Source organism: Camelus bactrianus, chromosome 9 (assembly GCF_048773025.1).
Source record: "Camelus bactrianus isolate YW-2024 breed Bactrian camel chromosome 9, ASM4877302v1, whole genome shotgun sequence".
Lineage (NCBI taxonomy): Eukaryota > Metazoa > Chordata > Mammalia > Artiodactyla > Camelidae > Camelus > Camelus bactrianus.
The window spans coordinates 56057673-56179568 of record NC_133547.1 but is presented as its reverse complement, the minus strand read 5'-3'; the positions used below and the strand labels follow the sequence as shown (position 1 = coordinate 56179568).

At 42.4% G+C, this 121896-nt stretch overlaps 7 protein-coding genes across 19 annotated transcripts in view; 2 read left to right on the top strand and 5 right to left on the bottom strand.

Moving 5' to 3' along the window:
• Positions 1 to 309: 309 nt before the first annotated feature.
• On the bottom strand, positions 310 to 12903 carry LOC105078680 (carbohydrate sulfotransferase 6). 3 transcript variants are annotated; one of them, XM_010967292.3, is made up of 4 exons: positions 12105 to 12903; positions 11676 to 11973; positions 3199 to 3274; positions 310 to 2216 (listed from the first exon to the last, which is right to left on the bottom strand). In XM_010967292.3, exon 4 carries the CDS (start codon positions 2198 to 2200, stop codon positions 1016 to 1018), a length of 1185 nt encoding a protein of 394 aa, XP_010965594.2. In that variant the 5' UTR covers positions 2201 to 2216; positions 3199 to 3274; positions 11676 to 11973; positions 12105 to 12903; the 3' UTR covers positions 310 to 1015. The 3 variants fall into 3 exon arrangements, with proteins under 3 accessions (XP_010965594.2, XP_045361041.2, XP_074226526.1); XM_045505085.2 differs by having other exon boundaries at positions 3231 to 3274; XM_074370425.1 differs by lacking the exon at positions 11676 to 11973.
• An 877-nt stretch (positions 12904 to 13780) lies between these two features.
• TMEM231 (transmembrane protein 231) lies at positions 13781 to 30891 on the bottom strand. Its single transcript, XM_010967321.3, has 7 exons — positions 30593 to 30891; positions 30331 to 30500; positions 20055 to 20183; positions 19559 to 19702; positions 17802 to 17883; positions 16006 to 16111; positions 13781 to 15625 (listed from the first exon to the last, which is right to left on the bottom strand). The coding sequence occupies exons 1-7, from the start codon at positions 30735 to 30737 to the stop codon at positions 15445 to 15447; spliced, it is 957 nt and encodes a 318-aa protein (XP_010965623.1). The 5' UTR covers positions 30738 to 30891; the 3' UTR covers positions 13781 to 15444.
• Positions 30892 to 35812: 4921 nt separating this feature from the next.
• On the top strand, positions 35813 to 45640 carry GABARAPL2 (GABA type A receptor associated protein like 2). 2 transcript variants are annotated; one of them, XM_074370412.1, is made up of 5 exons: positions 35813 to 35977; positions 36308 to 36363; positions 37502 to 37674; positions 41385 to 41471; positions 45030 to 45640. In XM_074370412.1, the coding sequence occupies exons 1-4, from the start codon at positions 35944 to 35946 to the stop codon at positions 41446 to 41448; spliced, it is 327 nt and encodes a 108-aa protein (XP_074226513.1). In that variant the 5' UTR covers positions 35813 to 35943; the 3' UTR covers positions 41449 to 41471; positions 45030 to 45640. The 2 variants fall into 2 exon arrangements, with proteins under 2 accessions (XP_074226513.1, XP_074226512.1); XM_074370411.1 differs by lacking the exon at positions 41385 to 41471 and having other exon boundaries at positions 35820 to 35977.
• Positions 45641 to 45838: 198 nt separating this feature from the next.
• ADAT1 (adenosine deaminase tRNA specific 1) lies at positions 45839 to 80618 on the bottom strand. Of its 9 annotated transcripts, XM_074370406.1 has the most exons (14): positions 80546 to 80618; positions 77782 to 77972; positions 77405 to 77473; positions 76382 to 76436; positions 75791 to 75921; positions 72479 to 73082; positions 70547 to 70692; positions 69940 to 70039; positions 63135 to 63221; positions 60143 to 60311; positions 59382 to 59579; positions 53772 to 53954; positions 47545 to 47780; positions 45839 to 47029 (listed from the first exon to the last, which is right to left on the bottom strand). In XM_074370406.1, exons 2-10 carry the CDS (start codon positions 77948 to 77950, stop codon positions 60179 to 60181), a joined length of 1494 nt encoding a protein of 497 aa, XP_074226507.1. In that variant the 5' UTR covers positions 77951 to 77972; positions 80546 to 80618; the 3' UTR covers positions 45839 to 47029; positions 47545 to 47780; positions 53772 to 53954; positions 59382 to 59579; positions 60143 to 60178. The 9 variants fall into 9 exon arrangements, with proteins under 9 accessions (XP_074226507.1, XP_074226505.1, XP_074226503.1 ...); XM_074370404.1 differs by having other exon boundaries at positions 53772 to 59579; positions 77782 to 78147; XM_074370402.1 differs by having other exon boundaries at positions 53772 to 59579.
• A 1888-nt stretch (positions 80619 to 82506) lies between these two features.
• Positions 82507 to 96182, bottom strand: KARS1 (lysyl-tRNA synthetase 1). 2 transcript variants are annotated; one of them, XM_010967364.3, is made up of 15 exons: positions 96027 to 96166; positions 93569 to 93748; positions 91558 to 91717; positions 90441 to 90606; positions 89076 to 89169; positions 88529 to 88715; positions 88318 to 88443; positions 87041 to 87160; positions 85834 to 85996; positions 85553 to 85726; positions 85312 to 85397; positions 84908 to 84993; positions 84114 to 84240; positions 83331 to 83474; positions 82507 to 82787 (listed from the first exon to the last, which is right to left on the bottom strand). In XM_010967364.3, the coding sequence occupies exons 2-15, from the start codon at positions 93712 to 93714 to the stop codon at positions 82689 to 82691; spliced, it is 1878 nt and encodes a 625-aa protein (XP_010965666.1). In that variant the 5' UTR covers positions 93715 to 93748; positions 96027 to 96166; the 3' UTR covers positions 82507 to 82688. The 2 variants fall into 2 exon arrangements, with proteins under 2 accessions (XP_010965666.1, XP_010965674.1); XM_010967372.3 differs by lacking the exon at positions 93569 to 93748 and having other exon boundaries at positions 96027 to 96182.
• An 18-nt stretch (positions 96183 to 96200) lies between these two features.
• On the top strand, positions 96201 to 103598 carry TERF2IP (TERF2 interacting protein). Its single transcript, XM_010967385.3, has 3 exons — positions 96201 to 96991; positions 100957 to 101081; positions 102369 to 103598. Exons 1-3 carry the CDS (start codon positions 96316 to 96318, stop codon positions 102762 to 102764), a joined length of 1197 nt encoding a protein of 398 aa, XP_010965687.2. The 5' UTR covers positions 96201 to 96315; the 3' UTR covers positions 102765 to 103598.
• A 10640-nt stretch (positions 103599 to 114238) lies between these two features.
• DUXB (double homeobox B) overlaps positions 114239 to 121896 on the bottom strand; it is a 13267-nt gene continuing 5609 nt past the window's right edge. Inside the window, 8 exon segments of the mRNA XM_074371197.1 lie at positions 114239 to 114970; positions 114972 to 115272; positions 115423 to 115513; positions 116441 to 116472; positions 116475 to 116591; positions 116950 to 117052; positions 120129 to 120247; positions 120250 to 120282. Of these exon segments, the coding sequence (XP_074227298.1) occupies positions 114931 to 114970; positions 114972 to 115272; positions 115423 to 115513; positions 116441 to 116472; positions 116475 to 116591; positions 116950 to 117052; positions 120129 to 120247; positions 120250 to 120282 (836 nt within the window). The 3' untranslated portion in view covers positions 114239 to 114930.

Sequence of the window (121896 nt, the reverse complement as noted above, 5' to 3'; positions counted from 1 at the left end):
CCTCCAGGCTTATCCAGGAGGCTCCCTAGATTCTGCACTCTGGACACAGAGCTCATCACTTCTCATATCTCACCCCACAGCTGTGGCCCCAGCCAGGGCTGCTTGCTCATCCCTTAGGGAAATAGGATGGGAAAATCTGACCCTTCTTTGCCCCGGAAACAGGTCTCTGCAAGCCTGATTCACTCTCTCCTCCCTGCTGTAGCCCCAGAGCAAACCTCCCTTCTCCCTTTATCCTTCTTATCGTGTGGCATTGGACAAGTCCCTTCACTTTTGAGTTTTGTCAAATTTTACAGGCTGTAAACGCTAATCTCTATCATACAGGTTAATTATGTTTATTTCTGTAGGTAGGAACTTTCCCGTCAGGACAAATCAAAGATTCACCTTATCTAGGCAGGTGATAGGGGCGTTTGGGCTCCTGGGAGATTGGGGCAGAGAGAGTAAGAGGAAACCACAACACACCTTGTCTGATTTCTTGCTAAAGATACAGGAAAATATAAACGCATTGGCTTTAGCGGCTTGTGGTGCCAGGGGCCTGGGGTTGGGGAGGGGGTAGGCGCGCAGGGAGGCATCCGGGGTGTGTGTGGGCGGAGATGTACTAACTTCGGGTCCAGCTCACCACAGTGCCCCTTCACTCCAGGCAAGGCTGGCACACCCTTCTCAGCTGCAGAATGAGGCATCCAGAGGAAGAAGAGACTCAAGGGGAAAGAAAGTGCTGGTGTAGGAGCCAAGTCGGCTGAACTTATTCCCTGTGCCCAGGGGAAGTGGGGGCACGAGATCGCTTTACATGTAGAGTGTGCCAGATGGGAACCCAGCTCCTAAAGAGTACTCAAAGGAAAACCAAGAAGTGGGGAGCAAGAAACATAGTTTGGGGACTCGGTCCTCCTACTCCGGAATGGTGGGGGGCTCCCAACTCACGGCCCCTCCTGTAGAAGCCAGCGCCCCGTGTGCCCCAGCTCCCTCCCCACACCACGCAAGTCTCCTGGAAGCGCCAGCCACAGCTGGGGGCTTCCTTCCGCTACGGGTGCTCAGCGGTAGTGGATGATGCCCAGCTGAAGCTGCTCGGGCCGCGGGGCAGCACCAGGTCCAGGGTGAGGTCTCGTTGCTCGTTCTCGGAGAATACCGGCCGGTAGCCCAGCAGCTGCAGCGCGCCCGCACACAGCTCCTGTACGCGGCGGATCTTGGTAAAGGGCAGCGCGTGGCGCCAAGCCTGCGAGACGTTGAGCGCGTCCCTAGACGTGGTTTTGAAGGCCTCGCGGCGCGCGCCGGGCCCGACCCCGTGCGTGATGTTGTGGATCCAGGCTTCGAGCTGCGGCGTGAGGCTCAGGCCGGCAAAAGCATAGAGCGCTCGGATCTCCGGCAGCGGCGCCCGCGCCAGGTCCTCGAAGCGCACCAGGCGGTAGCGGCCGCGCAGGGAGGGAGGGGGCTTGCGCGTGGCAGCCTCGGCGATGCGCACATGGCTGCGGCACACCTCGCGCACCACGCGCAGGTCCGGGTCGGCCTCCACCCACTTGCCGTTGGTGCCCAGCACGATGCCGTTGTCGCGCGCCAGCGCCTTGGCGGTCTGCTCGCGGGAGCGCAGCACCGCCCGCGGATCGCGCACCAGGTGCACAATGCGCAGGTTGAGCGCCGGGTCGCTGAGCAGCGGGTAGAGCACCTGCAGGTTGAAGAAGCGCACCTCCTTGAGCACCACGTGGCTGTAGGAGTGGCAGGCCTCCTGGGCCAGGCCAAAGGGCCGCCGCGCGCACAGTGGCTTACACACCGCCTCGCTGCTGATGGCGCCGCGCGGGAAGGCGCTGCAGGCAGGCGGCGAGCACAGCGCGCGGCTCTCCGCCCACTGAAAGAGGTCCGACAGGTTGCGTCGCCACGGTAGGTAGGCATCGAAAACGTCCATGTCGCACAGGAAGACGGAGCGCACCAGGTCGCGTACGGCCATGTGCAGCGCCACCGCGCTGCCCTGCGACAGGGCGGACCACACGTGCCACGCGGGCTCCATCAGATAGAAGACATCGGGGTGCTGGCTGAAGAGCTGGCCCACGAAGGACGAGCCTGAGCGCCATGAGGACAGCACCAGCACGTGAACCCGCTCCTCGCCTCCCGCCGGGGACGGTGACCTGGGCCGGGAGACCAGGAAGAGCAGGAGGCCAGTCTGCGCCAGCAGGAGCGCGGTCACCGCCGTGCCGGAGACGCGCCGCAGCCACATGCCGCCGGCCCGGGTCCTACAAGTGGGGGCGAGAACGCAGCGGTCAGGACCGCGATCCGCTCCCCAGTCCCACACCCCAATTCCTGCCCGGTCCTGACAGCGAGCAGCCCTGGGACTTGATCACCCAACCTGTCGTTGCTTCCTCAGGCCACAGCCACCTCAGTTGGGGGCTCACCCAGGAAAAGTGACGTTAAGCCATAAGCCATTATCTCTAGTTTTTGCAGAGCAAAAGGCCAGTTTCACAATACTTTAGGCAATGTTTCTTTTTCCTTTTCTTTCTCTTCTCACCCTGCTTTTTCTTTCTGTCGGGAGTGGGGCGAAATCTCTCTCTCCCTCTCTTCATCCATCCTCCCAACTCCATAACGGAGGCACTGGGGATTGGACCCAGTTCCTTGTGCACACCGAGCACGTGCTCTACCACAGAGCTATACCCTCTCATCCTCAGGGAAATATATTTAAAACAGAATTCCCACCTTTCACTTAAAAATTCCTTTTAGGGGAACAATTTTGTGTTGTTTTGCTAAACAGCCTGATGGGCGATTTGGCTCCCGCAGGGTCCTGGATCCGCCACTTATTAGCCTATGAACTTGGACCAAACGCTTTGCCTCTCTGTGACTCAGTGTGCCCATCTGTAAAAAGGTGGATTAATTCTGGTACTGGAGTATTGGGATGAACATGGGGGTGGGGGGACGTGGGACACTTGGTAGCTCTCATACCCAAAACCCTGCACTTTCTACATAGTGTGCTTCTGCATTGTTTGACTTAAAAAAAAAAACCAAGCAGATACAACATTAGTTATTAAAAGGAAACAATAGACAAAGAACAACTTGCTCTCACCCATGAAGAGTGAAGGGCTGCAGGATGCACAGATTCCAGAGGGAGGCTCTCCTGGATTCGTGTTAGTTTGCAGAAGAAATCAGTTAAAGGAAAGGTAGGATGGAGCGAGACAAGGAAGAGATGAGGGCAGCCAGGCCCCTTCCCATGCTGAGGTTACTCACTGCTGTCCAGGGCTGCTGGGAGAGCTGCCCACCTGGATCACAAATCCATGGGAGATGTCTGGAGGTTTTTCACCACCTGAGAAAGCAGGAGGGAGGCTGGGTCAAAGTCCTACAGGGGAAGAGCCCTACACACTTGGGAGCCAAGCTGCCCTGGCCCTGGCTGGAGCTGGGCCCAGGCCAGTGGCTCCATACATTTTACTAGATGGGAGTGAACTGACGGTATCTCCTGCTGGGTACAGAGAGAGGGCTGGCTTGGAGTCTCTCTGATGCCACTTAGGAGCTATGAGACCTTAGTCAAATGACTTCCCCAAGGCTCAATTTCCTTCTCTGTAAAATGGGAACTATAAAGTTTAACCTCATAGGGTTCTTGTGAGGACTACTGCTGCAAAGGGCTTGGTAAAGTTCCAAGGGGCCCCATGTTAGTTACTGTTACTGTTGTAGAATTCAGCTGTGTCTGAAGAGGAGGAACCATGGGAGGTCTCCATCTACATAAGATGCCTGAGGTCACCTATGATTGGAATCCCAGCATCTCCTATGCCCCCTGTAGCTTCCAATCACCCCTGGGTCCTTTAGTGGATCTTAAGAGTGTCCCATAGGGGACTGAAAGGAATACCGAGCCCAGTTCCCACATCCTGAGGTCCCAGAATTTTCTCCTCTTTGCACTGTTGGTCCTGCAATGATCTTAAGGATAAGCTGCTTTGGAAGGGAAGGGCCTGGAAGTTTCCTCTTTCCTTTCACAGCATTTGCTCCCCACCAACCCCCTTCCCTGTCCATGTCACCCCTGAGGGAAGTCAGTGGCATCTAAACTGTGAGCAGAGCCCATCTCTGCTCCCTCCTCTTAAGAGGAGGCTGCAGACAAGGGCAGATGAGGCCAACAGCTCTGCCACCTGCTGAGTCCAGAACTGCCTCCTGGGGTCCCACACCCACACCTGCATCCCCTGGGGGACAAAGACAGCAGCCCCCCATCTGCTGTGCACACGTTAACCTGCTCTCCTCAGGGATGTGCTTCCCCTGAGAACAGAGTGCAGGAAAATAAGGAAACTCTAACTCCTATTTGCTGACATAAATTACCTCAAGTGCTAGATGATTTAGCTCAACAGCCTTGGAGGTGGGTATTATGATCTCAATTTTTTAGACGAAGGACCCATAGCTTGGAGAGACAGCAGGGAAGCTGGGACTCCAATCCAGGACTTCTATTTCTAAGTTCCTGGCACTTTCTGATTGTAGGCTGCTGGCCTCTCCCACCCTGGAAGATCCCTGCAGAATACAGGACCCTGATGCTTGGGCCCAAACACAGCTGCCCTGGCCAGCCCTGCCCTCCCCTGGGTAAGGAGGATCTTGACATCCTGCACTCCAGGGAAGCCAGAGGTATTCTTAAGTGACACACAATACAGTATCTATTATCTGACCCCATGATTGGAACTCAAGACTTGGAAGGGGATCGAAACATCCTACCCACACCGGGTGTCCAGAGAAGTCCAGGTCCCAGCTGGGGGTTTTCTGATAAGGTGCCTTATGTTCAGCGCACCCACAAACCGTCCCAGGGTTCAAAGTCAGGAAGAACATGTCAGGGAGGCATCTTAATGTGTACTTTATCTTCATGATTGAATTATATTTTCCCTAAATCCTTAGGAGGTAGAAATTATCCTTGTCTTTTTAAAATGATGCATTGGGTGCAAAGACACAAATACACAGCTGGTAAGGGGAAGGGAAGGGATTGAAATCCAAGTCCCAGACTCCCAGTGTAGGGCTCTGCAGTGAGTCCCATTCCTAAGTCTTTGCCTAATGAAGGCCCCAATAGAAGGGCTGCCTTCCTCCCCTATGAATTGTTTCCTTTTTAATTTTTGGAAAAGGTGTTACATAGAGGTGGCACAAAATTCTAAAGGTACAGGTGAGGGCATCGTGGGCTCATGATTTGTGCAAATTGGAAAAGGGGCCCCATATTCCAGCAGACACAGCCCACACCAGCGTGCAAGGGCCACTCAGTCAAAAGGAAATGACATCCTCTGTTCCCTATGACTTCCCCAGGCCCACCTCGGAGGCAGCCCTGCTTCCAATTTCCACCAAGTCTTTGATGGTGATGTTGATGAGAATGGTGATGATTAAAATAATCATATATTTCAGGGGAGATGGGTGGGAGTAAAGTGCAAGAGGCCATAGAAGAAATAGAAAGTTCCTCCTTCTACCCTGATAACCGGAACAACCTTACAGAGTTGTCTTTCTCAAGTCACTGAAGATGTTTTTTCACAAAGTCTTTCTAAAATTTACTTTTATCAACATAATACACACAGCTTGAATAAGCATAAGGTATCCCCAGAAATTTATACAAGACAGTGACCATATTAGTTTCCCTTCGGATGGGAGTGAAATAGCTGGGAAAAGATATTTCATGTAAGTCCTTTTTTGTATTTTTTGAATTTTGGCCCATATGAACATATTACCTGTTTTAAAATAACTAAAGTAATTTAAAATGTACATCATTTAAAAAGTCAAATTGTTATCATGAGTCATTTTCTTGCTCCAGAATGCTACTTTACAAGAGGTAATTGCTTTCAAGTTTATTAGCTGTTACTTCTTTTTTTTTTTTTTTAAGGCGTAAATTGTGACTAGTATAATTTATGGCCTTTTCTAGTGACTGATTATAATGAAAGACAAAGATTTATTTTTTTTACACACCCTCATGCACACACACACAGAAAGAGAAATACATACACACTTTTAAAATAAGTTTTGGTTAAGTCAGTATTCAAAATGTACACTATATGATTTCATAAAACAGCTCACAGCTAAAGAACATAAAGCACTACAAGGGTACATTACTTTTTTTGTACACCCTTTATTTTCCTCAGAGTTAAACTGCCTTAGAGATTACACTTGTAATAGAAGGGCTGAAAGATAAAACTGAGGAAATGGAGAAAGTAGAACAACAACAACAAAAGGATAAGTGATGGATAAAATATAGAAAACAGAGAAAAGATGGGAAAGCAAAAGGACCAATTCAGGAGGGCCAATGTCCCCAGGGTCCCTAACATGGTAGAGCTGACAATCTAGTTGGGGATGTTAAAGATATACCCATGAGATGGTCAAGGGATCAGATGGTGGTCTAAGTGAGCGGCTCAGACATCAAGTAAGTACCACAAGTACTGCAGGAAGGCCATGCTAGTCCTAACATGCATACTTCCTTCCTGGATCCTGGCAAAATCCCCCACCAGGCCATCCTCCAATCCATATTGCACAGAGCCACCAGCACTGCCTATACCCCACATGGGATCCTGCCGTTCTCCTACTCAGCAACTTTCGGCTTTCCAACCTAACTTCCCATTTCCCAGGCAGCATAGGTATGCTTCAGATGACCTGGAGTCATGACTATTCCTTGAGCAAGCGCCATGCTCCCTGACCCCTCCACTGTGAGTACCCACCCCAGACTCCCACCAGGAGCCATCTCAGCATCTCTGAAGACACCTCTCTCATCTGTGCCTCTCTCCAGGCACACACTGCTCTGCCTTGCATGACACTTTGCCTCCCCTTCTTGCCTGTGAGCAACTTGAGGGTTGGGATGCTGGTTTTTCTGCAAGGGAGTGTCTGTTCTCTGGCATCTAGTTTGGGGCTCAGCTATTTGTGTTCACTCAGAACATGCTCCCCCTTCTTTTGATAATAGCCTCTAGATTTTTTTCTTTGAGGAACCACCCCTCACCCACATAAAGTGTGTGTGGTTTGGATAGGGCTGACCCACCACACCTGGGTTCATCTATGCAGTCCACATTGCTGTTCCCCTGCCACAGCGACCAGCTTGGGAGTGGACATCAGTCCCAAGTTCAATGCCAGGATTTTTGCAGTTTGAAGAGGAAAAACACCTGATATAAAGCCAACACAGGAGAGAAATGAACAGAGAAAGAAAGACTGGGAGTCTGTTAGCAACCTGCCAGCATCAGATCCAGCTGTGCAAATTTCACCCATGCACTTCTCAGTTGGGGAAAATACTCCATTTTCTCTGAAGCCAGCATGAGCTGAGTTTCTGTCTCTTGAATCTAAGAGCTCCGATTAGTGGGTGCCCTTGATGGGATAAGGTGAGGGCAGAACTGTAAGGGAGCAGGGGCAGAGCTTCTAGGGGCTGGTCACACTCTGTTTCTTGGTAGGGTTGCTGATTACAAGAGCATGTTCCTTGTGAAAAGTCATCAAGCTGTACTTTTATGTGATCTGTGCTCTTTTCTGTATGTATGTTTTATTTTAATAAACAGTTAAGAATTGTGACTGAAAAAGACAGTAAGTGTCATGTCAAGGATTGTCCCAAAGACTGAGTGAGTAGATGATATTAAAAAAATATTGGCTGAATTGATATCAGATACTCTGTGAATCAAATCCAAAGGGAGTGATTCCCCACTTGTCCCATATTTCTTTCTGCTGAGCACCTTAAAGTTACAATAGCTGCTAACCATCCCTATTTCTTGGCCTAAGAGACATAAGAAGGCGCTATAGTGCTACCTGATGCGCAGATGGGAAAACTGAGCTATGGGGCAGGGGATGGTCTGCCATGGGAGAGGGGGGCAGGGGGACCCCAGGGATCCAGCTCTCTGGGCAGCACTCCCTTGTGGCCCCACTCTGCCTGCCCTTCACTCAGCAGCTCCTCCTGTCACCAGCCTCTCCCAGCCCTGGCTTAGAATCTAAGGGAGTGAAAGGTAACACCTGGTACAAATCCCTGGCTAAGATTTCTCTCAGTTTGGCGTCAGCTGGAGGCTGTCCCTGTTCAGGAATCCCAAAGGCTAGAGACAACAGACTCTGGATGAGGGCTTGTGGACTCTAGGCATCAAAGGTCACCCCTGGAGGTAAACTAGCTCTAATGGAGCCCAGGGCATCAGCTATCGAGAAGGCTGACAAGAAGGGCAAGAAAGAGGAGGAGGGAAAGAGAAAAGGAAAAACAAGAGAAAGGGGGAAAGTAGCAAGGGAGTCAAGGGGAGAGAGAGGAGGAAGAGGACAAGTGTTCATGGTGGCGTGGGAAATGGGGAACACCAGTAAACACCGCCTGTTGAGAGCTTCCTATACGCCAAGCCTTCCCTCCCATCTTCTGATTAAATCAGGATGGCCTCACAACAACCCTATGAAGTGGACTTGATGCTCATCCCTATTTCACAGATGAGGAAACTAAGGCTTAGAAAGATTTAGGAATTTGCCTAAAGGACCCATACAGCTGAGTCAGAATTTGAACCCTAACTGTTGAACTTATAGTACTTAACTACATGATGTCAGCTGGACAAGACACAAGTAACAAAACATACAATTGTACTAAAAATACATGAGTAATAAAGGACACCATCAAGAAAGGGAAAGGACACCCACAGATGGGAGAAAATATTTGGAAATCATATATATAGCAAGAGACTTGTACCTAGAATATATAAAGAGCTCTTACAATTCAACAGTAAAAGATAAATAACGCTATCTAAAAATGAGCCAAAGATTTAAGTGGCTATTTCTCCAAACAAGACTTACATACGGTCTATAAGTGCATGAAAAGAGACGTGACACTTTTAGTCATTAGGGAAATGCAAATCAAAACTACAATAAGATACCACTTCCCATCCACTAGGATGGCTATACTAAAAAAGACAGGTAATAGCAAGTGTCAGTGAGAATGTGGTGAAATTGGAACCCTCAGGTGCTGCTGGCGGGAATGTAAAGTAGTGCAGTTGCTGTGGAAAACAGGTTGTCCCTCAAATAAACCTAGAGTTACTATGTGATCCAACAATTCCACTCTAAAATACCATAAATCCAAGAGAACTAAAAACATATGTCCACAAAAAAACTTGTTCGTGAACTTTCACAGCAGCATTATTCCTAATAGCACCAAAGTGGAAACATCCCTAATATCCATCAATTGATGAATGAATAAACAAAATGAGGTATATCCATAGAACTGAATATTATCTGGCAATAAAAAAAAATACTGACACGTGCTACAACATAGGTGAAACTCGAGGTGATTAACGCACAAGATTGAATCTACTGTAAGCCCAAGAATTGTACATTTTAAAAGGGTGAACTTTAAAATATATGAATTATATCTCAATAAATCTGTTATTTTAAAAAAACACACAAATATGTATAGAAAGAAATCCAGAAGGATGCGTGCTGAATATCCAGTGGTTATCTTTCTATGGCCAGATTACAGGTAATTTTTTTTTCTTGCTAGTGCTTTACTGCATTTTCTGGCTGGCCTACAATCGACTTTTATTACTTTGTCAGTCATAAATTATCAGTTCTATTTCAATGGTTAAAGAAGGTATGGGTGGAGTTTGCCTGCTTCAGCTTTCATTGCAGGGAGAGAGGTGCCTGCAAGCCATCTCCCAGATGGCCTGAGTATCCAAATGGTCAGAGGAGAGGGGCATGGGATGGAGAACTACCTGAGGGGTTTGTCAAGGACCCAAGCCCCTTGGGGCTTTGAACTGGGCCACGCTGTGGTAGGAGATATGTCTGGCCCTAAGCTCTCGACACATCTGCCGTCTCTCTGCTGGCCCAGATAGGCAGCTGCATGGCATCAGCCAGAGGCAGGGAAGCTAGAGTCGCCCAGCCCAGATACTGCTGGAGGAAACAGATCTGCCTGCAGGAATCTATTGGGAAATGAAATCAAATTAGTCTGGGAAAGGAGCCTCAAGTTTCCTTGGCTCAGAGCCACCCCGGGGGCATTTCAGAGCAGATGAGCAGATATCAACATATAAAACCTTTTCCCTGGCTCTGAGCTTTTGGGATCCTCGAAGTGCACTTTACACAACACCTAATGTCCGAGACTCCCACCTCTTTTCTGCAGTAGCACGTGCAGGGAATGGGGGTAAGGGATGCATGTTCTGCACATTCCTCTGAGTTCCCCCAGGTGTGGACTGAGCCCTCTTATACAGGGATAATCTGGAATGGTCTCTGGTTTATTTTTTCTAACCTCTTATTTTGATTAATTTATTTTAAAAGAAAATCATTCTTACAAGTCAATGACATAAAAAGCAAAGGGAAGGGACTGTTTTAGAAGAGTACAACTCAAAACATATAACAACTAAAGACAACATGTGGACCTTGTTTGGATTCTGATTCAAACAAACCAAGTGCAAGAAGATATCCTTGAGCCAATCAGAGAAATTTTTAATATGGACTGAGTACCAGTTGATATTAAGAAATCATTGTTAATGCTATTATCATCTTATTCATGCATTTCTGTACCTAATTCCCCTTACTAGACTAGAAGCAGGACATGCTTTTCTCTCTTATTAGAGGGAGCAGGAGTAGCACAGTCGCTCAGAGTATGAAATCCACTTGATCACTTACTGTGTGATCCTAGGCAAGTTAGTGAATCTCTCTGTGCCTGTTTTTTTTTTTAAATCTATAAATAGGGGAAATAATATAACCTAACTCATTGATTTGAAGATTAAATGAATTAATATTTATAAAGGACTCAGGACAATGTCTGGCACATAGTACACTTATAAGTATTTGTTCAGGAATCTTCCAAATCCTGGGTCACTACGATTCTATGTGAATTCTATGAATCCAAAGGAAACTATATTCTATGAATCCAAGGGAAAGCCTTTTCATAAGGAAAACTCAAGGATAATAGCCTAACCAGGTTCAAGGGACCCCAGCACCTTAGGAACAGAAAGTGGCAAAGCTAGGCAGGGACAACACTTACAAACAGAAGACAGTGAATAATGGCGAGAAGTATGGCTTCTAGAAGCTGGGTTGAAATCTTTCCTGTACAACCAGTGGGGTGTGCGACTTTGAGCAAGTCACTCCTAACCTCTCAGGTGCTTCAACAGACTCCTTTGTAAAGGGGGCTCTGACAGCGCCTACCGGGAATGGAAAGGAGTAACTAGAATAGCCTACCTAACCCTTAGATAGCCAAGGCTCACTGAGCAGCATGCTGTTCTTATTAGCTCTGGTACTTGGCTCACTCACTCACGGTTTAAAGTCAGCCAAGTCCTTTCTGCTCCCGAGGCCTCAGTTTTCCCACCCTCATGCCTCAAGAAGGAAGAGAAAAGAGAGTTAACATTTGCTGGGCACCTATGCTGAGGCGGAGAGAGGTCTCTATTGTTGCCAGAGATCCCGCAGCCAGGAACAGGGCCCTCCAGACTCAGATTCAGCTGGATCTGGTTCCAAATTCACTCACCGAGCTGCTTTTCTTCCAGAGTTCCATGGAAAAAGCCCTTGGAGAGCTTTGTGGATTAAAGCCATACTCTTTGAAACTCAAGTTTGAAGAGAGAAGGGATCCCTAGCAGTGATCTCGTGCGCAGCTAAAGCCCCACTTTGGAACAAGCACTTGGGGTGGCGCTGCCTTTTTCACGTTCCAATACCACCACCACCACCACCACCACCCTCCGCTCTTCCCCGCACACCCGACTAGGCTGCAAGACCAACGCCTCCCCAGCTGTGCCACTAGCCCAGGCCCAAGCCGCCTAGGGTGTGGGCATCCTGCGCGGAGAGAGGACGAACCAACGTACCCCAAGCGAGGCGTCCCTGCCCGACTGGCGCGGGGGGAGGCGGACGCCTCTGTCCCCGGTCTCAGCAAAGGCTTCTGAACGTCGTCTCTTCCAAGTTCCCCTCCACAGCCTCTCTGTCTCTTCGCCAGGAGAGTCCGCAGGGGCTGATTTGTTTCGAAGGGCCCCAAGGCTATTAAGGAACACCCAGTGACACCCGGAGAGAGCTCAAAGAGGCATGGACTTGGGAAGCGGATACCAAGATATTGGAGGCACCTGGAGACCCAAGGCGGCGAGAACCTGGAAACAGGGCAGGAGTGCCCTAAAAAAAGAGGTGTGGTAAAAATGGGATGTTATGGGAGCAGTCCTGGGGCAAGAATAAGAAGCAGACTGGAGCCCTCCTGACCCGGATCCTCCATGGTGCTCGGCCCCGCGCCCCGCGCCCCACGCTACCTGTGCGGCCGCCCGCGGCCCACGGCGCTGCTCGGCGTTGCCGGCAGGAGCGGAGCGCACACAATGAGGCGCTTTCAGACGTGGCTGTGGTCCCGGAGCCCGCGGGCGGGAGCCGGGGCGGGAGAGAAGGAAGGAAAAAGCCGGTTGGCCCCTGGCTCCCGTTACCCTGCCCACCCCCGGCCGAGGGGCCACGCCTCGGGGGAGGGGCGGCCGTCCAGGGGCGGGCCCGGGGAAGGAGGGCACAGGTGGGCCGGGGGCTGCCGCAGACGTACGGTTCGGCCAAGGATGTCAAAGGGCGCTCGCAGAATCACCTCTCATCCCACTAATTGACCAAAAAAGTGTCTCCCCTTCCAATCCCTAGAGAAAGGAGGCTACTGGGAACACAAAAGGCACTTGTGAAGGAAATAGAATTAATTTTGCCCCTCCGCGCTCTCGGTGGCATCCTCATAGCGAAATAACTTGGAATCCAAACCGCTCAAGCCCCCAGCCTCAGCCCTAAGCCAAGTGCCAGGCGAGCGCGAGGCCTCCTCTCTCAGTAGCTCAGCTGGGAGGGGCCGGGACACCAGGTGGCCCTCAGGCTCTAGGCCTGAAACTGGCTGTCCCCCTCCTCCTGTCTCCTCGCTGCTCTAGCCTCGACCCAGAGGCTCCAGCTTGATAGCAGATCTGGATAAATACAGGGTATTTTTCAATAAATAAAGATGTTATCTCCTCCTACGGGTAACAGAGTACAATCATCTGAAAAAGGTAGAAAATTCTGACCTCTTGTAATCCGTGTTGGGTTCTAAAAGAAATCTCTGCTGCTGGGAGTATAAATTAGTGCATTCCTTCCAGGATGCGGTTTGGCCAGATAAATTAAAATCCTTAAGAACGGTCATAAGCTTTCTGAATTGGTAATTTCTTTCTAGGATCTATCTTGAACAAAAAGGATTCTATGCAAGGTTAACATAAGTGTTGTTTATGATAGCAAAACAATTAGAAACGAAAGATTAAAAAGATAAGCATCAAGAACGCCAACAGTGATAACTTCTGGGGAGCGATTTACAGACAGCTTATTTTCTTTAGTTTTCTGTAATTACACGTTTTCCCCAACAGGCATTTAAAACTTATGTGGTCACAAAGAAACATTCCTTTTAAAAAGCGTGAACATGAAGAGAAGGAAAGGCGAAGACTTTATTAACCTTAGATGATAGGACCTAAATGGGGGTTTCTGGACCTCACCTGATTCAAACAGAAACTGGATAATCATTTGGCAAAATTAGTGATTTTCCTTGCCAAACATTAAATGTCTCAAACCCTGACTTAGCTATGGGTTACAGTTCAGTTAATAAAATCCTGTTTATTTCTCACCTTTTTCTCCTCTTGCAACTATACTGGTGTGATTCAGGTTCAGAAGCTACCAACATCTGATCCGTAAATAACTGGATCTTCATCAGACGCAGCTGTAAATTTCCAGCCTGTGGTTTTCACATGCCATGTTGATTCCACCAAAAACTCACATTTACTGGGGGCTGGGCCAGAAGACTTCTGCCAAGAAGTGAACAAAAGCTCCAAGGTCTTTTGGCAGAGCCCTGGCAAAGCAAGGCAGCTGGTGAGTAACGAAGAGAAGTGTGCACACCTCTGCCTTCCCCATCCTTCCCTTTTCCAAATACTCTCCTTCTAAACAGCCACATGCAACCTTCCAGTTTGAACATTTTAATTAGAAAGTTACATCATGGGCCTTTGTACACATTTTGCAGAAAAGTAATTTGATAAAATGCAAAGTCATGTTAGCTATGTTTCCATATCTCTCTACCTTTTGGTGATTCAAACCAGAAACAATTTTTCATTTAAATCTCAAGGAAAAAAACTTTAGGCATATAAACAGCACTAAATATTAAAATGAAAGGCAGAGGGGTCAGTGTTAGGATATTTCTGTGCTTGAATACTTCAAAATAGCTTTGTTTCCAAAACCCTATTTTGGTCAGCCTGAAAGAAAAGGTGCTGTGGAATTAAGAACTGAGTCTCCAGGGTACACTGAGGCATGCACTCAGGAGGGTGTCTTTGGGTGGGATTGCAGAGGGCACGTCCTTCCAGTGTCAATGACGTCTCAGGATCATAAAGCAGGCCCAACTGTCCTTAGGGCGAGAATGGAGAATCCATCCACATGAGACAGAAGAGGCCCATTCTGGTGGTCTCTTCCGCGGACACTCAGTTATGAGGGCAACCTGGCTGGACTGCGTGCCATTCTGCTAATGGCCCAGCCAGGACTGGCCTGCCCGGGCTAGCATCCTCTCTATCCCCTCCCTGCTCCTTGTGGATCCTCCCCAAAGCAGCCCACTCTGATGGGCACCCTGTTCCTTAGGCACAGGAAATACAAGTAACTGGGCTTCCCACTAGCCCTCCAAGTAAACTCTGTGGTTGTCAGGCAGTGGGAGCCAATACCAACAACAGCTCCTCTGTCACCCGTATCCTTTTCCAGAAGGGGGAGGGCTGTCAAGGAGAAGGAGTGGCAAGTGTCCAGGCTGTTGGGTGAGGGCCAGAGAGAAAGAACCTGTTGTTACGCTCCTTACTTCCCCCACTGTTGCTGAGGGGCTTGTGAATGAAACAGCACATCTGACTGCAGCCTGCTATTCCAGGGGCACAGACAGAGGGCAAAGAGCCAGCCCCAGCAGGGCAGGGATAAAGGGCTGTTCAGCTGAGCTGCTGACAGACGACTGTCTGTTAGGCTCAGGGCAGGTGGACGGATGGTCCTGGTGTCCTCAAGTCGCCCGCCCTCCCGCACGTGCACACATGTGCTCTCGAGCACTCCCCTTCTCTCTCCAGTTCCCCAGTAAAAGGCCTCTTAGTTGTGGAAATCAGTTCTGAATAGGAAACTTAGATGCCCAGGAGTGGAAAGTGCTGATGATTTGCATATCTATCACCAGAGAGCCCTGAAAAGAGTAAAGCATGGTTTACAATGGGGGAAGAAATGCATAGCATGTTTCTCAGTTCAAGAGAGGAAAAGTCTCTGCTTGACCAGAGATGGGACTCTTTCCAAGATGTCTGAACTGACTGTATGTAGTTTTTCTGAAATTCAAGTCTGAGGCAAAAAAAGCCAAAAACAAAAACAAAAGCAAATTATAGCCTTCGGGAACCCTCAGATGTTTCCTAAGACTAGTCCCTGATTATTTTTGCAGGAGCTTAGAAGATATGCAATTTGTGTAGAGGAAAATTAGAAAGGATTGTTCTTTGTCTCCCATAGGAAAAGCACACATGTGGGCAAGTGTCCATGAGCTTTTCGTAAGTTTCCTAACACGGCAGTTCTCAGAAGACAACAGTGAGGTAGCCAGGGTCCTGCTTAGAGTTTTCAGAAAGGGTCTTCTTATGATAAATGCTCCTTATACAGTTCTCCACAAGGCACTGCTGGTACGGAGACTGTGGTCACCACCTGATTTTGAAACACAAATCTTTTGATTCTTTCAAATACCCAGAGGAAGATAAGTAGGATACTGACATACTGGACCCAGGCAAACTTCATCATTTCCCAGAATCCTGGTAGATAAGTACAAACAGTTAAGGAATCACAGATGACATTTTCTAAGTAAATGTTAAACCAAAGGTTTAGTTTAGACAGAAAATGGCAAAAATGTTTCAAATACCCTTAAGATAAAAGAGGTAATAAAAGATTATTAAGATATAAATATGGATGATTCTGACCTAGAAGAATTGCTCAAAAAAAAAAAAAAACAACAAAAAAAATGAACAGGAAATGAATATTTTTTCCTGTATGAACTGCAGGGAGACATAGTCATTTGTGTGGGGCTACAAGAATATAGCAATTTCCAATCTGAGGCTTCCCACATCTGTTCTTCCTTGGGACAACTGAGGAATACTTTTCTTTTTTGAAACTGAGCTACTGTTGGCCCTTTAACAGAAAGGATATGAAATGACTTCCACTGGGTATCGGATGACAGCATTAATCACAAATGGAGCTTCTGCAGCTCTTCCCACCAGCCAGATGGGGTTGGTGTCAGTCAGGATGGTGGTTACTGCAATACAATCAGGAGTTAATCTGTGAATGCTCTCTTTGGCAATAAGATATGGGGGACTATAAAAATACTCTGACCTCACAGGCAAATTCTGCACTTCAGAACTCACCCCAAAGAAATAATTCAAAAGGAAAGGGAAATTGAATGAGCAAAGTTGCTCACATATTATTTGTTAAAATACTTGTCAAAATACTTGTGTTGAAAACTTAAAAACAGTTTGTGTTCTACAGCTATTGAATGGCTAAGCAAAGGAATACTATGCTACCACTAAAAAGGAAACCAACTAAACTAACACAACACTGTAAATCAACTATATTTCAATAAAAATAAATGGGGGGGAATATATAGCTCAGTGGTAGACTGCATGGTTAGCATGCATGAGGTCCTGGGTTCAATCCTTAGTACTCTTGTTAAAAAAAAAATCACTAAATAAATAAACCTAATTAACCCCCCCAAACCAACCATCAAACAAAATAAATAAAAATAATAAAAAAGAGTATAAATCAGAAAAAAAAACAATTAAAACTCTGTAGCAGCATGGGGAAATGTTTATATTACAAAGTACAAAAAGTAAGTTGGATCATAAAGTATCTTTAAACTATGATAGGAAAAGAAAAAAAAGACATTATGAACTCATCTATAAAACAGAAACAGACTCACAGACATAGTAAACAATCTCATGGTTCCTGGGGAAAGGGGGTGGGAAGGGATAAATTTGGGAGTTTGAGATTTGCAAATGTTAGCCACTATATATAAAAATAGATAAAATATAAGTTTCTTCTGTATAGCACAAGGAACTATATTTAATATCTTATAATAACCTTTAAGGAAAAAGAATATGAAAATGAATATATGTATATACATGACTGGGACATTGTACTGTACACCAGAAATTGACACATTGTAACTGACTGTACTTCAAAAAAAAAAAGGAGCTGTATAAAAAAAAAATCTGTGTACGGACAAAGACTGAAAGGAATAAAGAAAGACAAGCTGATTTATAGATAAATGCTTTTAAGTTGTATTCTAAAATTCCTTTATTTTTGGAACAATGCTCCTAGTGCATTACATAAAATTAGGAAGAAATACTGAAATTGTAGTCTCCTGACTTAAATGTCTGTGTATAGTATTATGATGTCTGGTTGCCAAGCAATACTTGGAGGCCTTTAGAGAAAAACCTCAGACGACCAACCAGCCAGACGTGCTGAGTCAAGCACACGAGACAACCCGAGAGCCTCGCCTCTGTAAGGGATGGACATTCTCTGTCTTCCACCCAGAACCTTGGATGCTCGCTCCTACTTCGGCCGCTGATACAGAGTGAGTCACTCACATTCCCTATATCCATCTGAAAACTATGGAAAGCACCCTGTCTTTGGCTTCTTTTACAGGTATGGTATGGGATGTAACTCAATTAGGGTTATATATAAAGAAAAAGAAACCCATTAAGCCAGTGGTGAGATAAATATGGCAGTGAATTAGCACTAACCTGCTGGACCACAGAAGTAATGGTGGGGAGGCCTTTAGGAGAAAAAGGCCAAAACTTGAGTAGCCTATTCACTTCCATTAACTGAGCATTTACTGGTTTTGACATTTGCATATGATAAGGGCCCCAATTCTGTTTCTCTCCAATTCCCCCATAAATCTGGAAAGTCCTTGAGAAGCAGTGGGATGAACTCTCCTCAAGACTCACCGTTCCTTTCCTGATAGGCAGCAACAATGTGGGTGAGGTCGTAGTCACGGGCAAAAGGGCTGGTCCCGTTGATTACAGATACCTGGGATGTGGCGGGAGGATGTGGGGTGAGCACCCAAGAGACTTCCCCTCATGTTTTTTCTATCCTCTTGCCCACACAGGCTGATCTCAGAGACCACCCTCTTATGCTTGGTGGCCTATTCCAGTATCGATAATCTTTTCTTCAGTGATGAATGAACTCTTGTGCAACAATTTAAGCCATTTATTCTCAGTCTTTTCTTTGGCAGAGATGGAAACAAGGGGTCAATATCCACCTTTTAGAGGTTTTAAAGCTATTTATAAAATACCCTTCTTTATTCCAATGAGAGAAGTAATTCCTTTAATTTTTTTAAGAGAACACATTTTCAACTCCTTTTTCTTTTTCTTGCTCTTGCCTGGATGCTGTCTAATTTATCTCTTAATTACCTTTTATCTTTTTCAATTATCTCTTAGTTATCTTTTAAACGTAGAGATGGAAATAGGATAAAGTACAAATAGTAAGCACATAATCCTTTGAAAAAGATCTGCCCACTAATATATTCCCCTAGACATAATCTAATATACAAACCTTCAAATAAAAAGGGCTATGTTAACTTTATGTCTTACAGTCCCTTCCTTTTTAAAAAACATATGTTGATTTACAGCTATGTGACCACAAATCCCAGTTTATACAGAACAGCGCCTATAGTAACTGGTAACATCTCACTTTCACTTTCAAAAGCAGCCCAGCCCAACTAATACGGGTCTCCTTGTGATAAAACAAAGGTTAGTGATGAATGATCAGATGCATGAGTGCTGGCCTCCGACAGTAACATGGTTCTGTTACTTTCAAGCTGTGGGACTTTGGGAAAATTAATTAATCCCTGTTAAGTCCCAGTTTTCCCATGTGTGAAATGAGAGAGTTCACTCTCTCAACAAATCTGTCTGCGTGCTTACAACATGGCAGGCATGGTTCGAAGCACTGAGGTGACAGGACAGATGTCAGTGCTTTTGCCGCTGAGAGAGATGGCAAGTGAACAAAATGAAACTTTTTTTTCAGATTTCAGGCGGAGGTAAGAGGGGTAAATCTGGGTGAGGGAAGATGGAGAGAGAGGGGAATGCTCTTTAGAAGGAGTGTCAGGGAAGGACCGTGCTCAGGGGCTTTGAACAGGAACCAGAATGGAGTGGTAGATTAAGTAGAGGGGATCCTTGGCAGAGGGAGAGTTAAGTGCAAAAACCCTGAGGCAGGAGCTGCTTGAAGACCTGCAAAGAGGCCCGTATGTCTGGAAAGGAGCAAAAGGAACAATGACAAGAGAGCTGGGAAACTGCAAAAGAAGGTACCTCATGAGGCTGCTGTGATGATTAAATGAGATGCTATATTTAAACCTCTTAACTCAGGGCTGGCATAATGCTTAACAACAGTGGTTAATATCCTTTTTCAAATGTTTTATGCGAACTGAAAAAGATCACTTGGAATATGCCGTGTGTGTGTGTGTGTGTGTGTGCTCGAAATCTACAAACAATTCAGTTCTTAGATAAACACAAATTTTTTTTTCTCTCTTTTTAGATGTAACTACAGGGTTGCCTGTCTCTGTACTTTGAAATAATTCCTCAGAAATACTTTTCTGTGCCACCCACAGAGAAATGCTATTTCCAACTTTCCTTTCTCCCTCTTCAAAGAACCTGATAAGCAGTAACTTATAGATACAGAAGAGATGGACAGTAAGAAGCATCCTTACGTTGTATCGAGTATCAAGGCCACCATAGCTCAGGGGCTGCTTCTGCTGCAGCCGCAGGTCTCCGTTCACATATAACTGGGACCCTGGAACAGCGAAGGAGGATTGGAGAAACGCCATGCTCTGCATCACAAATGTCGACATCCTCTGAAGTCATTAGAAGGAGAGACAATATCAATTTCAGTCAGATCAGAAGGGCTCTGAGTTGTAAGCGTCACCTGTCTGTGGTTGAAGCCTAGTGGTCCCTCCCGTACCTAGCTTAGCCCCGCAGGAAGCACTCTGCCCAGAACCCTCTGAGCTAGTAAGAGCTCATATAAATTAGTATGACTTCAATGAAAGATATTTGATTTTAGGCCAATTTAACTTAGGCAGTTAAGTCCCGAAATACACCTCTGAAGAGAGCCTTCTGCAGTGTGGGTTTTCCTAGAAATCAAAAAGGGGCTCTGTTCTACTGAAAGACAAAAGAGAGAGGACGAGCTTCCTTAGGGAACTAACTCACGTGCAATTGGTAGGAGAAAGTCAAAATGAGCTGCACACCAAGAACGTGCTCCATGGACTGCAGGGGAAGCTCCAGTTTAAAATGTAACATGTCCATTTTCCCATCCTGGTTCCTGTCTTCTTCTCTAGTCTAGGAAATCCAAAAAAGGCCAAGGATTCCTGGTCCTTAGTAAGTCTGGGAGAAATCCATACCACTGCTGTACATACACTGTGACTCATAGTTCTGCTGCACACAGGCATTATCTCCCTCACTGAGAGGAAAAAGAGAACAAATAGCTACAAGTGGATCACTACTGGGGAAAGAGACATGTGCACCGTCCCGGAACTGCACACTCCTGCTTCTCAAAATATTCTAGGGCCAAACTGAATGGGAACTTGAACTGGCAGTAACAACACTGTAAACATTTGGGTGCATTTTTTCTTTTTCAGTTGTCTCATTTGATCTTTTCTGTTTTGTTGCTGGTGTTTTCTTTCTTTTTAAGAAACATGCCTGAGTTTGTATGAACACTGATATAGCACATCAGAACTGACTTCTACTTCTCCAGAAGTCAACTTTTTAAAACAGGAAGGAAAGAATCCTAATCATTTGCATTCCCTGAACAGACTCAGCATAAAAACACCAAGCTCTACTTATATAATCTTTAACCACAGTGTCTTTGCTTCAGATTCTCAGTGTTGGACTGATGTCAGGGCTTTAAAGCCTAGTGCACCTTTTAGTACCAATCAATACAATGAAAAAGAAAGCTAAGGAAAATCAGTAAGCCATTAAAACTACACTGGTACTTTATAAATTATGTACATGAAAGTAGGGAAAACAGATCCAAAGAGGGAAAAAGACAAATTACAGCTCATTAAAAAAACACCAGAACCCACTCTTGCTTCCCAGTGACCCTCAAATGACTAGCAGGAAAGACAGTCCCTGAAATGCAATCACTGGTGACATGATTCCTTGGCACAACTCTGGATCTTGTTGCTACAACCGATCCTTTTCCACTGTAGGTTCCCAGAAGGATTCTGCTATGGTGTATCAACACTCCCATCTGAATTCCCCATCAACTGATTCATTTGGTTTTCCACCATTACCTTTATTCCGGGAAAGAGATTCTTTGTTCTTTTTCAGGCTAATAAGGTCGTTTGAGATGGAGATATCTCAGTTTTCAGAAACTTTCAATCATTTCTTTCCTTCTAGACAATAATGTCCTTATCCTGGGCCTTGTTATAGAGAAACCTACCCTCTCTCTTCTGTTGGATACGACTTTCTCTGTCCTGTTCCATCAGCTTTGCAGGTGTAGGGGAGGGATATCTGTTACCAGGGCTGACAATCAAATTACCGAGACAATTATGTATTAGCAATTATGAGTAGGAGGGAAAAGAGGCTGCCTTGTCTTCCTGTGAATTTTTTTCAGTTGGTACCTGGGAAGACTCAGAAGACAATGTCAGGTTAACTCTCTGTAGTGGATCCATGGCTCCTGGATCTTTAGGTTTGGATGGGAAGGCAAAGATCCACAACTTGCTAGAGAGAATAGTGGCCATGAGGGAACTGCCATAAGAATCCAGACTCTAACACAGACTGAGAGGGAGAGAAATCCATTTCATTTGACCTTTACAATAAGTCTAAGGTAAGCAGAGCAAGTACTATCCCCACTGTATAGATGTGAAAATCAAGGCTCAGGGAGACTAAGGGAATTACGGGGTATGGCTAGTAATGGTGAAGACGGAATACGGAGCCACATCTTCGACTTCAAATCTGGTTCTCTTTCCAGGACTAAAATGTCCAGATTTAAAATAAACTCAAGGAGCAGATGTTGGGTAGGGCAGCAGATCTTTCTGCAAAAAGCTAGCATCAAAAGCATGAGTGTAAGTTTGTATGCTTTTTTGTACACACACTTTTACTCCAGGTTCACAGAGGACAGAGATCTGGCACAGAACCATTATTAGTGTTTACTTGTTAAATCCACTCATTAACCTGTCAAGTATTTTCTGAGGGCCAACCATGTGCCAGGCATTGCTTCAGGTGCTGGAAATGTAATGGCAAACAAGTCCCCACTCTAATGAATCTTACATTCCCAGCCAGGGAGGCAGAAGGTAAATCATAAACACGTGCCAATATCAGGGAGTGATAAGTGCCACAAAGAAAAATGAAGCAGGCTCCCTTCTTGAGGGACCAAGGGTAGAATTTTTATAGTAAGTGTTCAGAGAAGTCAGGTGAAGTGAAGTGATAAGGGACAGAAACGTCTTGGGGAAGAGTGATCCAGGCTAACAAAGTGCATGAGCTCTGGGGAAATGTGGGTCAGGGTTTAAGAGTGTGAGATGAGGCCAGTGCAGCTGAGCACAGTGCATGAGACAGAGACGGTGGAAGATGAGGGCCAGGACAGGACCACTGAGATAAGTGATGGTGCAAACGCATCTCCCACAGAAGACCTGTCGCCATGTAAGACTCTCACTCCCTTGGGGCTGGCAAGGTGGGTGACATTGCTGTGCTATCACTTGGGACTTCTGATAAAATCAATGGTCTAATTCTATTTACTTCAAATCAAGCTTAACACAAAATGCAACAGCTACAAAGGCACGTGTTCAAAGAGCTAATACTTCTTTAACACAAGTTCAAGGTTAGTAACTAAAATCCAATTGGTGTGCCTGGCTAAGAGAATTCATAAGTCACTCCATCACCTTATTTTTATAAGCTATATGTACAACTTGGAGAGATTTTTTATATCCATGGACTCTCCTATCTCATCCCTCTGCATATCCCAGAAGTACTAATACTTGGAATGGTGACAATTAGCAATAATTAGAGAGGCAGGTACTGTCGTGCTCTTTATATAATTACATTGAGGGCAAGAGAGGATATGGAACCCAATGACAGAACTGGGGCTAGGACTTAAGTTTGCTGACTCCTGATTCAATGGTCCTCTGTAATAGCCCATATGAACCCTAATTTCAAAGATTTCTGGTGGTTATAACAAGTTAATGCTTTACAGATACATGTGAAATCAATACTAACATACTAGGTAAAGATAAATACAGGCATTGTTGGACTTAGTCAATGCCCATCAGTCCATCTGCATCAATCAGGGCCCAAACAGGAAGAAGGAAACTAAAATAAAGTTACTTTAACAGGGGAAATTTAGTATAGGGGATCATTAATAACATAGGTATTAGTGGACTAAAAAGGCAAAAAGGAAACACTGTTTACAGGGTAACTGCAGGAAGAGCTCCCATGCCTGGGGCTGGAGAAGAGGCTGGCATTACAAAGAGCTGGGATGTAGACTTCAAGAAGGGAGTGCTGTCCAGTTGGTGCTGGTACCTCTGGAGCTTGGAAGAAGAACCCAAAGGAGTGGATAAGGCTGGAGGAAGGATGGACTCCTTGTTTGCATCACACCAGCAATGGTTCTTCACCCTGGTTGCAATTTCTGGTTTTCTTCCACTCCCAGAACAAGGCTCACCATGCCTCCTACTGGCAGTACCTAGGAGGCAGTGGGCAGAGGAGAATGTGGTTTTCGGTACTTCAGCCTGAGCATCACAAAGCCGAATATAGGAGGGTAGGTTTGGAGCTGAGGCAAGACCTAAAAACCAGTATAGCATCTGCTGTAGCAGTAGCTATAAATTTAACTAGTGCTGTTGTTTCCAGAGTGCTCTGACTTGCACCATTTTCCCCATCAGGGATTCTACAGTATTTGATAGTTTGCTGGAATTTTATTTGGCTTCTATTTGTTTTCATACTTTTTACTCTTTAGAGTCATATTTTTTTAATTGAAGGTTAATCTCCTAGTTTATACCAGTGTCCATTTTACCATACACTTGTCCTCACTGAGTGTTCCATTTTTTCTTTTTATGCTGAAAACACTCTTTGGCACAAGTCTTTGGGTCTCCAGCAAAGTAGGGATTGCTACTTCATGGCTCCTAGGCTTGTAAAGTCCTTGCCACCTGTATTTCAGTGAATCTAAGATATCATCAATTATAAAATGTACCTATACCAGTAAAAACCAAAAATACTTCCAATTAAACTATGACACAATGCTTTCTAATCACTGAGTATTTATTTTATACTTATTGAAAGAGCTTTTAGACTTAGGCATATTTATATGAGAAACCATATTTATGCACATAGAAAAATATAAGCAAAATAAATTGATCCACAGATTCTTAAAACTTCTTTTGAATCACTTTTTGACTCAATATTATCCATACTTTCCTATACAGTTTTGTCCTTTGTGCCATGCAGCACACTGGTGACACAGCATGATTTAGAAAAACTTTCACAAAGGGAACTACAATCTATTGCTCTGGGCTCTTAAGCAGCCTTTAGAATAATGTGGAGCTATCCTACCTTTAAGTGCCTCTTGAACCTTCCCTTACCTGCTTATCATTTGGCTCTTAGAGTTAAAACAGTGTTTTAATTACTATCTCTGGATCTTCTTTCAAGCTGCTGATGTTCCTTCTGCAAGTTCTGATGCTGACACTTTTGATGTTTGCACATATGTAGGCAATGAGGACTAGCCAAGCCTGCCTTCTGGCCAACAGCTATTGTTAAGATACCACAGACAGGCAGACACTCTCTGATTTTGTAGATGTGATAAAACATGTCTCAGGCAGTACTCTCCACTCATCTTCCTGCACCCTCGTACAGCTTTCAGTCTCCATGCACTCCAGGTCACAGATGCTTAATGAGCCAAGTCAGGCTCATTGAGGGAAAAAGGTCACTCTTAGCTTTTTTTCTTCTCTCATTACAAACAAGAAACTGGACTTTTAAAGCAATCAAAAGCACAGGGATTTTAGAGATGCTATTCAAGGTGAGAGGACCAAATCAGCAGCAAGGCCATTTCTGACTTCTGGGGCATTTTCCCATATTAGCATCCACAAAGCCACCTCCAAGCATTCGGTCAAACTTTGACCTAAAACCACTGCTTCCTTTTCTTTCTGGGTAGGTGTGGTCAGTCAGCTTTATGTTCAGAGTTAGAGAAGGGTTTTTTTTAACACTAAGGGTTAAGGGTATAAGATATGGAGTAAGAAATCCTTGAGCTATAGTCTGACTATTCACTCGAGAGTTAGAAATCATGTTACTTCTGAGGCTTATTCTCTTCATCTTTAAAAATAGGGTTAGAAACTCTACCTCATAAGGTTACTGTGAGGCTTAAAGAGATAATATATATAAAAAAATAAATGGCTAACACTTCACTAAGTGATCGTTAAAGGTCAAGTACTATGTAGAGGACTTTAAGTGTATTACCATATACCAGAGGCACAGTAAGTTATTAAAATTTTTTTAACTATGGTTTGTAAGCATTTCACCAGGGTATCACCTCCTTGCTTTAAAAAAAAAAAAGACATAATGCACATACGATAAAATTCACCCTTTTAAAATCTATAATTCAATAGATTTTAGTATATCCACAAAATTGTGCAACTATCACCATTAATTCTAATTTCAAAACATTTTCATCATCCCAAAAACAAACCACATACTCATTAGCAATCATTACCCATCTCTCCCCTCCACCAATTAATTCCCCAGGCTTCTAGAATCCCTAATCTACTTTCTGTCTCTACAGATTTGTCTGTTCTGGACATTTCACCTAAATGGAATCATACAATATGTGCTGTTTTGTGGCTGGATGATTTCACTTAGTATGTTTTTCAAGTTTGTCTGTGTTGTAGCACATATCATGACTCCATTCCTTTTTGTGGTTGGGTAACATTCTATTGCAAGGATAGAACACATTTTGTTATCCATTCACTTGTTGATGGACATTTGGGTTGTTTCCACTTTTTTTGAATTGCTATTCCTATTATGAATAAGGCTGCTACGAACATTTGTGCGAAGTTTTTGTGTAGACATGTGTTCTCAATTCTCTGGGGTACACACATGCCTAGGAGTGGGAATGCTGGGACACATGGCAACTCTATGTTTATCTTTTTGAGGAACTTCAAACTATTGTCCAAAGTAGCTGTGCCATTTTATATACTTATCTGCTTTTAAATTTTTACGTTTTGGGGTTTGCTTTTGTTTTACAAGGCACTTTCTAAATTTTTCCTTTAAAAATTGTTGTCATTATAATTTAAAAACCTTGAATATGTATTACATTCCCATGGCACAAAATTTAAGTGGTACAAAAGTGTATGCAATGAAAAGGTTTCTCTTCCACCTTAACCTCAGCCAGCTAGTTCCTTCCCCAGAGCTAGCAATGTTGGTGGTTTCTTCTGAGTTCTTCCAGAGATAGCCAAAGCATAGATGTATGTACATGTACATACACACATTCATATATATATTTTTTGTTATTTTTCTATTATTTTTATACAAATAGAAGCATGTCATATACAATTTTTATTTTTTATACTTACCAATTTCTCTTACAAGTAATTCCACATCAATATATATAAATCCACTTTATTTTAAAAAAAAGCTATGTACCATTCCACTGGGTAGATGTACCACAGTTTCTTCACCAAGTTTTCAATTGTTAGATAGGTGGTTTACCATCTTTTGGTATTACAATGCTGCAATGAGCAACTCTTCTTTTTGTTTTTTTCTTTTGGAGGGAGAGGTAATTAGGTTTAGTAGAGGTACTGGGGATTGAATCCAAGACCTCGTGCATGCTAAGCATGCACTCTACCACTTAACTATACCTCCCCCCATCAATGAGCAACTTTTTACGTATGTCATTTAACATGTGTGCACAAGCCTTAAAGATACCTTACTAGAAGTAGAAGCAGGCACATGAATTGGTAATTCTGACGAATATGGACAAATAGTCCTTCAAAGAGGTTATATTAATCTACACTCCCACTAGTGCTACACTGGCGTGAATGTGTAACTCTGTACATCCTGCCCACTATGTTATCAGACTTCAATTCTTGCCTATTTGATAGATAAAAATAATATTTCAATGTATTCTTAATCTGCATTCATCTAATTATGACTGTGATTTCGTACCTTCAAGAGTTACATGTGGCCGCCTCTCTCTCACTCGCTCCTCTTTGGAGACTGCCTGCACTGTCTATGGAGTGTGTAGCTACTTTTACTTTAACCTGAGCACCCAACCCCCACACCTGTGGCCTTTTTCCTGCCTTTTGAAACAGCCTACACTCTATGCAGTATGTATCTCTCTAAATAAATCTACTTTTACTCAAAAAAAAAAAAAAAAAGAGTTACATGTGTTTAGTCTTCTATAAATTATTCATATTCTTTGCCCTTTTTAAACTAGGTAGTTGGTCTTTTAATTATGGATCTATAGGCACTTTATGTTAGGAAAATTAGCCCTTTACAAATGATACAAATAGTAAAACTTATTTCCTAGTGGTCATTTGTGTTTTGACTTTGCTTGTGGTTTTCACCAGGCCAGTAATTTTTAAAATTATTTTTATATACTTGCATTTATCAAAAAAGTTTCTTTCTCGGTTCATAGATTTTGTCATACTCAGAATAGCCTTTCCTACTCCAAGATATAAAAGCTTTCACTCATTTGTTTCAATATGTTTATGACTTCATATTTTAAATGATCTATTGGACTTTAATTCTGTTGTACAGTCCTGAGGACTGGCTCCATCTTTACTCACTGCCTTAAAATACCACCTTGTATTATCCTACTTTTTCTCCTAGAATTTTTGCTTTTTTTCCTGTACTTCCCCTTATATCTTCTAATTCATTTATTTGTATCTCATGATTTCAAACTATTCTCAAACCAAGAGCTCAGCCAGGAAGTAAGCAAATGATTTACTGAGAAAAACTGTAGATGACAAGGTCACAAATTACTTATAGACAAAGGCCTAGAATGGATAGGGAGAAAAAAGACTAAGAAAAAGGAGCTTTGTTTTATGCTTTGCAGTGTAAAATTACCCAGCATTAAAGAGGATTAATAGTTCTAGGCACATAAAAATAAGAGGTAGCCTTGGCTTCATAAAATCACACACACACAGGCAGGGGGTAGGTGGGCAGTGCTCTCAAGGGAGTGGTTTCTGGTTACAGAGATAAGATAAACAATCCAACTGGGAAGCCAACCAGTTGTGGTGGATGAACCAGTGAAATGAGCAAATGAATGAAACCTAATGCTGTATCCTTGTTTTCAGGATTATTTCTTTGAATCAAGTAACTAGAAGAGGAATACACAAATGCAAAGAAAAAAATTTCAACCAAAAATGTAAAAGACAGGGAGTGCTAACCTAAAGTAAAATTAGTTAATTTTGTGTGTGTTTGTAACTTTAAAAAGCCCTTTGTTTCCACTTTTGGAAAGGAAACACATGCATGTAGAATGGGAGACATGCAATGGTATACAGTGAAAAGTAAGGGTACCTCGATGACAGCCTCTCCTCTACAGCCACCCCTCCCCAGAGGCATTACAATCTCAAATAAGAATAAAAACGGGCCACATGTCACTACTGGGGAGGAGCTATTGAAAGAAATTTGTCTTCTACTCCAGTTCTATTTAAAAAATCAATTTACATGGGGAGGGTATAGCTCAGTGGTAGAGAGCATGCCTAGCATGCATGAGGTCCTGGGTTCAATCCCCAGTACCTCCATCAAAAAAAAAAAAAATCTATTTAAAAGACCTGATCATTTAAAGAATCAAAGTATTCAACAATGTTACAAAAACCAGCAGACTTTCACTCACAGGGCAAATATTTTCATTTATCTGATTATTTAGAAATGTATCTCCATGTCTTTAAATAACAATTGCATTGGCACTTCTCAATTTCTGTTTCAGGCATCCTCTATTGTCTTCCCACAAAGAGAGACACAGATTTAGTTTTCTCCCCAACTCCCCTCCTGCCAGCGCTGCCCCCTTTCTATCTCCCCAGTAGAATTAAACTCTTATTTTGGTTAGTCAACATTTATTGTTCACCTAATTATGATTATGTAAATCATATTCACAACTCTGCTTACTTTTCCTTTCCTTACTTTTTATTTTTCTGGAGTTAATAATTATTTGCTTGCTTAGTTTTCTGTGTACTTACACTATTTCAACAAACAGCTTCTACTCCAATTCCTCACACTGTGATGTTTAAAGGTATAATATTGAATCAAAATCTTGCTCACTGAAATATTCTAATAGTGAAAAAGTAAAAGAATCAAATATCCAACAGAAAACTAGTTAAATCCCTTACAGTTTTCCATATCATGAAATACTTTGCAGACCTTAAAAAAGAAGGGGGAAGGGTATAAGCTCAGTGGTAGAGTGTGTACTCAGTATGTACGAGGTTCTGGGTTCAATCCCCAGTACCTCCATTTAAAAAATAAATAAACTTAATTAACCCCCCAAATCAAACAAAAAGTAAAAAAATTAAATAAAAGAAATAAAGCTGATTAATCAGTATTGCTATATGTACCAAACTGAGCCTTTAATTTTGTCATTATATATACCTGTAACTTTAATATTTTACAATAAGCATGCACTTTATAATCAGAAAAAATTTTTAAAGTAGTTAGAAATGTTATCTGAATCATATTTTGTTATTTATATGACCAATCGGGTTTAAAATTTTTTTGCATTTTATTTAGTTGCTGGGAAAAATGTCTTGATTTTTTTCCCAGCTACACAAATCTGGCTGTACGACAATCATCTCAGAAATGTCTAAAGAGATGCAACTTTGGAAGAAGGAAAACCAAAATTTTCATACTTCTGAACGAAAATGTTTTCGGAAAATTAACGTAAAGGGCGACTGTAAGAAATGCACTTATTCTGAGCCAAATACTAGATCACAGACGTTTTCATCCCAGACAGCAGCAGGATGGAGCGGCACCAAAAGAGGCGAGTCCAGGGAAGCAGGACTGAGCCCGCAGCACTTTCTAGGGAGGTTGCTTAATCAACCAGCGCTTTAGCTTCCTGCCCTTTCCGTCCCTAGCGTGTGGTGATGCACAGCTGCAGCAGATAGAGTAATTAAGGAGAACCTGCTCGGCCTTCACGAGTCATAATGCAACTTTCGCAACCACCGCTTCCACCAAGCCAGGCCCACGGAAATGACGCGGGCCAGAGACAGGCTGTCCCCAGGCTTCCAGACTCTGTATAGGACACAGGCGCTCAAAGCAGTGGCTAACTTCCTTGGGGTGGTAGACGGCTCAAATAAAACAACCAATTTACTCTCTAGGAAATTAAACAAAAGCTCAGGCCAGTGAGCTTGCTCACACAACTTCCCTGGGTTCGTGACTCTTTCAGACCCAAGCGGGGCTCCCCCGATGCGGAACTTGGGGAGGGGGCCGCTCTCCCTCTTCCTCCCATCCGAACCATCCCCATCTCCGCCCAGTCCCGCCGCGCGGGTGGGCCAGGTTAGGAACCACGCACCGAAACGAGCGGGACGCGCAGGTGACTCCCCTGCAGCCGGTTGAAGGCGGGGAACGTGCTCCAGGCGAGGAAGCCGCCGTGCTCGGGTCCCAGCAAGGCCACGAGCAGCACCTGGTGCTGGAAGCGCACTGTCGGCTGCTCCGCGTAGCTGCTCCGCTTCAGCCAAAACCCTGAGGTAAAGAGGACGAGAGGCGGGGGGGGGAGGAGGTGAGGAGGCCGGCGCAGGGATCCGCGTCGCGCATCGGCCTGGGGACAGGCTCACCGTGGCTCCGAAAGGCCACCAGCAGCGGTGAGATGTACGTGAGCGCGGCGACCAACAGCAGGAAGAACGCGGCCTTGGAGCAGAGTCCCGCGCGGTAGCCGCGCTCCACCGGGTGGGAGAAGAGCTCGTAGAGCGCCATGAGCATGGTGCGTAGTCCCGCCGCAAGCTCGGGACCCCTGCGCGGTTCCAGAGGCTCTACCAACTTTGGCTTCTCCTGATTGCCATAGCCTTAGTCACCACGGCAACTGACGGCGCAAGAAAACGAACCAATAGCAAGGACGCGGGGCTTTGGTAGGGGTGGGGCTAAGGGGGGCGGTGCCGATTCGTGGACCTCAATCCTAGCTTTACGCGTTGGGTGCGCTTTTCCAAAGGCTGACCAGAAATATAGTGTTTCCGTGCATCAGTACCGTAGCCATCGCCCTTGTTAATATTTGTGTAAAATAAAATTTTCACAAATATTGATTTAAAATAAATAGCTGAACAACAACAACAAAAATACCTGCATATGTGTCATCTGTATTAACCAATGTGTTTCATTGTATACTTAAGTCCAACTCCTCACAGCACACCCTACATAGGCGAAAACACAGAGAACATAAATATATGTAGCCTTAGTCCTGAACCCGGTCCTGAGCTAAGACCAAACCCAGGTCCCTTCTCTCCAAATTTTCTATTGTTTTCACTATACTCTGTAGCAGGACAGTAGCGGAAACAGGACACCAAACTCCCTGCTCTTCGAGGGATAAGGATAATTACTCTAGCTTTCTCTGCTATACTTTTGTTATCTTATATGGTGCACAAGCTTGGCTACCTGTTTCAGGGGAAGTTACGGTACTCTCCAAAGATAACATTGATTATCTTAATTGAAGGCTCACCTTCCCCTGCCCTCTAGTATTTTGAACATGGCAGAAGGATTTTTTTTTTTAAACATGGTCAACAGCCAAGTTCTTCATCAAAAGGCCCTGAAAGATCACATTGCAGTGCCAAGATAGCGTGAGGTTTGTGCTCAGAATGGAGTTCAGTAGCAGATGCTCCTTTTATTGATACTATTTTGAAGGCAACATGAAAGTGGTTTTTTTTTCCTTTCTAGTTTTATTGTGCTATAACTGACATACAGCACTGTATAAGTTTAAGGTGTACAGCATAATCATTTGACTTACATACATCACGAAATGATTACTACAATAAGTTGAGTGAAAATCCATCATCTCATATAGAAATGAAATTAAAGAAATAGAAAAAAAATTTTTGTGATGAGAACTCTTAGGATTTACTCTTAACTTTCATATATAATGTAGAGCAGTGTTAATTATATTTACCATATTGTACATTACATCCCTAGTACTTACTTATCTTATAACTGGAAATTTGTACCTTTGACTGCCTTTATCCAATTCCCCTTCCCCTCCCCTACCTCTGGTACCACAAATCTGATCTCTTTTATGAGTCTGTTTGCTGTACAATTGACCTACAACACTATGTAAGTTCCTATTACACAACATAGTGATTAAATATTTCTATACATTTCAAAATGACCACCACGATAAATCTAGTTACCATAATCTAAAAGTGGGTTTTAAGTGAACAGCTGAGATTCTAACAACACAGGCAGAGAGATCAATAACTGCCCACTTGAAAAAACTATCCAGGGTCCTTACCACAGTCCAAGGTGACAATGTCATCAACCATAAGATGTTTTTGACATCTTCTGGTCTAATATTAATTCTTGCTTTAAAGCTTTTCTGGGATGGCAACATAGCTCTTAAGTACAGCAATTGTTAGGCTTAAATCTGTTATGATTCTGACATTATATTATATCTATGCTTTAAGTGAATGTCTTTCATTTATTTACATAACCATTAAAGTAATATTTAGAATAGATGGTTCTAATGTTACCTCCTGAGGGTGGCTCTTCTCTGAGGAAAAGGTGTTTGCCTCCAAACCATCTTCTTTCAGCAGAAGGAAACATACTGTTGCTAGTGTCAGTTTAGTCATTGCTGAAACAGAGGGAAGTGACCACTAAGAATTTAGGTGTATGCAGTGCTTCAGCCTCCCCTGAGATGCCATGAGCTTTGCAAAAGTATTTAATAATAATGGATACTAATATTTACTCTTTGTTTCCATGACTTGAGGAAGCTACTCTTTGTGGTTTTATTTCATTTTTTTTGAGAGACTAATAGGTTTTTTTAAATGTTAAAGATTCTGTATATTGTGTAATTTTCACACATTCAGTACTGAGAACTAACTTTTCAGTTTCCATTTCCATAATTTTCTCGGGTTTTATGCAGTTTACCTCCAAGGAGAAAGAAAGTCATTCTATTAAAACTATGCATTTAAATCACGTTCTACTCCTCTTTAGATGCTCCTTTCCAGGGTCTTTTGAATCAGTTTAGAACTCCTGAGTGTTTGCTTTAACACTTTGCAACATTTATTTCACCTTGGCATTTATATCACTACACCTTTGGCTTCCAAGTTCCCTCTTCCAACTCCAGCCTTTGTTTCTATCTGTTAAGGAAAGTTTATACTTTGGAAAATGTACCCTTCTCTCTGAAACCTAAGATCCAGATTCTCTGTGAAGTCTTTCTTGGTAAACTTTACTTGGCTTTGTGTCAGCCCCCATTGCCCTAGCCATCCCTCAGTATCCATGTTCACATACTTTTCCAACATTTGAAATTTACTCTGCATGTTTTATAAGCCTGTTAATGTGTAACTGCATATATTCATTATCCTATTTCTCCTCCTGACTCACCTCTTACAACTAACTACCCCATCAAGGAGGGCATCCAGTGTCCTTAGAACATTCAATAAGCTAAATATAATGAACCAATAGGTAAAGAAGGTGATGCATATCATCAAGGCAGATAAGAGAAACCAATTAGAAAGGTGAACTGGAAAAAGAAAAAGGTAGGTGAAGATGGAAGACAGACTCTGGACATCACTGAGACCATCAGGTGACATGTCTGTAAATTGGTGAGTAGTGGATCTCTCCCCTGAGAAGTACACTAAGCTCTTCCAGGTGCAAGACAGTGTACACATGCTTTGAACTAGTACACAATGACCAGCTCTCTAAAGGGAAGCAGGGGTCTTGAGTCCAATTTCTAACTCCTCCATTCATTCACTGACTATCAGACGGGGAACAACTGTCTTCATTCCTCAGTATTTAATTCTATTTGCAAAATATGTATTTTAATTTTTATACTCACTCTCTAGCTGATCTCATCATAAAGTTCAATAGCTTCAAAACTTCTCTCCTGAATTAGACACTCATAAATCCACTCACCTACTCTACGTCTTCACTTGGATGTGTCTCCTGGGCATCTCATACTTAATATATATAAAACCAAATTCTTGATTCTCACTCCCTAAACTGGCTGTACTTTATTTCAGTAAATGACAATTCCATCCTTCCAAGAACTGTGACATAGACTTGTCCCTTATAGATCACATCCAACTGATCAGCAAATTTTGTTGGCTCTACCTTCAAAATATATCTAGAATACAGCTGCTTCCCTCCACCTCCACAGACAGCATCTTGGTCTAAGCCAGCATAATCTCTTACACCTGGATTATCACAATAGTCTCTTAACTGTTCTCTGGCTTTCATCCTCAACCCCCTATAGTTTACTGTTTACACAGAAGTTAGCCTGATCACTTAAAAATGAAAGTCATATCATGTCACACTTCTGCTTAAAACCCTCCACTGATTTCTCATCTCATTCTTAATAAAATCCAGAGTTCTTCATATGGAATTCAAAGATCAACAGTTTTGTTCTATATACTTTTTATCTCATCTCCTAACACACTCCCTCTTACTTATTCAGTTCCAGCCACAAAGGGTTCCTTCCTGTTCCTAGAATACGCCAACCACTTTATATAATTAGGATTCCATCCCATCATCACTCTAGTCACCAACCATGTTTAATTTTTTTAAACAGCACCTGTCATTACCTAGCATTTTGTTTTGTTTTGTCCCACTAGAATGCAAACTCCCTAAAAGCAGAGGTGTTGTCTGTTCTGTTCATTGCTTTTCCCCAACACCTAGAACAAGGCTCCTACGTGAACAACAGTAATTTCTAGGTATAAAATTAAAAGGATTTTTCATTTCATTAAAAATAAGCAAGCAAGCAAACACCTATTTAACTGCTCAGACACACAATCTTAAAATAACAAAAATACTTTTAGAACGAAGTTGGATTCCACAGCATTTATCAGGAATTTCAACTGAGGAAATGATGGATGACAACGTTCAAACATACAGGCCTTTCAGAGGCATCAGAATCACAAGCACGTGGCAAGGATCATATGCCCAATTAAGGAAATATCTTGTTACATATTCACCAGCTCATAAATAGATGATGAATCACAGCAGACTGCCCTGATGACTCTGAGGAAGAAAGGAATGACATCACTGGAAAACCTCAATGCTCAGGCAGGTGACACGCACACACATAGCTTAGGCTGTGATTGCTGAACCCTATGCTGCCTGCCAAAGAAACCTGTCTCATGACCAGCTATCAGGGGAATTCGAGTCTTACAGTCATCTCTAACTCATTACTTTGCCAATTAAGGTTAAGGGGTCTCTTTGTGATCAATGTGATCGAATACTCCTCAAATGCATATTTATGATACTTTTCTTAAATGTTTATTCAAACATTTATTCATGAATAAGAAAAGGAAATGGGATTCGTTTAAATTCAATTTCTAGGCCCAACGCAACCTATTACGGCTGTCCCCAATCCTGAACCCCGGGGTTCAGTACCTCTCCCCACACAGTCCCCTCAAACTAGTCACACTCTCCAGATTGTGAGTCCCCAACCTATTACCACTCCAAACAATACTCTTCAAACTGTCAATGCCATAAACAGACCCCTCTTATGTCATCCATACCTCCAAAATCCCCCTCTTGTCACCAACGCCCCGGTCAGACTTCCAATGAACGGTCCGCTCTAAGAGCTCTATCCTATCAGCCAGACCCCTACACACCCCTTCCCGTTACTAATGTCCACTGATACCCTACTCTTGTCACCAGTTCCCGAGAATCCCCTCCCCAGTCACCAGTATCCCTCACAGACACCCTTGCCCCCAACTTTGTCCTCCCGACTCCACCGGCAGCCTCTCTAGGCGTGTTCTCCAGCCCCGCCCCTAGCCGCGGCGAGCTTGCGAGAGGCGCCGGAAGCCCCGCCCCTGTCCCGTTGCTTGGCTTCGGCAGCCGGAAGTCCCGCCTGCCTTGTAGTCACTGCCGCCGCCGCCGCCGCCGCCGCCGCCTCCGCCGCCGCCGTCGTTGTTGTTGTGGTTGGTGCGCTGAACTCCGCGGCTCCGAGAGCCGTCTGCGTCCTTTCCGCACCGCCGCCATGAAGTGGATGTTCAAGGAAGACCACTCGCTGGGTAAGCGCTAGACCATTGGCCGGGCCATGGGGGCCGGGGCGGCGGGTGGGCCCCCTCCCCCACTCGGGCCGCCCTGGGCTGGGCCGGGCGGGGCGGATGCCTCGCTCTGGGGTCGGGTCGCCGAGGCCCTGGCACCCCGGGCGGTTGTCTACGGACCCCGCGCCGCCCTCCACTGGCCCTACCGAAGCCAGGGCACCGAGGACCGAGGTCTCCGGGACTCCCGAACGAGGACCTGGGGCTTGCGCAGGTCATGGGGGGAGGAGGAGAGGAGGGCCCAGAAGCCGGCCGGCGGGCAGGTGCGACTGTCAGCCCGGTGTGTTTCTCCCATAGAACACAGATGTGTGGAATCTGCGAAGATCCGAGCGAAATATCCCGACCGGGTTCCGGTAAGTGGACTCCCCGCCCCCTCACCTCGCTGTCACCCCTGCCGTCTAGGACCCGTGATAGGGCCGCAGGCCATTCAACAGTTGACAAGTTTAGATTACAGTTCCAGTTAGAGTTGCAGACGGGCCAAACTGGGTAAGGGCCACCTTGGGCCAGGGCGTGAGGGGCTTGAGTTGGTGCTGTTCAAGATACCTCAGTGCTGAATCTCCCGATCTAGGCCAGTGAGCTGTCTGCAGCCTCTGGGCTCCCTCGCCAATTATGTAAGGAACGATGTTCTAGGACAGGGCAACAGGTCACTGCCACTTTGGGGACTGGTGTTGGAGGAAGACTGTCACTTCGGTCTTGCAGGTGGTACTTTTGTCTCAGGACATTCATCTTTAATATTGAGCCTCCATCTTTACCTCACTTCTAGTTCCCTTTTCTCACTCTGACCCTGTTCTCCTTTCCTGACCAAAAAAATCTGAGAAGCTGCTTCTAGTACCTTCCCTTTAATCAATATTAATTATCTTGCATTTCTTCCATGGTAGAGGAGATAGTTTCTGTAATCCTTACTGATTTTTAAAGGACATCCAGATGTGTTATTGTAGCTCATTGCTTGTGAACAGTTCCTTTGAGGAGGGGGCAAGGGAAATAAGTTTGAAACCTAGTTCAGAGAGAAGCAACAGGCCAAATGAAGAGCTTGGTTCTTGGCTGGCTGTGATTGCCAGTCATTCCCATTAGTCCGTTCATTCTCATTTTCTGTGTTCCGTAGGATCTTCATGTCCCTGTAGTGTGAAGGCAGATCCATTCTGGGGTCCTGGGGCAACAGGCTGTAGAGGGAACCCTCACCAGATATTCTCAGGTCTGTCAGATAAAAGGTTGAAAAGCTCTGTATTGAGGGCTGTGTTTCATGCATGGTGAGATCAGGGATGAGAAGTACAATAACTGACCACAGAAAAGCACTTACCTTTTCCCTGTAGCACATTTATATCAGTTCTTAACCTCCAGAGTGTGTGGTTTATTAAGTCAGGGGTATATTTTCTCATGTTACGCAGTTTCCCACCCACCTCCTTGCCCACACACTGTTCATCAGCTCTTCAACAATGCAAGACCAGAGCCTCATATTAGAAATCCATTCCTGACCTTTCTTTGCTTTCACAGGTGATTGTGGAAAAAGTCTCAGGCTCTCAGATTGTTGACATTGATAAGCGGAAGTATCTGGTTCCATCTGACATCACTGTGGCTCAGTTCATGTGGATCATCAGGAAAAGGATCCAGCTTCCTTCTGAAAAGGCAATCTTCCTGTTTGTGGATAAGACAGTCCCACAGTCCAGGTGAGAGGTGTTTACTGGTATTGGCCATCTGCTTGGTTGCTTATAGAACTCAAAACTTTGGAGGTCTGAAAACTCTTAGAGGTCCTGACTGGAAATCTGAATTTTATGCTCCCTGACATTAGGAGTTCAAGGAAAATAAGAAAGGGCTGCAATAGATGGGAGTGCACTTTGGGTTAAGAAAATAGAATGAGGCCTGAACTTAAACAAAGAAACAAAACAAAAAAGATGAAATCCAGCCTCAGACACCCAAGAATCCTTTAAAACAGTTGGGGACTTAACTTAGGCTTAAGCCATTGTTAGTACTGAAGCCTGAAATGAGATTTTCTTCAAATGATCCATGAAATAAGTCCTGTCATTCTCCCCCAGGAGCTGTGGGCCCTGCTGAAGCTCAGCTTCTGTTAATCACCCTGCCTGCTTGCTTGCTCTCCAGACTCAGCTTTGGCCACTGTTAGAGTACCTTGAGAGTAGCTGCCTGGTCCTCAAGTACGCAGAAATGGCTGCTGTCCAGCCAAGGGCCCTGAGGTCTCTTTACAGACTTACACCTCCTTTGGTATCACCTGCTCTGACTCACAGTAACTGCCCTGTTGCTCTTGCCATTGTGTTGCCTGGAAGTAATCTTTGGAATAACCTGGGGCCTGAATCTAGGCAGGGGCATTATAATTCCCTTCTTCTAGGTAGTTGACAGCCCAGCTTTAGTCCCCTGAGGAAAGAGGAAGATTTTCTGGCTCAGTCTGAATTGCTGGTCGGTCCTTTCCCATTATTGATTTGAGTACTTCTAGGCCCTGAGCCAGATGCTGGTCCCTCTCCTCCCAAGTATGAATTCCTGGCTGCATCTCATCTTGGTGACCCAAACTAAGTTTCATTTGTTACACCCAAAAGTAGTACTTCCAAAGCTAAGACTAAGAAGCTCTGGGATCTAGCCCAATGTGGCTAAAATAGGTTTCTTTTGAAAATCCTTGAAAGCTCCAGAAGAGGCCTAAGCCAAATTCTAGTCCTTTTCCTGAAAGGTAGAAAACTCGGCACTTTTTGGTCTGATTTTCTCTTTTCCAGTCTCCACCACCCCCACTTCCTGGTGTTTGGCAGAGGATAGGGGAGAAATGGAAGAGTCTTCCCTTAGGCCAAGGTTCTGTGTGAGGAGGCAGGCCAGGCCCTGCCTGTGGGTACCATTGGTCTGCTTACAGCTGTAGCTCAGAAGCTGTGGTGTTGGCAGGGGTCATCTGTCGCCCCGTTGGGCTCTCCCAGCCTTCCTTCCCAGGCCTCTGAGCAGCGTGGTGCTGGGTACACTCTTGTGGTGAAGCCCTGGGCATCTGTGGTCAATCTCAGCTTCCCTTAAGGTGGTGGGGGAGGTAAATCTTCATTCATACCACCTGCAACTTCTGCAGCCCTTTATTTTCTCCTTCCTGGAGGTGGCTTCCTGGGAGGAAGTAGGTGACTAGGACCTATGGCATTGAGTTTTATTTTCCTCCGTTCTGATCCTCTGATACTTCTTGAAAGGAATGCAGCAGGCTTTTGGAGACGTTAAAGTTACGTTAGTCTAGCAATGAAAATGGCTGCAGATCTTAACTAATGCCCTCTCCCCCATTATCCCTGAGATATAAATAGAATTGGAAATGAAAAGTGATTCTCAGGGCAGCAGAGGCTGCCTCAGTGCCATTTTCTCTCTAAGTCCCATTTGACTTTCCAGCCTGGTAAGAATCCTTAAAACAGATTATACCAGTGACCCAAGTCACTAACCGGCCTCTTTGCCCAGGCCCTTCAGTGCCTTTGGCCCCAATTAATGACTTCCTGCCCCACATTTAATACAGTAGTTCTTTGTGTGTTTGGGGTTTTTATTCTTAAAAACAAATTTGTTTATAAACAAAAGAGGCAAGTGACGTCATTGGGCTTTATGCAACCAGATGGCTGTACAAACAGAATTACCAGTCTCCTTCCTAAAGCTGGTGTTTAACTCAGCTTCACCATTTCCTCCCCAAGGCAATGCAGCAGCCTCTTCCTTAGCACTTCCCAGCCTCCTCAGGGAAGCATGGGGCCTCCCTTAACCTTCAGCCAGTGCTTGCAGCCTTTGGAGAGTGGCTGGGGAAATCAGAGTTGAGAAAGGATGAGCCCTCCCCCATCCCATAACAGACAGCGCTGCACAAGGATTGCTATGTCTGAGGCTGAGCGAAAGTAATTTCAGTTATTTCTGCCTTGGAGCAGAACTTTGGGAGAGTGTTGTGGAACACAGGCAACCATCATGTAAAATAACATGATTATTGTTTAGTTAGTGTTAAATATTGAATCTAGAAATAGAGACAGAAGCAAGTCCCTAAAAGTTTTACTTACTAAATTCTGAGTTCTGTTTTTTTTTTTTTAGAAAGGGGAGCTCTCAACTGCCTTTTCCCATTTAGCACTGGAAAGTTGAATTCTCTGCCTAGGTGCCTGCATCCAGAATCAGGCCAAAACCAGAAGGAAAACTATGCCTTGGTGCAGACAGGACTTGAGAAAGAGTATCAGTGTACAGGTTTCCAGTCATGGCAGCAGTGCCTGCCTTTTGGTCTTTGTTTAGAACACAGACTAGAGTCTTGTTAATCCTCTATTTAAAATAGAAACAGGAATGTTATTAAATAAAATATATCTAACATGTTATAATTTGGGAATGTTACATTGAGAAGTCTGTGCTGTTTAAGATTATGGTGTTTAGTTGCTCCTGGCTTTTAAAGAGGTACTAAGTAAAAGAAGTTGTGATGTCTTACAGTCCATTCAGACTTTATTTAGAAATTTGCTTAAATTAAGCATTTTTGATAATTTCTGGGTAAATACTCTTCAAGAACAGGGTTTATTTCAGCAGTGGAATAGAGTTTATATCAGAGAAAAATCTAATAAAAGAAATAAGTAGCAGTTAATTTCTGTATTTTAGAATCTTGAAGCACCTTTAGGGCCATGTTAATTTTCATTTTGAGGCCAGTGCCTTTCCGGGATCCACAGCAGTGGCCACTGTCCTCCCACCTCCCCCTACCCATTCTGCCCCTGCTGCAAAAGAGATAAATCCAGGTCCAGTGGAAGCACGTGGGCTTCAGAGCAGATGGGTGACCAGGTGTGCTCGTTCTAGCCAATTCATGAGTCAGGCTGGATCCCACAGCCTCCACAACCTGACCTTGGCTGGGGCCAAGGGGAGGTTGTACAGGGATTGGGCATCCACACAGTTCTAGGTCAGCCTCCCTCAATTCATAGGCTGTTGAGTAGCTTAAAACTAGTTTGCCCTCAGCAGCATGGCCATTCCTGGATGTGAATCCTTCTGGAAAGTGCCTTTATTATTGGTTAGTTTGTTTAGATCTGTATGATCCTGAATGGAGGGCTGGGGGACAGGGTTTTAGGGGACAGTTTATGTTTATTTCCTGCAGTTCTTCAGGGTCCCACCACCCCTTAGCTTGGCTCCATGGCATAAGTCTGCCATTGGCTTTTCCCATGTCTTTCCTTGTCAGACTCAGAGCATGAAGCGGGCAGTCCCCCAGTACTCAGCAGCATCCTTCTGGGGTGAGCCCATGTAATACTTGATGCCAGTGACGTGCATGTGTATCAGGGACTGGGGGCCATCTTTGAGAGTCTCCTGCAGCCAGTAACTTTGGTGGGAAGCCTTGGAGTTGCATTACTGCTCGTGAATTGTCAGGGAATCCAGCAAGCCTGTACAGCTTAGCTTAACAGATGTGTTAGAGCTGCTTCTGTGCTTTCAGATCCTCTGGTGTTCCAGCAGCAGCCTGCCTGGTGCTGTGTGGCTTGGGCCTCTGTGAATTCTGAGAGGGGAACCTGTCTTTTCAGAGGTGTGTGGAACTTGTCCTAAAGGGATACACCAGCCTTCTGCTGTACGCTGCCTGCTGAAAATGGGCTTTTTTTTTTGGCATCCTGCCCTTCCACTTGGCTATTCTGTTTTAATAGGACTTAAAAAATACATATTTCTAAAATATATTTGTTGCCCAGCTCTTTTTTGGCTCCAGGCCAAGTTATTCTGACTCTGTATGTGTGTGACCTGTCCCACAAGTACTGTTTTCAAATCATACTGTACAGATGCAGTGGTCTTCTTTCCCGGCACCTAGGGACACCTCGAATCAGGTGTTCTATCACAGGCTGCTGACTGGAGCATTTAGCTTCCAGCATTGAGCATTGTCAGTTTTCAAGTTCCTGCCCAAGGGATACCCTGAGTATGAGGACATGGTGCTACTGCCAGCTAAATAAAGTTTCCACACGATGCTGCATGGCAGAGAAAAGGAGAACAGTGAAAGGACTCTTAAAGTCATTAGGTACAGCCATCTAGCTGTCAAATTACAGGATCTGAAGGGGTGAGTGCTAAGACCTGCTGTTCAGTGTGTGACGCAGAGGCTGGCAGCAGTGGCCTTACCTGGGAACTTGTTAGAAATGTAGTCTCAGGCTTGACCCTGACCTTCTGAATCTAAATACACACTTTAACAAGAAGTCCAGGTGACTCCTGCACGTTTGTTTGTGTGAGAAGCACTGTTCTAAGGGAGATCTCTGCAGAAGGTACAAGGATGCTGACATTAGGCCATTAGAACAGATCAAGTTGTGTATTCACTTAGAGGCAGCACAGCTTGATGGTCAGAATGTCTCCTAACTTTGTAATCTGGGGTGAATTATTTAACCTCTTTGTGCCTCACTTTTATTATCTGTGAACTATGGATTATGATTGTACCTGCCTCCTAAGACTTTTCTGAGGATAAAGAATTAACATATGTAGTGCACTTAGAACAGTGCTAGGCATATAAATGTTTGCTATTAGAATTTTTATGGTCAGCCTCTATAGCTGCTAGGCTACTTTTGAACAAATTTGTAAACCCAATTTTACTTAAAAGACAGTGGAATCTAAAAACAGAGTGCCACATGTTTACAGGCACCCCCTCCCCTGACCCCATCAGTCTCAGGGCCTGCCTTAGACAGTAGTGGTTCCATGGTCATTGTTCACTGTGGGCAACATTCAGAGAGTCTGGGATTTATAAAGCTCCTCAAGTATTTCTAACTCAGCAGCAGGATTTAGAGCCACTGTCCTTGGGCTTCTAACTTGCCAGGAGAACAGCAGAACTTGGTCTGGCAGATGGAACCAGACTTGACATAGGCACAAAGGTGTCCGCTGCTTCTACTACCAAACCCCTTTGGTAATGGTAGTGGGGAGATTGTAGTTCAGGTCTTACCAGGGTCACCCTGGACACTTGTACCAAGTGGAGAAAGAGTTGTGGCAATAGCTGTAGCTGTTTTCCCCTTCTCTTCATTCTGAGGAGTCTCAGAAAAAAGCTGGGTTCATTTGGGCATTCCCAGCCAGCAGGGTAAAAGTCTTCTTGAAGACTCATCTACTTGTTCAAGTCCTTTGCCAGTTACTGACTCCTCTCATTCCACTTTCTGGCTTGTCAGTCATGCTGCTGCCTAATTTCATGCTCTTAAAGATAAGCATCTCCAAAAAAAAAAAAAAAAAGTAAGTGTCTCTCCCTCTGGCAAAGGGATTGTTTCCCAACTTGGCTCCACATGGAATCATCTTGGGTATTTAAAAACATACTTATGCCTAGGTCCTACCTCCAGAGATTCTGATTTAATTGGTCTGGGGTGGGACTTGGGCATGGAGCTGTTTTTCAGGCTCCTCACTGTGATATGCAGCTGAGGTTGAGACCCTCACCACTCCAGGTGTTGTCATGAGCAGGGGTTCCGCCCTCTACCCACTGCCCCACAAGCCCTAGCATGTTCCAGGGCAGTGTAGTCAACAGAAATGGCACATAGGCCACATTGGTAATTTAAAATTTCCTAGTAGCCACATTAAAAAACAGATGGAATTAATTTTAATAGTATATTTATCTAGTATATCCAAAACGTCATCATTTCAACATGTAATCAAAATTGAGATATTTTACATCTTTTTTTCATACTAAGTCTTTGAAATCTTGTGTATGTTTTACACTAACAGCATACTGCAGTTCAGATGAGCCACATTTCGAGTGCTGAATGTAGATAGTGGCTACTGTATTGGGCAGCAGAAAAATGGGACATTTCTATCATAGAAATTTCTAGTGGACAGTGCTTTTTCAGGGAGTCCTTATTTTACAAATTCCAGGTTAAGAGATCCTCGCAGGAAGCACAGTTGTATTGTACAAGATGCCAATGACAGGCCATTTTGTATTCATACTCATCCACTCCCACATTGTTACTAATTCTCATCTACCCACACAGCCAACCAACTAAGCTAGAAAATGGGCAGGAAGAGTAGGAAAAAAAACCCAACCCTTTATAAATGCGGTCTGTATCCCTGTTCACATGGAGGTCCAACACAGCCCACAGGAGCAAAGCAGCAGAGTAGGGCAGTCCATGCTTCACCAGGTTGTGGCCTTGGACTCCTCTTTATCTACCTGCTGGCCCTTGTTTTACTGAGTCTTGCATTGAAGCATCTGTTGCAACCTGTCCTGTCTGGTGACTTATGTCTGAAGCCAGCTCTCAGACCACTGTCACTGCTGGTTCTGGTTGACCTCACACGCATGGTCATGCTGATGTTTAGCACCTGTCTGCGCCTCCTGCTCGTTTCTGATAGTGCAGTCATGTGGCCAGAGTTTGCCTGGGGCTCTAGGCGTTACTAGTCTTACTCTGGAGCCAGTACAGCTCAGTTTCATGGCAGAGAACTGGAACTAGATTAGGTCTCCTCTGCTGCAGTCTGATTTACTGCTAAAGGAAAGCCAGCTCTACCACCCACATGGTTAGTTTGAGCAGTATCTATTTCTGGAGGGTTCTTAGGAAGACTGGGCAGGACTTCTTTGGATCTCAGATACAATCTGAGAGCTGAGAGGAAAGTCACTTCCCTTTGATGACGCCGATGCAGATCTCTGGAGCACAGGGTTTCTGGCGGGGGCGCTTCCACAGCAGTGAACCCACTTGTTCTTTATCATGTTAGGTGCAAATTATAAATCTTCAAATAGACCAGCCTGAAGGAGAAGAAAACACATCGCTCTTCCTTATCTTTGTTCTCCACCCACACAGGGATGGGCCTCTTAGACTCTTACTTTGCTTAATTTTTTTCCCTTCCCCTGGAATTCAGAAAGCATTAACCAGTACTAACCAGCCACATCCACCCTAGGAGCTAGAGCTGGCTTCTGAAGGATTTAGTTGGTGGGAGGGTGGGTCGAATAGCCTTGCCTTGGGACTGGAGGATGGAGAGTTGATTCTAGTCTTATCTACTGATTCCCAAATTACTTTTATGAGCTACTAGCAAAGGTGTGACAGAGAGTAGCTAATTTAAGTAAAGTTCCTTAGCGTCAAGCCGTCTTTCTCCCAACATCTGGAGCCAGTAATCAAACCCAATTCTCAGTGTTGTTTTTTTGTTTTTCTCTTTCAAGCCTAACTATGGGACAGCTTTACGAGAAGGAAAAAGATGAAGATGGATTCTTGTATGTGGCCTACAGTGGAGAGAACACTTTTGGCTTCTGAGGACCAGTGCTGGGCTAGGTGCACCATTCCTGCTTGTGTATCTTGTAAATAGCCAGCCATTTTCAGTTACCCTACCAGAACCTATTCACATAGACCTATTAGTGCATTTGTAACTGGATTTATTTCTTAATATATTGGAAGGTTTTGTTTCCTTAGACTAGTAAATTATCATACAGAGTTTTATTTTGAGTTTTTCTTTTTGTGCACTGTCCTCATGGCTACACTCTCCAGGGAACTCGTTCCTCTGGAAATCTTATTTAATGAAGATATTTCCATACTGAAGTGAGGGAGGTGGGGAATTAAAAGTGCAAGGGAGGGGGATGTTGCATCTATTCTGGATTATGTATGAAGTGTTAGATGGCTAAGTATTAAAAGCATCCAAATTAAATCCTTAGCAATCAGGACACTTGCTTCACTAGATTTTGCCAACTGCCAGTCATGTTGGACTAAGCTAATCTGTTCCTCTTTCTAAAACTATTAAGGTAAATAATTAACAATAAAACTTCCTCTTATAAAGGCATTGCAGTGTGACCATGTCCTTTATTCACGTTCTTTTAGATGAGAAGCAGCCCTGTGTCTACCAGGTCAGGAGGAGGATTTGTGGGGCCCATGGCAGCACAGCTGGAACAGGAAGCAGTGGCCTTTGTCATGGGGGGGGGATCTTTTTTTTTCAAGTGGTTAATATACTCACATGTCTCAGATAACAAGTCTCTATAAAAAGGTATATAGCTAGAAGTCCTTCTCCCACCACTGCTGTCTGACTACCCTAACCCTCCGCCTTAAGGGAAATTACTTTTACTGACTTCTTGTTTCTTTTCAGAATTTATTTTTGCAAGTTCAATTAAATATGAATACATGTCCAAATTATTTTCTTCTTTTTCTTATACAAATGAAAACGCATTATATATACTTACATACATTGATTGCTTTTTTTCATTTAACAGTATATCCTGGCGATCTTTCCATATCAGGTCATAGAAAGCCTTTTCATTTATTTTTACACTAAGTAGTATTGCATTTGTGGATATATCATTATTACTTAACTAGTCCCCTATTAATGTCATTTGGGTTGCTTGCAGTTTTTTTTTTTTTACTACTATGTCATATGTAGTATATAGAATATAGATACAATGTTGGAATGATAACCATATACATATAGCCTTTATGTGTACCTGCAGTCATTAAGGTGTTGCTCTTCAATCCTTTCTTTCTAAAAATCAAGATTTAGATTTTTCTAGGTCACACGTTTTATGATTTCACACAAATTAGATAGATATGTAGGCTTGCTAGGACACAAATGCATCTAAGAGGAAATGCTTGCTTTCCTAAATCTTCCTCAGACTGTGTTGGGGGCTAGAGCTCTACACAGAATAAAGAAACCAGGTATCTAAGAACATGTAGTTAAAATGACTGTCAAGCAAAAGGGAGGGAACAAAGATCTTTAACTTCATCTTTACCAAATTAATAAGCAACCTGTCAAAGCTCTCTACTGATACCAGCTTCCCAGTTGAGATCAGAGGAAACATTCTTGTCATAAGCATCTTGTTGGTCTTTTCCAAACATGACCCAATAAATTCTTGGTGGTCTTTGCTGGTAATTCCACAGTAGAAGCAGGTAGAAACTAACCCCTCAGCAAGGTACAGGGAAGGAACAAGTTCTGTGTTATAAGGAATGTTGTTTGCAGTGACAAATACCCAACTCAGATTTGGCTTAAGCTCTAAAAAGGCAGTTATTTCAACTGTCATGAAGGGATGGTTCACTGGCTTCAGGCATAACTCGAATCAAAGATCAAATGATAACATCAGAACTCTTTGCATCTTTAGGTTTTTGTTTTCCTCTATATTGACTTCATTTTCAGGCAGATTCTTTCCATGTGATGGCAAAGATGACCCCATAAGTTTAGCAACTCCTGTGGAAGAAGAGCATTTCTACTGAGAACAATGTCAGAAGTCCCTGGGGGAGCTCTGATCTTACTTGAATTATGCACCCCTACCCCTTCCTGTAAGCAGATGGGGTAGGAGGTCCCCAGAGAAAGAGAACCAGGCATGGATTTCTTGACGTAAGAGAAGCCATTTTTGTCCTAAGCCATCTTGTGATCTAAGCCTGGCCATAATGCTTATCCTTGAACAGGTCTCAGTAATCAGGCAAGGGAAGTAACAATAGCAAAGATAATGTATCAATTGTAAAAACTCCCAGTTCAGTTTCACTGGTAATGATTAGCCTGAAAGGCTCAACCACCAGATCAACTGGAACCTAAGGAATGATGATGTTGACCTTTTCTGACCCTTGTGACTTCGATCCACTAAAGCTTGGACTCTGTTGATTGCCCAAGTCCCTTCATGAATATACATGTAACCTTAGCTTAAAACTTTCCCAATTTTGCTGTTCTGGGAGCAAAATGCAGATCCCTGGTGTTCTCCTTACCTGCTGCAAGTTATAAATCCTTCCATCTCCCAGTCTTTGGCTTAGGTGTGTCCTCTGGTTCAACACCCACCAAGAGGCAAACCCAATTTTCAGGTAATACTCCCTGCTTGGGGTAGGGGCTTGTGGGAAGGAATGGTGAACCCCTCCTTAACCACATGGTACAGACATGGAGGAGGACCTCTTCCAAAGGCATTTTCATCTGTTTCTGTATCACAACCACAAATCCACAAATGGAACTGAGAAGAAATAGATGGGAGGAAATCAAAAGGCAAGTGTCACCAAAGCCAACTATTTTTCTTTTAAAAGTAGTTTATACTTAGCATTTTTTCAGCACTTACTGGATATACCAGATGATTTACAAACATTGTTGCAATTCATCTTCAAAAAGCCCTCACAAGATAGTGTAATTCTCACAGCCAGCCACCCTGCTACCCAGAGGCAGAACTGAGACGCCAAACTTGCGGTTTAAGAGGAAAGACATAGTTGGCAGTATCAGTATCAAATCATTGTGTGTGTGTGTGTGTGTGTGTGTGTGTGTGTGTGTGTGTGTGTTTTCTATTTACAGTGTGCCTCACACTGTGTTGGACACTGGGGCAAATATGAATAAAGCATTACCCCCTACACCAGGAGCTTACAGTCTGGTGGTAAACCAACACATAAATAATTGCAAAGCAATGTTGTAAGTGCTATAGTAGAAAGTATTATTGGAAAAGAGGAGAGAATAGCTATTACCTATAAAAATTGTTGAAGAAAGCAGCCTTATCTATAATATTAATCAATAAAAATGGATTTGTTAACCTTTCCTTTAAAATGCAGCAGATGAGTGAAGGTTTTAAAAGTTAAAAAAGAAAAAAGTTGTATCTAATCTCCCCCAACTCTAGTCCTTAACAGAAACGAGTAAGATTTTATCAAACTATGTAAGAAACCCTTAACCCTTTCTTAAACTTTCAGAGATTAGGAAAAGAGAATAATCACAAATTCATTTTAGAAAATCTCAATGCCAAAACTTTATGAGAAAAATTATACATCGATCTCATTTATCAACTTAGAAAAATCATAAATAAAATAGTAAACAAAAATTCATCAGTCTACTGAGACAATCACGATCAGTAGAGCTTAGCACAAGGATCAGTTACATAGTTCATCATTATGTCTATTATGAAAACATACCACGTTTAACAAAGGAGAATATTGGGCTGCACTCTGCAGGCCTGCAAGCCCTGTACTTGCCCAGCCTCCAGACTGAAGAAAGAGCCCAGAGTCAGCGACAGAGACATCAATGGCTTAATGGGTAGGGGATCTTACGTGTCTGAAGCAAAAGGGTCCTGGAATGACACTGCACCAAGGATGGCAGATGGCAGGCAAGACTTGGCAGCAGTCAGAGGGGGATGGTTACCAGGTACAGGGGAAATGGAGGAAACCAGCAGAGAGGCATGTCCTTCATAGCCCCTTTGATAAACTAGCAGGGTGGAGCCTTTCTGATCTAAAGATTAGAATAATCACTAGCTAGGGCTGGGGCAAATACATAGGCATTTACTGATTAGGCTCTATGATTAAGAGGGGAGGTCAATTGTGTGTAGGTGAAGCAGGCACTGGTCGAGCAGGGGATGTAGAGACTGTACACAGAGCAAGAGAACAGCCATGTTGAGTGGCCTGATCACACAGAGGAAAACTATATGATCATCTCATAGATGAAGAAAACGCACCTGAAACAACTCAAGACCTATGTATAGTTTTTTTTTTAAACCTCTTAGCAAATTTAGAGTTCTTTGACTTGATAAAGGGAATTCATAAAAAAAATCTACATCAAATGTGTACATTAGTACATAAAGCTATGGTGGGTAAGGTAGTGTGGTGCTTACATTAAGAATGATAAATACATTAACGGAAGAGAACCCAGAAACAGACGTGTGTAAAACATGTCAGAGGTGACATGACAGGTCACCAGGGAAATGATGAAACAGTTAACAACTGGTTACTTATATGGTAAAATTTTAGAGGCATTCCTACTAAAATTAGGAACTAAAAGAGGAAGTCTGAAGAGTAAACTTTATGGTATGTGAATTATATCTCAAAGAAGCTATTAAAGTCTGCTATCACTACGTTTACTCTGGCATAAAATTGTTCTGGCATAAAACTAATGTAGTAAGAGAGGAAATGTAAATGAGAGGCATAAGAATCAGAAAGGAAGACTAAATTGTACTAATATGCAGACAGTGATAGTCTACATAGAAAAATCCAGAGAATCTATACAAATTAAATAAAGTTCACCATGGTTGCTGGATACCAGATTAGTTACAAATATTGATGATGTTTCTACATACCAGTTATAACCAATTAGGGAATATTATAGGAAAAAAATCTCATTCTCAATAGGAGCAAAATCTATAGGTGCATAGGAATAAACAATATAAGACGTGTAAAAACCTTCATGGAGAAAATGATAAAACATTACTGAAGGACATAAAAGAAGATCTAAACAAGGGATATACTAGTATACTGTATTTAAGGATGAGAAGATCCAACATTGTAAAGATGTATATTACCCCCAGATTAATGTGAGTTTAATGCAATTTCAATAAAAACTCCAATCAGGTTTGTGTGTATGTGTGTGTAATCTGAGGATTGATGGTAAAATCCATGTAGAAGAGCAAAAGCCAAGAATAACCAAGAAGTGTTAAGAAAAACAAGCCAGGGAGATTTGTCTTAGCAGTAATTAATTAAGACTATGCCATATGGCAAAGAGATAGACAAACTAGGGAACACAACAGAGACCCAGAAACAGACCTGTGCTTAAAATACATTGATGGTGTGAAAAATCAAAGGGGAAATGATATTCTAGTTAATCCATTATTTTATAATCAGTTATATATATGAAAAAATTAGACTCCTATATTATATCATGCATAAAATAAATTCAAGATGAATTAAAGATCTAAATGAGGAAAAACAAAACTTTAAAAAAAATCGAGGGAAAAAATTCAGAATAGCTATGATCTTAAGAGTTGGGATGGACAGCTTCTTAAGACAAACTACAAAAAAAAAAGTGATAATTTTAAGTACATTAAAATTTTAAAAATTATGTTTATTTCCTCAGTTAATATTTTTACTGAGGGGATGCTGAAATATTGTTTTGGTATCACAAAAGATTTGACTCATTAAATGAGAATATCACTCTACCTCTCTTTAATAAAAGGTGACCAAATATATTATGGAATTTTAAAAAATCTATCATTTTAATTTAAAAATGAAAAACTTTTATTTAAAAACAAGGTACTATAAGCATAATTAATAGAGGCTGCAGGTTAGATGAAAATGTTTGCAACAGATATAAACCAAAAAAGAATATCCAAATAAATAACTCTTTCAACTAATAAGATAAAAAACCCAAGAGAACAATGGGCAAAAGATAACAAATAATCCTTATCTTCTCAAGGCCACTGTATATGTTGTACATTGCACCAACCCTACAGAGCATGCCTTTCACAAAGTCTACAGTGTGAACAGTGCCCCTTAGAGTTGTGCAGTGCACAAACTCTGCACTGAAAAATACAGGCTTACACTATACAGTTGGTGGCCCTGTGAAATACAAAGGGAAGTAAAACTATGGGAAGTCATTTTACAGTCATCAAATTGGCTAAATTTAATTTTCAACATATAAAATGTTAGGGAAGATATGATACATCTGGAGTCGTCATAAACTGCTGTTGTGGTTATAAACTGGTGCCATCACACTGGAAAGCAATTTCACAATATGCGGTAAAGTTCAAGATGCAGATAAGCTGTGACGTAGCAAATTCCACATCTAGTATATATCATAGAAATATCTCCATCCATTTGCAAGAATGATCACTGCAGCCTTGTCTGTATGAGCCAAAAACTGGAAACCAATTAAATGTCTGTCGACAGGAGAATGGAGGGGTAATATGTGGTATATCCACACAAAGGAATACTATACAGCAGTTAAAATGAATGCTCTAGAGCTCTGTATGTTAACAGAAATGAATCTCCAAAATGGTGCTGATGAATGAAAAAAGCAAGTTGCAGAAGCATCATATCATTTCTATAAAGCTTAAAAACATGGAAAACATTCATATGTATTGCTCACAGATAGAAAATTATGTAATAAAAGTATAAACCATGTGATTAAGGATGGTGGTTACCCAACGGAGGGAGGGGAAGAGTATCAGGGAAGGTAGATATGGAGTTTCAAATACAAAGAAATGCTTTATTTCTCCAGAAAGTAAAAACCTGAAGCAAATATAGCAAAATAGTTACTGTTATTTTCTTTTTATTGTTATATTTGAACTATTGCATAACTTTTTGTTTTTAAGTTACATCAGTGAGAACAGAGCTTGGATCCTTCTCAAAGAACAGCACACGGTGCCTGTATTTCTCACTCTCCTTCACTCCTCAACCCAGGAGAGGCTGGCTTCCACTTCCCCGACTCTGCATTTGCTAAGGTTACCAAAAATAACCTTGTCCCCCAGTTGGGGGCTGGAGGGGACCACACATTTCTTAGTTTTTACCTTCCTTGTCTCTCTTTATTTGAATATATTCTACACTCCAGATTACTCCCTCTTTGAAGCTCCTAATTGGCTTTTTCCTGATTTTCCTCTGGCCTCTTGGTCACACTCTTTCCTGTGCTTCTCTCCCTGTTCCTAAACTCTCCATGTTTCCTAGGGTTCAGTCCCAGGTCCCCTTTTCTTGTCATTCCATACACATTCTCCTTGGATGGTTTTTCCCTAACCTATGTCTTCAAAGACTTCCTGTAAATAGATGAGTTCAAAATCTCTATCTTCAGTCAGTCTCTCTCCTGAGACCCAAACCAGTCTTTCCAAATGTCCACTCTAGGTCCCTTGGAATCAGAAATTCCTCAGAAGAGTCTGAGAGTCTGAGCTCATTGTCCACTGCCTACAACCCAACACCCCCGCCTCTCCACCCCAGAGCAGCTCCTCCTCCTGGATCCCCTCCCTGATACATAGCACCTCCTTCCACCCTCTCACCCGCACAGCAACCTGAGAGCCACCCTCAATACTCCCTCATCCTTATCCCCTACCTGCAATCAGCCAATCAGCCTTACCAGTCTCTGTATATTTCTCAAGTCAGTCCCCTCCCTGTGGCTTATAAAACCGTTATTGTCTGGGCCTCATCATTTCTGTTCTGATTACTACAGTAACCCCCCAATTATGGTCTGCATGCCACTATCTCTGCCCCTAACTAATCCATCCCCCTTGCTATAGAGAAGAGTGATCTTTCTAAAATGCAACTTCCAACTCAATACTCTTTCCTCTAATACCCCTAAAATGCTGAGTCATCAGGATAAAACCATTCCCCTTCCCAGGACTTAAAAGTCCTCCCCAACTTGCTCCAAATGCCTCTCCAACCCTTTCCACACTCCGCCAGCCCAGCCATGCAGCACTCTCATCTCTGGCCTTTGCATACGGTGAATTCTCAACCTCCAGTACCTTTCTCTCAAAGCTGTCCCCATATGCACCACCATTTCTCTTTGCTTGCCAGCCCCTAATACTTCCCCTTCACCTCTGCTCAAGTGTACTGGGCCTATGAGACCTTCCTGTGCCCCTCCCTCTCCCAGGTTGTGGAGCCTCTTGCTACTGTGGTGCTGCCTTCATCTCAAAAGTGAGGGCACTGACACTCTGAAAATGCACTCACCTACCCAGTATCACACACCCAGTACATCCTGGAGCCACAATTCAGACTCAGGTCTATAGCCAAAATCTATCCTTGTTCTGCTAAACCAGACGCTACAGATTGAAGGCCTGTGTCTGTCTGTGGCCTCTAGACATGTACGTAAAAATCCAACTTTCTTGCTTCTCCTGAAAAAATTCTGATGATTGGCAACAGTCAGCTGGGACAAAATAATGGCTCCTCTTTGGACAAGGGATATTTTCCAGATCATTCCACCTACTTTCTTTCAGTTTCCTATTCCTGGATATACTTGAGTTTGCAACCTTTGCACCACAGTTTATGCACCCTCCTTTATTCTAGAATAGAATTCCTCCAAAGTATATGCAAGCAGTCGGGGAGGGTATAGAACAGCAGTAGAGTGCCTGCTTGGCATGCAAGAGGTCTTGAGTTCAATCTCCAGTACCTCCATTTAAAAATAAATAAATGAAATAAACAAACCTAATTACCTCCTCCCAAGAAAACAAAAACAAAAACCCAAAGTATATGCAAGCAAAATACAAACTCACATTGGTCCTCACCTTTCACAAGAGGCAGAGCTGGGCTGAGCCATCCACCTGTGTTGGCACAGGTGAGTGAACTGTCTGGAGCCAGTGGAGATGGTGCTGCCACTCCATCACCCCAAAGCTTTGTTTCTCCTGCTGCCAGATGGTTTCTCAGCCCAGCAGTTACTGATGTGCTAGGACAGGAGGGCATTCACAATACTGCTGGATAAATAAGGAAAGTACAACATGAAAATACCAACTGAAAAGGCACCCACTGGAGGACAAAATAGTCCACAAGTGGTAGCAATAAAAAAGGAGGTTGATGAAACTTTAGGGGATGAGGGGAGAGCAGGGAACATACATTTAGAAGATCTCTTTGGTTTGTCTCAATTAACAGAATTTAAAGCAATGAAAATGGGCAAACTAGATTGAGTATGCATCTACTGCTGGGCAAAGCGTGGGTTGCCCACAGATTAATTTCTCAGCGGTCTTTTCAGAGGTCACACATAAAGGTCTGTTGTTAAACTGAAGAAAGATGCGGGGACTGGGCCCTGTGATTCTGCTCTGTTGTCAGGTTGGTTTCACCACCCAGGGGCCCACGGTGCCTCTCCCCACGGAGACACTGCTGGGTTTCAATGCGCTTTTCATTCTCTAGGCTGCCTGAGCAAACAGCCATCACTGTTTCCATTGTGAGCTCTTCTCCTTTTGGAGCCAAGCCCAAGTTGAGGGAACATGTGTTTGAGACCAACATTTGGCAGCCTGGGTCCCCACTTGGAGCGACTTTCCGCCTTTGCCTTTTCCCCATCAAGACACGTTCCTGCATTTTGGAGACTGAAAAGCACTGCTTAACAAGCTTAATTCTAAAACCTGGTTCCTCACCCTGCCAGCTCATTGGGATGAAGGACAAAAAATCCACACCAAAATTCAGAGCCCAGGCTACTAAGACAAGAAATATTTCCACCTCTCCCTTGCTACCAACATGACTGAGGCCACACATATCTCAAAGTGTCAGTGGGCTTACCTTCCTGCAGAAAAATTGTCTTTCCATTATCTACCCAACTGAGAATTTTTATGAGGAGTCCTATCTCACAGATGAAAAAATTGAGCATCCTAATCCTGGGACCTCATTTTCTAGACCAGGTATCCTGTTAGAAGCCAGAGATTAAATGCTCTCTCCACGTCCACATAGGAAGTAGTGGCAGGGTTGGTACTAGAACATAATTACTTTAATATCCAGACCAAAGTTTATTCTGCTATGCCAAGTAATTAATAAGGACTAGGGTTTTTTTTATATTATTATATTGAGATATAATTACATGCAATAAAATACACAGATCTTAAGTGTAGAGCTTAATAAATTTTGACAAATTAATCAACACAGAAACACAGAATGTTTCTATCATCCTAGGAAGTTCCCTCGGGCCTTACCCCACTCAACTCCCTTCTCCCATCTTCCCCCACCAGGCAACAACCCCTGTTCTCATTTCTATCCCTTTTGGTTAGTTTTGGGACCCCAGTTTTAAGAAATAAAAATTGAATGCCTGTGACTTTGCCTGCAGCCCTGAAGTGTCTTTTTGTAGAATTTTTCTCCCCCTTTTGGACCACAAGTACTACTTAAGATTTGTTTTGGATACAGCCGGAAATTCTTCCAGAAAGCCAGTCTTAGCCCCAGTACAGATATATTTAGGTTTAAAGGGATTCACGTTTATAAGATATGAAGGCCAACTATGATTCTTCAAAATGTGGTATAAAAAGAACTCTTCCTTCTGGAAAATAAAGTTGCTTTCTCCAAAATATCTGCCTCCTTGGCTCCTTTTGTATCCCTCCATTCCGTCACAGTAGCTGCATTTGTTCCTATGGAAAGAATTGCTTGAGCCCTTGAAAGTGAGCACATATGCAGTATCTTTCTACTTGGAAGCTGTTCCCCAGTTTCGACAACCTTCTGCTGCAGTGGGACTCCTTTTAACAGCTCACTGACTTCCCCAACATCATCACAGGAGGATAGTGGCAGCTGAAAACCTCACATTGTCCTAAGCTATTAACTAGCCAGCAAGGGATCTGGGTTTTAGAAATTGGAAAACTTTGGCTAATGCGTGCTCAGAACATCGTCTTCAAGCCAAAAAGTGTTGCCAAGGTCCAGGTGCAGGCAGCTTTCCACCAGCCACAGACACGACAAAATCAGATGGGGCCTGCTTCTCTTCCCAGTGGAGCACTGGTGGCCAGCACGGGTCATTTTCTCCACATCAGTTTGTCTCCCCAGACAGTGAGCTAATGCTTGGCACTGAGAAACTCCATAAAAAAGGCAGTTAACTCCATGCTTTGAGGCAGAAATGACTACATGGAATAAATGCACAAAATTATTTAAATCAAGCCAGGCTTTAGAAATTCTAAAGAAAAAGAGAATAAAAATTATGCACACATAGTTTTAACATAGAGCCCACTATGAACACAGAATGAAGAAGAAGCAATGCTGAAAGAGCCAAATTCCAGAAACCATTCTGTTAGTAAAGAGAGAACTGTGTGGAATTACAAGCAGAGCTGCCTAAAGCATGCTGAGTCCCTCTTCCCTATACAACGTCACTCTAGTATGTTGTGGTGTTCCTACAGTTTAAAACTATTTAAGACTTTTCCCATTTTTTCTCTTTCCTAAAATTTATTTTAAAAAATAGGTATATATTAACATGGTTCAAAATTTTAAAAAATAAAATACAAAGGGTATTCAGTGAAAAGTCTCACTTCCACTCCCAGGCCCCAGCCATTCCCTTTCCTTCCCCATAGGCCCTGGTTAGTGGTTTCCTGTGTATCTATTGAGAGACAGTTTAGCAAAACATAGGTCCTTTGTTTCAACTTTCTTTTTAATAGAAATAGAAAGTTATGCTGTCCTACATTTTGCTTTTTTTTTCTTTTTGCACTCATTGTATTAAGAAACAGAACTTTGGGGGAGAGGGTATATATAGCTCAGTGGTACAGTGCATGCTTAGCATGCACAAGGTCTTGAGTTCAATCCCCAGTACCTCCATTTAAAAAAATTAAAGTAAGTTAATTTAAAAAAAGAAACAATTTTGAAGACATATTTCAACAAAGAAAAATTATATGTTTACCCTTTGACCCAGCAAATCCCACCTCTAAGAATCTATCCAAAAGATACACTGGCAGAAATACAAAATACTCAATGTAGGTTATTCACAAAGCATTCAAAAGATAATGAAATGTCCACCAACAACTAATAAAAATGGTTACTGCTGAGGGCGGGAAGAAACAGAGGGGAGGGGATAAGGTTGGAAGACTTCTCTGAATGTATCTTTTTTTTTTTTTTAACTTGTTTTAACTTGGGAATCACATAAATAGTTTACATAATTTTTTAAAAAGCCTCCCTAAAAATTGAAAGCAAAATAAGACAAAATTAACTGTGTATAGATTTGGAGCAATAACTAGAGAGGAACTATTTCAAATCACTTTAGAACATGATCCCTGGATCAGGGTTTGTCAGCCTCAGCACTATTGATATTTTTGGCTGGTTAATTTTTTGTTGTGGGAGGTTGTCCTGTGTATCCTTGGGTGTCAGCACCCGAGGCTCAGGTGAGCTTCCCTGATTGGCAACACTTTGCATGTACTGTCACACATCACACACCCCTGCCAGGGGAATTAAGTGCTGTGTGTGTGACTCCCCTGGGAGAGTCTCTAAAATGTAGGAGGAGGGGGCATGCCATGCCAGGAGGAGCCATATGGGGAAGCACCAGGGTGAACAGGAGGCAGAGGGAGCTAGGATGAAATGTGGGCAAGAGCCCTTATTGTGAAGGGAAAGGGAGGGGCCAGGCAGGGGAGCAGGTTTGGGACTGGCTAGTTTGACGAATTTCGGAGGACTCTGAGGCACAGTGACTGTCCCTATTTTTTAGGTGACTAGGGCAGGTGGGTAGTGGCCTGGAATGTGAGAGCCCCAGAAAAGGGGTGTTTGGGGTATGGGCTCTGGATTGGTTGGTTTTCATATAAAAAGTGCACTCATGGATGAGTCTAACTATCTCTAGAAACTGGCTAGCCCTGGGAGGGATAGTTTCTCCAGGGTCAGTAAGGCTAAGATGTCAAAGCATCAGAAACACATGATTAGCACAGAGAGGACAACCAGAAACTAGTGCTGGCTTTCTCCTGGACTTTGTCTATACTGCTTTCCCTTTGCTGACTTCAATCCTTTCATTGTAATAAATGGTAACTATGAGTAAAACAGCTTTTTAAGTTCTGAGAGTCTATCTAGTGAATAATCAAAACTGGGGTGGTGCTGGAGACCCTCAACACAGCTGTATTATGTGAAAGGGTGATGGGGAACTTCATAATGGGATAGATTAGGCTGATACTACTGAACCCACTGATCAATCACTAAAAGTGGGACAACCAGATGTTATATTCCCTTAGATGTGATGCAGCAGAAGTGTGCAGAATCACCTGCAAATGAGCTGAACCTGAAACTAATCAAGCATGTAACTGCAAATTTATAGGAAATATGTGGGACAGAGGAACTTGTTATCAACACTGGAGGAAATAAGCAGCCAAATCCTGGGTGGAGGAGAGGCTACAGGACAAAGGACCCATTTGTTAAACACATAAAAAAGAGAGTGAACTGTTACAGATTTAGCCAGGTAAAAGATACCTCAATCAAATGCACTGTGTGGACTCTGGATACCAATTTGAAAAAATGAACAGTCAAAAGACATTTATGAGACAACAGGGGAAACTGAATGCAGACTGCATAATAGATATTAAGGAATCATTGTTAATTTTTTGAGTGAAATATGATGGTTAGGATTCAATTTAAAATGCTCCAAGAGAAAAAAATTGGAGAGGAGGGGGCAATAGATCAGGTAACAGCAGCAGAAAGCTGTGGCTGTTAATCTTCTGTAGATAAAAGCTTCTGCCAATCAAGGTATCCTAAATGCTACCATATCACAGGATTTGGAGTCAGGCAAAAGGATCTCTCTGATTAAAGTAGCATATGGGAGAGCCTAACTTTCGGGTAGTGATATTTCTGCCTTTCTTTCCTGCTAACAGAAGTTCTTACAGAAAAAAATTCAAGGACAACTTGTTATGAAAAGCTTATGCATTGCTTCTGTAATTAAAAAAAATTGAGAACATATGTTTACACACAAACTTAGAATAGGCAAATCCATAGAGACATAAGGTAGATGACTGCTTGCTCTGGGGTTAGGGGGTTGAGGGGAAATGGGGAGTGACTGCTAATGGGTACTATACTATGTCAAAGAGTGCTCCCCACCAAATTTAGAATAAAAATGTTCTAAAATTGAGGTGGTGTTTGCTCATCTTTGTGGATATATTAAAAACCACTAAATTGTATACTTTAAATGGGTGAATTTTTATGGTATGAGAATTATATCTCAATAAAGCTGTTATTAAAAAATATTTAAAGCTATAAAAAATGCTGAGGAACCTACAAGGATCTTGAATAATCCCAATTTAGAGAGCTTCCATTTTCAGTTAATAAATTAGGAAGTAAAGAGGTTGATAGTTAAATATTAGAGGTTAGTGAAAACAGGATTGGTTGCTAGGTTTGTTGCTGAGTTGCTTTAGGGACTTTTGGCCTTTTAGACAGAACTCTTTCCATTGAAAATCATAGAAAACGGTGTCAAATGGGCTTACTCAGAACAACAGGAATTTATCTCACATAACTGAAGTCCAGAGTAGGCATTAGCTTCCGGCATCCAGACAAGGTCATGAGAGCTTTGATTTTTCTTGGCTGTTTCCTTCTTCACTGCTTTCATTCACAAGCTGGCTGTCTCTCTGCAGCAGGCAAAGGCAGCCACTGGCAGCCCCGAGACTGCATGGCGCTTACAGCTCCTGACACAAGAGGAGAGAGAATCTTACCTGAAAGCTCTGGCAACAGTTCCAGGACTGTTCAGGTCTGGCTCACATTCCTGGAGCCAGGGAATAAGGTTCACTTCTACCAATTCACATGGATAGAGCAGGAAAGGGTGGCTCTCTGAAGGGAGAAAGGCTGGGTGGACAAAACACATGTCCAGTATGACAGGCGAAGAGCCAAAACTTGCAGACTCAAACTTCTCAGCCTAATCAATACTTGCTGACTCAATGCAGGAACATATGGAATGGCGCTGCTGCAGGGTACTTTTAGAGCATCCCATTCCAGATTATTGTTCCATATTTTAGAGAAGCCATAAAACACAGGACACATTCGAAGGTCATTAGTGAGAAGCTATTTTAGCAGAGAGCCACTTCAATCAAGTATAGATTGTTCCATGTTCCAGAATTCCATCTATCTGACACAGAATAGATACATTGCTCTGGTAGATGGAAGACTTCTTCCCCTGATTAGCCACAAGGAAAGTTAAGGCTTGTCCAGCATAAAAGAGGAAGGTGGTCGAGTATGAAAGAATGGAAAATACCGGGCTGCCAGTAAGCTTTCTGTGAACTTTCTCTTCTCATTTAAACTGATGATAATCTGCCGGATTTCTGATCCAAGATCCAAACGCCTGCTTCCGGAGTGTGCTCCAGGCTTCCTGGTAAGCAGATGCAGCCTCCTTGTACTCTTGGTATGTCTCGAGCCTCTGCACCCTAATGCACACACACCACCAAGCACACAAGGTTCTTACTGGACAGCTTACCACCATGGCCAACAAGACACCGAGGCAATCAGCTGGACAGATGTATTACAAGAGACTTAGGAACAGGAGGGTTTTGTTATGCTCTCCTAGAATGACTCTTATCTCCTTTGTAGGGAATTCACTAGAAAGCAATATGAATTAAAACAGGTAAGAATAAACAGAACGCTAGCTTTGTTTGGTCCTGGTAAAATCAGATAAAACAAGAACAACTCTGTCTTCTTCTTTTCGGTTTAAAGTTTTCTAAACATCTATAATTTTCAACATTAGGATTTAGCCATTAGAAATTTCTTGGTTGCATTTTCCCAAAGCACTTTCCGTCTTATCCATATTCTCCTCCTGGTACTGCCAGCCAGCACGCCTTCCCAAACCCCGTGGCTGTCTCTGACTGCTGAAGAACGGCTGGTGTGCTGAGTACTATCTGTAATACTCATACCCAGTTCTAAGATTTGCTTGTGACAAAGATTCTTTCGAACAAACTTGAGTCAGGCTCCTCTGAGCCCTCTTCCTGACCCAGCTCTGACCCTGAGCTCTGTCTTTGCCATCTTATAGTTGAAGAGACTGACTCGTGTCTCATTGATTCAGGTTTTATCCTGCTTCTACTCTTCCCTTTTTTGCCAAGATCTGAGGAGACCCAAGTTGTTTCTTCACTCACTTCAGCACAGAGCAAAGCTGCTAATTGTAGCAAACACTGATGTTAGCTATTAGATCAATTTCCCACAGCTTTCTGTTGGTTAATGGATGGGAGCTACACACATGACAATGTTAAATTTTACCTGAGTCCTCAGTTCCTAAAAAAAGCTATGGTTATGAAATCTCCCTCCCACCCTTCTATGTTCTGGCAAATGGCTGACTGCAAAGAGCTGCCCTTCCTTCTGACTTAGATAGACTTACAAACGCCCCTGGGTTTACCTGCGACAACCACCCTTCCCCATGACTGACTCACGGATGCCTCCTGGTTTACCTGTGACAAAGCCAGACACAGACCTTCCAAATGCCCAGTTTTTGTCTCATAACGATTAGCTGAACTGTTTGTACCCACTGACAAAATCTTGACAAATTATCTGCTAATTTGACCAAATTTTAATTATGCTTCTCTCCTTCCCCTACACCCTTGAACTTTGAGCCACTCTTGGCCTGAGCCAGCATCAGCATGTGTAACAACCCTTCTTAACAGCCCCTCCTGAGAACCGACATTTCCTGTTCAACTGTCTCATCACACCACCTGCTCATCCCATTCCCCGTTCTCAGTTCTGCCTAACCTTGCTTACCTCTCTGTATAAAAGAAAACTCTTTTGCATCTGCTGTTCGAGGGGCTTATAGATCTTAGGATTGCAGTGCTCTTGCTATTGCATCAGTCCTCCTCCTCCTGTTGTAACAGGCCCCTTCTCATATTGCAATAATCCTTTCGAAGTCCTAAGTCCAGATCTGTTTTAAACACACAGAATATATGGAAACCCACCCAGTTCCAGTCTGACTCATTTTTCCAGACAAGAAACAAGCAAACTGACCATGGATGACTGGAGGGCATCAATACTGACTGCAAGATGCATGCTGGTGATAACAGCTGGCTAGCCTCTTTAGACAGAAGTGCTGAGCTACTCATTCGCCTCCCCACTGTCATATAAGAAAGAAGCTGGCTGGCATTTGTTGCCAGTTCCTGGACAGGAACCTCAAATCCTTAGAATTTCCCAAGTGATAAGGACGTCTTTGTTATTCATGATGAACCCCTCAGATCACACCAAGTTTAAGCTTAATGAGGTGACTCATGGTGGGTCCTAGACAGTTTCAGGGTAGACTGGCCACGCCAGAAAGCCGAACCATGAGAATAGAGAGTTTGGGGTGGGGAAAGCGGAAGGCGGAGATTGAGCTCAATCACATCATGTGGCCAACGATTCTATCAATCATGCTCATGGATGAAACCCCAATAAAAGCTCTGGACACTAAAGTTCTGGTCAGCTTCCTGGCTGGTGACAGACAGAGATGTGCTGGGAGTGATGTATCCTGAGGACAACGAAATGTCAGGTTTGGAACTCTCTCAGACCACGCCCTGTGTGTCCCTTCTTTTAGCTGGTCCTGATTTGTATCCTTTAAAATAAAAGGTAATATAAGGATGGTGCTTTCCTGAATTCTGTGAGTTGTTCTAGCAAATTATTGAACTGGAGCAGGGAGTAGGAACCCCCAAGTTTGTAGTCAGTTGGTTGGAACTGTGAGTGGCTTGGGGCACCCCCAGCTTGTGGCTGGTGTCTGAAGTAAGGTCAGTTTGTGGGGACTGTGTCCTTATCCTGTGAGGGTAACTAACACCCCAGGGTTAGTGTCTGAACTCCCCCCCACCCCCGAAGTGGCTCTATAGCCCTCTACATTCCTGTGTGGAAAGTAATTTAAGTCATGGAACTGCAATTCCAAATCACTGATGTGAACAATGGAAAAAGAGAAGAGAATGACATTCCTAACAGAATATATTGCTTCCCAAGCACTCACATTTCCACAATGCTCTCCATTGGGAGGTGGAATAAAAGGAGGGCCTGGAATGGGCCAGACTCAATCCCACCCTTAGGCTCCTGTGACTCTGTACCACCAAACTACCCACATTCCACACCTGAGATCATACTTGTGCCTAAAGGTGGGGCTGCAGGGATTGAAGAGCATGTGGTCAGTAGGAAGTACCCACTGGCCTACTGAACCACCACTCCTGCCAAAGCCTTCTACCACACAAAAGCCAGGATTAAACCAGAAGTCTTCCTAAACGTAAAAAAACATAGGTCAATGGTATCACCTGAGGGAGTCTGGCCACTTGTCCTCTGAAATACTGCTCAGCAGCTTCTGGAATGATCTAAAGAGTTCTACTTTGCTGATTCGGGATCTGTTTAGAGAAAGAAGACCAAGAGGATTTATTAAATATTTACTATGTACAAGCATTCACATAGTATCTTTTTAGGTCTGAATGTCCCAGAGCCCCCATTTTCACCTGTACTTGGCAAGAAGAAAAATCTAGACCTGAGAGTCTGATTATGTTGAGGCACAAAAATGATTTTCATTTTAAGAAATGTCATCAGCGGTGAATTATCGAGGTGAGAGGCAAAAATGGGGTAAAGACAGAGGGAATTACTAACTTTCATCCCCAGGATGCCTGTCAGCCATGTCTGGCTACCTCCTTCCAAGAGCACTGGCCCCTTGGGTAATGCTGCTTACAAGCAATGGAAGGCTTTGTTTCAGAGACTTGAGTGCTGCTCCCTGTGTGAACGGTGGTTATAAAGCCCATCTGGACAAGTCACCTGAGGAAGAATCTCCAGGCTTTCCCCCTGGGCATTGTGAGCCTTTGGAGGTGAATCCTTTGCTTCTAACATCAAGCTTTACGGTGGCCACAGTTTGAAAGAGTGAAAAAAGTCAGTATGAAGTCCTTACCAGCTACTTGGGCCTTCTTGGTTTTGGCCGTTCATGACAGACTATACTGTATGTGCCTCCTTCCCTTCCCGCATATACACAATTCGTGGGCTGATCAAGAAGTGCAGAAGTGTTATGTGTGCCAACAACATACAGTCTCATCTTTACATACCATACCCTCCAACCAACCTTGAAAACTGTACTCGGACCCAGGGGCCGTCATTGACATATACGAAATAGGGAATTGTATGGTCTACCAAAAAGTTTTCTTACCTGGCAGGGACCTAGCCTATTGCAAGAATCACTGTTCAAAGGGGGACCCTGAGCCCCAACATGCCACCCTCTCTGGGCCTTAACTGCGTTAGAGTGACTGCTGGCACAAAGGAATATAAGGCTGCTATATATTTTTTTTAAAAAAAAAGCTACAACCAAAAAACTAATGGAACTCATTAACAGATGACAGGAGAACAGTAATAAAATTATAAGGAAAATATATACAAAGAAAGTATTTGTTAGAATTCAACATCCATTGAATAATTTAAAATCTTTTACCAAACTAGTGCTAGAAAACATAGTATTTAAATTCATAAAGAGTATCTATAAGAAAATCTACAGGAAATATATGTCCTTAAAATCAGGAATAATACCAGGATACTTGGTATCATTGCTTTTATCCAACATTATACAGAACGTCTGGTCAGTAAGACAAGGAATGAAAGGAATAAAGATTGAAAAGCAAAAACCAAAGTCATTCTTTGCAGATGATTGTGCTATTGTTAGTTGTGATCAGCACAGTAGGTTAAGAAAAAAAACTTTAAAAAGGAATGAAGGTTTGGAAAGGAAACACTGTTTACAAAAGATTGTTTTCATTAAAAAATTTCAAAAGAATTTCCAGATACATTAGTAGACTAAAATGAGTTAGCTAAGCTGCTAGATACAACCATTAATTACAAGAGAGAAACAAATAACAAAAACTGATTGCAATAGCAGTCACCAGAAAATGAAATAAAAGGAAATTACTTAAAATGGAATCTGTGGTAGCCAGCATTCAAGATGGTGATTCTTGCCTCCTGGAATTCATGCCCTATGCAATCCCCTGAATACGGGGTGGATATGCACTGAATAGGGCTGATCCAAAAAACCATTAGGAGATTGCAGATGGAGTGTGACTTCTGAGACTAGTCCGAAAGGGCTCTGTGGCCTCTGCCTTGCTTGCTTTGGGGAGGAATGAGCCACCATGTTGTGAAGACAAATACTTGTAGCCTTATGGAGAGATTCAAGTTGAGAGGAACTGAAGCCTCTTGCCAACAGCCAGCACTGACCTGGCAGCCACAGGAGTGAGCCACTTTGAAACTGGATCCTCCAGCTCCAGCCAAGCCTTCGAGGACTGACATAATGGATTGCAACCTCATGAGCCCCTGGGTCAGAATTATCCAGCTAAGCTCCTCCCAAATTCCTGACCCACAGGGACTGTGGGAAATAATACATGTTAACTGTTGTATTAAGCCACTGAGTTGAGTTTTTTTTTTTTTTTTTGAGGAGGGGAGAGGAATTTGTAATACAGTAACAGACAACTAATACAACGTTCAAGAACTAATACAACATGGATGCTAGCTGCTATGCTCCAATGAGCCCTGGTTCCTTTTAGTAGTGAGGATTACATTCTTAGATATTAGATTCTTCCTGATGACTTGGTTAACACTGCTGGTTGGTGAAACAAAGAACTAGGAAAGCTATACATACATACATAATTTTTTAAAGATTTTAAAATTCATATTCACATTTCAATCTAGCCCTATCTTTATTCTAACATACTGAGACACACAAATCTCTTACTCTTCTCTTTTGTAGTCCTATGAGCCATGTAATGATCTCTCCAGGATGCTCTGGTATCTCATCTGGGATGGAAAGAAAATTTGCTTCTTCAGAGCAAAGAGAATTTAAAAGGATTTGCCACTTTAGGGCAAAGGGTAAAATTAAGCTTCTTGAAAATGAGGGTCCTTTATCTGACTCCTGCTATTATCTCATTGTTTGTAATAAATGCAAGGACTTAAATAAAATAATACCTTCTATGGTAACATCCCAGTATGAGTTCATATTCCAGATAGTTCTAAAAAAGGTGGTCCGAGGATAGCACTCCGGAATGAGCAGTGAGAAAACCCATTCTCTCCCTAGCAGTTGTTGGTCTTTAAAATGAAAATAACTCTGACCCTTTCACATATAATATGCAGCTTCATTTGATGACCAAGGAGAAAAATCTGTCTTAACAAGATGTCTACAGCAAGGCTTGCACCTTGTTAGAGGTCCTCCCTCTCATTCAATTCTCACAACATTCCTGGGTGATAAATACTCTTAGTTACCCTTGCTTTATTGCTGGGGAAATGGGAGGCTTAGAGAGGTAAAGTAATTAGCCCAGGTTCCTACAACTGGGAGGAAAGGGAGCCGGGAATTAAACTTCAGTCTCTTGAGCTGAAACTGAGTTCGTCTGCAGAGTTTATGATTAACCTCTCTATCCAAAACTTTACTCCCTTTCTTTCCCCGAACCTGTTCCCCACAAGACTGAGGAGTATCAAAGAAAAGAGGGTTTGAAACCATATACGAGCTCCTGTGTCTGTGCCCTTTGAAGGAAAAGGCTTTTGCTTTAGTCTCCCAGGCCTCCCTTGAATCTCCAAAGGCTGGTTCAAGAGTGAATGATAAGGAAATGTGAAGATGTAGAAACAAAGGATAGCTGTTGGGCCAGGAAATGGGCAATAATTTTGACTATAAACCATGTAGCAGAATCACCAAATTCCCAGTTCGCTGAAAGATACAGATAACATTCCTAAATTGTTTCTATAGAAGTAGATACCTACCAGATGAAAACTGCTCACCATAAGCACATAGACCCTAGACCAACTGAAAACAGAAGGTTGATGATGCTTGAAACTTCACCTTGATGCCAACCAATCCAAGAACTGTGCATAAGCTGTTCACATACTCTGTAGCTCCCTCCCTCACAATGCCTTTAAAACCCCTTCCCTGAAAGCCATCAGGGAGTTTGGGTCTTTTAAGCATGAGCCGCAAGTTCTCCCTGCTTGGTGCCCTGCAATAAATGCTGTACTTTCCTTCACCATAACCCCGTGTCAGTTGATTGGTTTTACTGCGCATGGGTGAGTAGACCCAAGTTTGGTTCGGTAACAGAACTGCAAAGCTTCTGCTCTTCCCACCATTCACTTCCTCCCCATAAGGAATCTGCCTTCTAAATGGAGAGACGTTCACAACATGTCAGAGACTTCAGATTAGCTACCAATATCCTCACTTTATAGTTATTAACACATTGGGGTCCAGAGAGCTTTTCATGTGCCTATTGGCTGGCCATCTGTATGTTTTCTTTGGAGAAATGTCTATTTAGATCTTCTGCCCATTTTTTGACTTGGCTGTTTGTTTTTCTGTTATTGAGTTGTATGAGCTGTTTGTATATTTTGGAAATTAAGCCTTCATCAGTAGCATCATTTACAAATATTTCCTCCTAGTTCGTAGGTTGTCTTTTCATTTTGTTTATGGTTTCCTTTGCTGTGCAAAAGCTTATAAGTTTGATTAGATCCCATTTGTTTTAATTTTGCTTTTATTTCTATTGCTTTGGGAGACTGACCTAGGAAAACACTGTTATAATTTATGTCAGAGAATGTTTTGCCTATGTTCTCTTCTCTTCGTTTTAGGGGGTCCTGTCTTATATTTAAGTCATTTTGAGTTTATTTTTGTGTATAGTGTGAGGGAGTATTCTAACTACATTGATTTACATGCTGCTGTTCAGCTTTCCTAATATCACTTGCCAGAGAGAGACTGTCTTTTCTCTGTATGTTCTTGCCTCCTTTGCCAAAGATTAATTGACCATAAATGTGTGGGTTTATTTCTGAGCTCTGTCCTGTTCCATTGATCCATATGTCTGTTTTTATGCCAATACCACACTACTTTCATTACTACAGCTTTATAGTATTGTCTGAATACTGAGAGGGCTATGGCTCCAGCTTTGTTCTTTTCCCTCAGTATTGCTTTGGCAATTCTGAGCCTTTTGTGATTCCATATAAATTTTAGGATTATTTGCTCCAGTACTGTGAAAAATGTCATGGGTAATTCGATAGAGATCACATTAATTCTGTAGATTGCTTTGGGCCCAATAGGAACACAAAAAGATGCTCAACACTGCTAATTATCAGAGAAATGCAAAACAAAACTATAATGAGGTATCACTTCACACCAGTTAGAATGGCCATCATTAAAAAGTCCACAAACAATAAATGCTGGAGAGGGTGTGGAGAAAAGGGAACCCTCCTACACTGTTGGTAGGAATGTAGTTTGGCACAGCCACTGTAGAAAACAGTATGAAAGTTCCTCCAAAAACTTAAAATAGAGTTACCATATGATCCAGCAATCCTACTCCTGGGCATATATCTGGAGAAAACTCTAATTTGAAAAGATACATGCACCCCAGTGTTCATAGTAGCAGTATTTATAATAGCCAAGATAAGGAAACAACCTAAATGTCCACTGACAGATGAATGGATAAAGAAGATGTGGTATACATATACAATGGACTACTACTCAGCCATAAAAAAGAATGAAATAATGCCACTTGCAGCAACATGGTTGGACCTAGAGATTACCTTATTAAACGAAGTTAAGTCAGAGAAAGACAAATATCATATGATATCACTAATATATGGAATCTAAAAAATAATACAAACAAACTTATTTATAAAACAGAAACAGACTCACAGACACAGAAAACAAACTGATGGTTACCAAAGGGAAAAAGGGTGGCAGGGATAAACTAGAAGCTTGCGATTAGCAGGTACAGACTATTATATACAAAATAGATAAACAACAAGGTCCTACTGTATAGCACAGGGAACTATATTCAGTATCTTGTAATAACCTATAATGAAAAATAATAAATATATGTATAACTGAATCAACTATGCTGTATACCAAAAACTAACACAACATTGTGAATCAACTATACTTCAATTTAAAGAAAAAAAAGAGGGTATGGATTCAATTAAAGAAGAAAATTTAGACCTGAGTGAAGCAGCAAACTGAAAACCACAGTCAGGTGGGTGTGGCCAGTATGAGTTGTTGCTACCCTGTCACTGACAGCAGAGGCAGAGCTCAGCAGGAAACATGGCCCCTGTCCCTCATGAACTGCTCTGCTCACACATTCTGCCCTGTGGCTAACAGCTAGTCCCCTGAGAGATGCAAACAGTGGCCCAAACCCAGGAGGCCTTTGGGGAAACACTGGCCAAAAAGTCTCTGCCCACAACAATTTTGTAAATTTTAATCAATTCAACAGCCTAGGCCACCAAGAGACAGGTCAGGTCTGCCATCCTGGCTATTTGAACCATGGTTAGTGTCTGTGAAGAACAAAACCTTTTTTTTTTTAAGTCAAAAAGATGTAAGTTGTTATTGTTTCTGTTGAGGCAGGCAAATCAGCATGTCAAAAAGAAAAGAAACAAATCCACCTGTGAACTTTAATTACAATACAACTTTTTATGTAAGAGCATAATAAAGAAATGGAAAAGCCACTTAGAGTGAAAAGAACTACTGTAAATTGTGGAAGCTTGAATAGATATTTCTTTAAAGACGATATACACTCAGTGGCAGCTCAATCCAGACTGAGAAGGAATTGTGTTTGGTGGAGAGGCCACTCCCCTGCAACCCGACCACCCTCAGGCTATTGCAGACCCCCACGCCTCATTGGGAGGGAAAAGTAGAGTGGGCAAGACGAACAATAAGCGAAGGAGGAATCAGTAAGGCAGATGAACCTCCAAACACACAATGAGGAATCCCAAGTCTCACATCCAGTAGACCACAGGCCCCACATTTCACTAAAAGCCAATTTGTGGATGCAAAGTCTTGTTTTTATGGCACCCTTCTTGCCAGTCTAATCACTATGCAGCTTCATAAATAATTCTAGGGTTCCAACCTTTATTTACTAAACCAGAATCTCTAGTAACAAAGCCCAAGAAAGTGTTCTTTTCAAAATCTTCAAGGGAAAAGAATAGTCTTTCCAACAAATGATGTAGAGACAACTGGACACATGCAAAAGAATGAAGTTGTGTCCCTACCTCACACCTTATAAAAAATTAATTCAAGATGGATCAAAGACCTAAACATAAGAGCTAAAACTATGAGAAGAAAACACAAAGTAAATGCTGTACCTGGCCTGAAGGCGTCCGATTCCTTTCTTTGTTGTTCCCTGTGGAAAGCCATTGGCAGTGACATCCAACGGCTGCTCAGGAACTGCACTCCAGCTGATGGCTGTGAAAAGATAAGATTCTGGGGTTAAAACTGTTCAGTTTTCTGTAAAGGTCAGAGGTGTTTTAATAAACATATTTCCCTACCACTGCAGACCCATGAGAGCTGGCTGGCACGTCAGAGACAGCGGCTGCCATTCTGAAGCCTGGCCTCCAGAACACAGCAGTATAAAGCGGTTCCTGATGCATCCTCCTCCTCATCATAGCAACAACCACTGAGCGTCTACCATATGCTGAACACACAGTAAACACATGAAATAGAGTTTCTCATTTATTCCTCGTAATAACCCTGATAAAGAAATGCTACTCTTCTCTGAAGATGAAGAAACTGAGGCCAAGAGGGGACAAGTTGCCCAGGGTCACACACAGTATGAACTTGACCCAGTGTGGGTGTCTCTCGAGCCCACACTATTGACCACTTGGATGGTAAACTGCCTACCCAGGCTGGGAGGGTACAGCCCCTCTGAGGTCATTCTGTGGTTGGGGCGTAAGTGGAACCTGAATCCCTTACCTGCCCCACAAGGAACAAGTCGGCCTGGGCTGTCAGCCTTTTTTGCCTGCAATGCATAGCGGCTGTGTTCAAATAGTAAATCTGACTGCTGTATTTTCACTTCTTGAACTCCAAAGCCTCTGGGTAGAGCCGAGACGTTCTGACACCTAAATGTGAGGGAAAATGCACGCAGTTTAGGCTCACTCCTTGAGAAAGAGAGTATCTAGGACTGTGGACCACATCACCACCCATGTCTTTGGTGGGAGGCAAAGGCCTTAGGAGGTGTGTGGATTTATTTATTTGCTTATTTATTTATGGGGAGTATGGTACTGGAGGTTGTGACAAAATAGAATCTAGATCATATCAACCTTATGTTTGGAGGAAGAACCCTTGTATCACTCTGAAGTGACAGCTAGGAACTGAGTCACCACTCCTCAAGGACTTCAGTAACATCAAACTCCATTCCAGATGTTGGCTTTGAAAGATTTGAAAACCGTAAGCAGAAATATTAACCTGTTGGCATCTGCTTCCTAGTGAATCCTTCAAACAAGCCAGAAACCAAGATGATCCTTTAATATAAAAGCTTTATTTTTTTTCCTCTCTTGAATATTTCACCCAAACTAGATGCCAACATGAAGTAGGTCTACAACTGAACAGACAGCAACTTAAAGTCTCAGAATCAAGAAAACATAGAAAACATCTTGGGTACAGAGCCTAGGGTTGCCTTTTCCCCCCTTAAGTTCTTTATTGGTATACAGTTTATATAACATAAAATTCACCCATTTAAAGTGCATAATTCATTTTTTTTAGTAGAGTCAGAGAATTGTGCAACGATCACCACAATCCACATTTACAACATTTTCGTCACCCCAATAAGAAATGCTGCCCATGTTGGCAGTCACTTCCCATCCCCTCTCCAGCCCCTGGCACCCATGAATCTACTTTCTGTCTCTATGGATTTGCCTATTTTGTACAATTCACTTCATGAAATCACACAAAACGTAGCTTATTTCACTGAGCATAGGTTTTTCAGGGTTTATCCGTGTTGTGACAGGTATCAGCACTCCATTCCTTCTTGTGGCTGAGTAATATTCCACTGCATGGATCTGCCACATTTTGTTTATTAGTTAGCCAGGTGGTGGACATTTGGGTTGTTTCACTCTGGGGCTATCATGACTAATGCTGCTATGAACATCCCTGTAAAGGTTTTATGTGGATGTATGTCTTTGTTTCTCCCAGGCATGTACCTGGCAGTAGAATCAATGGGTCATATCCTGGGGCTGCTTCCCAGAGTTGGCCTCAGGGTGGTACATTTGACAAAGACTCACAGCTTTCCCCAGCCACGACTCCATCCTGCCCTCAGTTACTACAGCATTAATCAGGTTTGGCTGCCCTTCTTCAGGGAGACCTCACTTGAGTGGTCATCTTTGTCTTCTATCTTTTTAAAAATTAACACTAATGATTGAGAGTTTTTAAACATTATGATAGCAATATAGGTACAGTGCATAAAAATTAGAAAACAGAAAGAAAAAAACACCACCCATAATATCATTATCATATTAATACCTTGGTGTATATCTTCGAAGCTACAATTTTGTTTTCTACTTGTGTATATACTTTAAGACCAAAATGAACTCTATTTATCTTCTAAATTGCTCTCTAAACACTATGAGCATCTTCCCATGTTAAATATTCATCAGTATTTGTTGTAACAAAAGCCACAATCTATTGCTGGCCATTTCAGTGGTTTCCTTTTGTTTTGTTTTGTTTTTCAATGAGAACACACAATGTTAAATGTTTGAGCACTTTCTTCATTATTTCCTCAGGACAAATCCTAACTCTTTGTACATCTGTATGTATGTATGTATGTATGTCCAAGGCTCTTTGAACAAACTCTCAGACTGCTTCTCTGAAACACTATTCCAGCTGAGCCCTCCCTCCCTGCCCTCCTACCTCCCAGTCAGTGCTCTCTGCATGGCCTCCTGGCTGTACGGGCACTTCCCAATGACCACAGCTGACAGGTAGACGGGCTCTTCTAGGAAGTGCATCAACAGTGCCCCCTGGCATCCCAGGACGTTCCACCGTGCCAACTTGTCACTGCAGGACATGGAGCAAGTTCTGTCTCCCCGGCCTGGCTTCACTCGGAGCAGCCCCACCTGGTGATACGCAGCACCAGGCTTCCCTGAGTCTCCAGCTTCTCCCGGCACACACTTGGCTCCAGTTCTATAAACGTCTACCACTTTGGCACCACCGGGGGCCATTCCAGTAACAGTAGCCAGTTCCTCTGCAGTGAGATTAGAGCTGTTGACTTTTGGTGGGTTTGAGTCACCTTCCTGATTGCCAAAACTCCGATGGTGAGCCACACAGTCAGAAGTCCCGGGCTCAAGGCTTATCTTTTTGATCACAGGACTATCCGGATCTTCACATTTCCTTTTACCTTCAGGAGCTTCTAGGTCACCACTGGCTTCTATTGATGGGTTATTAGCCCAATCTCTACTGACAGGACAGCAAGGCTGATCTTCAAACTCAAGCATTGGAATGATGGAGGCATCCCCACCTGCAGGAGAAGAAATCCCTTAAACCAGTGGTTCTCAGTGAGGTCCCCAGACCAGCTACATCACAGTCCCTTTAGGAACTTGTTAGAAATGCAAATTCTTGGAAACCACAGTAGACCTGGTGAATCAGAAACTCTGGAGGTGGTACCCAGCAGTCTGTTTTAACAAGCTGTCTAGATGATTCTAATGCAAGTTCAAGTTTGAGAACCACTGCCTTAAACAAAGCTTAATTCTATTCTCCCAAATGAGTAAGAACACTTGACCAAACTTCCCTAATAAGACTCCTCTGGGGCTCTTGCTGAAGACCCCATCCAAGACCCAGTTAGTTAGAATTTCTCAGGGGGAGGAGTCTTGAAAATGGAATAGTTTAACAAAGATCCCAGGTGATTCTTATCACAAGAAGTTTTGGAAACACTAATTTAGACCAGGGTGTCTCAACCTCCACACTGACATTCTGGGCCAGATAATTCTTTGCCCGGGGGCTGTCATGTATATTACAGGATGGTTAGCAGCCTCCTTGATCTCTACCCTCTACATATCAATAGCACCCCTGAGTCTGACCATCAAAAATGTCTGCAGATGTTGCCAAATGTCCCCTGGGCAGCAAAACTGTCCTCAGTTGAGAACCCCTGGTTTAGAATGAGCACTGTTTCCCAATCGCATTTTGTGGAATATTATCCCATAAGATGCCATGGGAAACAAAAGTGGACGGTTGATTTCACGGTTAAATAAGTTTGGCAAATAATGCTTACCATTTCCCCATCTTGGCGATTTATGTGCATATCCTCACAGTAAAGACTGACGTTTCTCCCTGCTGGTTTAGAGATTTCTGACCTACTTTGTGTTTACAGAGAATCAAAGAAAACCAGAGGTCAGTAAAAATCACAGCATCCCCTTGAAAAGGGAGCTACTCCTTCAGACTCTAACCTAATGTGTGGTGATTTCTACAGTGTGTAAATTATACATCTGTGGTCTATATAACCTAAGAGTGGGAAAGGCAAGAAAGACAGAAGTGGAAGTATTGCCAGAAAGGCTGGCTGGCAGGCTTCCAGAGACCTCACAAGGTGACAGTGACTTTGGAGAATTCACCAGGGCCTACCTCCCACACTAAAGATTTGGAGACTTGATCTTGAAAGATGCCTGAACTCAAGAGGCTGACGCATGCAGATATAACTCACAAGTAAGAGTCTGAAGTAGCTAACCCAGGCACCAACTTATCAATTAGTAATGGGGAATAAATGCCAAGGGAGCTAGGATAGTCACATTCTCTAGGTAGCATTCTTTCTTCCTGCAGACAAACCAGGGGTGGACATCACACTGTAAATATCACCCATGACTCGGAGTTAGATCATTGGTCCCAGATTTTGATTTCCCAGACCAGTAAAATTTCCAGATTTTAAGATCAATATAGCATTGTTAACTTTTTATTCTATCAAGCAACATCTTTAAAAATTCTAATTACCATTATTTTAAAAAACTGTATAGACTTCATAACCTTTAAATGGAAGAAATTAGCTTTTTGAAAAACTCACCGGATAGTCCTGCTTCTTTTCATCTGGCCATGGACCAGCCTATGGGCCACTGATTGATGTAGTTTGACTAAGCGGTCAGGCCAGCTGTGATGCCCAGATATATCTCTCTCCCCAAGAAGGCTACACCTGCCACTGAGGTCAGCCAGGCCCCAGCTACTCAAAGTGTGGTCCATAGGCAACATGTGGGAACTGGTTAGAAGTGCTCTACCCTTAGAGCTACTGAATTTGAATCTGCCTTTTAACAAGATTCTTGGGTGATTCACATACATATTACAGTTTGAGAAGCACTGAGTCAGGAAACATCCTTTGGTCCTTGGGTGCCCTGGTCCAAGAACACTTCTAAGAATAGAGTATGAATGAGCCCTGTCTCCTTCTGTATGTCATTTTTTCTGCTCTTTGTAAGCTGTATTCTATTTTTGATTTATGATCTTCAGTGATTGTCTCTTAAGAGTGATCACCTATCTGCTCTAATTGCGTGTGTTAGTTTTAAAGTTTAATCCTCAGGGGACAATCTTACATCCTTATTTCAAAGTTTTTAGGGTGAGGAAATTTTATGACCATGCTTGAGTTGTTGTCTACAAAGTGTAGAAATTATTCTCCATTTTCAAGACATAAAAACAAAGAACAGAAATGAGCCTCTAGGCCAGGTCTGGTCTTCTTGCCTAATGCAACCACAGCACCTGAACATCCCCTTACAATCCATCAAAATTTACCTAAACTAATCACGACCGTCTGCATTTCCTAAAACACTGAAGGGTAAGTAAGGGACTAGTCTTATTCACTGCTACATACCTAGTATGTCATACCTGCCTGACAAGTAGTAGAAAATACCTATTTAATGAATGAACAAGTGAAGTGAGTTCTGGGATAAATTATTATAGTACTCAGGGCTTTGGATTTCTAAGCCCTATTGTTGATTTCAGGCCTTGTGGGATTTCAGCTTTAAACTTCCCAATCCTGATCGGGAACTGAGAACTGAATAGTATGAGTGAAGCTCTCCCCATGTTTCCTTGGTAGAGAAGCGACTAGGCACACTGGGCTGTTCACAAAAAGGCACTATCACTGGTTGTAGCTACATTTCTGCCAAAGTGTTTTTTTTTGAGAAACATATCTGTGGATAAGACAACAATAAGGAAGCAGACAATGTAACATGAATCCAAAGGCTTGAATTTACTTACATGGTGTATGGCTGGAGAAAAACACAAACAAGAGGTCTGGTCTGAGTTTCCACAGTCCTCTCTGAGTTCCTGGGACAAATATGCTATCCTCCTTCAGGGTGGCAGCCAAGCGAAGCTGATGGAGAAGGTACCTAATAGGGTGCAGGATGTTATCAGAACAACAAACCAATCTCTGTGGTAAAGGGAAAGACTGGCTAGGTGATTACTAAGAGATAAAGAGATACTGCAGACCAATGGGACTGGAAGCGATTTGGAATTATGAGAATGATCTAGACCAGTGATTCTCAAAATGTGGTCCTTGAACTAGTAGTATCAGCATCAGCTGGAATTTATTAGAAATGCAACTTCTCAGGCTTCTCCCAGACCTGCTGAATCAGAACCTCTGGGGGTGGGCCCAGCAATCTGGGTTTTAACAAAGTCTCTAGGTGATTCCGATGCACACTCAAGCATGAGAACCACTGTCTAGACCAGTGCTATTCAAAGTGTAGTTCAGAGGCTGACATAATCAGCATTACCTGGGAGCTTGTTAGAAATGCAAATTCTGGGGCTCCCACCCAGGCTAAATCAGACTCTTTGAGAATGTGGCTTTACCTTTGGAAACTCCTTCTGGCAATGACCTCAGCATGGCTGTCATTGAGGATGTCTCCTGTGGCAGAGACAGGACACTAGTGAAGACATAGGGAACCTGGAGAGGCCCTGGTTCCTAGAAGCAGAACACAGCAGTTTCCCCAGCACCCAGGATGGCCATGTAGCCCTGGACACCTCTGCTAGTAAATATCACAATAATTAATGGCCAAGCATTTACAGCAGGATTTCCTCAACTCAGCACTACTGACATTAGAGGCTGGAAAATTCTTTGTTGTTGGGAGTCTGTCCTGTGTGATGCAGGAAGTTTAGTAGCATTCCTGGCCTCTACTCACCAAGTCCAGTAGCATACTCCCCTCTCCCTAGTTTTGACAAACCAAAAATATCTCCAGACATTGCCTGTCTCCTGGGGAGGGGGGGTGGAAAAAAAAAAAAATCTCTGCTAGCTGAGAACTCCTGATTTATAGGGAAATCTTTATCTGAAGGACAAAGTTCCAGATCTTTCATATCCTGGTACCATGCCTGTGCTTATGGTGATGCAATTCCATTGAATTCAATCAGTAGTGGTCCTGGAACAGTCTCCTCATATTCAGGAGACAAGGCTAGGAGAATGAGGGAAGCAAGCTGGAGGAGGAATTCATTTGCAGATCCAGAAGGTGAAGATGCCAGAGCTCTAAGGGATTTCCATATTCCTTCTGGTACCAAAATCTCCATTTAATTCAGGATTGCTTTCTGGGGCTTCAGATCTGATGTGGAATAGCTAAGCCCAGGGACCTTATGGTTGGAGCATGAAAATACTGGCCAACTTTCAACCCACTCAGAAAGATGTTCCTGGCACGGCTTTTGCTTCCAGAGCTTATTTCCATTCTTTAAATGAGTTCTGTCCTTCCACCTGGAGCAACAGCCAGTGGGAACTCAAAGGTCAGCCACCTCAGGAATATGGCCCCTTTGCTCTGAAAGGAACAGGTAACATGGACGCCGGTTTCCAAAGCTCCCTAACAGGCCCTGTTTCGACCCCACCAGGCTTACCGCTCTTCCTCATTTTGGACTGGCCTATGCATTTAGTTCCTGTTCCCATTGAAACAACTTCTTTTGTCACTGAGGGGGAAAAACAAACCATTAAGTGAGGTCTCAGAATCCGAATGGTCCCTAGTCCTCAGGCTTAATAACTCTGCACATTCCTTCAGAAGGTTGACCCAAACTGAGGCCCGCGGTTTCTGCACGGCCGTCTCCCGCCACCAGAAGTATGGCTGCGCTATTTGGCAGTGAGCAGCAGAACATGCCCAACATTGCGGCTCACCCCTCCATCCCCCTACCCTGCCTGCCTCCCCAGTCCCTGCACAGCCCTGTGTAATTCTACCATCCGTGACAGGGAGACGGTGCTGTCCAGGGAGAAGAGGCCTCACCTTGCACTCCACCATCAGGGAAGTCGCAGGCCTGGCTAGCTGCAGGTTGTATCTTCACCACGGATGCGAGCAACGTCCACTCGCGGTTGGCCTCAGGCTTCCCTTGCTTGGGGAGCCTGCTCCCATAGTGCTCGTAACACAGCCGCGCAATCTCATCCGCGGTCCACATGGTGCGAGCTGGGGCTGAGACCCTGATCAAAACCCACAACCATGAGAAGGGCAGAAAGGAGAACTGATGCAAGATGCTACAACTCGGCACTGGTGCTTCAAGAGGCTTTCGAACGCAGCCCAAGCACGTTTATACTGAGGTTTCTCTGCTTGGAACTCTATGGGTCATCTTCTAATACTTCTCTGCCCTCTTTTCACCTTTAATGAAAGATCAAAGAAGTCTTAAATCTCATAACCCCAGAAGACACCCTATTTCTTCAAGCTGCTCTTAAAAAAATAAACAGTTGGATATTTAATACTGGTTCATTTTAGTGAATCTGAACTTAACTACTCAAAATGAAAGCATATGAGAGGGAAGTATCCTTGCTACTCCAATTTTCATTTGGAAATAGCAAGTAAATGCTGCAGACCTCAGCTTACTTGGGGCAGACCCTCCCCATACAAGGTTTATCTTTCTGGGGAAAAGGTTCTTCTTTTCTATGCTCTTTTTCAGATGTTTTGTTTTTCTCTTCTTTCCTTCACAGTTGATTGGTTCTTCACTTCCTTCTAGTAAATCTCCACTGATGCTCCCATCAAGAAGGCAACATTTTAGTTTTTCCTATGATATTTTATGATGCAGAGGGGAAGTGACAGAGCCTAGAGTTTTCTCACCAGTCAAGTGTTCTCCTCAGAGTGAGGGTTTTGGAGTTACCCTTCCTAGATTCTAATCCTGGTTTTTGTTATATATTAACCGTGCATTATTGGATAGATCACTTCACCTCTCTGTGTCTGTTTTTTCATCTGTTAAAACAGAGGCAGTAGTATTTAATCCACTGGCGTTAACGTAAGGCTTAAACAATATTTATAAAAAGCAACTGGTACAATGTTAAGCATAATTAATGTCAACTGAGATTAATATTACAAAAAAAGAACATTTGATTTTCCTGACTGATTTGCTTTGAGCTCTTTGGCAGGTAGTGGAAATGCAATGGAGATGTAAAAACCATGAATAAGAAACCATTAAGCGGATCAGACCTGAAAGAGGCGTAGGCTACTTTGCTAGAAACTCTCCCACTCTTGACTCTAACCATGCTCACTCAATGACCTCATTTGGATGCAAATGTATGAAAAGCTTCTTAGTAGAAAATGAGATCATATGGTGATGCACAAAGCCAAGCATGTTAAAAAAAGAAAAAAAGGATCTATTGAGCCCCAATGTATATAGTAGACAACTGATTTTTCTACAGTGAGCCCCTTGCATTGTGTTAAATTAATTAAGCAAGGTCATCAGATTGATGAGTCTCTAATGCTGTGGTGGCCTACTTAAACAAACCAAGATCTCAGCATGTAGATGCCTCAAGGTTACAAAATCAAAACCGAAAAGGACAACCAACCACAACCAGCTAGGATTCAAGCTATAGCCAATCAAGTAATTTCCTTTCTTGCTTCTGCACTTTCTCTACATCAGTCTTTACCCTGGCTCCAGTCTGCAGAGGGTTCCTAACTACTGCTTTGGTACTGCCTGACTGGAATTGATTTCTGCTCAAATTCTTAAAAACTTGAATATGCCTCAGTTTATCATTTAACAGTTCTGATGTGCGGGCCTGTTATTTCAATAAATGGTCATGGTAAAGCAGACCATAGTGATTTAAACAGAAATCTGGCAGGAACTGACATAAACTGCGACTTTAAAGTCAGAGAACCAGCTTAAGTCTTTCATCTTCTGGAGCAAAAGAAAGCATGGGAGAATCCAGAATTCGTTTGGAAGGGATTTCCCTCTCATTTCTTGGGGCTGTGGGAATCACAAAGCATTATGCTTTAAGGCAGATACTTTGGCACCAAACTGAAATTAAACCAGAGGCACATATCACAAACCGTAATAGCCAAGGAAGACAGAGCTTGCCAGAAGAAACGCTGACTCTACGATGAAGCAGTTCAAAACTGTATCATCGCTTCATTCACCGAGTTGAGTCTGGATGAGCGTGCCCAGCAGCTGAATATTTTGCTACACTGGATACACTAAAATTCAAATCCACTCTCTCCTAGATCTTGAATAACTTCTTCGTATGAAACAATAGTTCAGTTTAACAAGCATCTCTTTGCCCACAAGACCGCATATTTTAACAATTGCGAAAAGCTCAAGAACCCACTTCCTTAAAAAAAAAAAAAAAAAAAAGTTAAGGCAGATCAGCTGCCAGGCGAGAAAAGGCTTTAGCAGGGTTGGAAGGGAAGCCTACTTCCCTTTGGACCCCTTCTCAGCACCCTCCAGGGGCCCGAGATGGGGCCTATTCGGCCGGTTATGGGAGACTCCAACCCCGCGAAGTAGACACAACGTGCTCGCGCGTCCCTTTGAATTATCTGGGATGATGCCGAGAGGCCACGCGCTCGCCCGCAGCAGGAGCTCTCCGCGCAGGGGATGTTGGCATTTCCATGAAAGCAACAGTATTTTCCCACGGAATGCGCGGCAGGGAAGGCACGGCCCTCACATTCTCTTCTCACACAGAAAAGGCTCGGGAGAGTCAGACCGAAGGCATCTCACCTAGGAGGCCCAAGGCCCCGCTCAAGCGAGCGCCCTCCGCCCCGCGACCCCACCCTTTCACCAACACTTTCCTCCCACCTCCAAGAAGCGCGCCCTCAACAGGAGCGAGGAGAGCCCGCGCGGCGTAGCGGACATGACGTCACAAAGAGACGACTCTCCCAGGCCCCGCCCCCAGGGTCAAGCAGTGCACGCTGGTCCTTGCAGTCCTTCGGTGGGCGGGCCCAGGAGTCTTGGTGCTAGTGCTCAGAGTCCAGCGACTTCCCGTGCTGTGCTTAGGTACCGGTGAAATGGGATCAGGGAAGCTGACTACCCGGTAAGGTAGATTCAAATAGAATGATGTGTCGAGCCAAACTGTGAGCGTAGAACTGGTTAAGGAGGTAGTGAGGACTTTAAAATCCTATTTTCCTTCCAGCTTTCATCCTGTTTGCCATTTTTCTTGCCATACCCCACAGACTAGTTGTCTGCTTCTGCTTCAGTTTCTATTCCCAGCCTCAAGGCCAGACAGATGGCTTCTGCCTCCAGCCTCCTACCAAACAGCTCTTTAGTAACCTCATTAATCCTTGTTTGCCTTTTCCAGGGGTCCACACTGACACTAGTGTTGCCTTAAAGTCCAGTCTCTTATCCTGACCCTACACCCTCTCCCTTGGTGATGATTGTGTTCATTTTAGTTGACACCACCTTGCTGAAGGATGTGAGTTCTGAAGTGTTTCTTCTGAAATACCACCTGGTCATCTCACCACTGCTGCCAAGTGCTCTTGGGGCTGATGCTTCAATAGCAGCAAGGAGTGATGTGCTCAGCACTCCCTGAAGTAGTTCCCAGTTAGGTCGTTCCGTGTGCTTAGATCATTTTACCAGCTGTGGAAGTAGAAACCTGCTCTGTGAAACTAGACTGGCACCATTCAAACCAAGACGCTAGCAGGTTTTGCTGAGGTGCAAAAGCCAAGTCCTTTGTTGTGTGACTCGCTGGAAAAAAGGTTCCCCCAGCTGCCTCCTGGTGTCAGGGGCTCCATCGTAACAGGCCCTCAGCCATTCCCTTGTCACCTTCTTATCCGATAAATTGAGCTGAAAATAACAAGAATACTCTAGACTCACACTATTCAACATCCTTACTAGTCCCACCCGATGTCTAAAAGGCATGCCAAATTTAATACGTCCAAAACCATACACTCAACCTTCCTTTTCCAACCTGCACTTTCTCAGTTTTTTCCATCTCAAGTCAACGCCAACTCTTACTTTTCAGTTGTTCAGGCCCCAACCTTGAAATCGATTCTTGTTCTCACACCCCACATCCCATTGGCAGATCCCGCTGACTTCAGGAACACAGACAAAGCCCAGTGGTTTGTAAACATCACCATCGTTTTACACCACCCAAGGCTAAGTTGTCCCCTCTCCGCAGCCCACGTGTCTCCCTTTCACTCTTGCCCTCCATTTGCTAACTAGAACAATCTTTGAAAATCACTACTTGAAACCTTCCAATGGCTTCACATCTCAAAACCTCTGCCTGGCTTACAGGTTCCTGCAAGACCTGGCCCCTCAGTGACCTTTACTAACTCCTGTCCAGCCATACCAGATCCCTTTGCTGTTCCTCAAAATGTAGCCCTCTAGTCTGGATCACGTCACGCTCTTCCACTCAGATCTCCATGTCTGTCCTGATCTCTACTTAAATGTCAACTAGAAGAGATCTTCCTTGACCACATATTTAAAGTAGCACCACCTCCATCCACCTCTTTTTAATAGCACCTTTGACCCCTTACCTTGCTCTATTTTTCTTCTTAGTATGCATCACTACCAGAAATAATATGGATGTTTAGTTGCCCCCACCCCAACACTACCCCACCCCTAAAGAGTTTAAGTTCCATGAAAGTAGGAACTTTACTGTTGTTCACTGCTGCGGCCCTAACCCCTTACAATAATGGCTGGCACAGAGCAGAAATTAATATAAATTTGTTAAATGAACAGAGTGGTATAATGCTAAACATTCATTAGGCAGCTGTCTGAGAAAAAAGATGACATTCCAAAAGTAAGTGATAAGACAGGAGTAGAGACAAATGGTTTATTTAGTAACAAGAAGTAAAAAGGAATTCTTAATTCCTCTTCTCTCTTCTTATGGCTGAACTGAACTGTGATAGTCACATAGCAATACACACAGGAATCCTCTCACAGTCCTTGATCTTTTGCAGAAACACAAAGATGCTGGAGTCACAGGACTTGCAATTGTTTTCTAGACAGAAGTGCCGGGTGCTGTGCTTTCCGATGTATCAGTAGTCGGGACATTCTCTTTCTTGTCTTCAGGTTTCATGGCAGGAAACAGAAGCACTTCCTACAGAAAACACAACGCATTCTGAAGCTAAGGAACACTCTCTGTCTCCCATCTATTCACCCATTCCTTTCACCTCTGGTGGTTATTTTTACCACCGAAATCTGGAGACCTGCATTCTTTTATTTCAATTCAGTCCCTCTCAGATACAGAGGAGGGCAAAGAACAAATGCACAGCACTGCCTGGGGCACGACATCAAAGAAGGAATAAACACAGAGTCTTCAAATATGACTTCTTCATCTATAACCATGGGATAGCAACTGCTTTCACACATCACAGGCTGACTTAAGGTAAATGAGATAATGCGCGTAGAGGGCCTAGCACATTCCCTGGATCCTCAAGAAATGCTGAACAAGTAGAATTTCTTCTGCCTCAGGCAAAAACCCCTCAAATCCTGTGAGGTCAGATGCTCTGACCCTCCGCCTGTGGAGACATATGTAACTCCTCTGCCTGCCCTCCCTCCTAGCCCAAAGCCCTTTCTTTATGCTCCAGGCCCACCAGGCTGTGCCTCCAACACAGCGCACTCCTCCCTGGCTGCCATGTACCTTGATGTTATTGGAGTCCGTGAGAAACATGGCAACGCGGTCGATGCCCATGCCCCAGCCACCTGTGGGGGGCAGCCCGTACTCTAGGGCGGTGCAGAAGGTTTCATCTATGAACATGGCCTCATCATCCCCGGCAGCTTTGGCCTAGAAGAGGAGAGAAGCACACAACAATGTTCCAGGGTGTGCCCTCTGTGTCTGAGTGAGCGAGTTAAAATGTTCAGAGGGATTACCATTCCAGGGATGCTCTGGACACCCAGCACTTGCCAGGAATTGGTTTCCCAGTAACTCCAGGATGGAGTCTTTTCTTTCAAAGACCTGGAGGTCAGGACTGATGAACTCTACCTCAGAATACATGCAAATTTCTCTGCAAAATGAAAACACTTCCACTGCCTGGGGCTCTGGGAGTCCAGTGAAATTGATTTCCAGACTCTGATGACAGTCTTTTTCCCACGTACTGGGACTTCCCATCAGTGGCAGAGCTAGTGCAAGCTGCCTGTGGGCACTGTCTTCTTGTCCCCACGCCACTTCAATAAATGTACCATCTAAGAAAAATTGCTTAATACATCAAGACAAGTGCCACACTCCCCACGCCTAAGCTCTGTTTATGAAGAAATTCCAGGGCCAAAACTAGTCAAGTTTTCCATCTTGAAATGTGATTCCCTCCAGTGAAGCCTGTAACTCTCATCTTTCATTTCTGCTGAGGTCACCAAGAGTTGCACAAGACTCAGACCAGGGTTAAGGCTGCTGTTTTCTGGTGAGTGGGCACACACTCTCCTGCTTTACCTTGGCCTGTTCTTCAAAAAGCTGCCGCTGTCGCATGGGGTCATTCAGCTCAGTGTAGGCATTGCATATTTCCTTTTTCATGACAAATAGCTCAAAGCGTTCAGTCAGACCTTCTTTAGAGCGGTGCCTGGGGACAGGAGACCAAAGGGGAGGCTGAAGAGGCAGGTTCACTAAGAACATCTGGTTATGAACACAAGAATTCCTGAATTCTGGTTGACTCAAACGTGTTACTGATTGTGATCTGAAGCCTGCACGCATTCTTGGCACCCAATCATTTGGTTCAATAGTGAGGAGAGTTAAAGACAAGGAAGCTTTCATTACCTTCACAAGAGGCCTGTGTGGTAGACTGGTACAATGAACCATACCTACTGGATTCAGGCCCTTCTGTAGTCCCTGCCACTCTGACTCTGGGCTGCCCATAAGACTTGCTCTGGCCAATGGGACATTGGCAGAGGTGGCAGAAGCTTGATAGGTATTTGCACACCAGGGTTTATTCTTTTGGAATGCTTCCTCATGGAACCCAGCCACTCTGAAAGGAAGCCCTGGCTATGCTGCCAGAGAGCCCACATGAAGAGGCTCGGGAGGCCCAGATCCCGTGTGGAGGAGAAGCAAGATGCCCTGGCAGAGTTCCCAGTTGAAAAAAGCCACTTGAGTTACCCTAGCCAACACCACAGAGAGCAGAAAGACTACCCAATGAACCCACAACACACTGAGAAGTAATTGCTGTTTTATGCCACTAAGTTCTGAGGTTATTATGCAGCAATAGGGAAGGGAAACACCAGGCTTTATCTTACCATTTGGCCAGAGGGCTCATTATCTGCGGGTGATCACAGATGAATGTAGGATTGATGCACGTGACTTCCAAGAACTCTCCGACAAGCTTAAGGAAAAAGCAAAGTAGAGCTAGAGATCCCTTCTAAATGGCATTTTGATGGTCTCAGTCTTGGTGAAAGAGGACTCGGCTCCTACCTACACCTGATACCAGAGGGGTTTATCCTAAGCTTCTCAATGGTGGGTAAGGATTAACTGACGTAACCTACACAACTATTTGGCACAGAGCTTAGAACAGCAGGAATTCAAAACTTGTTCTTTCTCTGTTTTGAGCTGTCTTGTGAAGCTGCAGAAGTTCAGTCTCACAGTGGCATTTGCCTGCATGGGGAGCAGGGACATGAGCACTGGAGGAGGGGAGGCCTTTTACCTTATCAAGGAGCCTGGCTGTAGTCCGAGGTGGAGGACATTCAACAGCTTTTGCTACACAGATATCATCAAGAATTTTACGAGTTTCTGTAATACAAATGTACAAGTTAAGACAAAAGACATCACACTACCCCATTAAAAAGTATATAAGTAGAACAGCATGGGAAATTCTAGCCCTGACCTAACTAATTCAGAGCTGAACAGGAAGGAGGGCCCAACAGCAGAAGAGTGCATCACTTTACCTTCAGTTTCAAAGAGGTTAGTTTCTGGCAGCTTCATGTCCAGGGCTTTCTCAAGCTCTTCTACCATGCTGATTTTCCGGAAGGGTGGGGTAAAGTCAATCTCACATGCTTGGCCCTCTGGGCCATCTGGATGGTAGGTGACTTTGTAACTGCCTGTAATGTGCTTCACCATCCCTGGGAAAGAAATTTGCCATTTAAAGAGCACCAACAGGAAGTCCAATTAAAGCAGCACACCAGCCCTTCATACACGTGTGAAAGACAAAGGCAGCAGGAAGGGTCACCTGAAATCATCTTCTCCGTGATTTCCATGAGATCATGATAGTCTGCATAGGCCATGTAGAATTCACAGGTGGTGAATTCGGGATTGTGGGTCAGATCAATTCCTTCATTCCGGAACTGGCGTCCAATTTCATAAACCCGGTCAATGCCACCAACCACCAGCATCTAATAACAACACATGACCATGGACATGGCAGCTAATCTTGTCTGACTGGCTTGGGAAAGTTCCTGTCTACAAAAGCTGTAACTTGGCTTTCACAGCTCAAGGCCTGCTTTCAGGTCTCTACCCAAATGCTGCATGCGCTACTCTCTATAGGCCTTTGTGGACAGTCATCATTCAGTCTGGCTGCCCAGGATCACTGAAAACCCTTCCTTTGTCTGGAGTGTCCCCATCTTGTGAGTGTGAGCTTCTCTAAGAAAGAAGCCTCTTTTGGGATTAGGATGTTGGCATGTGACTCAAGTTCCTCATCAACCAGACACATCTGTGAGACTTCAGCATGGAAATAGGACGTGGGTAGTGCAGAGAACTCCTTCTGGTGAACAGAGTCAGAGATATCTAGCTTTTAGAGGTAGTAACCGCCAAGGTCCTAATGGCAATGACCTGTGCCTAGTGCCAGGATTATGAGCTGTGAACTGTTGAGTGGAAAAGTACTGGGTTCTCCACGGCAACAGCTCAGTGATATGATTCAGAATCATTCCTAGCTGTATGGTCTCCAAGCCTGATTCTCTGATCCTCCTGGAAATTGTGAGCTTCCTTATGTATTTGAACACATTTTTCTTTTGCGTAAATACTAGTTTTTACAGGTTCTGCTGGCAGCTAAGAATCCTGAATGACAGTTTTTGCCATTTCTTCTGCTAATTTGAAGATATCTCCATCTTCCAGACAGAGTTCAACTCTTTCTTCTACAAAAGACTAAAATCAGATTTAATCCAAGGAGGATTATAAATTTAAAAGTGCTATGGGAACCAGAGTAGGTCAGGAGGATCTGTGCACCTAGGAAGGACAATCCCTTTGCCTCTGGCCTGTACTGCTCTACTAATCTTGTAGAGAAATTCTTGAAATTTAACACACAAAAGCCTGACAAATTAGAATACTCTCCTGGTTGTTAAATCCTCACTGTTCCTCTTATTCCTGACTGCACTTGTCTAGCCAATGGTTTCCCAGCCTTCTGCTTCCCTAAAGACACAGGGCACCTTCTTACTGATTACCTTATGGTAGAGTTCTGGGGCAATTCGCATATATAAGTTCATGTCCAGCTCATTGTGGTAGGTGATAAAAGGCTTGGCCACAGCTCCCCCAGGGATGATGTTCATCATGGGAGTTTCAATCTAAAAGCAGAAAAATTTAGTCATCAGACAGAGGTCTTTAAATCAGAGGCCTTGGGGACAGCTCTTGCTTCACATGTGATGAGTGTCTCTGACTCTGCTGTAGTCCCTAAGTAAAAGTTGAGTTCAACAGTAATGTGCAGGTGCTTGACAAAAAACAGAGATGGCTTGATTTTCTAGAATAGTCTCTTTTTATTAATCCCAAAAACCATTAACGTAGTACTGTAACCTTTCATAAGCTGTAAGTGGGAGTTCAAATGGGTGCAGCCTTTATTGAGTTCAATTTGCAGTATTTTACTAAAAACGTAACTGTTTATATCCTTTGACTTATTCCACTTCTAGAAATCCATCCTACAGAAACACCTGCACAGGTGCACAGAGACGTTCACTGCAACATTATAGAAGAAAATCAGAAACTTCAATTGTTAATAGGGGAAATAAGTTACGCAGCATTAAAGAGGAATATACATGAATACACACACACACACACGCACGCATGCACAGGGCTCCAGAATATATCTGGGGAAGCAGGGAGAGAAAGCAGGTACATTACAATAAATAAGATGTGACTTCCTTTATGTTTAAAGCAAAAAATAAAAACCTTCCAGAACATTTACATGTGAAATGCACCTGCAACATGCACAGGTGTGTACGTATATATGCAGAATAAATGGCATGGAAAGATACATATTGAAATTCAAGTTTGGGGAGGGAAGTTAGTTGGAAAAACTGGGATTTTCAGTTTTGCTTCTGTTTATTTCTTTATTGTTTGAATTTATTTTACAGTAACATGGGCTCACCTTTCTCATACCATTACAAATATTAAATAGCTTCACTCTAAAAATTATCCTAAACAATTATTTTAAACAAATAAAATTAAAAAAAAAGATTTTAATGCTACAAAACAAGATGAGTCAATAATACATTGAATGTGGCATTTGTTAGCATGTGGATGGCCCTATGCTTTGTCCATTATCTTGGAAGTCAGTCCTACCTTCCTAATCAGGGCACTGAATAAACAAGGTGAAACAAAGACAAAGGCAAGAAAGGGGACTTTTCATTGAGCACGAAGGATACTGACACAGGATATGCCCTGGAGAAGGGAAGGGAAGTGAGCACAGCAAGGCAGCTCATTATGTCTGGTAAGAACTTTGAATCACCTCCAGAAATCCCAGCTCGTCCAAGAAACTTCTTATATATGTGATGATCTTAGAGCGGATGATAAATTTCTGCCTCACAAAGTCATTCAGGATCAAGTCCAAGTATCTCTGACGATATCGTGTTTCCTAAATCAGAAGTAACAGACAGAAATCACTGATGCGCCTGATTCAATGGATGATAAACCAGAGCGAGGAAGCACTGAGAACTTACCTTGTCTTTGAGGCCAAAGTGAAGATGAGGTAACATGTGCAAGCACGGAGACAGCAGTGTGATCTCATAGGGAATGATGCTCAGTTCGCCCTTTTTGGTTTTCCCAGGATTTCCCTGAACGCCAATTATGTCTCCCCGGCGCAGTTTGTTATTGATACGAATAAATTCTTCTTCTGACTTATAATTCCTGAGTGAAAAGAAAATACAAATCAATACACAATATCCCAAATTAAAAGTGACCACTGGTTTATGCTGGAACCCTCACTAAACTGTTAATAGCTAGTCAATGTGAGCCCAAGAAGAATCTAAGATTCAAGGTCAATTCTTAAAAAGTATTTTATTTTTAACTGCTACACAATCTGAGAGCAGTCATTACTCTCTAAGTGACCAGATGGCCTTTTTAGTCTCTTTTCAGCCTTACCAAACCATATGCCATTTCCTCTAACTTTAAATTTCAACAGAAAAAGAAAACCACATGGGCCTTTGTTCCCAATTGTGCTGTGCTGGGCCAACCTAGGAAGGCCTGTAACTGGGTATCTCGATATACCTGGAATTGGCCATGACTTGCAACTTGACCCCCTCTCCTCGAAGGTCATAGAAGATGAGCTTTCCCCCAGAAGCTCTTTTGGCATGGATCCTACCTAGAGAAAGAAAAGCAAGAGGGAGCTCAGTTAAGCTGGAAAAGCTATCTGAACCAAGCTCCTTTTAACGTTCAGAAAAACTAATCTCACATAAAAATGTAACAACATAAAACTAGGGCAACCAAACACCAAAGTTACTAAATAAAACAAAAGAGAGAATAAGGAGGATAACATCTCCCTGGAAAATGCAAACACTCAAGACACGCTCAGAACCAAAATTCCATTTCACAATGAGCTGAAAGACATTAAGAAAATGACACAGAATGTGAAAGAACACAAATCAGAATTAGAAAAACTAAGAAATGAGGTGAACTGTGAAAAAAGTGGAAATAAAGTAAAAAATCATCTCAGAAATGAAGCTTAAACTAGAAGGAAATAAAAGTGAATAAACACAACAAATGACACCTTAAGAAAAAGTGGAAAGGAGGATAAAATTTAAAAATCAAAGTATAAAGAAAGATAAAAAGGATTTGAGAGTGACAAATACTGAGAAGCAAAGATACGACATATAGAAAGTCCCAAAAGTAAACCTAAGCAATAAATGATACAAAAAATTATATTCAAGAAAAAATTCCTAAAGTAAAAGACTTCAAGATACATATTTAATGGGCACACTGTGTACCCAAGAATACTAATCCAGAATAACTAACATCAAGACATATTTTAGTAAAATCACTGGACTTTAAAGAAAAATATATTTTTTGGCCATTTAAGTATTGGCAGTTCTCTCTAGGTGGTGGGATTATGGGTAATTGTTTCTCTATGCCTCTTTGAACATTTCAACATTGTAAATTTTCTACAATTAATAGTCTTATTATTTTGGGGGAGTAGGGGTACAAATGAAAGACAGGATTTATTTTTTTCTTTTAAAATTAAGGAGAAAATCCTACAGAGATTAAACTCCAAAATAAGCTTTCCAGAAATATAGTCTAGTGTAAAGCAGTCTCAGGACACAGACTAGAATTTTTAGGAGCTCAAGGCCATGGCTCCCACTGATGAAGGGAAGTCTTCATAAAGAATACGAGCAAGTAGCAGCATCAGGCCAGGAGTCTCCCACAGAGAAAGCCCCTTTCTCTGTAGCATCACCATTGGAATGTGACCTCATGCCTCAGGGCTGCTTTAGTTTCTGAACAGACATACTGGCACCATCCCTAGTAAAGTAGCCTCAGACCCAGGCTAGTTGAGAGCAAGACCACCTCAGATCTTCCTTTGTGCAACTGGAGAGACCTGCCTCTGTGGGATCTCAGTAAACTTCCAGGGAGTCTTCCTACCTGCCACCTTTAAGGTGATGTCAGTCAGGTGGTCCCCAGGCTGCAGGTGACTGTATTCTTGGATGAAGTGAGTGAGTGAGATGTCTACGTGGAATTTGTGTGGGTATGGGTCTTCCCCATTAACCTTCATTTGTTGGACTGCTTGGCTACGGATCTTGTAGTATTGCTGTTAGAAAAAAAAAAAGTTTTTGAGAAGTTGAACTTGATCAGACCAGTGATCCACCTAGCAGGGCACTGTGTTTTGCCTTAGAGGGGCCCCCAAACACTAAGGTTTCTTTAACCAAGCCCTCTGCACCCTTGAAATCACAGGATTGTATATGGAATAAGATTTGCACTTAAAAAATATGCAGGGTGGCCAGATCCATAGCTGGAAGTGAAGGCCAGAATTCCAAAATGCAAGCTTCAACAAAAAGAAAAATCAGACTTCTTCCTAAAATAGTAAGTTTAATTGGTAGAGGTGGCTCTGGCTACTACTTTTTGGACGCATCTGCATGGTGAGTCACTTATCTTTCTACTTTCCTACCCCTGGCCATGCACCAGACTTTTCTCCAGGACAGGCCCATAGGCATGGGGGGTGTGAAAAGGGAATATTCCATAGCAGGGGTCAGCAAACATTTTCTGATGCAACTACTCAACTCTACCATGTGAAAGCAGCCTTAGACATATATAAACAAACGGGCATGGCTGTGTTTCAATACAATTTTATTTATAAAACCAGAGAGGGGGGATGGGACGTGGTGGTGGATTTGGCCTGTGGGCCATAGTTTGCCAATCTCTGGTATAAAGTAAACCCTAGCCCCTCTTTAGGGAGATGTTTTCTCTGGGGCTGCTACAAGGCCGAGCTACCTCCAAGGAAGATTAATCAGTCACCCGGAAGTGCTGGATTCTCCCAAATGTCTGCAAATATTAAGAAAAATGCACAGGGCCTGTGCCTTTACCCCGATGGAGTGGTGGGGGGCCATCTCAATTTGTAGTGACCCAGGGCCCGATGCCTGTTCCAGCTCCTATTTATCTCCTTAGTCACTGTCCCTCCTACCGACTGGTCCCAAGGAATTTGCCATAAGCCTCATCCAAAGCTTCCCTGTGCCCAGTCAGGGCAGTGGTACAGAGGACTCACATTAGGGTCTAGGCTCTCCTCGTCCGTACCCACACCATTGTCAGCAGTGTGGCTGGTGGCAGCAGCAGTGGCCTGGCTTAGCTGTTTCTCACTGAGCTCCTTCTGCTTGGCCTCCTTCTCTGCTATTTTCTTCTCAGCTTTCAGGCGTCTCTTTAGCTCACTGTTGGGAAGATAAACATGTTCAATGTGACAGGTGCCTGAAGAGTCCTCTATGTTCTGCCCCACAGCCACTTATCAAATATGAACAGCCTGAGGGAAATGCTCTTGCCCAGTTCTATGCCCCCAGTTAGTCTCTTAGTCACTAAACTCTATAGTATAAGAGACAGGGGAAAGGTAAGATTAGAATAATCTTTCTCAGTCTCTTTTTTCCAGTCTGAGGTCCTCGGCATTAGATCCCAACTAAAAATCAAGATACAACAGGACAAAGAAAACCTTACATGTTAGTTGATACACAGAATAGGAAAAAGGGTTTCCAGAAAATCAGCAAGATAGGCTTTTCTCAAGCTAATTAGGCTCATGACCCCCCTTGAGGTCAGGGACTGAATCTTAGTTGTCTGGTATCCTCTGCAGAATACGAAGTTCCTAGAACATCAGATCTGATGTGTGATAAGGCAAAATCTCTAGCAGCTCTGCCTGTCACTTCCCTCCTCTTCGGTTGTGGGTTAGTGTGGGGTGGGGTGAGGGAGATGTGGCTCTTCAGAGTCCGAGAAGACACTCCACTGACAAGCTCTGAGCATCGATCAACGCATTGGCAATGGCCCTCAGCATTGCCTCACTCTCCCCAGTGGAGCCTTATTTTGTCAACAAATGGGGTAGAAAAGCGTACAAAACAGCACAGCGTAGGGGATGATATACCACCTTAAGAGTTAGCCTGCCTGGAGCTAAATTCCAGCACACCTCCCTACCCATTATGTGACCTTGGGCAAGTGACTTAATTTCTCCCTCTCGGTAAAATAATAAGCACTCCCCTCCCCAAATGTTACTGTGAAGATTGAGATGATAAGCATGTAAATGTGAGCTATTCTAGAGATCCTTCACTATCTGAACCCTTCACTCTCTGCCTCCAAGACAGAAACCTTACAGATTTGGATAAATTTCTGGTCAAATCTCTCACAATGCAAACTCTTGATTCTTGTCTTGTCACTGAGACTCAAACACTGAAGCAATTTGTACAACTTAAGTTTAAATAATTTGAAATCTTGCTATCTGAACCCAGAAGCCAAAGAGACTTGGGTAGAGAACAATAGATAGCCTCATTTTTCAAACAGAATTGATCATTCTTTCAAACCACCAATGAAACATGGCAAATGATCCTTAGTCAGGTTTGCATATTGTCTGGCTTCAGGGCACATTCTTAATTATCTATGAAATTAGAATAATTCAATTAAAAAAACTTAATTGGAGATTTGAAATGATCATCTTTTAAGAAAGAAAACTGACTCCAAGGACCTCAAAGTAGGGGGTCTCTGTCTGCATATAACCTGTTTTGTAGCTGTTGTGAAGCCACCTTTCCAGAATAGTGTGCTAGGCCTACTGTGCTGTAATTCAGTCAGCGGGCATCTAAGGTTCTTCCCAGTGTTAACATAATAAACCTGTTTTCCATTCAACTAGATATTGCTCTTTAAATCAAATCAACCATAAGAATAATTCAAAAAAGGTACCAGGGGTAAGAACTAGAAACCAAATTAATCTCAGGGATAAAAAAATTCCAGAAAGACAGGGAAGGGAAAATAGAAAATAACTTGCATTAATTATTTCATAATTTATTCATAGAGGGTTTTGTTTTCAGCACTGTTCTAGAATAAGACCCAAAAGTCATCTCAAGGATCTATGGGGTGAGAATTTGAATTTATTAATTAGAAAATGAGAAGGGACTATTGGTTTTGGTAGGTAGCAGGGCTGTTTCCTTAGCAACGAGTCCAAAGACTTAGCCAGAGGCTTAACAGAAAAGAAACTAAGCAAGGGAAGGATTTTTGCTCCCAGAGCAATAAAGAAGGTAATAAGCACCAACCTTCTTTTATCAGAAAGTGGCTTGTCCTTGTGAATCGCTGTGAAAGGAGCAAGTTGACGCAGGCGCAGCTCCCTCTGCCCCCACTGTGCCCAGGAGGTTTGGTGCAGGGACCCCCTAACAAGCCTTATAGCAGCTTGCGTCAACATGGCAGAACACCCTGGAACTACCGATTACCACCACCTACCAGGAAACACAGAGATGTGGTGTCAGATGGACAGATAGTACACATACTCCCAACCAGCACTCCTACTCTTATGGTTTGGGTGCGGGAGAGGGGGAGGTCACAAAACCTTTCAGCGTCCCATTTTACATAGGACCCTCTCAACTGACAGCAGTCCTCAAACACTCACTGAGCTGTAACTGTAACTTACAATGTTCTCAGTCCTGGCTATGGTAAAAAGGTGCATATCCAGGGTCAGAAGTTAACAGCAAGTCAATCTATGGTTCATAGGTAGAAATGATCACAATATTCTAGAAAATGGGAGACAGGGCATGAGGCAGCGAATCTGAAGCCTCTTATATGTGGTTTCTCTCTTGGAGATGAAATATCTGGCCAAAGAAGGCAAATGGGAAGCATGTAAAATGTCACTATCAACAGCAAATTCTAGATGAAGCTAAAAACAAACCACACAAAAGCAACCGAGTCAAGGACAAGACTTGTTTGGGGTTCTAGGAACAAGGAGGAAAGAATTTCAGAAAGAGTCTTAGGCTACATTACAATTATACATTAACACTGGAAGGCAACAATGACAGGGACCATGTTCTTTACTGCATTAAAATAAATTTGGCCTTTCATTTGCGAGTGAGTTGCCTGGCAGGCAGCCCATCTGTTTTTAAAGTTGGAGAGAATAACTGGCATAAGATGGTGCTCACTAAAGATTCAGACCAAGGAAGTTCCAAGAACAATTAAGAAATAGAAGGAAATAGTAACCATAAAAAATTATTTTAGTCTATATAGTTACTAGAGAAATGAACATCAACAGCAGATTCTCATACACATGAGGAGCTATGGTGCAGTCAGTATAGAGTATGAATTGTGGAATTATAGACTGGATTTTAGATATCTACTCCCGAGCTTTGGATCAGTGATGGACCAAACTTTAGGCATACACATTTCAGCAATGCATTTAATCACCAGAGTCTCAGTCTATTAAATTGAAAAACGGACATTAACACTTCCCTTGTGAGGTTATTATCGAGATTAGACAAAATCCGTATAGTTTTAGCATAGGGCCCAACACAAAAAAGCTGCTTTAAAAAGTGGTTGCTGTAATTAATCTAAGAAAAATCAGCAGAAAGGAATTGGTCAGTTTCCTCAATTTACCCTAAAATCATACCCTCAACTGGAGACTCTGCATAGGAGGCATATGTGGTTTACAACCCTAACACTCAATCACTGATGTAGCAGATCAAAGTTCAATCTTCCCAAAGGTGTAAGTCCAACGCCAGGTTCCAAACTTGTATAGAGATCCATGAGACATTCTCTGAAGAACAATGTATTAGGGTGCTATCAAACCATAAATTTAGATATTTCCTTTCCCATTTTCCTAAAATATGAAGCATAAACTCAGACACACAAAAGGAAACATCAATTTTTATTAGCTAAGTGCAATTCCATCAGGATTCCAGAAGAACTGAGTGAGCCCTAATGCACTAAAGCAGCCATTACATGCAATAAACTAACTTCTCTCCTATGCCTCTGGAACGGTATTACATTTATGTCCTATCCTTGGAAGTACTGAGGAAACAGTCGCTCAAATCACTGCCTATATTCTATGACGAACTGCGGTGACAAGGAGTGTAATACTTAAAGAATATAAGATACAGTTAGCGAAAGGGCGGCTAATTTTGATTTTATATTTACCTTCATACTCCAAGGATTTGGGGTTATCAAGGAAAGATACATCCAGCAGTGCTAAGTGCAGCCTGGTGTACCCAGCTGAGTAAGACAGTCCCTACTGCTAGACAATGGTGACTGGACTCCATACTCACAAGTCCTTCGACTAACCCATATGAATAAGTGCAAGGCACAGTTTTAGAACGGACCCCTCTAGTACAAAAGGGTCAGAAAGGCCTTGATGAGGCCAAGGGAAATGTGAAGGTCTTTCTGAAAAGCTAGGGTATTTAACTTTTCTCCAACTTCTTTACCTGGGCGTGGCTCAATAATAAAGCATTTCTCGGAGGAAAGGAGTAAATTTCCCTTTTCTCTGTCACCGCCCAGTTCTCCGCATTCTCTTACTCCAAGAGTACTACAGGGAGGAAGGACTCAGCCGGCGCGGGTGCACCCGGGCATCCTGGGAAGTAGTTTCAGGGCGTAGCGGCTACGTCCCAGCGTGTCCGTACCCACGAGAACCAGCAGGAAGGTCCCAGGCACAGCCGCCTTGGCCAGAGCCTCGAAGCGCTTCCTAGTCCAGTCTCTCCGACAGCAAAGGTTTTAATGATCCGCAGCGACACTTACTTTTTGCTCAGTTTCGGCTCGCCGCCGTCTACTTTAACTTCAGCCGCCTGCACTGCTGCCATCTTCCCAGAGGGCTGGACCTAAAGAGGATAAGGGTCGCAAAGCTATTTCCGGGTCACGCTCTGAAGCCCCGCCTCTTCCTGGGGGCGGGCACTTTTCGCGCGCAGTTGCCGCGCAGGCGCAGTGTGGGGATTCGCGGCCGCGGCGTCTGAAGCGTTCCCTCCGTCAGTGGGGCTCGGTGCTCCAGACGCTCGTTAGGGGGCAGCTTTTCTGGTGCCCGGCGTCAGCTATGGCGGAGGCGATGGATTTGGGCAAAGACCCCAATGGGCCCACCCATTCGTCGACTCTGTTCGTGAGGGAGGATGGCAGCTCCATGTCTTTCTACGTACGACCCAGCCCAGCGAAGCGCCGGCTCTCGACGCTCATTCTGCACGGCGGTGGCACCCTGTGCCGGGTGCAGGAGCCCGGCGCGGTGCTGCTGGCCCAGCCCGGGGAGGCGGCGGCCGAGGCCTCGGGCGACTTCATCTCTACGCAGTACATCCTAGACTGCGTGGAGCGCAATGAGAAGCTCGACTTGGAGGCCTACCGGTTGGGCCCAGCTCCGTCGGCCGACCAGGCCCCAGCGTCGAAGCCCGGGGCTCAGGCCGGGGCCGCCGCCGTCGCGGAGCCCGAGCCGCAGCCGCACACGGGGCGTATGGTCTTCACGGACGCGGACGACGTGGCCATCTTGACCTACGTGAAGGAACATGCCCGCTCGCCCAGCTCCGTCACGGGCAACGCCTTATGGAAAGCGATGGAGAAGAGCTCGCTCACCCAGCACTCGTGGCAGTCCCTGAAGGACCGCTACCTCAAGCGCCTGCGGGGCCAGGAGCATAAGTATCTGTTGGGGGAGGCCCCAGTGAGCCCCTCCTCCCAGAAACTCAAGCGGAAAGCTGAGCAAGACCCTGAGGCTGCTGATAGCGGGGGTGAGGCCTGCGGCTGCGAGCGCGCGGGCCCCCGGCTGTCGCCTGTGCTGGGGCGGGGGCGGGGATCTCCCTACCTTCCGGCGTCCATGTTGGCGTCTTTGGTAACATCGCCCAGGCCCCCCCCCCCTTGATATCGGGGTAAGATTGTACCGTTTTCTAATCTCTTTAATTCACTTTTCCAATAATTAACGTGATCCGATATTCAAAAGGTACAAAAAATATGGAAAATTCTCCCGTTTCCTGCCCACCAGCTACGCAGTTTTCCCCCCCATAGGCAACGGGAAACCAGCCTCTTTGGTATCTTTTCAGAGATATTTCACAGACTCGTTTTAAAAAATATTTTTCCTGTATTCGGGTAGATTGAATATAGGCCGTTTTAAAGCTATGTCGGCCTAAGATGTTTTAATATCTTAGGTTAAATGAATGCATACTCACATAAGAAAGTTCTCAACAATTGGAAGTCACTTCTGCTTTCGCTCAGGTAAAGTGAGTTTTTAAAGCAGTTGACTGTTGGGATTCAGGTGTGATAGAACTGTGCAAAGCTGTTAAGGTGCTTCGCTTCTGATAGAACGGATATTGACAGCTTAAACGGACAGACTCTTGTTTAATGAGGCCTATTTCTTTCCCACTTTCCTTCTCTCGCATGTGGCTGCTCTGCATAACAGTTGAAGTCTGGGGAGGTAAACTCTATTTTCTCCTGGTCAGTATGCTTAATAGGAGTTTTGGTAAAGTGACATTTGAGATTGATTCATTGAACAGATATTTGAGTGCTAGACACCTATCCTGCTGGCATATAACAATAAATATAAATTTCTGTGGCCATGGAGCTAAACACGCCAGCTAGGCAGTGGTAAGTGCTATACAGAAAAATAATTCAGGGTTGGGACTGAGGAGGAGGTTGTTTTCTGCTGGGTAAGAAGCGAAAGTTACTATTACAAGCTGAAAACATGAGTAGAGAGAAAAGGAAATGAAAGATGTAGCCAGGTGATTATCTGAGGGAGTGTTCCAGGCTGAGGGAATACTAAGTGCAAAGGTCCTGAGGTGGGAGTTTGGCTGATGTGTTCTTGTAGCAACAGATCAGTGTGGCTGGAATGGAGTAAGCAAGAGGGAGAGTTCTAGGAGAGAGGACAGGGCTATGTGTACAGGTGAAGGAGATCATGTAGGGACTTGATTTTAAGTCAGCGGTGTGGAGATGGCTGGTGGACCAGTTGGAACTTGGGACAAGATTAATCTGGATTCACCCTATCAGTGTTTTGATGGTCACATATTTAAATGTAAAAATTAAAATCCTAAAGTGATCAGGAGAAAATGTGGATAAATGTCCTTTATAATAGTAGTGTGTTGATAGTCCTGAAACCAGGAAAACTAAGAAAACGTATTTGATTACTTAAAATTGAAAGCTACTCTTGATAAAGCCAGAGGACAAACTGGAAAATATTTCCAATACATTGCAACAGAGTTAATTTCCTTAATGTCCAAAGAGCTTGCGGAAGTTAGTAAGTAAAAGAAAAACTACTAGAAAGATGACTAAAAGAAATGGAACAGGAAATTTCCAGAAAAGGAAGTCAATAAATGACTAATAAGCAAGTAGAGAAATACTGTTATTAAGTAAAAATAAATTAGATCCTGAGCAGAGGACCAATACAAGCCATGCCTGGACTTCTGAACCCATGGAAATAAATGTGTGTGGTGGTACTTTTTCAGAAAAGTAATCAGAGCAAGGGAATACCATATTTTATCCGTCAGATTGGCAAAAATTGACAGAATGGGTAACGACCTGAGTTAATGAGGTATAGAAAACGAGTACACTCCTACATTATTAATAGAAGGAAATTGGTAAAATTTTTTGAAGGGAATTTTGATACCATCTGACAACATTTAAAATGTGTGTTTTCTTAAACATGGTACTACTGCTCCTAAGAATTTACCTTACAGATATGCTCAGGATGTAAAAGAGTACATAATGAAAAGTAAGTCTCCCTGCTCCCCACCCCCTCCCCTGCCTCCATCCCCAGAGACACCCACTGATTGTATCATCCCCAGTCCATGTCCTTTTGCTCATAGTAACACTAGCACACTAGATATCAGTTAGTTCTGCAGTTTGCTTTCTTTTTTTAACTTAATAGATCTTGAAGGTTTTGTGTGTACATTATTTGCCTCGTTTTTTTCTTGTTCATTGCATTGTGTTTTATTTTGTGAGCCATAATTTGTTTCTACTTTATATTATAGAAAATTTTAAACATTTACAGAAGTAGAAAAAATAGTATAGTAAACTATACTGCAAGTACTCATCACCCAACTTCACCTGATTATAGTTCATGACCAAGTTTTTCGTCTGTACCTTTCATCCTGACTTCTGGGATTATTTTGAAGCCAGTGCCAGGAATCATCCCATTTTATCTATTTCAGCTTGTATTACTAAAAGATAAGGCTTCTTTTTAAAAATTTATGTAAGATAAAATTGACTTATTTTGATATACAATTACGTATTTAAAATTAAAAAATTTTTATTATAAAACATACATTGCATAAAATTTACCATTTGAGTCATTTTTTTAAGTGTTCAGTTCAGTAGCATTAAGTACATTCACATGTGATGCTGTTGTTACCACCATCCACATCTGGAACATTTTCATCTTCCAGAGCTGAAACTCGTACCCATTAAACACCAACCCCCATTCTTCCCTTCCCCAGCCCCTGGCAACCACCATTCTGCTCTCTGTCTTTTGAATTTGATCTTTAGATACCTCATGTGAGTGGAATCATACACTGTTTATCCTTTTGTACCTGGCTTTCTTTACTTAATGTCAAGGCTAATCCATGTTATAGCACGTGTGAGAATTTCATTTCTTTTTCAGGTGGGAAAATATTCTACTTTATTACCACATTTTGTTTATCCATTCATCCATTGGTGGACACTTAGGTTGTTTCCACATCTTGGCTGTTGTGAATAATGCTGCTATGGTATGGGTGTATAATATCTGTTTGAGACCCTGCTTTCATTTTTGGGGAGTAGACTCAAGTGGAATTGCTGTATCATTTGGTAATTATATGTTTAATAATTTGAGGGGCTGCCATACAGTTTTCCAGTTACGGGTTTTAACACGTGTATAGATTTGTGTAACTGTCACCAAAATCAGGATTAAGAATAGTTCCATCACAAAAAAGTCCCTCGTGTTGCCCTTTAGTAGTCAGTTTATGTTAAGTGGAAAAGAGCAGAGTTAAATTCTCAGAGAACAAAGAGTAAAAGGGAAGCAGGAGGATGTTTAGCCTTCGAATGCCCTCCTTTCTGTACACGGTATGTGGTAGATTGTGATAGACACCTCCTCCCCACCCACATCTGTCTTCAGCTAGGAGAGCTACCTTACCCAAGGCCCTGTCATCTTAAGCTAGCATCCAGTGACTGATCTATGCAACATTACAACATCTTGACTCCCTTGCCCCAACTAGGTCAACTCTGAAGAGCCTTCTTAGCTTCAGGCTTCTCTATGGTTTCATTTGAGACCTTGTTGGAACTCTTTCACAGCTCAACTTCTCTGCCCACTCCTGCTTTCTTCTCTTCAGCAGGTGTTTCTCCAGGAAGACTTCCTAATCAGCACCTTACATGTTGATCTCCATCTCAGGATCTGCTTTCCAGAGAACCCAATTTATAGCACAGTTTTGTTAATTTGCAAAATCTATAAGTAAAAATCAAAAAATTAATTAGCTTGGAATATTTTTATTTTACATATTAGAACTTAGGAAAATATCACCATTTTTATAGTACAACTTTTCAGAAGTGAGAGTAGAAATTATTCAACATGTGTGTCTTATGTTTTTCTTACCCTTCTGCTCAGAATCAGTTGTCTTCTAATTCTAATAGAAAAAAAGTGGGCTCACTTCTGGCCCAGAGCTCATAAAGTGTTTACTGTATTTCTGGTTTCTGTAAGAGGTTAATTCAAATCTGGTGCTGTTCTCTTTAATAGAACCACAGAATAAGCGAACTCCAGACTTGCCTGAAGAAGAATTTGTAAAAGAAGAGATCAAGGAGAATGAAGAAGCAGTCAAAAAGATGCTTGTAGAAGCTACCCGGGAGTTTGAGGAGATTGTGGTATGTTAACTAGATTTAACTCATATTTTTCCCCTACATCCATTCTCCTCTTTGAAATTGCTCATCCCATTTGAGGCTCAGAAAGGTACAAGAGAAGTTCACGATGAAAGAAAACAATGGAAAGTGGGACTGATCTAGGTTTCAGGCATGTAGCTTTTAGTTTTTGGAGGACAATTTAAGGAGGGGAAGAGGGAGAAAGATTGGGGAGAATTATTTTTAAACAGTATAAAGGATCTCATTTTGAATAGTTTGATCTCAGTGTAAGTTTTTTTAAGTTAAGATGACAGATTTTAAATTTGTTTTTAAAATTGTTTTTGTGCTTTTCAGGTAAAAATACGTAATTTCTTAAAGAGTTTAATTTTTTTTTTATAAAGCAGTTTTAGCTTTTTTTGTGTACTTGAAGCTTTTTTAGACTTTTTTAGCTCTTCCATATTTAGTTAGCTTCTAATACTTTTTCGAACCCCACATTTAATCATAGAGAAAGGCAATCATAAAATAATGAGTAGTAAATCTGAATTATACTTGCATATTTCTCTAAGAAAAAAGATCCATTAACTTTTCTTACTAACACCAAGGAAAATGGTTAGGCCCAGTCTAAAATAGGAAAATAATTTAAAGTTCATTTAATTGAAAGTTGGTTCATTTTCCAAAAACTTTCAAGTACTCTCAACAACCCTCAAATATGGCTTACATAGGTCTCTTCTCACATACCTGCTTTGTAATGTGCCTAAATATAGTACAGCATGGAGGCCTTAATGTAGTCATACAGCAGTGTTTTTTGAGTACTTCTTATTTGAAGGCATTGGTCTGCACTGAAGATGTGGTGATGAGCAAAACAAATATAGTTCCTGCCCTTATGGAGCTTATAATCTGAGAGTGAAGTCAAATTTTTAACAAATAATCTAATGCGTAGATATGTACACAGATGTATGCATATACATATATTTTTCATATTTAGTGTAGCTTATATTCTGTTGAAATACCATAGTTAATCACGCATGCACATATATACATTCATATGCACACACAGGCACATATAAACTCCATACACATTCTCCCCCTTACCCTCACGCACATATCTTTATATACACATAAATCCACATATGCGCACACATCCAACATGAGTAAATATAAGAAGAAACATAGCACATTAGAGGAACTGAAGGATGTCTAGAGTCATTGGGGTGAAAAGAGCAAGGAGGTGGTAGTTGGGAGAGACCACATATTGTAAGAGTAAGTGTTCGTGATTGGTAATTAGGAACTGGTCGTGTTTATCACTTTCTCTAGGTGGACGAGAGCCCTGATTTTGAAATACACATAACAATGTGTGATGACGATCCACCTACACCTGAGGAAGACTCAGAAACACAGCCTGATGAGGAGGAGGAAGAAGAGAAAGTTTCTGCACCAGAGGTGGGAGCTGCCATTAAGATCATCCGGCAGTTAATGGAAAAGTTTAACTTGGATCTGTCAACAGTTACACAGGCCTTCCTAAAAAATAGTGGTGAGCTGGAGGCTACTTCCTCCTTTTTAGAGTCTGGTCAAAGGGCTGATGGGTATCCCATTTGGTCCCGACAGGATGACTTAGATTTGCAAAAAGATGATGAGAGTACCCGAGATGCATTGGTCAAAAAATTTGGTGCTCAGAATGTAGCTCGGAGGATTGAATTTCGCAAGAAATAATTGGCACAAGATAATGAGAAAAGAAAAAATGTGTGGCAGGTAAGGCATTCAAAAAAAAATTTGTGACCATTGAACTTCAGAGATTCTTACGTTGGAAATGACCTTATCTTTCGACCAATGCTGCTGTTGCTCTGTGAGTCCTAGATTTTGTAGCTAAGCAGAGTTGTGTAGGAGGATAAAAATAAAAGAAAGTGGATATATTTAGAGCTGTCCCTGGCAGTTATCAGTGTGTTTATGAAAGGAAAATTGAAACCAGAGAGAGATTGGTCTACATAGTAGTAATCCTTTTTTGGAATGGAATCCTTGCTATATTGGTGACAGGAGTGACAAAATCAAAGGAGGAAAATTAGATGGGTCTTTTTAGGCAGCATGAATAAAGAGCCTCCTATCCTTTGGCAGAAGCTCCTCTGGATTGTGATAGATTCCAAATTAAGAATCTAGAAATGTGGAAAGATTTAATTACAGTGCCCTGAACATTGACTGTCCCAAACCCTTGTATCCTCCAGTGAGCTCTGATTTCTAGACTGCTTTGAAAACTCCATATTCCTTTTGCCAACTTGATATTTGGGGACCCTGTTCTTGGCTCTTCTTTTCTTCGAGTCTGGGTTGGTTAAGTCTCTAGCATGTGTTTCTTTACCTACCGTCCAGTTGTGTTTAAAACACACACAAAACTATAGAGAGTCTTGAGAAAAGTATGCGTGGGTACTTAGTAATGTGTTTTTATTTATTGAGGATAGTTTTGTGCTAAAGACTATTAGATTTAAAAATTAGAGGATTAATTCTTCTTTGTTGTGTTGCTTTCATTATTGAAAATAAATAGAACTTTGTATTTGAGTCTCCAATAAGTGTTTTCTTTGATTGTATTCACAGAACCTTTTTAGTTATAAAAACCATAAAGGAACTAACATTTTTGGCTCTTAGTAATTAGAACTAATAAGGGGTTCCACTTTAGAGCTAGTAGGCCACTAGAAAGAATCTGTTTCTTCTGGATGGAGCAAAGAGATCTGTGCCAAGGACTGAAAGATGGCATAACAAGGTGACCTGCTGAGAGCCAAAGGGGAGAGAAGCCAATAAGGAACCATCAGGTGTGTAACAGAAGGTGTCATTGCCCTTCCGAGATCCCGAGTGCTCACCGTTCCAGCACATGCCCTCAACAGGAGTCCTGTGGTAAGCATCTGCTTGAGGTTCTGTCTCTGCTCGATGTGCTCTGGAGTTAATGCCTCTGAGAGCGGCTTTCAGCTAATGGTGAATGGGAATCAGGATGCAAACCCAGTTGCTTTGCTGACCAGAGAAATGACAGCTGAATATTTTAGTAACCCCTTGAGTCAGACAGTGGTTTCCATACCATCTTTTAGAGGCTGCCACTAGAAGAAAGCATGTGGTATTCATATGCACATGCCCAGAATGGTATGAATGTACCTGCACAGGCCTCTTTCTCTTATTTCACATCCCTCCTTTCATACTAGTGCATCCTGGAATCATCAGTTACACTCAGATTCTTTCCTAAGAGTCTGCTTCTGGGGGAACCCAGCCTAAATCAAAGCACTTAACCTTTCCCTCCTCCTTAGCGCATTGGAAGGATACAACACACTCTTGGTAATAACTGTAGCTCACTACAGTAGTGAGTCATTTAAATGGGGATTGGGAGGGATTGGGTGGTGGGTATTTAATTAAAATGTGTTCTCTATTGTGATGTGACTCCAGGGTGGTTGAAGATCATTGCTTTAGGTAGGAAACAGAAATGTCATCTAGCGTGTCTGTACCTCAGTAAAGTCACCACAGCCTATTGATTTTACAGAGTGAGAAATTCCAGTTTTGTCAGTCATATGCAAAAGGGTCTGATTTATTATACCCAGACTCCCAGAAGACATGTTTAAACCAAAACATGTAACAACCTACAGTGTTCATTATAAACCAGTAATTTTCAAATACCTGGTTTTGTAATTTCTCTGGTCATTTCATCTCTTGGGTTGGGAGGTATATGTGGGAAAACAAATTTTCAGAAGTATTTTTGGCAGCACAAATCTAAGCGGGGGAAATGAATTGGGCCTTCATGGTTAATGGCATTGAGCTATGGCTGCATCTGCTCCAGACTACCATATCCTAAAGTTGAGATACTTCTGCCTTGAGCTGCCAGATTCTTGTTCTTTGGGTTTTCTTTCCTTGACTTCATGAGTCTGACTTTGCTTCTCTGCCTGTGATTTGGGAGACATTTCTTACTCATTTTAGCTTTTGAATTCTGAAACTTCCTCACTATTACCTCCTGGCTCCCCCTTATTCCAGCTTTTGACATTTTCTAGGCCTTAAATAACCTGTACAACTTCATGAGTGGCAGAAACATTCTGTCTTCTCTTTGCAGCAGTGGGCTATGTTTCTGATACTGTTTCCTTCTGTGCTCTATTCCTTTTAAGCAGGTACAGTTGAATTTTAAAAGTTTAAGCTGCTGTTTGAATTGTTCTGATTCTCTTTCGCTTTTGGACTGATGTTATTTGCTGGATCTTAAGCCCCCTGGCTGTATCGGTAAGGTGTACTTTGTTGCATGTAACGGAAAACCTAACTTTAAAGGACTTTAATCAATAAGGGGATTTATATCTTGTATATATAACAAGAAGTCCTGAGGTAGGGTGGCTTCAAGTTTCTATTTTTCTGCTCTGCCATCCTTAGCTTGTCCTGTAAGCTACTTCCCTTGTGGTTGAAAGGTGGCTGCTACAGCTCCAACAGCAGAAGAGGGAGAGTTTCCTCCTTTACTGGTGGGCAGCCTTTCTTAGAAGCCCCTCATAGACATCTCGTTGGCCAGAATTATGGCACATGCCCCTTCCTAACCCCATCTCTAAGCAGGATAAATGAAATGGACTTAGATTATTCAAGATCTATTCTCCTTGGGCTGCAGATTGTGTATCCTTCCCTGGGAATATCGCCTGAAAGGGGAGAGTAAATACCAAATAAAAGTCCGCTAAGAATTTCCATTGTACCGACAAATCCTACTCACCTTCTTCAGGAGTAAGAGTATTCTACCCAGGAGTGGAATATTACTCATCATCAATCTGGACTTAACCTTTTGAGATCTTTTTTGTCTCATCTTCCCTATAAGTTTCCTTACGGTTTTTGGTTTGCTGCTTGAGCATGTTTTCTTACAGCAAATGCCATTTATGCTTCTATGAATACTAATGAGTACCTTGACATTCACTCTGCATATCTTCCTGGTCTTCCTATCAAGTTCTGCAGCTTCTAGTATAGTTTTACCTGTAAACAAAGAAGGCTTCCCCAGTTCTTTCTTATGAATTTCTACCTGCAGCTTTCAGTTTTGCTACTTTACTGGCTCTGAGATCTTTCTGGGGGATCTATCAGGTGGTTTTCTGAGCTCATCACTTGCCACCTTGGGCTGCCTGTGACTTGAAGTCATAAATTTGTATCCAAAGATTTGAAGAGCTCATCTGGGCTCTGTGGAAAAGCTTGCTGATGACTGTTTTGCGCAATGTGTATTTAATTGATAGCTCTTATCCACAACACAGATTTAATAAAATTATTTTGTAACATTTTTAAAGTTTGCAGTGGAAACTTTATAAATAGATTCTTACAGGTGTTAAAATAGTTAAACAAGGAGCCTGTTAGACTGGGGTGGCTCTAGTGCCTTTGATTGCCTCGAAAAGAAACCAAAACCTAAGCCAGAGTCAGTGTGCTTGGATCTAAGAAAATGAAACTCGTTTCCAGTCAAGATGGTGGAGTAGTAGGACCACAAGTTTGCTTCTCCTCACAACTACAGCAAAACCACAGATGACTGACGAAAAACTATCAAAAAAAAATGGACTGTAACCTAGCAAAAAAAGATCTTCAACTGGAAACATAAAGAGGGAACTACAACAGGAAGGTAGGAGGGGCATGTTTGCAATTTAATCAGGCCCCAAACCCCCCCGGGTGGGCGACCCACAAGTTGAAGAATAGTTAAGTCGCAGAGGCCCTCCCACAGGAGTGAGTTCTAAGCCCCACTTCAGGCTCCTCAGCCCCAGGTTCCAGCATTGGGAGGAGGAGACCATAGGACATCTGGTTTTGAAGGCTGATGGGGCTTAAAATCCAGGAGCCCCATAGGACTGGGAGAAACAGACTTCATTCTCCTGGAAAATGTACACAGAATCTCGCATGTGCCAGGTCCAAGGGTAGTGATTTCTTAGGAACCTGGGCCAGACCTGCCTGTTGGTTTTGGAGGGTCTCCTGGGGAGGTAGGGGTTGGCTGCAGCTCACCCAGGAAACATAAAAGCTGGTGGCAGACATTCCAGAGTGTTTATCTACATGAGCTTTCCTGGAGGCTGGTATCTTGATTGGATCATTAGTACCAAGACCTAGACCCACCCAACAGCCTATAGGCTTAAAGGCTGAGACGCTCAGGCCAAACAACATACTGGGTGAGAACACAGCCCCACTTCTTAGCTGACTTCCCTGAGCTACAAATGCCTTTAGACACAGCCCTACCCACTAGAGGTGCAGGACCAAGCTTCACCCAGCAGAGGGCAGGCACTGACTTCTGCCAGAAAACCTGCATAAGCCTTTAGGCCAGCCTCAAACACCAGGCAGTGGATACCAGAAACAAGAAAACAATCTGCAAACACAGGCCAGACTCTACACTGGGACTGACTGAACCCTGGCCCTTGGGTGACAAGAGAGGAGTGTACTGCTGGGACACATAGGATGTCTCCCACAGAGGGCCACTGCTTCAAGGTCGAGAAACGTTAACTAACCTACCTGAAAATACAAATGGAAAGATAGACAATATGAGGTGGCAGAGGAATATCTATCTTCTAGGCCAAGGCACAAGCTAAAATACTAGAAGAGGAAATAGGTGATGAGGAGATAGGCAGTTTAGAGAAAGAGTTTAAAGTAATGATGGCGAAGATGTTCAGAGTTTAAAGTAATGATGGCGAAGATGTTCAGAGAACTTAAGAGGAGTATAGTTGGACAGAATGAAGTTTTTAGCAAAGAGTTGGAAAATATAAAGAATACCCAAACATTTGAAGAATAAAATCACTGAAATGAATAACACACTAGAAGGAACCAAGAACAGGCTAAATGAGGCAGAACAGATCAATGAGCTAGCAGACTCAATGAGCTAGAAGATAGATGAGTGTAAATCACTACTGCCGAACAGAAAAAAGAATGAAAAGAAATGAGGATTTTTTAGAGAACTCTGGGACAACATGAAGCACATTATTGGGGTCTCAGAAAGAAAAGAGAGAGAGAAAGGACTTGAGAAAAATTTTGAGGAGATAATAACCAAAAACTTACCCAACTTGGGAAAGAAAGCAGTCACTCAAGTCCAGGAAGCACAAAGAGTTTCACAGAGGATCAACCCAAAGAGGAACACACCAAGGCACATAATAATCAAATTGACAAAAATTAAAGATAGGAGAAAATATTAAAATTAGCAAGAGAAAAGCAATAAATAATATACAAGGGAACTCCATAAGGTTATCAGCTGATTTTTTAGCAGAAACTCTACAGGCCAGAAGGGAGTGGCACAATATATTTAAAGTGATGAAAGGGAAAAACTTAACAACCAAGAATACTCTTTATCGAGCAAGGCTCTCATTTAGATTTGATGAAGAAATCAAAAGCATCACAGATAAATGAAAGCTAAAAGATTTCAGCACCACCAAACCAGTTTTACAACAAATGTTAAAGGAATTTCTCTAGTCATCAAACCACAAGAATAGAGAATAAAAAGAATAAAGAGAAAAAAAAAGACCTACAAAAGATTGCTTTGGCAATTTGGGGTCTTTTATGGTTCCATATAAATTTTGGAATTGTTCTGTGATGAATGTCATGAGTATTTTGTCAGGGATTGCATTGGATCTTGTCAATTGCTTTAGGTAGTGTGGCCATTTTGATAATGTTGATTCTTCCCATCCAAGAGCACAAAATATCTTTCCATTTCTTTGTATCATTTTTAATTTCCATCATCAGTGATTTATAATTTTCAGAGTATAGGTAACCTCCTCAGTTAAGTTTTTTTCTAGGTATTTTGTTGTTTTTGATGCAATGGAAATGTTTATGCCAGTTATAAAATTCTGCTTTTTGAAGTGGAAAAAAAAGTGAATGAAGGGCTGTAAATGGTGAAATATCCTTTTTTATGGGTAAGTTGTATTCCATTACATATATATACTACATCTTCTTTATCCATTCGTCTATTGATGTGCACTTATGTTGCTTCCATATATCGGCAATTATAAATAATATTGCTATTATGGAAAAAAAGAAACTCAAGAAGAGGAAATTTGGATACACAAAGAGGCACCATTGGGGCGTGCATGCAGAGGAAGGGCCATGCAAGCAAGGACACAGGGCGAAGATGGCCATCAGCACTGCAGAGAGAGAGACTGGAAGAAGTCAAATGTGCAGACACTCAGATCATGGGACTTCTAGGCTCCAGAACTGTGAGAAAATAAATTTCTATTGTTTAAGCCACCTGGTCTAATATTTTGTTAAAGTAGTCCTAGCAAGCTAACATAATAGCAAACTGAGTTTTAAAGGGAGTAAATTGCCTGGATTGGGGAAAGACCTAATGCCTCTCTCATGACTCTTAATGTCCAGGTCTTGAGACCACACCTCTACTTCACTGGGTAGATTAAACAAGGCTGGCTGTATGGGCCAGGGTGACCAGGGAGGGTCAGATGAACTGTAGGATACACTGAATTCTTTAAACATTTACACCCTCATTTACAGCATTTACACACTCATAAACTTGTATCTCTTGGGTTCATATATATATATGTATATACACATGTGTATATATACATACTGTAGATAAAGATATAAAACATTTAGTCCTTTGTCAGGTGCCTTTGTTTTTATAGAGTCTTTATAGTTGATGATAAATCCTTTCCCCACTTTTCAGCCCTTTCTCTGTCCTTATTTTTATACCTTCCCCCTTCCCTCCAGGAACTCATGGGAAATGCTATTTTTAGTCCATAGTGTCACGCTCAGTACGTGCCTTTCCCCAGTTCATCTTTCCCTCCTTTTCTGAATATTGCTCCTTCAATAGGTCTCTGGTGAGAGCCAGCAGGTCCCAGTTTCATCTTTGGGGTCTCTTTCCTCCCGGATGCTCTGACGTTAGTACTGCCTTTTCCAGATCTGATCAATCTCTCCTTGTGGTAAGGCTGCAGGGTGTTCACACCACCTGGTGGCCAGGGGCCTACATTATTTGTGTCTCTGTCCCTCTTAGTAACAAACAATAAAGGTAATTGTAGTAAAGCCATATCACTTTAAAATGCTTTTGGTTCTTGTTAGGGGGATTTCTGTGAATGGGAATGCTGGTTATACACATTTAATATTGTAAAAAAATGTATTTTATTAATGGAAATAAAACAATAGCTCCAATTACTTAAAGTTCAACCTCACAAGATGTATTTTTGTTAATGGAGGTATTGGGGATTGAACCCAGGACCTTGTACATGCTAAGCATGTGCTCTACCACTGAGCAACCACCACCCCTTCCCCAACAAGATATTTTGTAGGAGTTTTGGTGAAAGGTACAGCCAGTTAAGATGTTTGGAGATTTATCTTAAACACCTTGATATTAATAATGATAATGATAATATATAAAGATACTCTGTTACTCTTTACATATGTATATATGTGGAGGAGGCATTTTATGTAGGGGGATTTCTGTAAGGGACAGCCAAATACATGACTATGAGTTGTGTTTCTTTAATAATGATAGAATAGTTCTTTAAAATTTCATAATAATATCAAGGATAATATAAGAACAATAAACCCCTTACTTTCTTAATTTCTTATTTTTGACTTAACATTTTACGTAGAAGGATTTCAGTGAGAAGTGCATAAGTTAAAGTGCTTTTGAAATTAAAATCCATTTGTTCAGGGAGTAATATTGATGGAATCTCTTATGTGCTAGTTGAAATATTTCTTAATAAGTTAAATTTTTCTAATTAAGATACTGATTTACTGTTGATAAATGTGTTGATAATGTATGTATTTCTTGGCATAGATTTCATTTCACAAGATTTCTGTGCTAGGATAATTAAGGAACCTATGAATATTTCTAATGAAATAAATTTCTAGTGTTATTAATGAAAATATTAATAATATCTATCATCTTCCAAGTCCTGTTTGTCAGCAGATAATGGATTTATGTGACTCAATTGCTATTGAGATTTTATTTTCATAGTTAAACTCAGGTCACTTCTTAATAGTAATAGTAAAAGATAATAAGATTCTTTAGAGTATGATACCTGGTTTGGGTAGAGGGGTGAGGCAGAATTCAATTCATTATGATTTCCATGAAATATTCTTTTGGGCAAGATAGTTTTCAAGTTTTTTTCCTCACCAATGATAGTTCTGAGGATTTGATGATTATATTAATGTCTGAACATGTTAAAATTCTTGTATGCCTGACAGAAGTTTTTTGTGGGACATTTCTATGGAAGGAGGTTCTCTCTGGCGGATGAGGGGGTGCGAAGCATCTTTGAATGGCTGCTAATGACTAGGGTTTGTTTTTGGAGTGATGAATATGTTCTGGAACTATGTAGCAGTGATTGAGAATATACTAAAAAACCACTGAATTTTACATTTTATTCATTTATTATTTTTTATTTTTTTCATTTTTCAGTTTTATTAGGTAAAATTGATACAATCTGACTGCACGTATACAATATATTGCATTTAAATACATGTATACAATTTACTGCATGTATTTTTTAAAAATTTATGTATACATACTGTTCATTGTTTCTAAGAACAGTTTAGAGCTTTAGCTTTTTAAACTTACATAGTTATCAAAGGAATAAAGCCAACCACAAAATAAGAATCAACAAAATGCAGTAATCCAATCATAAAGGACAGTCAAATGTGTTTACACATATTTAAGAAATCAGTCATCTGTTATAAATAATAAGTAGTTGATTTGTGTATTTTTTTTTTAAAGATTCCACGTATAAGCAATATCATATGGCATTTTTCTTTCTCTTTCTGGATTCACTTAGAATGACAATCTCTAGGTCCATCCACGTTGCTGAAAATGACATTATTTTTCTTTTTTATGGCTGAGTAGAATTCCATTGTATGTTTATGTCACATCTTCTTTATCCAGTCATCTGTTGATGGATATTTGGGTTGTTTCCATGTCTTGGCTATTGTAAATAGTGTTGCTATGAACATTGGGGTGCATGTGTCTTTTTGAATTATATTTTTCTCCAAGTATATGCCCAGGAGTGGGATTGCTGGATCATATGGTAAGTCTACTTTTAGTTTTCTGAGGAACCTCCATACTGTCCTCTATAGTGGCTGCACCAATTTACATTCCCACCAACAATGTAGGAGGGTTCCTTTTTCTCCACACCCTGTCCAGCATTTACTGTTTGTAGACATTTTAATGATGGCCATTCTGGCTGGTGTGAGGTGATATCTCATTGTAGTTTTGATTTGCATTTCTCTAACAATTAGTGATGTTGATCATCTTCTCATCTGCTTGTTGGCCATCTGTGAATTTTACATTTTAAATAGGTGAATTTCATGGTATATGAATTATCTCAATTTAAAAAATATCCTATGCTACTAGTGACTAAATTCCCAATTCCCCCTCGAGAGGTTAGTGATTTTTGCTCCAGAGGTGGAGTGTCCCCATTTGATTGGCCGTCACCAAACAGTACCAGACAATGTACACAACCTGGACCAGGACTGACCTGTGAGATGCATAACCTAATCTATGGCTTCTCAAATCCAAGGTTTTTATCCCTGAGAGGGTCTGAGAACTAAGGGACCAGCTTGTTGGTACCCAAGGGGACTCCAGGAAGAGGGCAGATGCCTTTCAGCAGAGGCACTGCTGGGACAGGGCAGTCAGATGCTCCAGCCCTGGGCACCAAGCAAGATCCACTAGTCTTGCCACCCTGCACCAAAACTCTCCAGGATCCGTGCTCTCAGCCCTGCTTTCAGGCTATGGAGGCCTCAACCATGGCAACCTTGAAGGCTGCCATAGGCTACGAGCCCAGTGCACATCCATAATCAGCTCAGTCTGGTTTAAGAATAGGACATCTGATCACCCAGCTAAAGAAAGGGATATCGGACTCAAAGGAGATTCTGAACTGGTCAACGTGGCTCCCTTGGTCAGACACTGATCCCTACCTTTTTCTCCAGAGACTTAATCCCATTGCTTTCTTCAGAAGCAAATTTTACCTTTTTCTCTAGAGAAGGTCATCCTATCTGTCTCCCTCCAGAGGTTGTAGGTAGACATGTAGATATACAGATAGGAATAGAGGAGAGTGTGGAGGGGAGCTGTAGAGGTAACGTAGATGAGCAGTAGATACATATTCACATAGACCTATATGTATAAATGAAGATGGAGGTACAGATGTACATATCAGTGCAGAAGTAGATTGTAGACACATGTATAGTTTTCCCTTCACAAATAATCAGACTTACATTCATAACTTGAGAACTCTTTCAAAATATGCATTTGAAGTACAGGAAGGTGACTAGTGATACTAGGAGCTCTCATCTCTGCCTGCACATTTGAATCATCTGGGGGAACAATTTGAAAATCAAACTAGGCATGGTATCAACACTGTCAGGTAATTATATCAGGTTTTGGATAGATTTGTACTGCTAATACGTGCACATATGCATGTAAGTTTTAATTCCCTAAGTGATTAATGAAGATACAGTTCATATTAGGAAAAATAGCTTGTGCTGAGTGTAATTTGGCCATAAATGCTGATGTTGGAGTATTCTGGCACATATGCTTCAGTGTATAAACACTTAGAAAACTCTTGCACACAGTGCACCCAGATACCAGTAAGGATGTCCACCTCACGACTATATTTGTACAAAACTGGTGTCTTTGTAGATCTAGATATATGTGTTCTGACCGCATTCCAACACTTTCACAAGGAAAGTAAATAAAGCAAATATGACAAAACAAAACAAATTGATAAAATTAACAAAAAGTTGATATTTTAAGACATTTTTATTGCCAAGGTAAACCATATGCACCTTCATACACCAAAATCTATTTTTAGAAATTACCATTTCAAAAAAAGGGAGAAGACTGAGAATGAGAATGGTTATCCCAAGTTTTAGATTAACATATAATTTGTCTATAGTAAAAGGAATTTTATGGACATATATGTCCATATATGCAAACATGTAAGAAAAACCTAAAAAAGTAGAAATATCATTAGACTATGTTCAGTGATTATATGGTGTTGCTATTATAATTTCCTTGTAATTTTTGTATGTTTTAAATAGTCAAAATAAAAATACATTTCTAAGTGAAGGTTACTCAGAATTATGGATTTGTCCTAATCCATTTAATTATTCCCTTAATGATGGATACTGAGGTGGTACCCAGTTCCCAATTTAAACCTCCAGAACTTCAGTGACAAGCTCACTTTTATGAACTCACATCTTTGAGAAATACAACATCCCTTCATTTTTTGCACAACAAACTAATTTCAAGTTTGCCTTCTCATGTTGCCAGGAGGAAAAGAAGCTCTGATTTATCCCTCAGAGACCTATTCTTGCTGAGTTAGGTTACAATTTGTGGATTTTCCAAGCAGTGGAAGATGTGGTGATTACAGAGGGGAGATCATATTTATCAGTAAAATACTTTTTTTCCACAAAATTTGGCAGACGTGTCCACTGCCTGGTGTCCTTGATGCTTCCAGAGGCAGTGCGGAGTGTGGAAACAGTCCTTTACTTAGTGAAGTATGTACGGAAGATAACCACTGCCCATAGGACAGAGTAAAAAACCTCCATTTGGGTTTCCAAGTGGTTTCTCCTTCCCCCTGCATTAGTTTTGTCCCTGCCATGATGACTTCCTTGTTCATTGCCCTTTAAGTTGCTCTGATCTGCATTGGAAGAAAGGAAATCTGGACCAGTTTCTAAGAATGCCGTTTTCCTCTGGAAGCTCAGGCCCTGGTGAGCTTCACAGCACGTGGAGAAGAGCCTAAAAATCTTCCTCACTGAGGCACAGTTGGGGCCCTGGAGGGCCCTCTTCCTGTGGGTCAGAATTCAAAAAAGTTTGTACCTTTTACTGACAATCTGTGGATGGCAGGAGTTGACCCTAAAGGCTTCTTGAGGTTTCTATATATTGCTGGTGTGGTTGGTGGAGGGCATGAGATGGTTCTCCAGCTGACTGTGCTGCGGCCACCGGTCTGCCTCAGTGTGTCCCTTTTCGAGGATCCCATTCTGCAGTCAGCCTCGCAGCTCTCATCCCACCACTGCAGAATATAAGCGATGTCCACCTGGCCCTGATCCTGCGGTGGTTGGTTTTTGTGCTCAGGATAAGGCTGAAAGTAGTCTTTCAACTGCAGTACTCCCACGTCAGTCTGTTCTTGGTGGTCCTGGCATTTTTCTTGGTACTGGGGCCAAAAGGGATGCTGAGCTTCTGGGTCTTCTCCCATAGTCAGCAGTATTGGCATGTAATTCCCAAATGTTAGAGTGGAGGGAGTGTTCTCTCCTCCCTGCACAGCCTGCGTGGGCTGCATCATGACACTTTGTCCTTGGATCATAGAAGGGACAGAGGACACAGGGGATGGGAGAAGAGCAAGTAGAAATGAGTGGTTCCTGCTGAAAGAACTAGAGGAAGGAAAATGATGAGCTCTGCCTGGAAGAGTGGGCAGGTTGACTTTGGGCTACTAAACTGTTAGACCAGGTCTGCCATTTGGGACATCTACCAAGGAATTCACAGGCTCACTTGCGCTCTAACTAGGGTACAGAGATCTTCGGTCCTGAAACCACATCTGTATGAAAGAGAGATGTGGACATAAGACATAAGCTCTGTTTTCATATTGTGTAAAGCACAGGGCCTTTTATATAGGCCCTAATCTCAAGATATAGGTCTTGGTTCATATATTCAGTATCTGTGTACATGTATGTATATGTGTGTCTACACATGTATATGTGTATGCATAAATACGTGTGTATGTGTACTTCAGTCATAACACTTTCAGCAATCAACTATAGATAAATTGAAACTGAAAAGGCATATGCTGTAGGATTCACCCTCTAATTTAAACAGTGGATCAGGGAACAAGATCTCTTGACCAGGTTGAACTTTTTCTCCTCTTCGTCCATGTGTGCACAGGAATACGTATCTTATAAATCTGAATGAAGGTTAATAAACAAATAAACGCTGATAAATCTATGAACATGCTTCCTAGTCATGAGCATTGAACATATACTAGACCACTAGTCCCACAACTTAGGTAGAAGAAGGTACTGACTGAGGGTGATTTTGTTCCCCAATTTAACTATGCCTATAGATTTTTGGGGGGTGTTACAAGTTGAGGAAGGAGAGGTGGGCAGGATATCTAGTTGGTAGAGGCCAGGAGTACTGAAAAACATTCTACCAGGCATGGACTGCCCCTCCCAAGAAAGAATTATTTGGCCCAAAGTGACAATGGTGCCAAGCAATAGAAAACCTGACAGAGTGTCCTCAAAGTTGACATTAACTTTCACATTTCTTTGCTGTTGGTGATTTCTGAATGGATCACTGACAATTTGATTAGAAAATTCTTCTGTTTGCAGGAATGTGACTTGCAATGCCAGGTGTTTACTATCCCATACCTTTGTCCTTGATTACTGTAGTCAAGGTTTTCCAGCAACCATTTAGAGGGTAACATCATTTAACAGGGAAAGATATTTGCTGCCATAGACGTAAAACTTACTTGAATTCTTGACTCTGGAATGCCTGTTTGGCTAGTTTTTTCCTGGTTGCAATATCAAGAAATCGGTCCTTCTCAAAGGCTTAAACTAGGATGTTTGATTGAGATCTTGGGGCAGATCTCAGGTTTTGTCTGGCTCCTTTTGGTAAGTATTCTAAAGGAGAACGCAGGGACAAAAGGGGGTTTTTAGGACAGTTTCTGCATTCAAGCTGGAAACTCAAACTTGAGAAGATAATGCTGAGCTCTTACTCTCTCTGAATCCCCCTGAGGATGATGTTACCCTGCTTAGAGCAGTAGAACCAAAAAGCCCAAAGCCTTGCTTGCTCAGAACCTATCTGTCCCAGCCAACTGTTGGACCATGCTTATACTGCTGGCCCTGGGTTACCCAGAACAAGCTGTAACTGCTCCAAAGCTAAGGATTCTTTGTGGAGAATTTGGGCACTACATGCAGAATTGATTCCCCTTTCAATGGGACCACCTGATGAACTGCATTTGGACTGGTGGGTTCTTACCTTGAGTACAAGACTGAGGCTCGTTCTGTCCATGGGTTTGGTCTTTTCCTGAGGAGCACCTGAACCCCTGTCTCTGTTTTGCTCTGTGGTTTTTAAACCAAATCTGGGAAAAAGAAGATGTATAACTCAAGTCTGTGTCATTCCAAATATCAATGCAATTAAACAAAACTAACTTGATCAACTGCTCTTGGGATAATCTCCCTAAGAGAAAGGCGATGTATTATCCTAGGAATGATGTTATTATTAGCATGCAATTTGGGACAGCACGCAATCTGCTCTCAACTCAAATTAGCATTTCTTGTATGGTCATCCTCAGGGTATCCAAAGTAAATTTCCCTGATTTAAGAAACACTGTTAGCTTCGACAAAGGAGGCAAGAATATACAATGGAATAAAGACAGTCTCTTCAGCAAATGGTGTTGGGAAAACTGGACAGCAGCATGTAAAACAATGAAGCTAGAACACTCCCTTACACCATATACAAAAATCAACTCAAAATGGATTAAAGACTTAAACATAAGACAAGATACAATAAACCTCCTAGAGGAAAACATAGGCAAAACATTATCTGATATACATTTCAAAAATTTTCTCCTAGAAGAAATAAAAGCAAGAATAAACAATTGGGACCTAATGAAACTTACAAGCTTCTGCACAGCAAAGGAAACCAGAAGTAAAACAAGAAGAAAACCTACGGAATGGGAGAAAATTTCTGCAAGTGAAACCGACAAAGGCTTGATCTCCAGAATATATAAGCAGCTCATACGACTCAATAAGAAAAGAATAAACAACCCAATCCAAAAATGGGCAGAAGACCTAAACAAACAATTCTCCAAGGAAGAAATACAAATGATCAAAAAGCACATGAAAAAATGCTCAATATCACTAATTATCAGAGAAATGCAAATCAAAGCTACAATGAGGTATCACCTCACACCAGTCAGAATGGCCGTCATTCAAAAATCCACAAATGACAAATGCTGGAGAGGCTGTGGAGAAAGGGGAACCCTCCTACACTGCTGGTGGGAATGCAGTTTGGTGCAGTCACTGTGGAAAACAGTGTGGAGATTCCTCAAAAGACTAGGAATAGACTTACCATATGACCCAGGAATCCCACTCCTGGGCTTGTATCCAGAAGGAAATCTACTTCAGGATGACACCTGCACCCCAATGTTCATAGCAGCACTATTTACAATAGCCAAAACGTGGAAACAGCCTCAATGTCCATCAACAGGTGACTGGATAAAGAAGATGTGGTGTATTTATACAATGGAATACTACTCAGCCATAAAAACCGACAACATAATGCCATTTGCAGCAACATGGGTGCTCCTGGAGAATGTCATTATAAGTGAAGTAAGCCAGAAAGAGAAAGAAAAGTACCATATGAGATCGCTCATATGTGGAATCTAAAAAACAAAAACAAACAAACAAAAACAAAGCGTAAATACAGGACAGAAATAGACTCACAGACAGAAAATACAGACTTGTGGTTACCAGGGGGGTGGAGGGTGGGAAGGGATAGACTGGGATTTCAAAATTGTAGAATAGATAAACAAGATTACACTGTATAGCACAGGGAAATATACACAAAATGTTATGATAACTCACAGAGAAAAAATGTGACAATGAGTGTGTATATGTCCATGAATGACTGAAAAATTGTGCTGAACACTGGAATTTGACACAACATTGTAAAATGATTATAAATCAATGAAAAAATGTTAAAAAAAAAGAAACACTGTTAGTTCTCTCAAAGGAAATCAATCTTTCTCTCTCTCCCTCACGTAGCATCATCTCTTCATAAGAAATACCATTTCATAATACACAATACATATGAAATTGATCTTAGAAAAGAATTTATTTGTGTAGGGCAGTAGAATTAGCCACCATCAAGAGCTGTACTAAATTCTCTTACTTACTCATCCCATAGCCAGGAATAGAGAATGAGACTCCTAGGGATCCTGTCCATCTTGTTTTAAAACTATTATCACTGATATAACCAATTGTACTCTGCTTTTTTCCTCACTACTGGGGTCGGCATCACAATGAGCTTTCTAATTATTTGAGTGTTTTATTTTGATAATTTGATAATTCATGATAAGATTTAGGGTGTCAATGATAACCAGTATCTGATGAACCAGTCATATCCCAGGAATTGTGCTAAAGGTTATACCTGCTCTTTAAATTAGTTCATCAAAATATTTTCCAGTAATAAGTCTTAAGCACAAGTGGAAACTGGAAACTAATCAGTAAGTTAGTGAACACAGTGGCAGAACCAACCTCATCCTACATGGTTTCCTGGACTTGCTATCCTCCATGTCAGTTCCAATGGGCCTAGAACCTCTCATGCATCCAATCACTAGATACTCTCCAAAGTGCACTTTATTACTGGGATTTGGGAAAACTCCATCTCCTACACCTAAACAAATACATTAAAAGAAAAGGGAAATTTCTTCTTCCCAGTATCCTCTCAGACTCATGCCCTTATAGCCAGTGACTATAGTAGGAAACTATTTTTGACGTAAAAATCTGAACTCACTACTTTCCTCTAAAAGCACATTTTTATTGACCTTGATTGGTTTCAGTACTTTTTCAGTTGGTATAATTGTGTTATTACAGCTATCTCTTTGCTAACTGAAGAAATTAAACTTATTTTTGCACCAGTAGTTCTAGTCAAAATAATACAATGTGGGATTTTATTTTATATGCTCCTGTTTATGAATCACATTTCAGACATTAGTTAGAAAAGAGAAAAAACTAGCTGGAGAATTGGGAATTTACATGAGTCCCTACTCCACAATCTCCTCATAATTACATATTAATCATTATCCTGCAGTACATATTCCAATGCTTAATGATACCATATCATTATCATAGTGATCCAATTTCCTATATCCTCTAAATCTCCAGAGTTGATTTAATCATCTCCTATTGGGAAAGCCTGAACCATTATATTCTCCTTTCCTCCATACACCCAACCAATCGGTAAAAGAAGTAACAAAGGTTTCTACCTTTGGTAAAAGAGGTAATTTTTGTTTTTATTTTGTTTTTAATATTATCTAACAGGAGAAACCTTTTGGGAAACATACTTGATGTAAGAATTGCTTGCCAGTGCTCAGCCCAACATTTCTCTCTACCTTGAACCTGACAGATAATGGGAAAAAACATGATACTTACCTGAATTTTAGATTCTGGAATGCAAATTTCCTTAGCCAGTTGTTTCCTGGTCGCTTTAACAGGGTAAGGATCGTGTTCAAACCGTGCTTGGAGGATATTCTTTTGACTCTGGTTGAAACAATCCTGCCATGCCAGGTTTCTTTTTGTAGTATGTCTGATAAAAAGAAAATGGGGAGAAATACGATGGATATATTTATGGATTAAAAACTGTGTATGAACATATATCTTATGTTTCAGATTGAAAGCCTGTAAGAAGTCCAATGATTGTTCTATATTTTTACTTTAGGGATATAGTTAAAGTCATTCTAAATAGGAGACACATACCTCAAATATATATATATATATATACTTATATATATGTAATAGAAAAAAATAACAATATGTGATCTGAGTTACCAAAGGAAGAAGTTACTAAAAATCCACAAGATTGCATGCAAAGGAAATAGGAGTTAGGAAAATAAATGGAAATAAATGAAACATGTAAAATATGAAAAACATTAAGAGAGTAAATAAAATACAAATAACTGGTATTTTGTGATAAAAATAATTAAAAAACAAAAACATTAAATTATTATATATAAAATAAATACAAAATATTATATATTCCATATATTTCTTTTTAAGTGTTAACTTTAAAACTTCTGACAGCCCTTGTATGATACTCATGCCTGTCTCTTAAATTTGAAATTCCAGTTTCCAACTTAAAGCACCCATTAATCCCCTGACACAACTTCTCACTGCAAAACAGACCCTGCTTCAAGACTCTATTCCTCTAATAGTAATTGTGTGACTTTACTTTTTATAAACCCTGGAAAATAAAGCATGTGCCATTATCAATGAGGAGAGCGAAAAGCAGATGGGAATTTACCACTTGCAGTGCCGTTCACATCCATCTAGGGAAGAGGTATCCGGGATTCTTCGGAGATGAGTAGACAACTGAGCAGTTCCCCCAAGACACAGGATTTATAAACACCCAGGGTGACCCACCCATTTCTTAAATACCCTCTTATTTTAATCTCTTTATTAAATATTTTAACACTTTTAGGAAGAAACATAAAGTAACCAGATTAAGAGGAAGTACAGATTCTACCAGATTCTAATTTTACATCTATCATTATATCTTTCTAAATATGACTTACAATCTGTGCTTTCTGGTTTACATAATACATATGTATATACGTGATTTGTTCTCTGTAATGTTTTAGAACTCTTGTCTCTTATTTTGGCTTGATGATATTATTTTAATATTATATGGATATTCCTATATACTTTGTGTTTTTCCTGTTTTCCTCAGCTCTTACTGAAACACATTTCTTTCCATTATTAATAGTAGGGTTTATGTATTATCTTAGCTAGTCTATTATAGTCCACAGTTATTCCAAAAAACCCCACTAATCTACATGTTGCTGTGAAGATATTCTATAGATCGATTGGATTATATAATCAGTTGGATTTAAATGAAGGAGATTATCCTCAATAATCTGGGCGGGTCTGATGCAATCAGTGAGAAGTCTTAAGAGCAAAGCTGGGTGCATTCCTGAAGGAAAAGAAATCACACTTGTGGACAGCAGCTTCCTCTCCTGCCAGAGGTTCAGCATGCCCTTCCAAAGAGTCTGCCGTAGAAATCTCATTCTTGCCTAGCCAGCCCAGACAACTGTATAAGCCAGTTACATTTAATAAATGTCTTTATGTGTGTATGTGTGTGTGCACACGCAAGTATGTATATAATTTCACTAGTTCCCTATATGACTTGAATTCAGGACAATAC

Coding starts and splice junctions, on each gene's coding strand:
- TERF2IP (XM_010967385.3), top strand. CDS start 96,316: ATGGCGGAGGCGATGGATTTGGGCAAAGACCCCAATGGGCCCACCCAT. Junction 96,992..100,956: donor TGAGGCTGCTGATAGCGGGG/GTGAGGCCTGCG, acceptor TCTCTTTAATAG/AACCACAGAATAAGCGAACT. Junction 101,082..102,368: donor GGGAGTTTGAGGAGATTGTG/GTATGTTAACTA, acceptor CACTTTCTCTAG/GTGGACGAGAGCCCTGATTT.
- GABARAPL2 (XM_074370411.1), top strand. CDS start 35,944: ATGAAGTGGATGTTCAAGGAAGACCACTCGCTGG. Junction 35,978..36,307: donor CAAGGAAGACCACTCGCTGG/GTAAGCGCTAGA, acceptor TTTCTCCCATAG/AACACAGATGTGTGGAATCT. Junction 36,364..37,501: donor AATATCCCGACCGGGTTCCG/GTAAGTGGACTC, acceptor TTGCTTTCACAG/GTGATTGTGGAAAAAGTCTC.
- LOC105078680 (XM_010967292.3), bottom strand. CDS start 2,200: ATGTGGCTGCGGCGCGTCTCCGGCACGGCGGTGACCGCGCTCCTGCTG.
- KARS1 (XM_010967364.3), bottom strand. CDS start 93,714: ATGTTGACGCAAGCTGCTATAAGGCTTGTTAGGGGGTCCCTGCACCAA. Junction 84,994..85,311: donor CAGCCAGGCTCCTTGATAAG/GTAAAAGGCCTC, acceptor TTTTTCCTTAAG/CTTGTCGGAGAGTTCTTGGA. Junction 83,475..84,113: donor TTTTTGAAGAACAGGCCAAG/GTAAAGCAGGAG, acceptor CTCCTCTTCTAG/GCCAAAGCTGCCGGGGATGA.
- ADAT1 (XM_074370404.1), bottom strand. CDS start 77,950: ATGTGGACCGCGGATGAGATTGCGCGGCTGTGTTACGAGCACTATGGG. Junction 75,922..76,381: donor GCCAGAAGGAGTTTCCAAAG/GTAAAGCCACAT, acceptor GCACCCTATTAG/GTACCTTCTCCATCAGCTTC. Junction 60,312..63,134: donor AAGTGGCCAGACTCCCTCAG/GTGATACCATTG, acceptor TGTGTGCATTAG/GGTGCAGAGGCTCGAGACAT.
- TMEM231 (XM_010967321.3), bottom strand. CDS start 30,737: ATGCTCATGGCGCTCTACGAGCTCTTCTCCCACCCGGTGGAGCGCGGC. Junction 20,184..30,330: donor TGCGCGTCCCGCTCGTTTCG/GTGCGTGGTTCC, acceptor TGGATTTCCTAG/ACTAGAGAAGAAGACAGGAA. Junction 19,703..20,054: donor CTTTCTCCTACCAATTGCAC/GTGAGTTAGTTC, acceptor TAATGACTTCAG/AGGATGTCGACATTTGTGAT.